The 144,179-nt window shown below is 37.7% G+C and overlaps 3 protein-coding genes across 7 annotated transcripts in view; 2 read left to right on the forward strand and 1 right to left on the reverse strand.

Annotated features, from left to right (window-relative positions):
* The window catches only part of LOC109072949 (uncharacterized protein KIAA0930 homolog), a 16,665-nt gene extending 4,098 nt beyond the window's left edge, over nucleotides 1-12,567 (forward strand). The window contains exons 2-10 of the mRNA XM_042722382.1: nucleotides 1,707-1,855; nucleotides 4,713-4,817; nucleotides 4,975-5,052; nucleotides 7,235-7,336; nucleotides 9,434-9,574; nucleotides 9,650-9,838; nucleotides 10,000-10,159; nucleotides 11,393-11,548; nucleotides 11,643-12,567. Of these exons, the coding sequence (XP_042578316.1) occupies nucleotides 1,707-1,855; nucleotides 4,713-4,817; nucleotides 4,975-5,052; nucleotides 7,235-7,336; nucleotides 9,434-9,574; nucleotides 9,650-9,838; nucleotides 10,000-10,159; nucleotides 11,393-11,548; nucleotides 11,643-11,683 (1,121 nt within the window). The 3' untranslated portion in view covers nucleotides 11,684-12,567. The remainder of the gene's footprint in view (nucleotides 1-1,706; nucleotides 1,856-4,712; nucleotides 4,818-4,974; nucleotides 5,053-7,234; nucleotides 7,337-9,433; nucleotides 9,575-9,649; nucleotides 9,839-9,999; nucleotides 10,160-11,392; nucleotides 11,549-11,642) is intronic.
* Nucleotides 12,568-15,078: 2,511 nt separating this feature from the next.
* LOC109065127 (nuclear pore complex protein Nup50-like) lies at nucleotides 15,079-28,146 on the reverse strand. Its single transcript, XM_042722389.1, has 8 exons — nucleotides 27,989-28,146; nucleotides 27,220-27,298; nucleotides 26,658-26,741; nucleotides 26,378-26,570; nucleotides 20,611-21,222; nucleotides 17,727-17,808; nucleotides 17,527-17,645; nucleotides 15,079-16,339 (listed from the first exon to the last, which is right to left on the reverse strand). Exons 2-8 carry the CDS (start codon nucleotides 27,286-27,288, stop codon nucleotides 16,140-16,142), a joined length of 1,359 nt encoding a protein of 452 aa, XP_042578323.1. The 5' UTR covers nucleotides 27,289-27,298; nucleotides 27,989-28,146; the 3' UTR covers nucleotides 15,079-16,139.
* A 664-nt stretch (nucleotides 28,147-28,810) lies between these two features.
* On the forward strand, nucleotides 28,811-87,051 carry LOC109106290 (PHD finger protein 21B-like). Of its 5 annotated transcripts, none has more exons than XM_042722383.1 (13): nucleotides 28,811-28,960; nucleotides 63,239-63,460; nucleotides 73,419-73,511; nucleotides 75,037-75,381; nucleotides 75,757-75,882; nucleotides 76,695-76,746; nucleotides 78,357-78,433; nucleotides 78,519-78,573; nucleotides 78,851-78,873; nucleotides 79,802-79,959; nucleotides 82,195-82,262; nucleotides 82,365-82,468; nucleotides 83,747-87,051. In XM_042722383.1, the coding sequence occupies exons 1-13, from the start codon at nucleotides 28,826-28,828 to the stop codon at nucleotides 84,008-84,010; spliced, it is 1,722 nt and encodes a 573-aa protein (XP_042578317.1). In that variant the 5' UTR covers nucleotides 28,811-28,825; the 3' UTR covers nucleotides 84,011-87,051. The 5 variants fall into 5 exon arrangements, with proteins under 5 accessions (XP_042578317.1, XP_042578319.1, XP_042578321.1 ...); XM_042722385.1 differs by lacking the exon at nucleotides 28,811-28,960 and adding an exon at nucleotides 35,886-36,422 and having other exon boundaries at nucleotides 63,242-63,460; XM_042722387.1 differs by lacking the exon at nucleotides 28,811-28,960 and adding an exon at nucleotides 35,889-36,846.
* The last annotated feature ends 57,128 nt before the right edge of the window (nucleotides 87,052-144,179 follow it).

A 144,179-nucleotide genomic window follows, 5' to 3' on the forward strand; every position in this document is an offset into this window, starting at 1 on the left:
AACATTAATAAATGTTGTAAAAAAACAGTACCGACTCCATTAACTAAATTAACTGAATAATCTTATTTTAAGAAATAATCTTATTTTACAAAAAAAATAAAAAAATCCTTAAATTACGTATGAAATCTACAATTCAAACGAATCTACTCTGATTAAATTCTATAGAAGTTGTCATTTGTTATTAGAAGAAATGAAAAGTTTCAGTAACTCTAAAAGAACTGAAGAGAAAAATGAAGTAGATTGCAATGTTGTTTTGCTGGCGGGCAATGCTTTTAGATAGTGTTGAAATCTGTCTGTTTGTCTATAGCGTCTGTTTAAAGGTCAGAGATACTTGACTTCACCGTGAAATATTGACTTAAGACTTGTCCTGGTCAGTTAATTTGTTTGTTATGAAAGATGAAGTAATCTCGGCTCATGGATTTAAAACATAGTAGTGGGATTTATATACTGAATGATAAATAGTTGACAACAAGTTTAAAAGGATAGTTCACCCAAAACTGAAAACTCTGTTATCAACTCAACTCAATTCACTCAAGTTGTTTCAAATCTTTATGAATTTCTTTCTTCTGCTGAAATTTCTTCAGACTTCTATGGAAGGCAATAGGGACCAGCAACAGTTTGGTTAACTACATTCTTCAAAATATCTTCTTTTGTGTTCAGCACAAGAAAGAAATTAATATAGCGGAACAACCTGAGGGTAAGTAAATGATGATATTCTTTTTTTTCTTTTTTTTGTGATCTATCCCTTTAAGCTTGTTGAGTAGTGGATCCTCAGGCAGAACTGAACAGATATCCAGCAGTATCTTCCTCTTTCTAAAAGGGGATGTGGAAGTCCAAGTCCTGTGAACATCTCTCTCTCTCTCTCTCTGTCTTTTGTAGATCGATAACAATGGAAGTAAATGTCATGTTAGGAGTTACTGAAGCACTACGGTAGCACCTTTTTAGCTAACAGGGTGCTGGTGCAGATCTGAAAGTGTATTAGGTTTCTGAACAACTCTCAGTCTCGATGGATTGACAGAACATATCTAAATGGCTCATTCGCATCAATAAATATGTCACCAATCACACATACAATTGCTGCAATTACAGCTAATGATGGCACAGAGACACTGAATTAAATGTCTTTTGAACTGTTTGTCCTTTGAATGTTTTCAAACCTTGTAATCATATGTTCATATATTTGTGTATCCATGTTATTCTTTGGGAATTGACTGGGTGGTGAAAAGTGGAATGAATGCAAGAACTGCTAAAACAATAACTAAATGACAATTTTCATTTAATTTTTCATCCAGTGGAAAAAGAAAGTAATTTGAAAAGAGGTCAAGCAATTAATTTTTTTTTTAATGAAAGATTATGAAAATTTAGAATATGCATTAATAAATATTTTACAGTTAAGACTAAGAATGTGTATTAAACAAGTAAATAGGATACATTTTCATTTTATTTTACTGTAATATGTTTGTTGAACTTTGCAATAACATTGAAAATCACCAATAACATCTGACAACAGTGGTCACACATTTTACTTCCTGAGGTGAAATCTGACCAAAAAAAAAAAAAAAACGTTTGCAGTCAAAATTATTATTTTTTGTTTCTAACAAAAGAAAAGGCAGCAGATATGGCTGAAATTTTGTGCAGGAGCCTTTTGATTAAAACGCTTGTATGAAATTAATTGTATGAAACTGGATTCTTGTTTTTTTTTGTTGGGTGCTTCAAGGATGACCGCATAGTGTTCTGGACATGGATGTTCTCCACATACTTCATGGAGAAATGGGCACCACGTCAGGATGATATGCTTTTCTATGTGCGCCGCAAGTTGTCTTACGTCAGTGCAGACAACACAGAAGGGAAGAAGGTGAGATGAACCTATTAATTCTCATTGAATGAGGTGTAGAGGTGAAACTGAGAAAATGGCTCCAAGAATTTCACACTTAATAGTTAGAGAGCTTCATGCATGCCCTAGCTTTTTTGAGCACTTCAACGTATAAACTGTAGCATTTTCATTAGGTCCCTAATACACTGAACGAATCGAGTCGATGATTCAGTAAAACATACATAAACACAGTCACTTTCCTCGTTTCTGAATGAATCAGCTGTTTGAACGAATCATTTGCATGAATGAATAAGTGACTCACTTGTTAAAACGATTTGCCGCCAGCTACTGGTGGTTTGATTTCATATTTTAAAAGTATCATTGCATTTTCCCCATCATTTCTTAATTGTATATTTAAAAAATATTTAAAGCAAATCTTATAACATCATTTATGCTTTTGCAATTTTGCGGTGTAAATGCATTTTCTGGCACCTCAGCTTCATCAAACAGTCTGTAAATACATCTAGTGCCACTTCAGATGCAGCTTCTGTGTTTCCTGCAGCTGAGAGATGGAGTTTGTTGATACTTGTTTCATTTGAATGGTAACGGTTTCTTATTATTCTGACTGAATTAATTGATTTGATGTGAAAGATGACACATACAGGTGCATCTCAATAAATTAGAATGTCGTTGAAAAGTTCATTTATTTCAGTAATTCAACTCAAATTGTTAAACTCGTGTATTAAATAAATTCAATGCACACAGACTGAAGTAATTTAAGTCTTTTGGTTCTTTTAATTGTGATGATTTTGGCTCACATTTAACAAAAACCTGGGCTTCCATACCACCTCAGCAGTGCCACAAACTGATCACCTCCATGCCACGCCGAATTGAGGCAGTAATTAAAGCAAAAGTCCCTACCAAGTATTGAGTACATGTACAGTACATTTACATTTACATTTACATTTAATCATTTAGCAGACGCTTTTATCCAAAGCGACAGTAAATTAACATACTTTCCAGAAGTCCAACAATTCACTAAAAAAAATTTTTTTTATTGGTCTTATGAAGTATTCTAATTCTTATGAATTCTGTTGAGATTGAATTGGTGGGTTTTTGTTAAATGTGAGCCAAAATCATCACAATTAAAAGAACCAAAGACTTAAACTACTTCAGTCTGTGTGCATTGAATTTACTTAATACACGAGTTTCACAATTTGAGTTTTCCACGGCATTCTAATTTAATGAGATGCTCCTGTACATTTAATAAGGTTAGGGGAAAAATGCCCATTTATAAACAGTGGGAAATCACGTTTTTAAAAAAAAAAGTGTATATACAGTAACTCATTTCTCTTAGAATTTATTCTGAGAGTTGATTACGTAAGAGAACATCTGTCACATAGTACAGATTAGGGGAAATAATTCATTTTATGAAGTTTTTTTAGTTTTTTTTTCATTGAAAAAAAAAACAGAGTTTTTTTTGTATATGCTGTCAAATATAATTCTTAGAAAGAAAATCGGGATCGGCAGTTTCAGTCATTTCAGCTGGCCAGTCGCACTTACACAAAGATCAGAAATCGGAATTAGCCAAGAAAATGGCAATCGGTGCATTTCTAATAGTTGGCTTTTAAAAGTACCTGCTAAAGCTAAACAGACTTTATAAGATAGTTAATCTTTTTTTCCCCTCACTTTATTTTGATTTTCTGAACCTCAACAGGTTACACCATACAATTACAGATATAGAATGATTGAAGAATTATAGATGATATGTATATGTACTTATTCTATACAGATAAACAGCAACTCTGAAAAAAAAAAAAACAACCACCAAAAAATGTTATTGAATAATAATATAACAACATAATGATTTTAAAATAAAAAGACAAATAAATATAAGGTGGTTAATCTTTGCCTACATTAAAGGTGCAGTAGAAGATCTTGGAAAATGCTAACTTTTGCTTGATAGCACTGAAAGGGAACGTTCCACCCTCCCTGCAATTGTCGTCCAAAGCCACACCCCCTGAATGCATATACACTCACAGACCAGAATACCAGAGACAACATTACTACAATAGGCTACATCAGCGGTTCCCAAATCCGTGAATGAATGTTCCGAAGTAAAGTAAGCTTCAACAGATTTACCCTGCTCAGGGAGTAGGCAGCAATGAACACTGTGTAGGGATCATATCGATCGGAACACAGTTCTTGCACGTAGCTCATTTCTAACAAGCTGGTTATCTGAATCAGGTGTGTTATGTAAGCGAGACATGCAAAATGACATGCGCGAGGACTGGAATTGGGAACCGCTGGCCTACATCATGTCAGAGAAAACTTTAAAAGTACTACAGTACCAGGAAGGAAGATCGGGTTGTTGATGTTTGTTTGCCATTCTTGCTCTGTCTGCACAGTATGCGTGAACGCGCTGATGACGTATCCTGTCTGCGCGAACCGGGTGCACAGAGGTATGCTAATACATATGTTGTCAGGCAGGTAGGAGAGCCAATTAAAATGCTCGGACCAAGCGTTTTGATTGGAGGAACATTTTTTGGTCCTACGCCTTCCACAGAATATATAAATACAGATAAATACATTTAGACCACTTAACTTAATGATTGCTATCGGGCTGTGAAGAGACTTTCAACCAGCATAACAAAAACAAAGTTTCTGAAGACAATCACTATTGCACTTTTAATAATGTCATGTTATGAAAATTTGAGCTCACCAAAAAAGTTTAGAAATAAGTGTGTGAGAACAATCCCGTTTCATCTGGCTGTTTTAACATGTCCCATATGACACTAATTAAACTGAATGCAGAGGAGAATCAGATGTTCCACCAAAAATTCCTGTCCCATCAAAGCAAAGGTGTGAAGCATCTGAATTGGGATTGTGTTGGTTTCAGGTGGAGGTTGAGGTTTACAGAAGAGACTCTAAAAAGCTGCCTGGACTCGGTGATCCTGACATCGACTGGGAAGAGAGCGTCTATCTCAATCTCATCCTGCAGAATGTAAGCAAACCTCAGTGATCAGACGCTATGAGGCGCAACGTAAACACAATTAATTGCTCTAAAATATCAACAATAAACCAAAGATTATTTCTCTGCGACATAAGTTTTCATAATGTCTTTTTGGTGCAGTTTTGTTTATAGTATTTTTGTCCCACAGCTGGACTATGTGGTCACATGTGCAGTTTGCACACGCTCAGATGCAGGAGACATCCACATCCACAAAAAGAAATCCCAGGTGAGACAACATCTATGCAGTTTGTGTGTTGGGATATAACTATGCAGTTCAGACGCAAGGTAACACAGTACAATTTAGTTAGCCTAAACTCAGGGTTATGATACTAGAAGGTGATTATTATAAAAGGAATTGTATATATTTGTCAACAATGAGGTGTTTACTGCACAAAATAACAGGTTTAGAGTCTTGCAGTTATCCATTATTAGCCTTTATCACTAGATCATTTAAGGTGCTTTTTAGTAATCAGTTTTTAAAACGAAGACAGTTGACAGTCTTAGTCATGCTTTATTAAAGGGGTCCTCGGATGCCCATTTTCCATAAGTTGATATGATTCTTTAGGGTCTTAATGAAAAGTCTAACATAAAATAACACCCTTTTCACCCTGTCAAAAACAGCTCTTTTCACAGCAAGCAGTTTCAGTGCATTTCCCTTTAAATGCTAATGTGCTCTGCTATCCCCGCCCCTCTCCCTCTGTGGGTGAGGGGTGGCGACGTTCCCTCAGTTTTCTGAGAGACTGTAAACTTAAGCCCATAGACAGTAAAAGATGTGGAGTCTGGGTATTTATTTGTATTTGGTTTAGACGGTGTCATGAGAAATCGAGTCCTTTTTTTTAGCACTTCCGTTTCTGACGCGCAGACTCAAACTAAGCTTGATGACGTCAGCAACCTGTCTGACAGATGTAAACCTTCTAGTAGCTGTGCGTGAAAACTGCCATCGTTAATCTTGCAGAGACGGCGAGTTTGAGCGGGGAGTTCTTTGGCGTGAGTGAGCAGGAGTAAGTATTCTGATTAATTATTTTGTATAGTATTTTAAAATGTAACGCCAGTACGCCATATCTCTTGACGTCTCCCCGATTGCCTGCGAGCTTCTCCTCCTGTCTGTACGGTAATTTCTCTACTGTGCGACAGAGAGTCGAGTGGTTATGACGCAATCGTTATCCTATTTTTACAAAAACTGTTTCTACGGGGCCATAATGTAACATAAAAGGTAATGGAGCCCTTTATACATTGTCGTGTATCTTTAGAAATAAATAATGGACAAATGGAGTCTTTAAACGCCTCAGATGTAAAGTTATTCGCTGTCAAAGTGACGCAAAAATGAATGGGAGTCAATGGGATGCTAACGCAAGTGAAGTTCTGCTACAAGATGGCGGCACGCGGCCGACTTCAACTTCCGGTCGACTTCCTTGCCCCCTGCTTAAGCCGCAATCATCGTGAAACTTGCTAACTAGCACATAGCAAAAAACTTATACTCACTTTTTCTGGAGGTGAAGCTGAATCACAATTGATTCGAAATCAAACATAGGTAGATTTATGTAGATCAAGGGCGCATTCCTTTCAAAAACAAACATAATATCCACTGCGTCTTCAGCGACTCAGATGTCAGGAGTAAATGACAACTGCTATCGCTTAGGAGCCATTTCTTGTCCATCATCGAAACAATGGCGGACTGATGACAGATCACTCAGGGCGGGTCTAAGGTAAGACGGCCGTGTCAAACAACAATTGTGGGAGGGTCCTGGGTCCATGTGACATCACACAGCCAATAATCTGAGAATGGCTCAATTTGTAAAAGAGGGGATATTATTTATCTGGATTAAATAAAAAAAACACTGGGTGAATTTTTATCATTATAAGGTGTTTGTGTACACACTGCCAACACACATTTCAGTTCAAACAACATATAAAAGTGAATTTTACATCCGATGACCCCTTTAATCTAATGCCTTGATTAAAGAAAATATAGTAACAGTCTGGCTTTTACTTGGTTAAGGTTGTGAGGTTATGAAACTGCACATTGTAGTTTAATACTTAAAGTTTACAGCATGAAGCATCAGTTCTTTACTACACTGAATACTCATAACAGGGTTGATAGGTAAACCATTCAGTCAGCTGTTATTAGAAAAACCATAGGATTATGAAACTACAAGCTACACTACAATCACAACACAAACTCATGGTACCTGCTGACACAACCAGATACATCTCTAAAATGTCTGATAAACATCTTTGAAAAGATCCACATCATAAACATCTAAACTGAAAACCAAACTAAACTAACTGATAAAAGAGACAAGGAAGTTTGCTTCCTTGTGGCTGATAACACAGACATATCATAGCTAAATGATTTAATGTTATTTAATTGAATTTGCAACTGAAACAGTGGCTCTCTTTATTTACAGCAAGTGTTTGCCTCTCCAAGCAAACACCCAATGGACAGCAAAGGGGAGGAGTCAAAAATGAGCTACCCCAACATCTTCTTCATGATTGACAACTTTGAGGAGGTAACCTTTATTTAAGCTCTCAAATCACATTATGGTGCTAGATCAAAACTACTGGTAATTTCTAGAGCTGTGTACTGCAACATCAGGTCAATCAAAGAAGATACAAGTGTGTCATCAAACACAAGGAAATAAACTATAAGTTCTGAAGTCATGTCGAAGTCATATCTTTTTGAGGTATGTATGAACAGGTTGGGCAGGTTTACGTGGTTTTCCTGGTGTTGTTGCTACCTAGATTTTAAATCATAAATGTTCAATCTGTGAATTGTATGTTGTTTCAGAAGATGATGTCCAAAAGTTCCAAAGTGTCCAAAGTTCCACACTTTGCTTCTTTTTTTAGTAAAGTGCATCATCCATGTATTTAAGGAGCTTTTTCTTTTACTATTTATTACAAAACGGCAGAGAATAGGGCATAAGTACGTGAATTGGGATACAAATATAGTCTTGAAATTCACTGAAGTAAAATGTGTGACAACACGCCGACATAAGATTATGTTGTCTTATTAGATTTAATATATATATATATATATATATATATATATATATATATATATATATATATATATATATATATATATATATATATATATATAAACATATCAGATTTAATTGTCTTCTCACCAGTGTTGTTTTAGTGTCATTGATACTGTATGCTATTGTACTTTTAATATTTTAAATTAGATTTTCTTTTTTAATTACATTTTAGTTCGTTTAGTACTTCAGTTTATACTAAATAAAAAGCAGAAATGTTGCCTTGCAACTAGTTGAAATAAAAGCTCTTAAGGGGTTTTTTATATATATTTTAGTTCCATAAATGTTTATTTCAAGGAATGAACGTGTTTTTTTACGGTCTTTGTTTTACGTAACCATAATAACCCTGCTTCTCACTGCCAGTCATGATAGTTCAGCCAGCATGGTCCATGCTGATAATAATAAAATCATGGTGTGTCATGCTGTGTAATGTTATGATAATGCTTCTGCTCATAAACATTGCACTGCATGCAGTTTTAAGGCTAGGTGGCTGCTGACTACACCAAAGACTATAGAAATACAAAGACAGTTCACTCCTGTACTTAAGAATGGGAGAAAATGCAATGCGCAATATGTCGGAAAAGTCCCGCCTTCTAAGTGAAAGAGCCAATCCCTGATTTGTAAAGTTATTGCACCACTACAGCGGCTGTATAATCTCAGGTTCCCATAGAAACCTAAGGCTGTGCCAGACAATGCGCATGCGCAATCATAAGCGCGTTGGAACTCCACATGCACATTGGTTGGTCTAGCCTGTAAAATAAGCTTTTTAGCGCTATTTGAACATAAGAAACAACATTCATGGGCTAGTTCATTTCAGATTTTGTTGCTGATTTGAAATATGTAATTGAATTGTGAGTTCATAGGACAAGTTTTTGAGATTTCAGGATTCCCCCATTCATTTAGATAGGACTTGGTTGTTTGAGGTGCCCGAAGGCATTGCAAATATGGCTGCCGAACAGACTTACATTTGTTGAACAAAACAGTGGGAACTGTACCACTGGTGAGCTGTACTACATAAACACATTAAAGGGATAGTTCACTCAAAAGGGAAAATTCTGTCATTAATTACTCACCCTCATTTCGTTCCAAACCCGTAAGACAAATTAAGATAATTTTGATGCATTCTGAGAGCTCTCTGACCCTCCCAGACAGCAATGTAATTAACACGATCAAGGTTCAGAAACGTAGCAAGGACATCAGTAAAATAATCCATGTGACATCATCGGTTCAACTCTAATTTTACGAATCTACAAGAATACTTTTTTTATGCAAAGAAAACAATAATACCAACTTTATTCAACAGTTTCTCTCCTCCGCGTCACCCTAGTGCCATTTTGGAGATTATCCACTGAATGCAAACAGCGTATGCTATTCTGTTTCAACTGCACCATGCTGATACGTTTTCTATGTGTATTTATGCTTTGATTTGAATGAAAACAACGTATCAACGTAATGACAGAATTTTCATTTTTGGGTGAACCATCTCTTTAACTAACAGCCGTAATAATTAGTAATTCTGGTGGTGTTATTGTCATCATTGGCTGTGATTGTTGTGTGTGTGTTGGGCAGGTGTTCAGCGATATGACTGTTGGAGAAGGTGAGATGGTATGTGTGGAGCTGGTGGCCAGTGACAAAAGCAACACATTCCAGGGTGTCATCTTCCAGGGCTCCATCCGCTACGAGGCCCTAAAGAAGGTCTATGATAACCGGGTATGTTTCCGTTTACATTTGTCCAAACATTTGTTACATTGCTTCTGGTGTGTATTTCATGGTACATTTTTGTAGGTAAGTGTGGCAGCTAAGATGGCCCAGCGGATGTCATTCGGCTTCTACAAGTACAACAACATGGAGTTTGTGCGGATGAAGGGCCCTCAGGGGAAAGGACATGCTGAGATGGCTGTGAGTCGAGTGCCCACTGGAGACACCTCACCCTGTGGCACTGAAGAAGACCAAGACTCCCCTCTTCACGAGAGGGTCAGTTAAATCCATTTGCTGTTACCAATTCATTAGACATTTTCAAGTGTTGCACAAATACTGGACCATTTGCATTTGTTCTCTGCACTGAAAATTATATAACTACATATGACGTAATAATTTAGTTTTTAAAGTAATTGATAGCCCTGTTTTCCTCATAGGTGACATCATTCAGCACTCCACCGACCCCGGAAAAAAACAGGCCGTCCTTCTTCTCACCGTCACTCCGCCGGAAAGTGCCCAGAAACCGAATTGCTGAGATGAAGAAATCACACTCAGCAAATGACAGTGAAGAGTTTTTCAGAGAAGAGGATGATGAAGGTACACAGACAAACTGGAAAAGTATTCTCTTTTAACAATATTGAACAGTTTTGCTATGTAAATATATATAAAATAAAATGCTGCATGTCTAAAATTTATATTTACAAAATACGGAGCCCCACACGACATGCAGAAAAAAAGTTAATTGTGCATACGATTTACTAAATCGTGCACATGAAATAATAATTTGTGCCCTTGTTATGAATCAATTGTGCGCTCAATATAATAATTTGTTCCTTCGTTTTAAATAAAATTGTGTGCATGATTTAGTAATTCATTCTACTTCCTGTCCATATTCTCTTCAATGTAGATGCCTGTATCTTTTAAAATTATTCCATGTAATGCTGCAAGGCTTTTGAGAATGTGTGTATAACTCATTCCCAACTCAAAATAAAAGTTAAAATGAAAGTGTCTCTGTCAGTAACATAACATAACATAACATAACATATAACATAACATAACATAACATAACATAACATAACATTGCAGGCAACAGGTTTATGATAATGTGGACAAGAAGTGGAAAGAATTATTGTTTTGAGTGCACAATTTACTTAAAACGAGGGAACAAGTTATTATATCATGTGCATGATTTACTTAAAACGAGGGACCGAATTATTATATTGTGCACACGATTTACTTAAAATGAGGGACCAAATTATAATATTGTGTGGATGGTTTACTTAAAATGAGGGAACAAATTATTATATCATGCACATGATTTACTTAAAACGAGGGAACAAATTATTATATCATGCGCATGATTTACTTAAAACAAGGGACTGAATTATTATATTGTGCACATGATTTACTAAAAAAAATGAGGGAACAAATTATTATATTGTGCGCACAATTTACCTAAAACAAGGGAACATATAATTACTAATTTGTTCCCTCATTTTAAGTAAATAGTGTGCTGGATATAATAATTGTGCGCACGATTTAAATTAGTAAATCGTGTGCACCGTTTACTTTTTTTATTTTTATTGTTTCCTTGTTATATTATATTAGTGATTAATATATAATCTGCTTTAATATATAATCTGCTTTATATATTTGTTTTCATTTGTTTTATTTGTTTTTATTCTCTAGTTTATTGCCAGCCCTAGTTTTAAACAGGAAGAAATAAAAACAAATATGCATACAGTTTTGTGGGGGGAAAGCATTACTTCCTTGCAACAGTGATAGTTTCAGTTGTGAAGTGAAATTAAAGGTGCTTTCCTTTTTCCTCAGACTTGTGCAATGCCACAAACTTGCGCTCCCGCTCTTTGTCAGGAACGGGCCACTCACTGGTCGGTTCTTGGCTCAAGCTGAACAGAAAAGAGGAGTATTTTCTGTTATATTCCCATCTCACCTACGTGACTCTTCCTTTGCATCGCATCACCACAGGTACAGCACACCTGCCCTCCATACAAAAATGCTGCTTTTGCATCTGTTAGCCGTGAACTGTAGTGGCTAAGTGGCTCCATTGTTTCTTTTTTAGATATTCTGGAGGTGAGACAAAAGCCCATTTTGATGACATAACATTTCCTGACCCCTCAAAATCCATGTTACCAAGTGCCTCCACACATCAGGCCCCCGAGGAACCGCCGTGTGGCGCACGGACAGATAACCAAAAACTATGAACAATACGCAACAGTGAACGAGAAGAGGAAAAGGGAAACCTAAGGAACAAACTCCATCAAGAAGTGCCTCTTCCACATGTTCTTCAGAGAGACGCCCTCCAGAATGGCTCGAGACCTGGAACTTAAGTGGCACTAGACTTTGACACAAAATGGAAATGTTTATTGGGAGTTGAAACCCAATAAATGAATGTCGTTCTTGTAAATACACTGCTGCTTAGATACTCAGTGAACTGCACCGACCACAGCCGTCTCCCTTCAACCCTCCTTCAAGAGACACTCATAGGTTTCACAATATTACTGATTTTGTGTGTAGTATATTTTCCAAAGGACGTTTCCTCGCAGCTCTAGGCCTTAATACTTCGCTAACCAGCCAATCTATATCAAACGTCATCCTTTTGATAGCCCATTGCTGAGTAAATCACAGATTTTCAGCAAATGTCCTCCTGTACTTACACGACTGTCTGTTACTGGATATGTTTGAGGGTATTTCTGATTTCCAAATACTAGTGAACTTGACGTATCTCCTGTTTGGTAGGCCGTTTCCGGAAGATGGATGACGACACCACCTGAGCACAGTTCTTAGAAACATCTCCGTCCACAAAGACACATGAACTTGACACTAGATCACATGATTCCACCAAGCACATGTTGCTTTTTTGATTTTTGGGTTTGTTTTCTGCCATGTTTCTTCAAATTAGGGGACTGTCGTCTTTGAGTTTCAGTTTTGAGAACTCTTTTGCACTAAAGGGCTTTTGGAGTTGAACACGTATTGCCAACCCAAAGTGTCAGTATTATTTTGTTTTGTACGTGTGTGTCGGCTGAATGTAATAACTGATCCAACAGCTTTAATATCTATTTGATATTTGATAGGCAGATATGCCAGCAGCATTTGAAGATGTTGTTCAAACTATTTTAAGACTCTAGTCTTCAGTTTTATTTCATGCTTTACTTTAGGTGCAAAGCTTCAGTGGAAGACTGTTTTTAAGGAAGTCCCAGTTTGATAAAGGCTTTACATGCGCTTTTGTATCAAGTGGTAATTTAGCAGTAAATGTGCATGGTGTTGCATTTATGTTGTAATATATATACACCTTTTCTGTACATCTTTATGAAAATACACATTATAAAAAAAGTTATTGTTCAAATTTATTGCCCAGTTACTAAAAGTCTATTGTGGGATATCACACAAATTGAAAACTTGGAAAACTTGTAGGATCACCTTTATTTATATAGGGCTGCAGACTGTTTCAAAGGAAACACCAGATGCAAACTTCTTCAAATATGAGACAAATTCTGCTGCTCTTAAACTATATTATAGTGTTATTATTTAGTTCAAGTCATAATAGTGTTGATTCTGTTCAATTCAATAATTGTGTAAAGTTCAGTGTAATTTATACTTAAGTATATTTATTCTAAATTTATACAATTCTGGGTTAAAATAATTGATTTGGCCTCCACATTATGGAGGCCCAATGGTATTAACAACCATGTACTACAACAAAGCTAAACTCACTTACTGGTTTTGTACATTAGTTGATGTGCACTTTTGAAACACTAACGGCTTAATGAACTTGAAATCTTTTGTTTCTTAGTTTCAGAGCTTGTCGAACTGGCTACATCACAAAATTTCAGCGAATGAGGCTTCGCTGGGCAAAACAGATGATCTTATTACTGGCCTTTGGTCATACTGTTTCAAATCTTGCTTTAGAGACGTTTCAAAGTACAGCTGCTTCACCACTAGATTTTACTGATCTGGTTCTTTTTAAATTATTTTAATTAATTTTAATACCTATGTATGCAGAATAATAAAAAAAAAAAAAAAAAAAAAAAAAGATTATGTAATTGTTTAGTTTGCCAAGCCCTACCTAATGACATGAAATAAGCACTACACATTAAAAATTACAAAACATTTAAATTTAATGGTATTTAATTATTTGTAGGTTACATTTAATGCATAATCCATGAAAACATTTGTAAATGTGTAATTATGCAAGTTTTCATCGTATTTACTCTATTTTGGCCATTTAGTGTGCTTCAAAACTGAATCATTTTGTGAAGCAATTGATTTCAATTAATTGTAAGTTTCGAAATGCGTTTTCCCCATAAGTAGTGCACATGTGTACATATCTGCCACAGTTAAAGTTTCACTAATTACACACATTTGCATTCAGTCCATGATTTGAAGTCTTTAAAAAGAACTGCACAGAGCAAATTGAACAGCACATCATGCTGTATGTTTTCTGCACGCAGTCGGTAATGAAAACATAATATAATGTGCTTTTCACATAGAATTCACAAACCGACAGCTTATAATAATGTGGTCATTTACATGGCTGAATATTGCAGACTGTGTGCACAAACAGGTCAATGAGCAAACTATTGAGAATCACATCAAATTCAACATCAAACAATCTATTGATGTTGATTGTAGTGAAAACTATTTTAAAAATAATTACAAAAAAAAAGATTTCCCATTTTGCATCTTACTGCAGTATTTCTCCCTTTTCAAATATTTATATTTACAAATAAAATACCTAAATATTTTAAATTGTTACAAGTAATTTTATATATAGAGATATAGATAGATAAATATAGATATCTATATCCGTTACTTATAGGAAATGTTAAAGACTGTTGGTCTTAAACTAGCTTGCAACTACTTGAAAACATTGATTTGTTTCTATTTATCTTTCCGTTTCATACATTTAATTTTAATTTTATTATTTAAGCCTGTGATATGGAGTGGGTTAGTCAGTGCTTCCAGTTCTAACAGCAAAAACACAAGGGGGCAGCACTTCCAACAGAATCTTCTTGATGATTGATCATACAACGCAAATCAGCTGTTTTAGTAAGCGGACAGTTCTCTCAGTGAAAGTAGGTGCTTAACCTTTAGAATATGTACTGTATTGTTCATCCGTTAAATACATAAAACCAACGGTCTATTAGATTAAATAAGCTGTTATATTAATTGTCCTACTTATTAAATGAGTTTGCAACCTTATTACCGTTATCTGTCTCTAAATGACATTGATATTCATGCCAGAATGAGTAACAGGGATGCAGAGGGATAGTTCATCCAAAAATAAAATGTTTGATAACCCTCATGTTCTTCTAAACCTGAGTCACTTTCTTATAACACGCAAAAAAATTTATCCATACAATGGAATACAAATGACAACTTATTTTTGTGTGAACTACCGTTTAGTACTAGTAGTACATGACTAAATGTTGGTTTGTAGATCCGATCAACTACGATGCTGTTACTAAAACAAAAAAAGGTACCAAATACAACAGATGGTCAATTATAACATTTTTAATATTTAAGATTCATTCAGTAAGTAGGATAACCATTTGTACAAAAAAAACAAAACAAAAAACAACTTGATTTACATGCGTGTGCTGGAAATGAAACACATCATATCAGGTTCATTTGATTTATTCACCAGTAAATGAATTTAAGGTAGATCTAGTGCTGCTCAACACTTAAAATACATACCTCATCGTGTAAGGCAGTAAAAAAGGCCACTTACAGGGGAAGAATAAAAAAAAAAAAAAAAAAAAACTTCCAGAGATCACTTTCAGGACAGACTGCCATAAAGCATTCATTTTCAACCTCAGCAGTTCTGTGGTTTACATACATCAGGTCATTCAATGTACAGTACACAATATCCACACGTGCCATAATCCAAAATAAATACCATCACAGAAAGTACTGTGAGCAAATGAGTTGTACATACATAAAAAATAACCACGTCTATCTGATCACTTTCTCATATATGCCTCAAAACTGTGGGGAATTACTTTTGATTAGAGCAGTGGAAATCTTCAGATGCCTATTTGTTCTCAAAAGAAAATAAAGTATTAGAAGCAAATCGATATTTCAAGATCTTCAATGTAATACTGACCTCTAAACAATCCCTCCTCCAAGCATGGAAAACTACAGATCTTCTGCACACTTGCCTTTGAAAATGAGTCACAGAATTAAAAACGAATCAATGAAACGATCCTTGTACAGATGGCTCCATCTAAACCTCGAAGAATTCCTTAAATAGCAGCTAAATTAAAACCCAAAGGAATGTTGATGAATCCAGACTCGTGTCTGCTATAACAAAATGTGGCCATCGTCATTATTGATTGACTTTTCTCAGCCATCTCTGATACAATGAGCAGCATTTACAGTAGGACCACGAGTGATTTCACAGTAGGTGAACCGATTGGTTTCTGTCACTCTTCTAGACGATTTACAGGACGCAGACGAACAGTTCTAGATCAGACAGAGAGTAAATGTGTGTGTTGTGTTACTGGAGTCATAGGAGCCACATTCAGTCAAACACATAAGAGCGGGGGTGGATGCTGCTTTAGGCTTTTTTCTCTTGCAGGATTTGATGCAGCTCGTCTGCGTCCTCTGCTGTTTTCACACGTATGAGCAGTGGGACGGGCGTGCTGGGGTTCTTGTCATCCACGGGAGGGTTTGGCACGCACACCACCATCACGTTGTTTTTGCCAGTTCGTGAGCAGGGCATGGAAGAGGGCACCATGATGTTCAACAAGATGTTCCCTATAAAAAAAAAAAAAAAAAAAAAAAAACAGAAGCCAGTGAGCACACATACATACGCCATGTGAAGCTTTCTTGTACAAACTAAAGCTGCATAACTTTAGGCCAGCATTTTCCTTGTATTAGAAATCTAAACTGCCCATTTTGATCAATTGAATGTGTACTTGAAGTAATATTTGTCTATTTTTTTTCAAATCAGTATTGATGATACGGTTTCTTGAGCACCAAATCAGCATATTAGAATGATGTTTAGAGTGAACTTTCGTTTTTTATTTGAACTAGGTGACTGCATTTCATGAAATGCCCTGCAGGGGGATCCAGATTTCCTCCAATAATTTGATCTCTGTTAAACACATCTTGTGTCTTATATCTAACAACTGCAACTCTATTTCTCACACTTTGTGAGATAAAATGGCATTGATAACTTTGATTACCTCTCATGACTGGGGAATGGTAAATAAATGGTAAAATCTCACAATTTACACGCTGTTCAAAAGCATGGGATCAGTAAGATTTCTAATGTTTTTTTTAATGGAGTCTCTTATGCTCATCAAGGCTGTATTTATAAGATTAAAAAAACAGAAAAAAACCCCAGTATTATCTGTTTGATATTATTTAACAAACACTGCTCTTTTTAACTTTTTATTTATCAAAGAATCCTAAAAAGATATATACACACACATATATATATATATATATATATATATATATATATATATATATATATATATATATATATATCATGTCCCAAAAAATAAAAAGATAAATTAAAGAGCACAACTGTTTCCAACATTGATTATAAATCAGATTTCTGAAGGATCATGTGACACTGTTATGGTGCTGAAAATTTGCTCTACGGGCAAAAAAATAATACACACGCACACACAGACAATATTATATATATATATATATATATATATATATATATATATATATATATATATATATATATATATATATTTAAACAACTATTTTTTTCTGTATTTTTGATCAAATAAATACAGCCTTGATGAGCATAAGAAACTTCTATAAAAAAAAAAAAAAAAAAAATCGTACTGATCCCAAACCTTTGAACAGTACTGTACATCTCATTAAATAACAGAGCTCAACTATTGTTGTCAATATTATCAGCCTGAAAAAGGTTCTCACAAGATTAATGTGTAATTGGACACACAGATGCAGACACTTACCCAGGTTGGTGTCGGCTCGCACCAAAAGCTGAAGTTTGCTCTCAGCCACCATCTTAAGATGCAGTGTTCCAACCCCCTTCTCCTTAAACTCTCCGTCCTTCTTATAGAACAACTTACACCTACAAAAAAGATCATTTTGAAATATAAGATATGAGATAGATGATGTGTTTAAAGATTGAGTGAAGGTATGTGATGTGTACTTTTTGGAGTAGAAGGCATCTTTCTCCTTGATCTCTTTCACCACAGGAACAGGTGGTTCCTCTGATTCCTCCCCATTCTCATCTAAAACAAGAAAACAGTAAATTTATGAGAAGAAAAAAAAAAATTGTGTAATAAAAATCCTGTTATAGACCGTTTCATCGGGCACATGTGCCTGGCCCAAAGTTAACTTCCAGTCTGTGTTTGTTTATCAGTCTGCCTATAGCGCCGGCTACAAACGCAGTTAAAGTTAAGGTGATGAGTAGACTGAAGTTGGACTCAGGTGGTTTTGCTGTGTGATGTGTTTCCCATACATTTATTTATTTGTGGCGCTCACAATATCAAAACTGACCCATTTTCCAAAAGGCTTTGTTGAATAAACACGAGCACGTACTGCGCATTTAAAAATCAAAACGAGACACGGGTGTTTTTTTTTATATCACTGTATTTCTGAAGGAAGATTATCTTGAGAAAATTTTCAATGTCATTTTAATTTCATCTTGCATGTAATGTCTGATAAAGCAGCGTTTGTGAGCTCAGCTCTGCATTGTGTACAGCTGTTACTGGGGAAACCTCTGTCTCCCGCTTTAAAGCACCTCCTGCCGGCAGAGAATGAATTTGCATTTTCAGTAAGTCCATCTGATTTACGCAGCAAACATATTTAGCTTGTAATCAAAAATAATCTACTCTAAAATAACTATTTAGTTGTTTTTATTGATTCTATTTGGAACTCTACCAGAAGTTAAGTTAGGGCCACAAAAGCATGCATGCGCAGTAACATTTGTTTATGTTGTTGCCGTTGAAACAGTCTATAAATGTTAGTTCTGTGAGTGCACTATCATGATAAATGATGCATCATCTGCAAGTTCTAACTGATACAACTGATACTTAACCATTTAAGACTGATTAGGCAACTAATCAATTTTGAAAATGTACTTCTACATATACTATCTTCTGTTAAAAAGAAAACTATGAAAGAATTACACTACATGCAAAAACACGAATCAATATATTTTTGCACACAGTGAATGCTATATAGTTGTTCCTTTACATTTTTTTTTACATTTTGTATTAAGTATAAAGTGCAATATTTGGGAATTAAACAAATATTCTATTTAAATATATTTTAAAAAATTTCTCCAAAAAGTAAAATTTGGAAAGTTGAAAATTGAAGAAATCAGATTAATTAAAATAGTTGTTAATTGCAATCTTAATTATTGTTTAAACATTTAATTTTATTTTTTTTGTTAGTGGAAAAATTATCTTCTGCACATTCATGAAATTACATTTACACAGCATCTCTACAGAGAATATGTCCATTTCCCCCATTGAATTCTCCATAATGGCTAACATATGAAGAAAAAGACTAACAATAAACGGTATATTACAGGGGTTTGAACAGTTCAACTTACTCACGGTTTTAGAGTCATGGTTTCGTTACGGTTTGATTTGTGCTATGTTTAGGGAAACTATACCGTCAAATAAAAATTAAAATAAGAATAATCTAATTAGAATCAACAGCACAAATAAATACAATAGAGTATACAAATAAAATAAAGTTATTTTCAGTTTTTTTTTTTTTTTTTTAGGTAGGTCTAACATTAGTTTTTAGGTACAGAAATAGAATAAAGTAATAAAGCTACAGGATACTTGCCAAGATGGGCATTTTGACAATAATTTTTGTGTGGATTTGTCCATTCATACACAATATTTCAAAGAGAGTTTATTTCTTTGAAGTATTTGTTTTACGTGTTATTTTATTTATTTATAACAAACCATATTACAGATGCGTTATCAGATTTAAATTGAACCGCAGTCCCAGTGTGTACCGAACAGTGTGTGGAGAACCACACGGTTCGATTTCTTACCGAGAACCGTTCCACCCCTAGTATATTACATTAAATAGACTGAAATGAAACAGAAAGCTGCCTTGAAATTGTGCTGTCATACAATTAATCGCGATTAATTGCATCCAAAATAAAAATTGTGTTTACATAACGTATGTGATTGTTCCATTTATATTTATTAAGTATATATAAATACACACACATGCATGTATATATTTAAGAAAAATATGTTATGTTTATAACATTTTCCTGAGAGGTTGATTTATGACAAACAATTGGAAAATTAGCCAGATTTAAATGATAATTACAAAATATTATCATACTTCAATAAGGGTGTTACACTTGATCACTAAATGAATGTCAGCCATTTTTAAAGACCAAGGAGAGGGAGTGGTCATGGGGAAACATCCAATCATTTGGTATCTTTGAAAAGCCCTGAATGTGCTCTGTAAAGGACATCCAGGCTTAAAACTGTGACATGTAACGTTTCAGAGAAATCGATATAACATAATGTCCTCTACAGAGTACAAAACTCCATAGCTGGTAGTCAGGAGGATATACTGCATGTGTGTGTGTATTTACATAATATTTTGGATGCGATTAAGTTTGACAGCACTACTTAAAATTAGTGCTGCACAATTATCGCATGCAATTGTCATGCGTGTCTCGTCAGTAACGCTGGTTCTGTGATTAGTAGCAAATATCCATCACCTGCTTTCAAATGGAGTGGTACTCACTACAGAGCCATAGTTCACTGACAAGCTACGCAATATCGCATCATAATCTCAGATGAATCGCATTCGGTTATGAACGTGATATTGCATATTTTGTGAGCGAACTATGGCTCTGTGTAGTAAATGCCGCTCCATTTGAAAGCAGGTGATAGACATTTACTGCTAATCACAGAACTAGCTTTACTGACGAGACACACGACAATCACATGCAATTAATCGTGCAGCCCTACTTGAAATACAAACCAAAAGACCTGTGAATGTGAATGAGTGTGTTTGCTGTATTAGTGAATGTGCTGTTCACGTACCTGCAGTCTGGCTGTTGCTGGCTGCATTCAGAGAGGATGACACCGCAGGACTGACGCTACTGATCGCTGTTCCAAACACAGACACGCCTGAAGAGGAGGAAAACGAGAACGATGGTGCTCCGCTGGACGCAAGTGCGCCAAGCACAGAGCTGTCCACCTTCTGGCCAAAATTAAAGGAGACGCCTGGAGGAGCTGCAGCTGCTGGTTTGTCTGCTTCAGCAGCATCCTTGTCTTTAAATGAAAAGAGCTGTGGCGTTGCACTGCTGACAGATGCACTCACAGCAGCACTCATGCCAGAAACAGAAGCAGTTGTTCTGCTCGTCTGAAGCTGCTTCTGTTCCCCTCCAAAAGACGTGCTCTCCGCCCCACTTTCTGGTGCGCAGCTGCCATATTTCTTCTCGATGCTGGCCAGGTGTCGCTCGTAGTCACGGAAGATGGGGTTGAGGTCGCACAGAGGGTTGTCATTGACATGCTTGGTGATCCAGTCACGCACAGAGCAGTTCAGTGCGGTGAGCTGCCGGTTGTATTCTTTACTGCTGGGGGCGGAGCCATTAGAGGTGACATCACCGTCTGTGGGTTTGGAGGGGTTGGAGCTGTTGAACGTTAAGGGACCTGAGGATGAAAGGAGAGATGTCAGGTGACTCTACAGAGCTGTAATATTACAAATGCTGCTCTGCTAACAGCATGACGACCGCTGCTCATCCTTCCTCTCTGACTGCGGAGGGTTGCGCTCAGTGCAGCCAACTCAAGTCATTTGACCTGATTTACTGCCAAGTCATGAATAGATATTTGGCCTGTTATAAGAATACTGAAAGGTGGTGGCTAAAGACAAAATTCTGGTTTTCTTAAATATGTTCACATCTCACACATCCCAGTGTAGCATGCAATGACTAGAAGACATTGGTTACAAGTAGTGTAACCAAAAACGGTGCATTGCATAAAAAAAGCTAGATGAACACACCAATTTATTACATAATTATGTTACGTCAAAACTTGTGTCATACTAATGAATTTCCTTGGTTGTGTGACTGCTGAACTCATGAACTGAATGATAGCCAATTCTCAGTATGCTCAGTGCTGGGCATCATGTTAGACTGGGTTGGTGCCACAACACTAAAAATACCAGTTTGTGGTTTGTAGGGTAAACAGGCTCTGTGATTGCCAAATGAAGAGCTGGGATAATGCACAAATACATAAGCAGCTGAGAACACTGCTGCTCAAAATAGACTATGAATTGAGACCAGATCCAGAGTGAGCCACAAACAACTGGATTATTTATGAAGGTGGAAAGAGCCACATTGAAAAGCTGATTTGTGAATGTAGACCAGTATTGTCAGAGTACTCAAACAATTCACAATCAGATTTGAGGCAAACAGTAGCATACCATATGCGCAATACCATGCTCTAAAATAAAATACAAATAACATTTTAAATCAGTGAATTAATAATCAATTCACATATGCCTGATCTAAAATTAACACTTTTCCACACCTTCGAACCCTAACCCTTACATATAAATCAAATAAAATTTTAACAGCCCTAGTGTGGTTAAGACCATTATAGTCCATTATTATATGTTTAAGAGATACCGTACTCTGGTACAAAGGAGGATAAGCTAACAATTTAAGTTAAGGCTGGACTCAGGGCTCAAAATGAACTTTTTTACTTGGTAGCACTGGTGCTCCCAACGTCAAAAAGATAGGAGCACCAGCAAAAATTTAGGGGCATCACAACTACAAATTATATATTAACAGATTTTATCCTTACGAACACCTTGGCAATTAAATCGCCCTTGGCTAGTACGTTTTTTAGTTTACTTCGCTAAACTGATATATGTGTGTGTGGCGTGTGTGTGTGTGTGTATATATATATATATATATATATATATATAGATATATATATATATATATATATATATATATATATATAGGGGTGCACGATAAATATAGGCCGATAATGCATCTCGTCAGTAAAGCCGGTTCTCTAATCAGCGGTAAATTCCATCAGGTGCTGATTTCACATAGAGCAGCTGTAACTACACAGAGCCAGATACCTAGACAGATACCCAGATCAAATTAAAGAGTTCAAGCAGGTAAGTTTCAGTGTTTCCCATACATTGGGAAATATCAAAACTGACTGCAACAAACAGATTTTCCAAAAGGCTTTGACTTTGTTGAATAAACATGAGCACTGCACGTGTCAAAGTCTAAACCCCGTGCGGGTGTTTTTATATCACTGTATTTTCAAAGAAAACCGACTGTCTTCAGAAAATTATGGATGTCATCTTGCCTGTAATGCCTGATCAGCGTTTGTGACCGCAGTGCGGCTCAGCGCTTATTTGATTACAGCTTTTACTGGGGAAACCTCTCTCTTGCGCGCTCTACAAGCACCTCCTGCTGGCAGAGAATGAATTTGCATATGGCGCTGTGGGAAACACCGCTTCTGTTATGAATACTATGAAATATTTTAATTTGAATGTTGGATTGAAAAGAACGCTGTTATTAGAGTAGTTAATCGCATAAATAGCACGGCTTACACTAATATAATGAGCATTAGAATTAAGTTTCTTTATTAACTATTTAATGCTCCTTTAACTTTTATTAGGGAAAAAAAACTGGATGACATGATGATATTTACTATTTTTACACACCAGAGGCTTTTTAATGAATTGTGAATCTAAAATATACATGTTAGAGAATGTGCAAATGGTTAACTTTGTGTGTCATACTGATAAGATCATAATGATATGAATTCTACTAATAAGAACTATAAAACACACTAAGGATTACTAAGGATTAATGAGCTGCTGGATTCATGAATATTAATCAGGTTTTGTGCGTGCGCTCAAACTGATTTGCTAAAATCAAAACAGGGACGATAATAGATGAGCGCCAGCCAATGCGACCTTTCGTGCATTAGTTCCGCCCACTACCGGAAAACCCGGCACTTCTTAAAAGCTGAAGAATTTCAAAGGAACGTGGTTATTTTGACAGGAAAATACAACAAAGAATATTGTTTACATTTTTGTTTTCATTTATCTATTTTTTTTCTGCATGTGTGTGAGACAAAGCGATGGCGAGTTGTGGGCCTTCACCCTAGAGACGTTATTTTGAATGCAGGTGCGTTGCACATCCATTGAGATGAACTAAAAAATTAGCACAGATCGCTTGATGGAGAGTGAAACTCTGAAGCGCTCAGTCAGTGTGTTCGGCAAATGAAAAAATATCTGTGCTAAACTTATACTTAGCCTCCAACTTACACATTGCCAAGTAAAATCTAAGAATTTGTTAGGTAATGGCTAATGTTAGACATCATTTAGTTGACCAGAGTGAAGATTTAGTCGCATATACGAGTGATTTACTTGCAATGTAGAGGGCTGTCTTACATTCTTAACTTTAATGCAGATTTTAGATTGGATAATATTAGCTGTCAATCGATCAGTCACTGCTTTCTGCTAACTACCACGAGAAAAAAAAAGGGCTGAAGAAGTGAGAAAATGAAAAGAACACTGACAAATTTCTTTTGTAAACAAAGTTAAGCTTTTCTTTGGCAAGGGTTAGGATGGTGTATGCTGTGTTAAATTTGACATTCAGCCAATTGCACAGAACGGCTGGCAGCTAGGGGTGTGCGGTATTGACAAAAGATTATATCTCAATATTTTCTGGGATTTTATCGATAATTTGACAGAGTTACTGTGTTTGACCGAGTTATCTTGAGACTACAGTGGACAGCTGACTTCTAATTTTTTTTTTTAAATATTCTTCATATTCTGTGTGGTGGTCAGTTCACAGCAGTGACAGAAATTAAATCTTAAAATCTTTTCCAAAAAGTTTAAATTGATTTTTACCTTTTATGGCCATTTTTTTTAACCTTAAAGACATTTTTTCCTAAAAGTGTGCATTATCATTTGAGTCAAATTCTTATATTCAATCAGTCAATTCTAATAAGATATTTGGGCTGTTATCAAGCAAATGAAAGTATCAATCAACAAAATTCATCTTTGCAATGCAGAGGAAACACAGATGCTGCATCTGAAATGGCATTGCATTGCATAAATAATATTTTAATATTGTAAACATCATGTTGAATACAGATATTTGAAATATTTGAAAACCTTTAAATGTGAAATTAAAACCACCAGAGGGTGGCAGTAAGTAACTGTTAATAAGTGAGTCAATGCGATTGAATCATTTAAGGAATGATTCATTCAGGAACCAAACGCCCTCATGTTGCTCAGAGATGCAAAACAGTGCTGTGACTGTTTAGAATTGTTTTTTTCTGGCGAAACAGAGCAATAATAGTGTCTAAAACGTATGTCTCTTAATATTAACTTCGTGTTTATTGAACAGTTGTATAAAATCAATATCGCAGTTGTAATCATGCTGATTTTAGGATGAAAAAACAGCACTCTTCTTGTGATATTGATTAACTATATGAAATTATATAAAGGCTCCATATATTGAATTTTGTGATGCATTTTAATAGACTGAATCATGCAGTGAAAGAACACACTATAAATGCGCACATGCACTAATCTAACCTAATAGACTTCCCGTCATGTATGCGTGCACTCTCTGTAGATGTGTTTTGTTCGGATTTTGCAATATACTCGATAATGTCGAACAGCACATCGTAAAACAACAATTACGAAATGTGCAGATTCGGCACCAAATGCTGTTACCTGTGAACTCCATCCCACAAGGGAAATTAGTTTGGCTGTAATGCTCAGACAACTTGCAAAATAAAAAAATAAAACCAACAAGACAAAGAACCGTGATAAAATCGTGATAAAAAATAAATAAATAATTAAACAAACAAACAAAAAAAAAAACGTCATATGATAAATCAAAAGTATTCACCATCATACACTACGCAATTTTCTATGGAAACTCAAGTCTGCAGTCTTGCTCTGAGGTTCGGCAACTAGCATCAACAACTCCAGGCGGTAAAGGCCCATTCACACTAAGCACGATAACGATAAAGATAACGATAAAGATAAAGATATAGTTCTAAAAAGTCCACACCACAACTATAACGATAAAGGCACAGAGAAATGATATCGTTGTAAGCACTTTCAGAACAATTTTTTCCAGCTGATGAACGAAACAGACATTGACACCCAATCAGAATCCATCCTGAGATGACGAGCTTGAGAATTTAAAGTTGCAGACGCACGTGCGCTTAGAATAAACAGACAAAATCGTTTGCTGGTGTGGACGCCAATATCATTATCTTTATAGTTATCGTCCTTGGTGTGAACAGGGCTAAATAAGGGAAAAATCTTGGCAAAATCATGAAGTGTATTCCAGCCTTCAGGCTGTCAGTCAGTAATGGCCTATTTGACGGAGTGTGAAAATAATATGGTCCAAAACATTTTCCAATTAGACACACCATTTTCTCTGAAACAGGAAAGAGCTTTATATTAAATGCTTTTAGATGATTATGAGCATATAGTTTATTGTGGCTCCCATGTCAGCAAGCGAACCATTATAAAACTTATGCACATCAAATCAAACGGACTGCGACAGGGGTGTAATAATTGACTAAAATATTTTTAAAAAGCTATTTAAAAAGAGTCCATGTACTTCATGTTGTTTTATGAATTGCAATTTAATTCATTTATTACTTTTACCATTTATAATTAGGCTAAGTTAACAACAAACCAGTTACTCATTTTATTTACTAGTCAAACCGAATTTCACTAAAGGCGGTGTTTATTTCGGACCTTCGACTTACTACTCACACCCAGTTCATGTAAAAGACTTACCACTGTTAGTTTTAGCAGATGTGGGAACATTAAAACCAGCAAAGGATGGGGCCACCGATGCTACGCTGCCATTGGTCAGGCTGGATAGAGGTTTGAAACCAGCGCCATTACCGAAGCTGGAGAATGATGTCGTCCCTGTGGCCGAGGTCAGAGAGAACCCCTTAAACGCTTTGAAAGAACCTCCACTCTCTCCCTGTGACAAAACAACAAAACTTAACTATAAAACACCCTTGTTGGAACGCATAACTGGATGTCTGCTGGGACACAAAAGACGTGTTACCTCTGCTCCTGCGTTACGACGCCTGGCTTTCTTGATGGCGCGATTCTTCATCACATCCTCACTCGCAATTGAAAACATTCCTGCCTGAGACCACAAGATATTTTCAAACAAACAAAAAAAATTTAATGCTTGAAACAATGTCCTTTAAGATCCTTTGGATAAGTATGGAAGCCCGTTTACGCCACTGAATAAAAAAAGATAATTGCGACTTTTTATCTCGCAGTTCTGACTCGCAATATAAACGGGATATAAATTTGCAATTGTGAGTCATAAAGTCATAATTGCGAGACATAAACTCGCAATTCTGGAAAATAAACTTGCAATTCCGAGAAATAAAGTCAGACTTGCAAGATACAAACTCACAATTGTGACTGTTTTCCCCCTCAGAATTGTGAGTTTATATCATGCAATTCTGAGAAAAAACGTCAGAATTCTGAGATTAAAAAGTCACAACAATCTTTTTTATTCAATGGCGGAAACAGGCTTCCATAAGTTAGTGTTTCCACTGGGAATGTAAAGCGGTTTGACAGTGAAAGCATGTAGATGCTGAAAAGTGTCACACCTCCTCGCCTTCATCTTCCTGATCCCAGTTCCTGTCCGTCAACTCTTTTTCAGCAATCCGCTTGGCCATCACAGCTCAGCTGTCAAATACAAACATGTCAAATACAAATGAAACGGAGAAAGGCTAGATGACAACACAAAGTAAAGGAAACTTGCTTAACGACAAAAACATTTTTCAAATGTTTTTCTTCTTTCACCACAGAAGTATACTCAAAGATTATATTTAAAACTTGCCTATTTTTGCTGGCCAGTTCTGTTAACTAGCTTTACGTAACATACACAAGCAGGACCAGTTACATTACTTACTGGACCAATATTCAAATATCAACAGACTATAAGAAACATGATTTAGTCTTCTGTTCTTGAACGTCCTATTAAATTTGACCTATTAAAGATAAGACAACATCCAAACCTTCATTATAATAACTAAAACCATCCAATAGTGCTAAAATACTTTTAGATGCTAACAACATGACTCGTTAATTAGGTCTGGGTAATGCATTTCATTTGAATGACGTTACAAATTGCGGAAACGACCGGCAGATGAATATTAGACAGATCAAACATGATTTTAATCGCTTAATTTCTGACTCAAATCGCATTATATTACATCCATAGTGTGCTTATCTATTGACACGGTACATTTATGTGAATATGATGCTTTAAATGTGCTCATGACGAGCCGGTTGTTGAGTAAATATGAATATGATGTAACACGGAACAGTGTGAAATAAACCACGATTTAATGAAGATCTACACATAACTGTTACCTCACACTGTCCTCCGCCAACGGTTCGCGCCACACACACAGTATCAAATGTTTGAATGTTGATCGCGGGAATCTCGTGCATACAGGACAAACAGGCCGCGCGCTCACACCGCCATCTTACAAACGCGTCTCACACTGCGCATGCGCACAGAGAAGCGGCACCCGCGACACACACTGCGCAAGTGCAAAAGACAGTAACGGCCACGGCTCTGTGGGAAATGTAGTCTCCCAGTGAAGCATAGACGGTATGGAGTCGTGAAGAGAACGTTTAAATTTATTTAATAATAACTTTTAAGATAAATAACGTTGTTTTGTTTCAGCTTGTTACATTTAAGTTATAATATTTGGTACTTGTATTATAGTCACGCTAAAAAGGGTACAGTAAGGGACAACCACACACACAAGAGTTACTATGTTAGTCTATAACTAAATGTCAAATAGCGCATTGGCTGTTAAATGTAAAAAATATTAAATGTTCCTTATTATTTATCTAATTCATAAAATGTCATTATCACACTGTAATATCTTGTCCTTAGACACAGTAGCTGCATTAGTAGTAGCTGGATTAATCACATGGGCTTTTAGGTACCTTCTAAAACAAGCTTGTTTGTAAGCATTGTGTCAATTTCTAAGTAAATGAACCTACTGTGTCCCGTAGGAGAACTCTCTTGTACCCGCAACTGCCTTTCACTTGCTGTTGTCTCCAAAAAAGAAATGCATAATACAATTTAATTATATGATTCTGTGTGTGAGTGGATATTTTGACAGGTTACTTCATCTAGCATCGTTTCCTCCTGTAGGCACAGTTACAGACAATTTTGAGGGCTTGGAGGAACAGATGGCTGTGTTCCAATCTCTCAGGATCCCACACTTCTGTGCCAACTCAGAAGCAGGTGTTTCAGAAAGCACGCAATGCCAGAGGTCCTTATGGCCACAGGAGATTCCTGGACCAGCAGGATGTGAGAAAGCCAAGGTCTGTAGCTATCATACTAAGCTGACTGTGCTGTGTACAATAATTTCTAATAATTAAAAGTAAAAAAGAAAGTTCATTTAAAAATACAGAGGGCCTACAGACCACATTTCCCCCCAGACGTTTTTAGGCTCTCAAAACTACATTTGGCAAAACACTTTCATCCAAAGCCATATACATTGCGTTAAAGGTAAATGTTTTATTTGTCCATACATTTCATGGGCATCAATATTGTGACCTTGGCATTGCTTAGGGCCGTTCTCTACTGCAGTGGTTCTCCTGCAGAGTTTAGCTCCAACTCTATTCAAACACAACTGAACAAGCTAATTAAAGTCTTCAGGATTGCTAGGAATTTACAGACTGGTGAGTTCGATCAGGGTCAGAGCTAAACACAGCAAAGAGGATCTCGGAGGCCAGTGTTGAGAACCTTTGCTTTACTGCTTGGGGTACAGGAAATTCATATGGTTTCCTGACTTAATTTAAATTCATTGATTTGTCAGATGCTTTTATCTAAAGTGACATTTAATACAATACAAGTGATGCCAATATAACTTAATTCAACTAGAATTATTCTTATCAATATTTTTTTCAGTGTATAAGGTTATTGAGTTTTTTAGAGATTGTAAACATACTTGATTTTAAAATAAGTTCAGGGGTCTGGGGACCCCCTTGGGGCCACCAGGGGGTGCAATAATTTCTGCCACAAAAAAAAAAAAAACTATGTGATTTTTAGGGCAGTCAAAGTTAACGTTAACTAAAGATAACGTGGCTTTAACATAATACAAAGTTGAATACTGTTTCATGCCACTTTCTAAAGAACAGACATCATAGGATTAATAGCTATTTTTTTTATATTGATAACCCTTTTTTAACAGTTAGACATAACATATATATATATATATATATATATATATATATATATATATATATTTTTTTTTTTTTTTAAATAAGAATTTAAATCTCTTTTCTTTGTACTGTACAAACGTTCAAGAATAGTTTGTGTCATTTGTCTGTGGATTTTCTCATCGCCATAGTCACCTTAGGGAGTTTGAATGGTACTACGCTCTGCAAATTTGCTTTCAAATAATATTTATTGCGAAGAAATGTGCTAAAATTTTTCAGTTTAACTGAATATGTGTTTTTTAGCTTGTAAAAAAAAACCCTGTTTTTAGAGCGCCAGCCATAAAACATGCTGAAATAGAATCTTCTTTGACATCCAACTATTAAATCAAAATTTTATTTAAAAATGAAGAATTACATATAAGTAAGTACTGCAGAAAACAGTGTTAAAGCTGTGATTTAGGTAGCATTTTTGAGCATTTTTAAAACGTTCTTGCACTCTTGGCAGGTCTATTGATCACTTTTCCAGTTTGCATTAACAGAAAGACTAAAATGTTCATAAATCCGATGGGAATAGTCTTCCACTAATGTCATGTATCCTGACCTTTTTCTATCAACATAAGGTTGAGTCCATATTGCAGCTTATTGCAGCCAAGATCCACCCACTTAGACAGGAAGACACCCTTATTTTTTGAACAGTCTATAAATAGCAGAAAATGTGGAGACATTCTGACTAAAAAAAAATAAAATTCTGAATTTTCGTCAGTCTAAAAGTAATAATATAGACCATTTTTCCTGTTATCCCAACATGAATCTGATTCTTTCTGTCAGCTCTGACTCAAAGCAGTCATGGGTTCTCCTCACTAGTTTCTTAATGAAGTCATGAGGGCTGATTAGCATTTTTTTACTGTATGCGTCTCTAATTGCTAATTTGTTCAGATGACATATTTAAATGTCAGTCAGGCAGCACAGATCAGTGAAAGTCTAATTATGCAGATTTAGTTAACATGCTGTAATTAGAGAAGTGAATGGACAAATTAAGAGGAAATTTAATTGGTTTCTCTTAATGGAACCATCTCACTGGCATTATCTGCATGTCTTTGACCATTATTTCAGCACCATAAAACTACCGCACTACAATCAGTTTAATCTTTTAAATGAAAGTTGTCATCGAAAACAACGATTACATTAAAATAGAAAGACAACTTGCCTGACGATGTGAAATCTATAAGTGATTGTGATGGATATTAAAGCTAAACAGAACTCAATCTACAACATTGTATATTTACAACCATTAAATATGAACGTTTACTGATTTAGGTCAAACATTTTTTTTTTTTTCAAATAATAAGCAAGAAGAACATAATGCAAAATTATAGACTAAGTGCTTTACTGATAAATTGTAATGCATGCTATATATATATATATATATATATATATATAGATATATATATATATATATATATATATATACAACTTTTAGCCCTCTGTAGTTATATTGAATAAAAAAAGAATTATTCAGTGTCTAGACAATGTTTTTCACTTATTGTTTTCTTTAAGATGTGTTATGCCATGACATGTTTTATTCACATCTTTTCTGATGCTTCCGATGTTTCAAGATTTTCTGCCTCTCCAAGGAAAGATAAACCATAAATATTAAAAACTTTGATAAATATGTTCAAATAAATCTGTCATGTCATGTCGCATTTTATAGATTTACAGCTGATGAATCGTGGGTTCATATAAATTGGTTTAGCAACACAAACCACCTCAGGGTAGTTTTAGGAGAACCTAACATAGCTCTATATTAAAAAAAAGTCAGATATTTTAAAAGCATCAGCTTCAGACTGAAACCCGAGTCTCGGACCATGTTCAGCCCACATGAACACTTGCCGCTCTGTAAAAGTGGTGGAAGTACAGTACTTAGAAATGCATAATTCCCCCTAATATTGATGTGTTTTAGTCATTTCATGTTTGTTTGTCATGTTAATTCCACCCACTGACTGGCACATGAGTTGACTGTGTGATACTCATAGTGCTGGCATCTGTAGATGAAGGTTACGGTGTGATCAGATCACTGCTCTCTGCCGTGATGCTTACAGTAAGAGCTGAGCTCAAGTGACACACTCACATCTATTCCAGGAAATTCTGTTAGTAAAGTCACAGGGTGTCTCAGGACAAGATAGTGAGCTGGCAAAAATATCTGATGCCATTCAGTCATGACCAGTCACGTTACACAAAATGAAAGGAAACTTCATTAATCACATTATATGATTTATAGACCATGTACTCAATTTTTTTCATACATGTTTAACCTAATGCTTCATTTCTGAATATATAAGCATTACCAGTTCTTATGGTTAGTATTTTGCTCTGCCTTTTTTGTGTTTTTGGGTTAGACCCGATCCTGGATTCTTCTGTTCATCTTAGAGTTGTTGTCATAGTTACAGATCTGTGAGCTCCAGAGGTTTGTTTAATGTAAACAGGATTAGATAGTGGATTTATAAACAGAGTTGATACTGTCTGACCCAGGTGCTGTATCAACCTTATCAACAATCTGATAAACCAGTAATACGTAATTTAGTATTATAATAATATGCACAAATGACATCATACAGGATTTACAAGTACTTGAAATTTCAAAATACATAGTTTGAGTAATAATTAGTGTGATCGACTGAAATTAAGCATGATTTTATTAGTGCATTATCGACCACATACTGTAAGAATGCAAGTTTTAAAAAGCTTTAATATATACTATCATGCAACCCAGCATCATAGTTAAAACTAAAATCAGAAATAAATGATTTAATGGAAATAAAAGGTTTACTGAAATAAAATAAAATACAGAAAAAGTCAAACTTATTTGATTGCAGCTATGTATATTTATATATACTGTATATATACGTACAGTCAGGTCCATGTATATTTGGACACTGATGCAATTTTTATAATTTCGGCTCTTTATGCCACCAGAACAGAATTTAAAATAAAACAATCAAGATGAAATTGACTGCAGACAAAAATATAAAAGAATGCTTAGGAATTACAATAATTTTTATACACAGTACCCCCATTTTAGGGGCTCAAATGTAATTGGACAAATAAATATAATTGTGACGAGTGGGGCGGGGCCGAGAGCCGTGGGAACGGAGCGAGGCCGGTGGAGTGATTGGGAAATGAGCAACACCTGCTCCACTCACCGGTCTCGAGCGTCCACGGCGCCAGACTGCTACGCCCTGCTCCACGGCACCGCGGATTCACCCCAGCGGCAAGGGATCTTCGGCAGCGCGTCCCTCCTTCCTCCCGCGTTTCGGCACCAGTGTAACACAATAAAAACTTCACAATCACGGGAAGAAGGAGGCGGGAACCGGTGACCACTCAAATAAAACTTTAATAACCAAAATAACCATAAAACAGCGCGACAGCCCCTCACGGGCGACTGCCGCACACAAACAAAAACCAAACCACAAAATAAAGCCCAGGCCTGGTCCTCTCTCGTCCTTCACTATCGTCGCTCCTCTTTTGTATCCTTCCGATCTCCTCCGTGGGACTCGAGACCGGTGAGTGGAGCAGGTGTTGCTCATTTCCCAATCACTCCACCGGCCTCGCTCCGTTCCCACGGCTCTCGGCCCCGCCCCACTCGTCACAATAATCATAAATAAAATGTTAATTTTTAATATTTTGTTGAGAATACTCTGCAGGTATTGACTGCCTTAAGTCTGTGACAGTCTCATGGACATCACCAAAGACTGGGTTTCCTCCTTTGTGCTGCTCTGCCAGGCCTTTACTCCAGCTCACTTCATTTGTTGTTTGTTTGTGGGTCTTTCTGCCTTTAGTTTTGTCTTCAGCAAGTGAAATGCATCGGGTTGAAATCAGGAGATTGACTTGGTCATTGAAGAATATTTCACTTTTTTACCTTGTTTTATGTTTTGGGTCATCGTCCATTTGTGCTATAAAGCACCACCCAGTCAACTTTGCTGCATTTGAGCTGAGCTCACATTCTCAGAATGTACCAAACTCTTGATTTTTTTCCACTCTGAATGTTCTTGCTATCTCTCTGATGGATTTGTTTTGTTTTTGAAATGGCACAGGCACACTTAGAATGGCACACTTAGGTCCCTTGAAAAAAGAGGGAGGCACATATTAAAGAGCTGTAATTCCCTAAACCTTTCACCTTTCCTCCGATTTTGATGGGAGTACCCTAAAATTAAAGCTCAGAGTGTACAATTTAAGCCCATATTCATTATATAACTGTAACTTGAATATGTTTTGGTCAGCAGCTAAAATAATAAAAATTGTGCCTGTGTCCAAATATATATGGACCTAAATGAATATATATATGAATATACAGTGCATTTAAAATGCATTAAAAAAAATTCAATGGAGTTTGGATGGCACCCGGTGGCTGTTTGTGGTATAATGCCCTAAATAAAATCTCCCAGGAGCCTCAAATTTTTTCATATCAACTTCAAATTTGGAACATAACTTATTTAGACATACGGCTTTAATTTTATAGCAATTTTAGAGTAAAACCTGTTATGTAAAATATTTATTATATGTTATATAAAATTAGTACAGTGTATTTTCTTTACACTAGAATTAAACTTCTTTAGCTTTTTAATACTTTAAGGTTTTGAAAAATAATCTGCTGATTTTCTTCTTTAAAAAGAGACCAACCTTAGGTCTGTATTCCAAAGTGTTGATAAATTACAACAATTTAAGTTTGGATAGTGCACTTTCATGCCTATTTTAAAAAATGGGGGGTGACAGTTAAGGGATTAAAGCTCTTTAAAAAATTTGCTAATGGTTTTAGATATGCATGCATCTTTTATGTATTAAAACAGAGACCACAGGACCATTTGAAATGAACAGGTGAAAGTGGAAAACTTCTAAAACATCTAAAAATATACTCTCTTCACAATGCTTTTTGACTTCCTTCATAAGCACATTCGTCAAGAAGAAAATGATTTACAGTCAGTTGTAAGTAAATGCACTGGACTGCCCTTTCTGCATCACATTAACTTCCACATCACATTCATCCTGTCCTGAAAGCTGATTGGCTCTCATTCATTCAGCTTGTGTCTGTCTGGATGCATACGCTACAGCTGCAACTCCTGATAGGACAGCAGGGCAGAGCAGCACGTGAACACAGCATAACGCTCCAATGACGTTGTGACTTGTGTTTAGAGGGGGCGGAGGGCAGATGCCTGGGAGGGTGGATGGGGGTTGGTACAGGGGCAGGGTGGAGTAAACACTTCAGCTGGGATACAAATAATCAGCTGGAGGGGAGAGAACCATAAAATGCAAAACACATTAGTATGGATGCTCATTTTAGAACTTTTGCTGTAAAGGGGAAATTCTAATGTTTATCTAGAGTTTATCTTAGAATTTATTTTATGCAAGCAACTGAACCAAGCTATTCAAAGAAGTAAACACAATAAACTTTATCTTTAGCGATAGACACCAGATGCCATGTTAAATGATGTTAGCAACAAAATATTTTATAAGGAGATACATGAGGAAATCTACAAACAACACAGACCCATAGAAGTAGAAGCACTGTTACAGACTACCAATAAAGGCAGTTCATAGGCTCATATTTGCATTTTAATAGCTGGAGGGATTTGTGTTCATTTAAGCTATGTGGGGGTGAGGTCTGTGAGGGGCTAAGGGGGTGTATACACAGTCCCAAACCTTAACATCATTCATACAGCTCAAGCTTAATCAAAACACGCTCACTGGTCTCTCAAAATAAAAAATAAAAAATATATTTAATTTAAGAACAACTATGGTATTTGATTAACACATTATTTATTGCTAGAATAATAAATACATAGATGTTCATAAACATTTCATGGCAGTCAGTACCTTGCCAAAATGTCTGATTTTTCAACTGTAAAACTGTGTTCTGCTTTTTATGCATATGGTATTTTGCAAACAAAATAAAGAGGTTTCCAAATAATTCAGTGCCTTCTTCTCTTCATAAAGTAAAACAACACACTTGATTTACAGCCCATCAGTGTATCTTAATCAACACATTTTTGTGAACATTTGAAACTACAGTAGTTCTGCTGTTTTGTATAGATGTGTGGGAGCGCGCATGACTCCATAACTGAGGGAGCGCGTTCACGTGACAGAGGAAGGGAGAGTTCTTCTTTTCACTGCTCCATCCGGGAACTTTCCGAATTAGCATTGACAACCAAAGCGCAACTTTTTCCCCAGGCAAAGTGAAATCAAGCCGCGCACTCGGACAAAATATAGTTCCCCATTTTCAACTTAAAGTCTTAAAAATAAAGCCGTGCGTATCGGATAGGTCGAATAGGAATTTGTCGCGTGGATATCGGAGTGGATCTATGTGACTGCTGAAATCTTTAGCTTGCCTTTTGAGCACTTTTGTTTATACTGGCGTAAAGTGGGTGATGAGTCTTACGGCCAGTAAAGAAGCGAGAACTTGCTGTGCAGCCCGAGTAGTTCTTGCGATTGTTGTTGCTTTAAAAATATTTGTATTACGCCACAAATAACGCGGATCGCGTCGAAAGTGGGGGAAAAGTGCTTCTGAAGTCGGAATATGGAGCTACAAGGCCTTCAAGAAGCATTGAAAGTAGAAGTCCAATGTCATCAGGTAAATAAAAATGGCATTTTGTTGAAGCTTTCCCGGGACTTCTTATGTGAATACACGCTGGAAGACAGAAATCCGCCGTGTGCGAGCGGTTTAATTTGGCTGGAAGTAGTAGCCTTTTAGAGTGATACAACGGTAACAGTCTTTCGCCTTTATGACGCCATAATCACTTTGAGCGCAGATTGTTAAAACGCTCTTTGATGCACTTTAACGCGTGCGGCGTGTTTTTTTGCGATTTGCACTAATAATGCGGCGGTTTTGTGTAGCGATCGGGACGAGACTTGAATATTTATGAGGTTCAAACGGACTCAGTGCTCGTCGCTTTGTTCCTCCCTCATATCCTAACTTGAAACACTTTAAACGAAACGTCTTTTCGTTGTTTTATTTCGTTTAGAAACTAGTTGCACAGACGAAGCAGGACCCACAGGTAATTCATTTTATTTGAAGCGTTGAAGAATGGGGTATTTACATTGGGTGAGAAACTTTGTCGGCATCAATAGTTCATACGGTCGTTCGCTACGCTTTGTCCTTTACGTGACTTTGCCAAATAACACAAACGTTTGGCTTGGTTTTTTGGGGGGCCGGAATCGTATTGACCCTATGTGTATCATTTTATGACGTTGAGTTTAAGAAACAAATAGATTAAAGGCAAAGCAGAATAACATCTCTAAGTGAAAAACAAGTGAGAATTCAAGCATGTTTCAGGCATTTCGATGTAATTAGTGATGAAATTTCACGTCATCCGTGCATTAAACGTGTTAGAAACATATTTGCCCCCCACCAAGTTGATTAAAACTACTAGAAAATCAGTTCAATCTGCTTTATTTACACACGAAAATTGTATTGGTAAGGTAGTAAATTGTTTAACACGTCCATTTTAGTTGGTCGACATGTTTCTTGGGAGTTTGTGAAGGAAGTTGCTTAACGTTACTTCCTCGGACATGTTGCATTAAAACATCGCTGTTTAGTGTGTTCTTAACCTCGATGTACTTATTCGATACTTTATCGAGGGGTTATTTTTCTTGGTCACATGACAACGTGGTCGAATTTGATTCGATCCCATGCAGTTCACTTTCACTTTTTTTTATAATCGCGAATCAGAAGGAAGGTCATCTATAGCGTTCCTATAGCAGTTGTTTATAGGTAATTCGTCTGTTTGGCCTTGTTTTATTGCGTTTGGTAGAGAACCTCTCAATCTTTTACTGAATTCGTCCGTCAGAATGAATCCCTCAGAACGACTGAATTTTGAGTTCGTTAGATGGACGTTCTGTTCATAACGCAACGTTCAGCACCTCGGACAGCGGCGCACGCCTGCATTTCAACGTGTTTGACATGTCAAATGTTGCGGCTGTGTGTGTTCGTGTTAAATGTTTGTTGTGAGGCTTTTTGGTGTACCTCAATTTGATAGTGGAAGCTTCCATTTTGTGCTGAAGGGGTGTTGGTTTCTTCCTAACATGGAGCAAAAGTCTGCAGAGTTTCTGGCTGGGGGAGGGCTCATTCATGGCCATACTAAAGAGGGGGAAGGGAGGAGAAAACACTAGTCAGCATCACACAAGACACTACACACAAGCCTCTGTAGGCCTTATAATACTCATTATGAGCTTCTTGTAATTAATAGTGGCTATCACAGTTAGAATGCTTAATAATATTTACTTATTCCATCTTAAGAGTAAAATAATGCATTGAATACTACAGGAAAGGCTTTAAAATACATGAATACATTAAAATACACAACACATGTTATGTTACCTAATATAAATGATGTCTATTTCATTTATAACTGTAGATCGTGTAATTATATCAAAGGATATACAGTATTAAAAGGCATTAATAACACACATATAATGCATTCAGAGCTCTAAGACTAAGACATTTCAAAGTGTATTATTAATACACTGCTAATTGCTAACCTTTAAAAAAAATAAAACACAGGCTTTCATAACCCAAACAAAAGCATTGTCTTTGCAGTACAATTTGTACATTTTCATTTCCTGCTTACATTAAGACGTGAATTATGTAGGCTATTATAAATGTGTGGAAAGTGTGCAGTGTCTTAATAGAAAATCCAGAGTGTTGCAAACCTAACCACAATATTTTTATGCAAATGTTGAGTGAATTCATGTAATCGGAATTAAATGTCATTAAGCTTATTCAGGTTATGTTTTAGGTAAACATCTAGTCTAACTAGAAATATGTTGAACTATAACTGAACATGATATTGGAAATTTTTTGGCGTCTGGGCCTGTACTGACCCATCCTCTTTATATTTCACTTGAACTTTCATTTGAAGGAGGCTTGAAATGCAGATGAACGGGGAAGCAAACCCTCCAGCATTTATTAGCTGAGAACATTATAATTGTGTGAAGCCTTTGTAAGTATCTTGTGTTCCCTGCAGGGCAAACGTCTTTTATCCATATATAAATATCTATCTTAGCTTGTGAGTTTTTAATACATATTGCGTGAGAGAGTTTTGTATTGTTGTCTTCTTGCTAGTTGTTGCATCACTGATCCAGAAACGCTCATAAACTTGGTGTAAGTCTTGAGCTTTGATTTGTTCGCTTCTACTCAGTTTTTGGTCTTACAAATCCTTCCTAAAATGATCCCTCTGTGTGTTCATGTGTGTCCCTCGTGCACAGTGTAAAATGAATTGTATTGTTTTTGCCTATTGGAATGGAATAAGATTTCTGTCCTGCAGAGATGGCCCGGTTTTCGTTAGCTTGCAGGAAAGGCTACATTTGCATTGTTTGTTTATTCAGATGCTGTAACCCACATTTCCATGTGATAAATGAATAGTTCACCCAAAATCTCATTTTATAGAGAGTGAAGAAATTACAGGTTTACAAGTTGCATAAGTTTATTGAATTAGCACAAATGCAAGTGACTTGTATCTCTTTGCCTGAAAGCAGTTCAAGCGTTCTGTCCAAAGTGATTTGTGTAGCTCTGTCCCGCGGACTGACAGCAGCTTTAATATGTAAAAGCATCTGATTGTAATTGTGAAAAATGTATTATATGTGACCCTGGACCACAAAATCAGTCATAAGTACCACGGGTATATTTGAAGTAATAGCCAACAATACATTGTAAGGGTCAAAATTATCTTTATATGTGAATAATCATTAGGATATTAAGTAAAGATAATGTTCCATTAAGATATTTTGTAAGTTTCCTACTGTTAATATATCAAAACTTAATTTTTGATTAGTAGTATACATTGCTAAGAACTTCATTTGGACAACTTTAAAGGCGATTTTCTCAATATTTCGTTTTTTTTTTTTTTTGCACCCTCAGATTCCAGATTTTCAAAAAGTTGTATCTCGGCCAAATATCGTCCTGTCCTAACAAACCAAACAACAATGGAAAGCTTATTTATTCAAATTGGTTTTGTGGTCCAGGGTCACATATACATATTTTACAATTTTAAGTAAATGTGTAAAACCTGACGGATGTGGTCAATGCTGACTGTCATTATATGGAAAAGAGGTTCAAGAAGAATCTTTTAAAGTTCTTCTTTTGTGTTTTTGATGCATATTGTTTTTGTACAGAAAATTTGGATTTGGAGAGACTAAGGCCTGATGTTAGAACATGTTTTTTTTAGCATAATGAAACGGCTCTTCATGGTACATATGGGAAATCTATGAAACTGTTCTTCAAATGATTTCACTCAGTGTTTTTTTCTCAAAATCTTATTGGAGCAGAATATCACAGTTACATCATGCTTCCTTATTTAAAGTGCATGCAATCCATTATATTGGCAAGATTGATATTTTGCAAAGTTCATCCAGATTTGATTTGGCACACTGGTCGTATCTAATGGTAACACATATTATTGAGAGCAGTAGTGTGAAGCATTCAAGTTCAGGCATGACTGTGTTACCTACACAAACTCAGGCCCAGACTCAAGCTCAGTATGTGAGGACATAAGACCTGAAGGAAACATGATGGATGACCAGCAGAAGCTTTATTTTAATTAATCTAATTGGTTTGTACCGTTTTTGATCTGTGCTCGTGTCTCATAGCAACACTGTCTGTGGTAAATCATTCATGCGGTTATTTCTGTTGATGTATTTCACTCTCTTATTGTGAAACGCTTCTATAGCCATTCATTCACAATCTCATAAGACATTAAGTCCTGCAAGTGATTCGTGCCTTGCTTTTTAAAGGGTTGTAAAACATTAGAGGTTTTCAGACCAAAATGATGAAGATGTCATCTCCATTGTCTTAATTTTCTACTCAAGATAGCTGTGTTTTACAAAGATGCTATTTGTGTCCAGTTGGAAATATCTCCAGAGTCTATGAACTGAATTTAACTGTATGTCTTTAGATTTGTGTCTCAGTAAAGACACAACATGTAAAAGGAAAACGAAACTATGTTTTTGTAGCATATTTAATGTTTTCTATTTAAATGTCATTCCAAAAAAGCATGCATGTATATTCAAATAAAACTATACATGACATAATACCGCAAGTCCTGTAAAATGTAAACGTCACTTTTTTTTTTAACCCAAAACTTGTGTACTACTTTCCGAATCTTCAAAATTGTCCTACAATTTTTTGTAGGAGGCACAGACTAAAAATACTGTTATTTTCTATAGTGGCTCTCGAATTTCAATAAGGACAGAAAAAGCCTTTTTTTTTGGCTTTAGACAAAAGCTAGACGCAAGCTTCAGCGGAGGGGAATGTTATCAGTGAATGAGGACTTTATTTCAGTCTGTTCCTCACACTGAGCTTTAGAAGACTTGGAATGTTGTGCACAAGTCATATGGACCATTTCTATGAAGCTTTTATGGTGCTTTTTTTGTCCTTTTCAGAGCTTGACAGATGTGGTCACTAAGAACTGTAAAAAATTTCTCCAGAGTGCATGAGGTTCGTTCTGTCATTGAAATGCATCTGAGCTTGATGTCTGATTCAACACTTTGGCTTTCTGTGCTGTGACACTTTAATGAGCTAATAAGGTAATGAGATTAGATCACGTTAGATGACCAATAGGATAACTAGATTTGAAGTCAATGCTTTCAATGATGACTGTATGGCTCTGTTCCAAAACCTACTTATGGTGCTATTTGTTTGTAGCATGTTTGGGTCAGTGTTACTCTGGCATATGATTGGTCAAAAGCTATTCTTTCTTTTGATCAGTAATTTATTGTTACATAGATTCTGGCCATCAGTAGCAGAAATGAGTAAGGCATGAATGTGATTTGCATGAGCCCTGTTTATCTTACTTGTGCACTACAGGTTCTACTCTCCAGATATTTGTACCTATAACCTCACAGTTACCAAAACAGATTTGCAGGTTATGGCCCCAAAATGATATCTGTCTTAGGCTAGGAAAAAAAAACAGGCCTAATTTTAAGATTTATATTTGAATTGCTTTAACATTATTTTTAACATTAACTAAATAAACTTAATGTGATGCATATTTACCAGTCATACCTAAATGAAACGGGTAAGAAATAGTTAAGATTTCTGCACACAAAAATAATTAACTATCTACAACTCTTAGATTTTAATTAAATAATCATTTTAAAAAAATAACTGCATTTTTTGCTTTGTGAAAAATTCTGTTCATTCAGTTAAAGAGTATGAACAAGGTTGAACAAACAATATTAAATTAGTTACAGATTAGCCACAAATTGGATTTATTGATGATAAATATATAAACGTTGTTTTTGTGTATTTGAAACACACATGCAGATATGCATCATATGAAGTTTATTTGTTTATGTTAAACTGTAATCCAAATGGAAATTTTATTTGAGATTCAAATACATAAATCTTAGGTTAGGCCTAAATATTCTTTATATCCCATTTTGGAAAGCTACAAGTAATCAGCGTGGATGCTGGACACAGATCAATGTTTGTATGGTTGCTCGTGTGCTTTGAACTTGTGTTTTTTAAATGCACAACCGTACAGTTCAGGAAGGGGCGTGTCTTGTCAGATGTCCCACCCTCTTCTGCCTTCTAATCTGCATGCTTTTCTAGGCCGTCAGTAGTGGATGCATGATTGAAGTGCCCTTAAAATACATAAAGACTGTTTAATGATTGATAAGATAAGCTTGTGTCTTTATGCTCCTGTGATGCTGCCTCTAGTGTTATTGGGGCGGCAGGGCAGTGCTTTAGTAGGTCACCAAAGGCTGATACGGTTTCCACATGTGTGCAAGTGTTTACTACTGCCCACGGACTTTCTTTAAAATAAAACAACTGCTTCTGTTGCAATCTATGAGCTTATTTCCTTCTGAAGTGCTGATTCAGCTTTGGAGTCATACTATGAAAAATGGATTTTATTGATCTTAATGAAATAAAACTGAACACATAGGCTACTGTAATGTGCAGTGCTCAAAATGTCCTTTCTAGTCCAAAAAAGAGCCTTTATGGAAAAAATAAACTGTACATATGACTCATGCTTACGACTAAACTTGTTTGTACTGAAAATGTTCTGGTCTTTCAGTTTGGTATGCATACGTAATTTTGTGACCTGTGTTGTTTGCATGTTGTTAATTGTAACATTTAATATTATAGTAATGTGCAAGTAATACGGTTCAAATAGTTCACAGCATTAGCTGAGAATTTTTATTCTTAAAAATGTTTTAATTATTATTGAATTTAGGACAGCTGATATAAGCCCAATATATATATTCTCTCTCTCTCTCACACGCACACGCACACACACACACACGCGCACACACACACAAACACATACACATATATAAGCCCTACTTAACACATAAGGATTTAGCATTTGCAGATACAGCAGTTTTTTTTTATCAATTTTTTAATGATATGAAACTTGTTTTTGTGACAAATTTACATTAATTAAACCTGCAGTCTGTAACTTTGTTGTGTTCAAAATGTACAAAATTTATATAATAAGTGAGTACACCATGAATCTCCAAACCATATTTTTGGTTTATCCTGAATCACAACGGTGGTGGTAAGTGAGCTTTCATGTTCTATAATACAACAGACTACCGCAAGCAAGCGGCTAACCTTTTAGTGGCTCCTTAGAACACATTATTTGTTTCACGCTTCGGGCACACCCCTATCCATCCTATATTTAAATTTAACAGAGTTCACGTCAACGAAATCAAAAGATAAGTGCTGCATTTTATTAATTATCAGCTCATTTCAAGATCATAAACTGCAGTAGGAGAGCATCCGGCATCAGCACTGGAAAGATAAGTTTGTCTTGCTACTTTCAATGAAGATGATTGTGTGTTGACCATCTGCGTCTTCATTTGCAGCAGTTTGCGCGTCGGCTTGCTGAAGAGATACTCAGCTACTCCACAGCGACAAGTGTTGCATTAGCGCAGTCATATCTGACTATAATGTCATATAGCCTATAACACGCTCTCACACATTTATTAACATTTTGGGAGGAGTAAAATTTACATATGCGGTTTCAACAACTAGATGCATTTACACTGGTCCAGTTTCGTCTGGAATGCGGCCTAGACTACCTCCTGAAGTGGTTTGAGTGATCGGATTTATATCTGTCTCAAATGTGTTTCGAAGGGCATTTACACCTGGTCTTTTCACGATCAGATAGCTATCCGATCAGACAAAACGCATGAAGTGACCAGGTGTAAACAGCCCCATTTTGATTATTGGATGGTAGGCATTCATATTTAGTGAAGTTTTGTTCAATCATCAACTGAAAACAACATAGATCTTGGCTAACAAAAATGAAGATCAATTAAAGCGTTAGTTCACCCAAAAAGAAAAAAAATCTGTCATTAATTACTCACCCTCATGTCGTTCCAAACCTCTAAGACCTTTGTTCATCATGCATGTTCTTTCGCTGAACGTAATCAGTGTTGTTTTGGTTCAGTAGAGAGCGCACACATGCTGAACGTTAACAACGCTCATTATGTTGAGTACATTCTGGGATGTTTTTTGCATGTCACATGTACTACTTTACAGATGTCCTTGCTACATTTCTGTGCATTGATCATGGTAATATCCTTGCTGTCTATGGAGGGTCAGAGAGCTTTCAGATTCCAATAAAAATAACTTAAAGGGGTGGTTGATTGCGATTTCACTTTTTTTTATGTTAGTTTGTGTGTAATATTGCTATTCGAGCATAAACAATATCCGCAAAGTTACAAAGCTGAAAGTTCAATGCAAACGGATATATAGTCTTATAAAATTCTGGCAGTTTAATACCTAAGAAAATGGCTGGTAGGGACTACAACAAGTTACTTCCCAGGTTTGTGACGCAACAAACCCAGACAAACCCCACCCTCCAGAAAAGGCAGCAGTGGGGGGGGGGGGGGGGGATGCTGTACTGCTTTAGAGAAGAGGAAGAGAAAGTTGCATGTAAAAATCTATTCATATATGAATCGTGATTCTGTCTTCTAACGATTGGAATGGATTCACAAATTTCAAAATCAATGTTCTAAAGCAGCTGTTCTTAATACTGTTCCACACGTCCCCTGCTCTGCATCTCTCTCTCTCTCATTCAGCTCAGCTCCAAAAATGAACTGTTCCAATTATACACATATTTTCACATAGCTATGAGAAGCGTTAAACATGGACGCGCATGCAGTTGCCTTACTGTATATAAGCTTTAATCAGGATAAAACCATATATTAAAGGCTAACATAACATAGTAGCATTTACAAATAACAGTGTAAAAGTTCTAAAAGTACATCTAAAAGTACAACAACAAACAGAAAACTTAGGCCTACTATTAAAAGCTGTGCTTGCACAGGTTCTGCACAATCCTCTTCCATAATATCCCCTGCTTCTCAATTGGGCTCAAACTGATAAGCGACATTATTGATGCCATTGTTTACAATACAACCGGAGCTGAGGAGAGGGGTGGGACATTTAGACGTGCACTAGAGGCAGTTTAGCCAATCACAACACACTGGGTTAGATAACCAATCAGAGCCTATCACCTATTTCTGAGGGAAGGGGCTTAAAAGCAGGAAATAATTAGCACGCTTCTCAGAGAAGGGACAGCGCGTTGTGGAATAAAGGTAAATTATGTGAAAAATATTGTGTTTTTTTAAAAAAATGAAGCATTTAAGGGTTAGTTCACCCAAAAATGAAAATAAGGCTGCGTTTACTACCAACCCCCCCAACCCCCCCCCCACGCATCCTAGGTGTATTTGACTTTCTTCTTTCAGAAGTATCCAGTCGGCGTTATATTGAAAATTGTCTTTGATCTTTCAAGCTCAATCATTGTAGTCAGCGGGTGTTACATTGCTTCAGTCCAAAAGACGTGAAATAAAAAGTGCCCTTCCATAAAAAAAAGTGTCTCACACGGCTCCGGGGAGGGGGTGAACAAAGGCCTCCTGTAGCGAATTGATGCGTTTTTATAAGAAAAAAATATCCATATTCAAAACGTAATAATCACTTGAATGACGGTCACTAATTAGAAGTACAAAACGAGGATTTGTAAAGAAGAATGTCAGAGGATTTCGATATAAGCCAAGAGGAGACTGGTTTTCCTTTGCTAAAGTAAGGAAACTTTGCTTCTTTTGATCCTGTAAACAAACATTTGTTTTCAAGAGACTCACGGCGTATGCGCAGCTCTGACCTCATAAGTCATCCTCCTGGAGCTGCTTCCGTGTACAACTGTTGGCGCAAGCTAGATTAAAGTGATTATAACGTTTTGAATATGGATATTTTTCTTACAAAAACGCATCGATTCACTACAGGAGGCCTTTGTTCACCCCCTGGAGCTGTGCGAGAAACTTTTTTTTTATGGAAGGGCGCTTTTTATTTTTTTTATGTGGACTGTGTGGTTCAGCTGATGCTGTTGATCTTGTGGCCTTTGCTTTCATGTGTTTGTGAAGTCCATGAAAACATATGGTCTTTTAGTAGTCGTATTTTAATTCAGAAGGGTTTTCAGCTAGCATGAGATAGTAGTATGCTGTGGTCCCCACCAGTCTTCTTCTCTAGCTTGACCATCACCAAAGAATTGTAATCTTAGTGAACATCTAAACATCTGTATCCAAGTGGAGGAGCAGTGGCTTTGAAGAGCGTTAAAACATTAAAGGGATACTCCATCCCAAAATGAAAATTTTGTCATTATTCACTTACCCCCCATGTCGTTCCAAACCCGTAAAAGCTTCGTTCATCTTCGGAACACATTTTAAGATATTTTGGATGAAAACCGGTAGGCTTGAGACTGTCCCATATAGGGCTGGGAGATATATCGAATGATATGATCATGCGTATCTAATCAGTAAAGCCGGTTCCCTGATTAGCACTAAATCGCCATCACCTGCTTTCAAATGGAGCGGCATTTAATAGACAGAGCCGTAGTTCACGGACAAGCTACGCAATATCGCGTTCATTATCCCAGATGAATCGCCTTCGATAATGAACGCGATATTGTGTACCTTGTCAGTGAACTACGGCTCTGTCTATTAAATGCCGCTCCATTTGAAAGCAGGTGATGGCGATTTAGCGCTAATCAGGGAACCGGCTTTACTGACTAGATACGCATGATCATATCGTTCGATATATCTCCCAGCCCTAGTCCCATAGACTGCCAAGTAAGTAACACTGTCAAGGTCCAGGAAAGTATGAAAAGCATCGTCAGAATAGTCCTTCTGCCATCAGTGATTCAAACGTAACTTTATAAAGCGACGAGAATACTTTTTGTACATGAAGAAAACAAAAATAACAACTTTATTCAACAATTCCTCTCCTCTGTGTCTCTCCAAATCAGCGTAGTGTCATTTTGGCATATCTGAGCAGTATGCAAGGCAGCGTACGCTCTTCTGTGTCAGCCTCACCACAAGGATATGTTTTTTACATGCATTTACCATAGACTGTATAAAAACATGGACTTAGTGTCCGTGACGTTACCCGTAGATTCCTGACTTTTAAAGCTCAAAGTGGGCAAAGCAGGCCACTGACACCATGGCAGCACTTCACCATGCGTCACTCCCGGATAATCGGAAATGGGCAAAGAGGCAGGAGCTGTTTGCTGAAATCACGCCCACCTAGCTCGACGGTGGTGACAGCAGTGGCAATCCACATGTCACTCAAGTGGCCACGCCCTTAATTATGAAGAACTTTAAGGCTTAATATAATTTAAACGGATGAGTTATAAAACAATTCACCCCCTCACAGTTGTCATGAAGAGCAAAATTAGCTAAATAGACCAAAACCACCTTTTTACCAGGCTGTAAATACATTTTTTTCTGCTGTAAAGTTAGGCATTTTTAACATGGGGAGTCTATGGGACTGACTCCCTTTTGGAGCCAGCCTCTAGTGGCCAGTCGATGAATTGCAGTTTTAGTCACTTCGTTGTTGGCTTCATGAGAGAGAGCAGAAGGTTGCCGCTCTGTATTTATGCTTTGGCTTGAAAGACAACAGTGCATCAGCACAGCATGGCTGACACAGAAGAGCGTACTGCTCAGAATTGCCAAAATGCCGCTACGCTGATTTGGAGAGACACAGAGGAGAGGAATTGTTGAATAAAGTCTTTATTTTTGTGTTCTTCGTGTACCGAAAGTATTTCTCATCGCTTCATAACATTACGATTGAATCACTGATGGCAGAAGGACTATTCTGACGATGCTTTTCATACTTTCTTGGACCTTGACAGTGTAACTTACTTGGCAGTCTATGGGACAGTCTCAAGCCTACCGGTTTTCATCCAAAATATCTTAAATTGTGTTTTCATTTTGTGATGGAGTATCCCTTTAAGATTTATATACTGAGCAGAAACATTCTTGTCAAGGTTATTGGAGTATTATGGGATGGAAGTGAAACATTTTTGATGGCACAGTCATACTTACCTTGGTATTCAAATGCTCAGCATGTTTTTCTGCAGGAAATTGTTCCTATAGAAAAGCTCTGTTGAGAGTAAGTCAACAATAATGTAGGTTCATTTCTAAAGAGAAAACATGCAGGATTTGAGTTTTTACTGCACAGAACAAAGTGTTCAGAGAATTTATTTTATTCTAGTAAAGTAAAGGCTTGACTGCTGGTTCATATTTCACTTTCTGTCACTAATATTCCTGGGAAGACAAACAAATTATAATTCCAAGTAATGCAGCTTTACTGAACTCTCATGACTCCATTTACGCAGTTATTCATATGCACATTCTGCAAGATGTTTATTAAATTTTAAAAAATGAGAGGGATAATAAAAGTTTTATTTTTTAAATATATGTAAATATTATATGGCTTATTTCTTTAAGATTTTATCTCTCTTAGTTAAATAAAATGCTTAACTGCTCACATTTTCAGGATCCATATGGACTGCTTGTCTGAATACATAAATAACTAGAAGCAGTACTGCAAGCCATTTATAAGAAACACTTGCATATTCATGTTATTGGTTGTTACATCACTAACACTAATAAATACAGTTTTCTCATGAATGAATGAATGATGCATTTATGCATCATGAATTCACTATAGGTTTCAAAGTGATTATGTGAGGGTAATAACAATGTGTGTGAGTTATTTATCACATATGAAACACAGTTCACTAAAAAGATCATAACAGGTGGAACAGTAGTTGATCACATTTAGTAAGACATCTGCTAGATAAAGCTGTCTTGCTTTTATAGAGAAACTGAAAAAAACTGGACTGTCCTCAATTTTGTTATGGTGGTGTAGTTGTTTAAGATCTTGACTGAAGTCAGAAACCTTGCAGGTTCAATTCCTGCACAGTCCATAAACAGTAGGGGTATAACGGTACACAAAAATAATGGCTCGGTACTTACCTCGGTTTTGAAGTCATGGTTCAGTATGTTCTTGGTGCTCTCAATTGCTGTTTAATTTTAGCTATAATAATCTAAAAAAATTGGATGCAGATTGTACATAAGGCTCTCATGCCACTTTAAAGTCATCGTTATTTACATAGCACTTTATACTGTTCAATACAGATTGTGTCAAAGCAGCTTTATAGTGTTAAACAGGAAAAGTGTGTCAATAATGCAAGAGGACAATAGTAAACAGTCAAAACGGCATTTGATGCTTGAATTTCCTAATAAAATAGATGGAATTTGTTGTATTATTGGACAGGAGGCATGCTACATAAAGTATAGTGATGTTTTATTCATGCATCAACTGAAAAAGCATAAAAAAAGATTGAATTTGGGAATTAAGAATTGCTGTTGGTTTCAAGTTTTGAACATGAATAGTATTGTCACATATATGTTAAAATAACCCTGTATTTGTTTGGTACACATGCATACCAAACCAAAAGACCCATACCGAAAACATTTGGTACAAATATGTGTACCATAACACCCTTAATGAATAGGGTGTAAAATAGTACCAGATACTCTTAAAAATAGTTTAAATGGATAGTTCATCCAAAAATGAAAATTCTGTCATTAATTATTCACCCTTATAACGTTCAAAACCTCTAAGACTTTCATTCATCTTTGGAACACAAATTAAGGGTGTACTCACACTAGGCATAGTTGCCTTGAAATGAGCCCAAACGCGATTATCCCCCTTCTCACTCCCCCGCTGGCCTGCACTCACACTTGCACTAAACATTCCGGGACGGAGCACGCTTATGTCATGTATGAGATAACAGAGAAAACCACTTTTGCTAATATTCTGCCAAATAATTAATAATAATTAATTTATAATTTATGCCGTGCATTGATTTTCACTTGTATCAGAAAATTGTTACATTATTACATTAATGATTTATTAATATTACAAAGCTACAAAAATACTTTTTGTGCCCAAAGAATAAAAAAATAATGACTTTATTCAACAATTCAACTCCTCCATGTAGGGCTGGGCGATAAATCGATTTTATCGATTAACTCAAATGTGTAGTTTACATCGGTTTGTTTGAATGAAAATCGGTTTTCTTTTTAACATCCACCGACGCTCCACTCAGGGCTCCCGTTGTTCCGATTGGGCTCAACCCTCCTCCGTGCGTTTGCCATAAAGACATGCTGCTGAGCAAAGTATGTTTCTCCGGAGCGCGGAGTAGAGCGGTGTGATTTTGACTGGAGCGAGGCGCGGGTTTTTTTAAAAGTCAGAGCGTCGTGGTTTTCACTCGCTCCAAGAGCACTCCTCCACTGCTCCATCACGAGTACAATTCATGCCAACGGCCCGTAATATAACTGCATATTTAGCAATAATTCACATGTTAAACATATTTAGCTATAGCTTGATACAGATGAATCTCTCTCAAATCAGAAGATTATAATGACGGCAATAACCGAGCGGGAAGTTATAGGCTAGTTCTCAAGGAGTTTGTCTTTTCTTTTTTACTGAATATTTCTGGGTTAAAACATGATTTAAACAGATACAGCACATTCACACGCAATCACTTTCGCAATAGTGCATTCAAACAAATGTAATCTTACAATACTTCATCTTTATCTGATTTTGAAATCTGTAAGAAATGCATCGATCTGTAGATAAAATAACTGACGAAAATGAACTGCTATTTTCATTACAAACAAAATTTGCACAGCAGAAAGCAGCAATTATACCTTTTAAATGCTGACAATGTTATTAGTTTTGGCATGTGGTAGGGAAAAAAAAGTTTGCACACAATAGCCTAAGCCACTTTGAAACTCTACTGTTATTTTATTTACTTTTTATTTTAATATAGGCTATGTTATTAACATAACATTTCAAACATACTGAAATACTTTAGTCACGGAGCGAAGGCGGAGCAGTGTTTCTGGTATCAGTGAGCGTGGAGTGATTATTAAATGCTCGGAACGCGGAGGGAAATAGTTGCCGCTCCACTCCACTCACATACTCCGCTACCGAGTGAGAGAGATGTTTTGCCCTACAAAATAAGACCGCGGCAGCACAACCACATCATATCCGCCAAAAAGCAACCTGAAGCAATGCTCATTGCACGGCTCACCAAGCTTTACTTTTGTGGCTCGCATGGCAGTAAATAATACGATGATATGATCATGCAGTCAATACAGATATTTAATAAAAAAATTAAAAACAAGCAGGGCTGTAACATAACCCATTTAAAAACACATCCAATGTCTACACCGGGCATGAGTGGTGCGATCCGACAAAAGACAATAGAACCCAGTGATGTTGTCTAAACTGGGCGCGGCGTGATGCGACACGATCCCCATCAGTAAACTGATGCTCGTTCTATTTATGACAAAATGTTCTGACACTACGTTCAGATGATTTGCAACTGTAGTGTGAGGTCAAGTTTAGACAGACTTTTAGCACAGCGGGGCGCAGCACGACAACTCTCGCGTCCAGTGTAGACACAGTTAGACAGTGTCTGCTCTGTTTACAAATAATTTATATAAGAAAAAAATTACTCACTGCGTAGTTGCCAATTTTAATTTTAACAGTTCTTAACGCTGAGTGGATGATTAGATGCATGATGGGCTAGTATTAAATAAAAATTTTAAAAAATCATCTCCTCAGTTATAAATTTGACTGGTAAATAATAAATAATGAATTATATTAAAACGTGTTTTGAACAATTTCTTTGTCATTTGAATACTGTAGGAGGGGCAAAAAAATCGATTTAAATCGTAAATCGGATTTTTGGTGAAAAAATCTGGGATTTTTTTTTTAGGCCATATCGCCCAGCCCTACCTCCAAGTCACCCTATAATGCCATTTTGGAGAGTGCAACATACGTAAACAACGTATGTAATGTATGTATGCAGATATGTTGTTTACATTCAAATCAAAGCGTGTAAGTAAATGTAAGTGTATGTAAATCCGTGTGTGATGATGCTGACACTGAACAGCATATGTTGTTTACATATGTGATACTCTCCAAATGGTGCTACAGGATGGAGGTGACACGGGAGAAAAAAATTATAATTTTATGAATAAAGTCATTATTTTAGTTTTCTTTGAGCACAAAAGGTATTCTCGAAGCCTTATAAAATTACGGTTGAACCACTGATGTCACATGGATTATTTTAATGATGTCCTTGCTACGTTCTTGAGCCGTAATCATGTAAAGATCCTTTCTGTTTATGGGAGGGTTAGAGAGCTCTCAGAATGCATCAAAAATATCTTAATTTGTGTTTCGAAGATGAACGAAGGTCATACATGGTTTGGAATGACATGAGGGTGAGTAATTAATGACAGCATTTTCATTTTTGGGTGAACTATCCCTTTAAAGGAGTTTTTTGTAAAAAAAACTATTGTACTATTTGCAAAGTTTTGAAACATTTTTAATAAAACTTAGACATGTTCAAACAGATTTGTGTGATGTTGACATTTTTTAGCACTAAAAATCTAAATGAAATTTAGAAATATATAAACAAACAATACTAATGGGTGACAGGCTTGAAAGAAACAAAGGTGCAGATTTAGAAATGTTGTCAATCAGTAAAGTTTAACTAGTTTAGGACCAAATGTTGGTTTGTAGTTATTGATAAATTTGATTAATAGCCTGATTAAACATTAAATTCATCATAAATCAACGACAAATATTAGTTTGAACAATTTTTACAGTAACCGGGGTAACAGGGTTAAATGTTACACAGTTTGAATAAAAATGTAGATTTTTTTTTTTTTTACTTATCTTTGCATTCTGTAGAACCATTAGGATAATGGTTAGAATAATGGTCTACATAACCATGTAGAACCATTAGGCCAGTCGTGGCCCAATGGTTAGACAGTTGGGCTTGTAACCAAAAGATCATGGGTTCGTGTCTTAGGTCCGGCAGGGATTGTAGGTGGGGTGAGTGAATGTCCAGCACTCTCTCCACCTTCAATACCACGACTGAGGTGAGACCCTTGAGCAAGGCACCGAACCCCCAACTGCTCCCCGCGCGCCACAGCACTGGCTGCCCGCTGCTCCGGTTGTGTGTTCACAGTGTGTGTGTGTTTCACTACTCACTGCTGTGTGTGTGCACTTGGATGGGGTGAAATGCAGAGCACAAATTCACAGTATGGGAATTATTCTAATGATTCTCCCAACAAAAAAATGAGGGATTTAGGCTTCAAATGGTTTATAAAAAGCCATGGACTGTTATAAATGTCACTTTAGATACAGGTTGCTGCTTGTTAATTTAGCATTTCTAACACATACTGCTTCAGGGTTCATGACATTTTTCTCCTGGTGTCACTGGCGTGCAGTAGCCGGAAGGTGGCATGCTTCATATTCAGCATGCACAGATGAAGCAGCAGAGCTATTAATAGCTTGAGGACAGTTTAAACACACTCCGCCCTCCAGGAAAGAGTCGCGACTCACTGTAAATAAAGAGATGCTCATAAGCTCTCAAAGACACTTCATATCTCCTGCTTGCAGATCTAACTTCACTTTATCACTTAAAACACCACATGCCCCTGCTCATGCTGGTTAAAGTGTGACTGAAGACCTTTAACTAAGCGTAACATCTTCATTACAGACACAGAAATGTATTCATATCCCAATATGATGGCGGTGGTACTGGAATTGATAGTCGGAGCTGAAGTTCAAAACCTGCAATGTGATGCAAGGCCAAAAATAAACCACTTTAAAACGTAAAAAAAAAGGGTGGTTTGTTTGTTTTTTTTGATTGGCGTTCGGTGGATGTCATTGTCTCATGTGGATGGTTATTGGACTTCCTCTCAGATCCTCTGAGAATTCCCGGGATGCTTTGGAATCTGTAAGGGTTCTTTAAACCATGGTAATCTGACCACGTTAACTGTGGTAATCAATAGTGAGATCTGCTCGACCCATCAGATGCATTTTCCTTCTGAGCGGTCAGGTGACACCAGACTCCTCAGAGAAAAGTAGCTGTAGTTGAACTACTTTAAAGTAGTCATGGTGTTGCTTGTGTCTTGTAAAGCTCCAGTTTCACAGTCTGTCTTTGTAGGGTGGCAGTAAAACAGATGAGGACAGAAATAATTGAGGAAAGAGAGGCTGTCCTTGTGCTGTCACTCAAAGACAAGGGCGAACAAAGAGCCGCCCATTGTAATGAATTAGACTTTGATTTGTTTTTTTCTGGCAAGGTCATTGCCAGGGGAAAAAAAAAACACTTTTCCTGAACATGGACAAAAAGACAGACACACAAAAGATAACTCCTAAGCAGTCTGCATGTGCATTCCAAATGTCTTTATTTACTGTTTAAAAGCAGCATTTGTGAGATGAACATCATGTTCCTCAGTTGGCTACAGTGTTGTTTAAAGTGGTAGCTCACCCAAAAAAGCAAATGCCAAAATCTATATATCTGGCTATATACCTTTAAAATAGTATTTTAACATTTACTTTTTGTGAATGGGTTTTGCCCCATTCACTTCCATTATAAGTGGATCTAAAAAGGCTAAGATGCACCATGACAGCAGTATATTTAACTATATGCTAAATAAACTAAAGACCAATTTAGGGCTGAACGATTAATTGCATTTGCAATAAAAGCGCGATATGAAAAAAAAAATGAAGTTTTTTTATTTGTATATATGCTAAATAAACTAAAGACCATGACACACGAGAGTAAAGAGGTGTGTTCGATTGGACTTGGACTCTATAAAACGTGTATTTTACCCCCTGGAATACCGGTGGACCCCCCTTGAAATCCTAGCTTTGAGTAGCAATTGGACGGGTTTTGTTTTAAAAACCTGGCAACCCTGGCACGCTACGCACGGAAATGTTTGAAAGCATATTTAATATGAATGAACGTACTTCAAAACGGCACATTGAAATTACCCAAGCAGTTACAGTGTTACGGTGCATTTCATTACTGAAGACTTCGACCTTATTCTTATTCTTATATTCTTATATTCTTATTAATTTATTTGAAGTCTTTCTAAAGCAGTGGTTCTCAAAGTGTGGGCTCATGGGCCATCAGCAGAAAAAGAAAAGAAATAAAACAGTAAACAGCGAAAGGACATAACTTAGAATGGGAGACGGATTGGTTTGTGAAAGGGAAGAGAAAAGCCATAGACGATGTCGCACAGACCCAGGCAGATGCTAGTCATTCAAGAGCTAAATGCAGAAAATATGACGAGGCCTATCTTGCTCTCGGCTTCACTCACTGTGTCTACACCGGACGCTTCAGTTGTCGCGTCTTGCCGCAACAGCTCTACTGTACACTGGACGCGACAAAGTGGCCATTGCAAATCATTTTAACTTTGTGTCAGTATGCCATAAATAGAACAAGGCATCAGTTTAATGTCGGGTTTTGTCGAGTCCAGTGTAGACAGCGTCACTGGGTTCTACTCTATTTTGCCACTCGCGTCCAATGTAGTCAGACACAGTGTTTAATGTCGTTGGTGAGGAGGAAAACCTGTGTGTGTCCTATGCCTTTAGTGGACAGCATGAAACCCACAATAAATAAATAACAGAGAGAATAATAATAATAACAGTTATTCTCTATATGCTATTTTTCAATGTTTCAAGTGATGCAGGTGTTTTTTCCCTGTAGGTTTTTTAAATTAAAAACGCATTAATGAAAATTTAGTGAAATTATTTGACGAGACCAAAAAAGTTTGAGAACCACTGTTCTAAAGTTAACAGACAGTGTTTAAAAAGTGCAGTCCACATGTTTACATATGTTTATTACAGTGACATTTAATTACCTAAAGTAGTGTGGTGAAGCAACAGATTTGTTTTTATATTTCTCCAATCTACTTTAGTTTGTGTGATTTGTTACTGACTTTCATATTAATGTTTACACCAGACTTATTTGTAAGTGCTTTATGTTGTCATAATTATTACATGCTTACAAGGTTGGAAGTTCAACAAATCAGTCAAAATACTACTATGATTGTAGTTTAATAAAAATGTCATTCATATCAATTCATGCATCACCTAATTTCATCGTAACATAGGCCTGGCCTACAGAAAAGAAAATATCTGTTTAATCTAAATTATATTGTGTTGGTCATACTATACAATGATTTTTAGCTTGACTTTGTTGAAAAATGCAGAACATAAAGAGCTTTAAAAAATAATCGCAAATTAAATCGCAAACACAATATTGGTCAAAAAAATCGCAATTAGATTCTTTTCCAAAATCATTCAGCCCTAGACCAATTTGGAGTAGACATCACAGTTACGTCACTTGCAGCTGCGCATGCTGCATGGTGGCAGAAAAACACTGGTAACAAGCGGTGGTAAAATCCATGGAATAAGAGAAAAAATTTATTGTTGTGCCTTTGGATGTCAGAATTATTTAAACCTATAACATTTTACATAACATTTACATATTTTATCTCACAATTCTGACTTTTTTTTTCTTGCAAATGTAAATTTATATTTCCTAGATTGAACTTTATAACAACTCAACAATTGCAAGTTGTGAGGAAAAAAAATTGTGAGGAAAAAAGTGTGGGATATAAACTCATCACTCATCATTCAAAGAGAGAATGATAAGATGATTGTGTTAGACATTGTGAGAGTCCTGTGTAAATATATTTATTCTTTTTATAAAACGTGAAATTGTTCATAAAGCAGAAAGTGGTTTATTTAACCTTTTTCCTCTTCACTTTTCATGGTATATGCATTACTTCAAATGCACCTTGTGTTATTACCAGAATTATTAATAAATAAAATTCCAGTTATTATTTTTTTATGTGGATCGATCTAGAAATGTGAAAGAATCATTATGTTGAACCATTTTCCCCCCTCACAATGTAAAAGACAGTTTTCCTAGGAGAGAAATCCAATCAAGATTTCATGTACCCTTCTAGTGGAAATAAATGTTAGCAACCATTGAGGGAATGTTGAGAGTATGGCACATTTTCATCTGGAAAATGACACTGGAAATGATGCAAGCCGTTTGTTATACAGCAAACAGAAGAGTCAAACTGAATTGAACTCAGGCTGATGTGCTCCACCACACACAATAAAACAAACAAGATGTAGTTTCACTCGTCACATTCACACGCGAACGCCTGCGATAGTTCAGTAAAGAATGATTTCTCCAGCAGTCATAGATGCTGTTGGAGCTCACATATGGCATTTCATTTGTGTGCGTGTAATGAAATAGTGATTCACTGTGAGATGAAGTGCCGTGTTGAATCTCACAGGCAGAATGCAGAAGCATAGGCAGCTGTCTGAATATTGATCTTCAGCTTTATTAAAGCAAGAAAATGATCAGTTTCTGAATACAGTACAATACTGACTTTCATTGTGCTGAGAAACTAAAGAGAGCTGTGCTTTCATCAGACATGATGAAAGAAATTAGTTTTTGGTATTTCAGATCATTGAAATGGAGGCAGTTGAAAGACTGATTTGTTTATTGAATATGTTCTTATGTCATGTTAAAGTGATATTATAAACAAAAATATAACTGTCATGATTTACTCACCCTCCACTTGTTCCAAACCTGTATGAGTTTCTTTTTTCTGCTGAACACAAAAGAAGATATTTTGAACAATATAGTTAACCAAATAGTTAATAGAAGCCATTTACTTCCATAGTATTTTTTTTTCCATACTATGGATGTCAGTGGCTGCTGTCAACTGTTGAAGGGCCTAAATCGGTAGTAGACACAACTGTTAGTTGTGGGAAATTGGGAGTCAGGATCCAGTTTTGTTTTTTTGTAGACAGTCACATGACAAGGTTTGGTTGTTGTTTATTAGATGAGACCAGTAGCTTCCACTTCATCTGAATTATTCTTTATCTCTGCAACCCTCCATGCAAACCTTGATATATGAATGGTCTGGTACATTTCAAATTAATATAATCTTTTCTTAATAAAATCCACAGCTTTTAACAAAGATACGCATTCTATGTGATGTGGTCTAAAAGACATTAACATATTAACAGAACTTATGAGATGGTAGTAGTGCTTCAGATGCTAAAAATGATTTAAAAATGAACAATAATACTGAAAAGATAATGATTCTACTAGAAGGCTAATTCTGCTACTAATAATATAAAACATGCTAGATTCTGATAAGCTTTTGGGTCATTATTTATTCACCTAGCTTGAAATTTAGTTGCAGTTTCGAAACAGCTTCGGTTTCTCTCATACGTTTAATGTGTAAAATTTTCAATAATTGAACAGATATTCTTTGACACAAACTGTTTTGTGTCACTAATGTATATCTGTGTATTATTATGGTGCCGATTTATCTTCACCACAACATAAAAAACAGTGAACTGTGGTTCAGTTTTATTTTCTGTCCAAGTGGGCGGTTCTTGGTTAGAATAAGCTGCAGTGTGGACCAGATTTAATGCGATAGTCATGGCTTGAAGGCCCTGAGCAAAAATGAGAAAGCATCTTAAAGCTCTTACCGAGGGGTTTGTGTATTCTGATGTGCTGATTGATGTCCACACAGTCTTATCATCACAGAGAGTGGAGGATTGGCTCATGGTCTGTTGTTTGGCAGAAGGGTGCTAGTGTTGAGGCCAAATCACACAGCATGAGACCGACCCGGATTATCCCATTCTCCAGTGGGATCACCATGTGAGAGAAGGAGGTGCTCAGGTCATTTGGATGGAACCTACTCTACATCTTCTACAGCTCTCTAGCTCTATAAAGCATGGAGCTTGATCTTCTGCAAAAAGAGTTTGATGGCAAATTAAGCCCCTTTCCACTAACAGGGTTCTGTTAACCAGACCAGGACTGTTTTGACCATAAAACCTGAAGGTCTTTACACAGAAACCATTGATGTCTTAAGAGTTTTGAGTTGATATTAGAAGATCAAATCATTGCAATTTTTGAAGCACGGTGGGATATTGATTAATATGTATGTTTTCTGACAGGAATCATGATGCTGGCAAAGAAAAGAGTGTTAAAGTGACTCCCTTAAACGTGTTTAATATCTGAGAACATTTCTTTTCGTTTCTATTCATCAGGAACAATGAAACTGGAAGCTCAGTGTTGACATGAGAGCCATGGCTTATTTGTTTAGCCTGAGGCAAGAGAGGTCCGAGCGCTTCATTATATTGCTGTAAAAGTCTTTAATGTGTGTATATGTCAGACCGTCAGCCAACCCCTGTCAACTCAATGCTGCTGAACATACTGTAAAATAGCCCTTGTATATAAAATATCATACATTATATACATATACCCATCACACTACTATGTGAAGGAATATTGTGAGTTGTTAGGTCAAACATGGTAACTGTATTTAACGAATGGATTGAGACATTTAACTTATCTCCTCCAGATTTGCCTTCAGGAGGTGATGTTGCTCATTTGTCTAATAACGTCAGCCAGAAGCGTGAGAGTAGTTCAGCTGTTCTTAAAAATAGTGTAATGGACTCTTTTTTTAAATGCTGCAGTATAGCGTGACAAAATGCCTCAATGGTTTGCAAACTCTCTATCATATGTGAAGTCTGATTCATATGAGTGAATCAGTTTGTTTAGATTTACATGAACAGATTCCAAAAATGATTCACTGATAAATGATTCACAGGCATCTTTGTGGTATTTAGATACACTTAATTTTATATGACTATTTGAAATATTTAATAATATATCCTTTTGATAGCAGTGTTTTTGTGTTGTGTTGGTTGTATTGGTGGTAATTTCATTGACTAACTTGACAACTACAGTTCCAAACACAACATCATACCACCGTTTTTGACATATGAAACACGTTAATAAGAAAGCATCATTTGCTTCATAAAAAGGCCATTTTATACTGTTGGATCATGCATAAAATGGTTCTTATCCATGTTCCTTGTGCTTTTGAGAGTGGGGGGGGAGGGGGGGGATTTGGTTCTGGTTCATATGGTGACCTTTGAAACAATCCGCGGTGTCTTAAGGTGAATGAGGCAGCAGGGAAAGGTTGTGTCCAGATGCCGGTTGTGAGGTTTCCTGTGGATTACATTGATCCTCAGAAACAATAGCGCTCACCTCGTGCATTGTGAGGGAATTAATGAATAACATACAAAGAATATCTCTGTTCACACTACGCTAGTGAGCATTTGCAGTGATTTTAAATTACTTTTGCTGCACCTTTGCTGTTTCTTTGTCATAAATAAGGGGAAGAGTTTACAAAGCTCTATTGCCTGTCCTTATTGGTGAATGTTTAACTTTAGATCATTCCCATCATATCCAGCAATAATAAGAAACTCAATGCAAAACTGGTGATAGAAATTGTAAAATACTTTTCACTAGGGCTGGGCGATATGACGATATATCGGATGGACGAAATTAAATTAAAAGTCTATCATTTCATATTATCGTTTATTTCTTGGTGCCGCAAAATACATTATTTATGGCAATACTTTTGCATCGTTTGAATGACGGCAGTCTTACATGCATTACAAGGGGATGCAGGCAGAAACATGAAAAACAGCATGCACGCTCACGTAGGGCTGCACAATTAATCGAATTTCTATTCGTGATTACAATTATGAATGCCACAATTACGTAATCGTTCAAAGCGGCAATTAATCATTCAAAGTCCACTTATGTTATTCTGTGCGTAAGTTTTTCAGTTAGACTGTTTTCAGCTTATTTTCATTGAATAATGTTTATGCCATTGTTTGATGCAACTGCATGCCATATTTTTCTATGTAAATTGTGATAATCGTATAATAATCGGAATTACAATTTAAAGGGAATAATCAACAATTATGATTTTTGTCATAATCGTGCAGCCCAACGCTCACGTCACGTTGCTGTGTGCGTGGTCACGAAAACTGCATGTTTGCACGCGTTTTTAAGCACTGCAGTTTAAAACAACTGATTTTAGGCTGTTGAAACACAAACTACAGAGCTACAGTATGTGCGCGCGCTGTCTCTGTTTCTGTGTGAGAGGAGTGCGTAAGCCGCACATCAGCTGATAATAGAGCTTGTGAGCATTTTTGCCGTTTTATTGGTCTTGAACGATATATGCATCCAAATGCCCGGCTTTGCAAGTATCCTCATAAACACAGTCATTTAAGTCTTAAGGGAACGTAAACAGTTGTGAGAGAAAGTGCATGTTTAACAGTGTATAACAGTGTATCAAAGATTTTAATATCATTAAAACCTTATTAAAATAAAAAATAACTATATTGTGATATATATATCGTTATCGTGATATAAAATGACTCATACCGTGATACAAGATTTTGGTCATATCGCCCACGGGCCACCCCTGCTTTTCCCAGTCAAACTACTCATGCTAAAAGATAATGAAGATATTATCATTTGAAAAATCGGATTTGTTTGTAACAAACATGAAACAAAAAAATTTAAATTCATATAATATTAATAATAAAATTATTATATTATAGAAATATTTGCATCAAAAGCAATGCATTAAAAAAAATTTCAGCACCAAAACTATTCAAAATACTTGAACGACGCACATATTCCAAATTTTTATTTTTTTGATATAACAACCTAGTGACAATGCTGTGCACCCTGATGTGTTTCTACTGCATTAACATTTGTTCAATGTGCAGATTTTAGTGGGTTTTGTAAAACAAATAAAGAATTTATTTTCTGTGGAGATCTGCTGATCTCTCTATAGTCCATCCTCTCCCTTATATCTCTTGCACCTTATTCCTTATTAACATGGTCATCGCTGGGTCACGGGTAATTGTAAGTTTGAGTGCAAACTATCTTTCCTTCAGTTTTGCAGCTTTGACTGTGACTGAAAAAAATCTTGATGGTGTATCTTATCCAAACACATCACACTGCAGAAGTAATGTGATTCTTCAGAGTCATAAACCGAATATACATTTATGAATATACGTGTCAGTCAGGGTTTATTGGCTGTAGGTGCTCACATGTGAAGAGCATATTGAAAATGCTCCTTTACAGATAGACGGCCTCTGAATATGAAAAGATGAATATGAAAGACGTGTCTCTCCCTTTCTCATGCTCCCTTCCCCCTCACAGTCCTAAGAAAACCATAAAAGCAGTTCAGAAATGAGAACAGGAATGGAATATGAAATATTCAGAGCGCTTATAGTGTGAACTGTGCTGATCGGAGCAAAAGAGGCTTTCTGTGTGTGGGGCGATGATGACACTTTTCTCATGCACCGTCAGATTGTATAATCCACGCTGTCAAAAATCGATTTAGTCTTGTTTTCCAGTAAAATATTTAAGTATCGTCAAAACAAGATACATTTACTGAAAGTGGAATTATGTAAGATGGTCAAATTTTTCAGAAAATATATCTTAAAATTGTAATAAATAATATTTTGCATATTTATAAAATTTACACATTTTTGAAGCATTAACATTAATTATTATAATATATGTATTTCTTTGTTGTAAGGATAAACCTTAAAGAACTTTAGTTTATGATTTATGCTTAAAGCTTGTACTTGATTCCTAGAACTCCTAAAAAGCAAAATACATTTTATTGTGTAGCAAAGCTATTGAATTAACTTCAAGATAATTTGAAAATAGCACATATATGAAGTTTATGTATGAAGGGTTAACAAAAATGACATCATATATTCTCTAAAAAGAGTCTTAATATCTATATTAATATCTCAATTTCCAATTAAAATGTGAATTTATCTTGTTTTAGGGTTGTTTTTACTGGCAAACAACAAAAACACTGATTAAGAATTTTGTTTGCAGTGTGCTCGACTCTACACAACACACACATGAAATTGAATGCTGCTCTACTTTCTGCCTTTAAAGACTGTTTGATCTTCTGCTGTATTATTTCCCACGGTAAATGAGAGGAAATGGAAGAAGACTTTGAACAACAAATAAACACACTCGCATTAAAGTGCACACTTAAATCCGAGTCCCTGAACTTGAGCTGATGCAAGAGCATGAACAAGAATCAAGGCAGCCTCGCATTTTATAATTCATCTCTTCTTTATGTACGAGCTGCTGTGTACTGGAAATTGGGCGAATACTTTGATTATTCATGGTAATTAACATGCCTGTACACAACTGATGTGAATGGCGCTGGTTCAAAAAGAAAACTACCATTAAAGTTTTAATCCAGTGCAGAGGTCTATAGGTTATCAGTGTTTTCAGGGTTAATGACATGCTGCTGTTTGTGTGTTTTGTGCGACAGAAGCTCGCCGTCAGAAGTTGTCCTGTGGGGACAGCCGCCAAACCCCTCGCCCTCATCAAGCCGCCCAGCCAGAGCATCGCCATCTCAGTGGTGCCAGCAAAGACTCCCGTTTCCATGGTGACGGCACACATTAATGGACAAAAGGCGTTGAGTTCTGAGACGCTCCAGACATCCCCCATCAACCTCCAAACACCCGCCGGACAGCACATCAGCCGCTCACAGGTACAACTTCACAACACTATATTAACATCAGCCAGCCACAGGTACAATAAATCCATCCACACATATATACTACAGTGTTCTGAAATACTTTAGCGTGAAACAGGAACAGACCCTCCACCTCACAAAATTATTATAGTAATGCACAGCATCATGCAGTGACAAATGATACATTCAGCCATGTGGCCTTCTCTGTATTGGTCAGTTCTGTCCCATTGTGTTAAGTGTGCACTTAAGTCAGAGTAGATGACATATGTAATTTGACACAACTGAAAGTGGAGCTATGACTTTTCAAAATTGCACTTTTGTGTTTTGTGTGTTGGTCATTCATCTGTCCACACACTAGGGCTATTTATTATTTTTAATAATAATACTTTACAGAAAACTTTTATTTTATGGAAAACTGCAGGTGATCTGTTAATATGGAGGGGCCTATAACTATAAACCATAAGAAAGGTCTAAAGGCCGTTTCAGTCTGATCGTGATGCGAAAAAGCGAGGCGAATCGCCAACAAACGGTGCTTTCACACCTCGCGCTGAAACGATTGATCACCTTCTGCTAATTCAATCCTGCACGTTAGGTGGCGCCAATTAACAATGCATTTTTCCCCAGATATGGATTTCTTATATGGATTTAACATCGTCTGCTGTTCAATATACAGCATTAAATTAAGATAAATAAAGTTTGGTTTTACACAAGAATATCTATAATGTTTACAAGAATACATCCTAAAATATAATTAGAGGTACAATCAAGCTACACTTGAAAATGTATATAATTATTAAAGTATTTGCTTATAACCCACTTTAAACCATCATCCAGTGCTTGTAATAACTTCCGATTGTGATCTGTAGTTGATTTTGATTCTATAATGTAATGTTTATATGCTTAAAAATGCTACACTGCTTGTCATTTGTCACAAAAACAGACAGTGCTCTCCAGATCACATCATTCAGTGGAGAATTAATAGAAATTATATTAAGAATAAATCTGTTCTCAGATACCAATGATAACAAGAACTCGGCAGCCACTATCGGAATAGCCTACTCTTCTTTTGTGTTTGTTTACACTGGTTTTCGAAACAGCGCCAACACTCGCCTTTTTGTGCAAGAGCTGCTGCTCCGGGCATGTGATCTTAGCTCAAAACTAATTGGATGGCCCATTTCATCTCGGAGTGATGGGTAAAAAAATCGACACATGGGACGAATAAAAGAATCCCCACTTTTTCCCACCGTGAATGTTTGCACCGAGTGTGATTAAGCCCCATAGGGAGCTATTGTTTCGATTTAAAAGTATCATTGTGCCGAACATTCGCGCTGAATTTTCATGTTCAGTGGGAAAAGGCATTAATGTTTTGTTATAAAATAATATATTATTATGAACTAGGCTTATACGACTACAATTTCTTATTTTTTGTAAGGAAGTCAGGCATCCATGTCTTAAATATGAAATGTGAGCATCTTGTACATCCACTGAGAAAAAAAATTCCTGTACACTTCTCGGAGTCATCTTCTAAACATCCCTTTTCGTCCAAAAGTAGGATCATTTTGATTCTCTCATATTTATTTCAAATTTCTTTCGAGAGAAATTTTATTTTTACTATTTTTACCTTAAATAGGTCAGTGTGAGCATTATTGAGTGCAAAATAAGTAAAATTTCATTCATACTGGAAGCTGGAAGGTCCCTTCATGCAGAAATTCCAAAAAAAATCCAATAAATAATGTATCTTTTTTTTTTTTAAATAATGTATCTCCTGATGTTCCAGGAGATCCCTTATATGAATGAAGACATTGAGCTATCACTGTAGCTTAATTAAAAGTAAAGAGAAACACTTTGATTAAACATGAAGACAATAAGCACACAGTCTCAACAATATATGGTTTACTTATACATGGCTCTCTTTTTTGGAAAACGGGTTATTAAACACTTCTCATAACAAGTTTGGGAAGATGTTTGGCGTGTGTTTTTGAAAATTGCAGCCTTTGTGAACCCAAAGGTATGACTGTAATACGAGTATTGTTCTTCACTCACTTACTCACAGTACTGTCTTGCCTTTTGTTGTTGGTTGTATTATGCTCAGCCAACAAAACATTAATCATATGTTTGTCCACAAACTTCTACAAACAAAAAAGTCTATATATTTTCAGTGATTTATTTGCTTAGAGAACATACAACACTGGACACACTCAAAGTGCAGTATTGCGACACATTGAACTTTTGCTGCTCACACTTCTAAAAACAGTCAACCATAGGAACGCTGAAGTAATCTGTTCACAAACTTCAGTAAACAAAACAATATTTTCATTGTTTGGGTGAACAGGTACGATGTTCCAACCTATTTTACAATCACCCGTTGCCTCGTTGTTTATATCAGAAGAAAAATATTGTCTGCTCTGGTTGGAATGTGTCCTGGTACAGGTCATCATAAATAATAGCAAAGACCTTCCCAACAGAAAAGACTCTTTATTCGCATGAGTAGCCACCCCCTCCAATGCTTCTTTCACTCTTCCTCCCCCTACTCTCTCCCTTCCCCCTCCTTCATGCTGGAACGCTGGGATTGTTTTACTGCCTTTTATGGCTGTATTGTTTGGGAGAGTGAAGCTGTTTTCAGCTCTCCCAGCTGCCCACTGATTCAAACTCTAAAACACCCATCAGACTGGAGGAGGAGAACCAGTCACAGCCTTTTTGTTTTGTTGATGAATACAGGGGGTGGGGGGTGGGGGTGGGGTTGTTGGGACTCAGACCACCTGGCCAGTCATTTGGAGCCGGATAATAAGTGGATTGTGGTCCGGTGTGGATGCACATACTAACAGCATCATTTCAGCACACATGTACCATATGAATCAGTTTTACAAGCTACAAAAACAACAAGGATAAAACATCCATCCAAAGTTTTTAAGAATTAGCAACATCTTTACCAAAGTTTATATGATTGAACTTGCACATTGCCAGTGAACAGCAAAGGTTAGGACTGTTGCACGTTTTCATGTGCACTCCTGACATATATTTAAATTTGCTGTAGCATAATTGTTGAGAGTCTTTTGAATAATATACCTTTTTTAAAGGATGAAATAGATTAGATAAGTATACAGTAAATGTAAAACAAATTTGTAAAGAATTTATTTATTTTTTATTGAAAAAAAAACTTTGTAGAACTGGATATAAAAAGCAAGCAGGGGATGTAAAAAAAGTTTTATTATTGCTGTAATATTTGTAAATGTTAGAATGTTAAAAAGATAAAATAGCTTGTGAAAATGAAGAATTAGATGGCAAAAGTATTTAGTCAAATATCTATGGTTGGATGTTAGATCTAGAATGATAGATCAAATTATGTACAGTTTGAACAGATGAAACCAGCCAGGATTTCCTGTAGACCAAACAGTAGTGCATGTTCATTATCAAATATCAAGGTTAAGGGTTCAATTCCGAGGGAAAGCAAGAAATGTTAGGCAACAGATTGAGCTCAGAGATTGGGTTCATTATTTACCGAGTCCATAAAAATGGAGTCCAGCAGCACATCTTTCAGAAAGGTCGTTCTTCTGTCTGCTTATTTACAACCTCCCCCTCACTGTTCTTTCTGCAGATGTCTTTACTTTTGTTAGGCAGCAGTCAGAAGCATTTCTCTGCTGTTTCCCAGAGATGTCAATGCCAAACAAAAGAGACTTATTTCGAGTGGAAATTCTTGATGTTGGTTTCCAGGAATCAGTTGAATAGATTTAATTACCATTGTTGAAACATACAATTTTGTGACTCGAAAAATAGCATAAAATCACTTGTTCATGTTCATTTGTGTGCATATATATTAGGTGCTCTTAAAGCCTGACAGAGTAAGACAGAGTTATTTCCCTCCCTGTTCTAATTTCTATTATTCTGGTCAATGTTTGTGAGCACTTCTCATTTTATCGCCCCCTTAAGATGAATCACTTGCTGTATTCCTCATTTTCAGGTCGCTTTGGATAAAAGCATCTGCTAAATGAATACATGTAAATGTTAATCTTTATCATTATTGTCAAGGTAAAGAATATTGTGTACATATTTAATGAATTACAGGTGCATCTCAATAAATTAGAATCTCGTGGAAAAGTTCATTTATTTCAGTAATTCAATTCAAATTGTGAAACTCGTGTACTAAATAAATTCAGTGCACACAGACTGAAGTAGTTTAAGTCTTTGGTTCTTTTAATTGTGATGATTTTGACCAATTCACTATCTTAACAAATTAGAATACTTCATAAGACCAATAAAAAAAATTGTTGGCCTTCTGGAAAGTATGTTCATTTACTGTACATGTACTCAATACTTGGTAGGGGCTCCTTTTGCGTTAATTACTCCCTCAATTCGGCGTGGCATGGAGGTGATCAGTTTGTGGCACTGCTGAGGTGGTATGGAAGTCCAGGTTTCTTTGACAGTGGCCTTCAGCTCATCTGCATTTTGTCGCTTGTTTCTCATTTTTCTCTTGACAGTTCCCCATAGATTCTCTATGGGGTTCAGGTCTGGTGAGTTTGCTGGCCAGTCAAGCACACCAACACCATGGTCATTTAACCAACATTTGGTGCTTTTGGCAGTGTGGGAAGGTGCCAAATCCTGCTTGAAAAATGAAATCAGCATCTTCAAAAAGCTGGTCAGCAGAAGGAAGCATGAAGTGCTCCAAAATTTCTTGGTAAACGGGTGCAGTGACTTTGGTTTTCAAAAAACACAATGGACCAACACCAGCAGATGACATTGAACCCCAAATCATCACAGACTGTGGAAACTTAACACTGGACTTCAAGCAACTTGGGCTATGAGCTTCTCCTCATAGCCCAAGCTTCTACAAAACTGGCTCTCATCTGAAAAGAGGACTTTAAACCACTGGGCAACAGTGCAGTTATTATTTTCCTTAGCCCAGGTAAGACGCCTCTGAGATTGTCTGTGGTTCAGGAGTGGCTTAACAAGAGGAATAAGACAACTGTAGACAAATTCTTTGACATGTCTGTGTGTGGTGGCTCTTGATGCCTTGACCCCAGCCTTAGTCCATTCCTTGTGAAGTTCACTCAAATTCTTGAATCAATTTTGCTCAGTTGGTTGTGCATCTTTTTCTTCCACACTTTTTCCTTCCACTCAACATTGTTAACATGCTTGGATACAGCACTCTGTGAACAGCCAGCTTCTTTGGCAATGAATGTTTGTGGCTTACCCTCCTTGTGAAGGGTGTCAATGATTGTCTTCTGGACAACTGTCAGATCAGCAGTCTTCCCCATGATTGTGTTGCCTAGTGAACCAAACTGAGAGACCATTTTGGAGGCTCAGGAAACCTTTGTAGGTGTTTTGAGATGGTTAGCTTAATTTATTGAGATGTACCTGTATTTACTGATATCATAAATATTTGGTGAGTCACAACATGACAATTTACAACCGGAAATAACCTTGCTTTCTCATAAAAAAGTAAAAATTATGCAATTGACCTTGACACAGTCATAAGTGGGGGTGAGCAACTCAAGCCCTCGACATTACCTGTTTTGCATTGTATAGGTCCAACAATAATAAAACAGTTTAAAAAACTCTGCAGGTCCTAAACTCTGCCCATGAGGGTCCTCTATAGTTTTTATGTTTTTTGTTTGTTTGTTTGTTTGTTTTTGCCTGTATTTCGCACCATGTGACTTTGATTTGACATGCTTAAATATGAAATTATACAAATTTTAATAATGCAAAATATCAGAAGCGTAAACAAGCATTTCTTATAAAAGTGTAATTTAATTCATTTGATATATTAATTATATTTTTAAATAAATTAATAGATAGGGACAAGGAAAGAGCATCTTATTTAACTGTAAAATATTTTAACCATGCAAAGTTTTATGTTTGGTTCACACAAAATGAATTTTTGTGTTTCACTGCACTGCATTCCAGTTTTTTTTTTTTTTTTATTTATGTAGACATGTCCTAGGTGGCAGTCTTTAACCATTTTGCCACATCTCTCTCACCTCACACATGAACACTATCTTTAAGATGCTGTGTCAAATTAAAAGTTCAAATTTAAAACCCGTGTCAAAACCCTTTTCCATTCATCAGTGTTAGTAAATGTTTTGACATGATCTACAGCTTTGATGCTTCCAGTGTAGACCATCAGTTATATCTAGTGTAGCTTTACAGAGGAGCCACCTAAATAGAGATGGGCTCTGTGCCGATATTTATGCCCCACTGATAAGTCAGCATTGGGGTGCTATGCTACAAACAGCCACAGTAGCACACGCCGGTCCAAAAAGCATCACTAATAACTCCCACGCACCAGTGGCACGGCAAGTGTCAAGTGTTAATTGAATTGCACAGCGTCTACATGTGCGGAGAGAAAAGCACAGGGTTCTGATGACACATTTTGTCTGCTTCATTTCATTTCCAAAAGATTATTAGTATTCTGGTTCAGCTAACATGTAAAGTTATGTGTTTTATTTTTTTTTTTTTATTTAATACTGTGAAATAATAGATGCTAGTTTAATGTTACCTTAAAGGGATACTCCATCCCAAAATGTAAATTTTGTTATTAATCACTTACCTCCATGTCGTTCCAAACCCGTAAAAGCTCTGTTCAAATTCAGAACACAATTTAAGATATTTTGGATGAAAACCTTGGGTGTTGCTTAGATGAAATTTGGTGACTTGTGAATGTCAGTTTGAATGTCAATTAAATGTATGTGTGTCGTCGTCAGAATAACCCCTTGAGATGAATCATCTCGTTTTCGACAATGACAATGACTTTCATACCTTTTATGGACCTTGACACTGTTATTTATTTGGCAGTCTATGGGACAGTCTCAAGCCTCCAGGTTTTCATCCAAAATATCTTAAATTGTGTTCTGAAGACTAACGGAGCTTTTATGGGTTTGGAACAACATGGTGGTAAGTGATTAATGACAAAAATTTTATTTTGGGATGGAATATCCCTTTAAGGTAGGTTATTTTCTGTCTCCATGGTTGAAGTCAACTGTCATTTTCAGTAGAGGGCTGATTTAAATCTGTGGAAAAACAAATATAATGTATATGCTTTGGTTCCAACTGTATCGAGATAAACGTCACTGTAGTTTTCCCACTCTGTCTATAAAACACTCATCAGTAAGTGTCATTTCCTCTAAGGCCAAACTGCTGAAGATAGTGTCTTTATTAACTGTAGTATTTTAACTGCTCGCAGCACCTCCATGTGGTGTTTTCTGGTATAGGACCACTAGTAATAGAGGATATACAAGTCATTTTTTTATTGTGACATTATTATCATAAGAACTTCTGTGGTAAGAGCTATTTTGGTTTCATCATGCACTTTTTTGGTTATTTCTTTTTTTATTGCTTGTAATGTGAGAAAAGTAGTGAACTGATATTGTCATAGAACTGTTTTCAGTAGATATTTTAGCAGCTGAACAAGGAAAAACGTGTTTATAACAATATAACAAACACCAATATATATATTTTTACTACAGAACTTTGCTAAAAATGCTATGGCATCAATTTTATTGATTGATGAATTGTAGAATCAGAGTTTTCTTGAATTAATTTGGTGGTATGTTTTGAACTCTTAACAAAGCTTAATATCTTCTGTGGTGTTGCTGGACAGGTAAATTAATCTTAAAGATTTTAATTTATTTTACTGGAAAACTAGCAAAATACTTAAAAATACTGAAGATATATAAGGCCAGACAGAATGTTTCATACACTATTATAAAAATGAAAGATTTGTCTGTCAGTGATTACAGCAGTTGTTTTAAACTGCCATAAGATCTATGACAACTCACACTTGTGCCATTCCAAACCTTAATGACTTTATTTCTTTTGTGGACCACAAAAATAGACTATTGCATTTGAAATGTTCTGATAAACAGCTAAAAATAGGTGCTTCAGTTTACCATTACAAAGCATAATGGGGCTCCAGGCCAGAATAAGCTTTATAGCTTCTGACTGTTCATAAACTCCTGCTGGAAATGTTTCAGTCTCGTTCCTCTATCATTGTGTGAGGAGTCTTTTACACTCATTTCACTCCTACACAGGTCTAATCAGGCCTCTGAATCCTCAAACGGTCCGTGACGTTCCAGGAAAGAGCAGAATTGTTAGCGTTCACCTGACATTTCGTTCTTATGGCAGCTGCAGGGGCTGATGGGTAATTCACTGCAGGCCTGCTGTTTAATTTAGTACTTTCAGAAAATACAAGTTGAATGCCGCAGCTCAAGGTTACTGCTGTCTCTCTCTCTGCTGGGATTTGGCAATTACTAAAATCACAGCCCTGACGGAGCAAGACATTTCATCCGGACCGTTGTCATGGGAACAGGCCGCAGGCTGCCCCACCTCCTCATGTCGGTTCGCTACTGCACATTAGACTGAGATGAGTGACTGAGAGGGATTTTAAAGCACTACGTCTCAAACTCTTTTGTCTTGTATTTTTCTGGTTATATAAGACCCCGTGACAGTAGGACATGAAGTGCAAAATCGGTGCTCACTGTGGACATGGTTGACATTACAGCATCTACAGCAAACTAAAGCTTTAGAAGCAAATTTAATACTTAAAATGTATTTTAAATGCTATTATATATGGCTGAGGGGTTAAATCTCCAAAAGAGTCCTTATTAGTCCTTATTTAAGCAATATGATACTCAAGGTCTTCATAAAACATTAAAATACAAAACTAAATGAATAAATTATATATATATATTGCATTCCAAAATAAAACTTTTTGTTTACATAATATCTGAGTGTGTACTGTATATTTATTATGCATATATAAATATAAACACATGCATGTATATATTTTAGAAAAATATGTTATGTTTGTGTTAAATATATTTATATATAATATAAAATATAATAATATAAACATATAAATGTATATACATGTAAATATTTTCAAAATATATACTGTATGTGTGTGTATTTATATATACATAATAAGTAAACACAGTACACCTATATACTGTATATTATGTAAACAAAAACTTTTATTTTGGATGCGATTAATTGTTTGACAGCACTATTTAAAACTTCTTGTCTGAATTAGAAAATATCTGACATTCTTGTTTTTAAATATATTTGAATAAACATTTTAAAATGTACTTTTTAATTGCTTTTTTATCCATGTTGAGTAAACAATATGTGAATAGAGTAATATGTCTGAATTAAGAGTATTCAATAAGCAGTAGGCAAAAAGTACCCAGATGACATACTGAAGTTTAAAGTGAGCATCCAGTGGACATTTTACTGTCCAATGAGACCATGGGAGAGTAGTTGTGAATGGCAATGAAGTGACGCAACTGACTTTGTAGATCCCATGACAGTAACAACATGACAAATGTAGTTTACACATTTTTACTATATATAGAACACTTTTTAAAAGTAGCAAAGTAAGAACTTGTTCAAAAAAGTACATAGTCTTAGAATATGTGATAACAGACCAATACAAGCTTAATTTGAAACATCAAATTACTATCAAAGGGCGATTAACTGTTTTTTTTTTTTTGTTTTTTTTACTGTATCATAAAAAGATAAGATATTGTATGGTTGACCGTTTCTAATACAGTTTCATATGCAGATTAAAATTATCAAATGACACCAGTGTGATCATGTTTCAGAGGATTAATGAATCAAACTTGTACAAATTCGTATAAAGAAACAACTGCCCAGATCAGTCTTCCAACCCTCTGATACACTGATTTATTCTTACCAATAAACGAGTTATACTACCTCACTAAAACAAAAGTCATCACCTGAATCACTACCTAATGACTGACTCAAAATGAGCCATGAAATGAGTCATGAGTCCCAAGAGCATGTTTGGTACCAGTTTTTGTTTCAATTCACTGAAAAGCACAATTACTGTAGAAGAACCACTTCTTGAAAATGAATCTGGCTCTACGTAATTATGTATGTTTTTTCATCATTCTGTCTTCCTAACATCTGAAATGATTGCTATTGCTGTCTCATAATATGTTTGGTTTCTGTCTAACAGATGTTGGGAGCCCTCACTGCGATTCCGATAAAGGTGCCTCACATCAGCTCTTTGCAGCGGCTGGCAGGACACTCACCCAGTGTGCTACCTCAGGTAATACACAACATTAGAAAAACACTCAAACCTGTTTTCATGAAACCTTATTATTTTCAAATAATTTTCATAGGCACAGACACAGCAAGCGTAGATAATCCACTGTAGTGACCCCTAACAGGAGCAGCTAAATGTGAGAATGAGAGAGATTCATAGCTCTCTTTTATTTATTTTATTGCTTTTTATCACTATTTTATTCTTTCCTTTAAGAGTTTAATCTTTTTGTAATTATTGAATAAATTAATGAACTTGAGTATTAGACATATAGTATCCTTTTCATCGACAAAGATTTGATTAAAATTGAAGGTAGTGTATGTCTTAAAGCAATAGTTCACCCAGTAATTAAAATTTGTTGTTAATTTAGTCACCCTCAGGTATGTATTTTCTTCAGTAGGACAGTATAGAGGATTGAAACCTTTGAGAATCAAAAAAGAATATACTGCCAAAACAAAATGAATACCCGTGGTTCCTGACATTATATTGAGGTCTTATGAAGTGAAAAGATTGTCTGTGCTAGAAATTGAACATTATTTTAAACTTTATTACCTGTAATCCATAGCTTCAGACAAAGAGGAAAGTTATTTTTCTGAAAACTGCTTCTTTTGGACAGTTCATTCTAATGAACTGGTTTAGATAACCATTTCACCAGCTTGTCCATGTAATCATGTAATTAAGTCACGTATACACAGTTATGTTATTAAAAGACCGAATAATGATGTGAAACGCAGATGTTTTACATGTCTAAAACATAAAGTGAATAAACTGGTTTTAATCAACTCACCTTTTTACATAAACCACGAGACACTATAAAAACTATCATATTGCCCCTTTATTCAAGTGCTCGGTTCATGCATGCTTGTATAACTGCTCATCAGTTCCTTAGTTCCCAGTGTTTCCTCAGTTGCGTGTTCTTCTTCAATAACTGAATAAGTTGGCAAAACATTCTTGGATCATATACGGACGTTTATTGGCTTATTTCGCAAATGATTTTTGACTGTTTTGTAGTTTCTTCCACAGACTGATTGTTTCCATTCATAAGACTTCAATATATTGTCAGGAGCCATAGGTATTGATTTTGTGTTGCCTGTATATACTTTTTTGACTCTCAAATGGACATGAATCACGAAAAATCATGGTTTCAGCTAAAAACTTCTTTACCATTCTACTGAAGAAAAACGTCATCTACATCCTAATGGCTGGCGATTGCAGGGGTAAAATTCCTCCATCATCAGCTTTGTATAGTAATGGAAAAATGCATTTGAAATTACACAAGTAAAAATAACCAGAAAACTTTGAGCTATTCATTTATGACATAAACATATGGGATTTATTTAAAGAGATCATAAACAAGCCAAACTCCATCTAAAATAACCTGCAGCTAAGTAAAATCAATCAATCAAAAGCTGACAGAAACTTGACCTGAAAGATTGAACGATTTTGTTTAAGAGATCAAAATAGAGAGAAGCCAAAGCCAAGAACCATCTGCTGCATAGGGGAATAAACTTTGTGTTCTGTGTCTTTTTAGGTCAGGCCAAAGACTTTCATTCCAGACAGCCTTCCTCACAGCCCATGCCAAGAGCAGCAGTCCGGTCAAACGCTGGCCGTGCCGCAGAGCATGGCTGTGGTCAGCCCAAAGAGCCAAGGCGCATCCTTGCCAACTGCCAACAGCACCTTCAGTCACGAGAGACTGTCCAACGGGCAGGATGAGAGTTCCTCTTTGCCCTCGTCTGGGCCGAGCACGTCCACAGCCTCCGCAAGTCCAGGGGTGGCCTACGCCATCATCTCAGCAGCCTCGCCTGCAGCCCATGGGGTGTCAGGAGTAACCGAGGCCATTAAGGTGCAACCGCTGATTTTCAGCCCTGACAGCAAGGTCAGAAGATCTTTAATCACCTACTTACCTAATAAACATGCTGTTCTGCATGCTGAATTAGTTTTCAACTTGCATGATGCTGTTAATGTCACACTGTGGCAAATCCTAATTAGATGCACATTATCTGTTCAGTTGATTTAAGATTTAAAACCCCTTTTTGTGATTCATTTGAATACTCTCTTTCTATAAATTTCGCAACTGAAAGGGAAACTCCTACAAATACATATTCAAAAAGATAACTGTGTCCATGCCTTTTCAGCTCTAATTAATCACTGCACATCTTTAGTAAAACCTGACCGTACAGTTTTAACACCAAAAGACGGTTTGCACTGGTGCAAGCTGTTAGTAAAACTGGCCATTAATGTGTGTATCCAGGTTATAATCATTCAGCCCCAGATTCCCAGCAACTCCAAGAGTTCTCCGGCCTCACAAAGTAACAGTCCTGTGAAGGAGCCAAGATCTGACCCCTCAACCCCAGCCAAAAAGGAGGAGGATCCAGAGGTACACTAACAACTAGTCTTGGCTATTATAAACATTGTTGACCAGTGTTCATCGATAGGAAGAGACCATCTGTTTGGCATGGCAATGACTAATAACAGCAGTGTTGTAGTACCTGAACTTGTGGAGGACTTGAGTTTGGTGTTGTCTGGACTTGAGTACTACAGCACTGAATTAGGTAACACTTTAGTATAGGGACCAATTTTCACTATTAGCTAGTTGCTGATTAGCATGCCTATTATTAACATACTGGCTGTTTATTAGTATTTCTGAAGCATATATTCTGCATGACCATATTCTACATCCCTAATCCTACCTAATATCTAAACTTAACAAGTACCTTATTAACTATTTATAAGCATCAAATGAGGAATTTATTGAGGCAAAAGTCGTAATTAGTGGTTTGTTAATAGCGAGAATTGGACCTTACAATAAAGTGTGACCCTATATTACTGTTCACCCAAATCTTTCTTATCTTGGAATTTGGGGATGCTGTAGCCTATCCCATGTTTTGGGTCATAGGCAGGGAAATAACCTCGATGTACATAGGGCTAGTCCATCATAGAACCAGAATTAATGCATGTGGAATATATAGTTGGGGATATCTTAGTACTAATGGCTCAAACAAAACTCTCTTGAATTCAGGATTTGCCATTATCCTCAAAATTTGTCAAATTGAGTGACTGGTTAGGCAAAAAAAACTTTTGCCGGTGTTTGGACGTGTTTTCATGTAAAATTAGTTCTGAAGAGTTAAGTTAACATCAAAGGTATTTCAATATTGAATGTATTCACTTTATTAACCTTCTTTCCTGCAGAAAATTGCCTTCATGGTCGCAATAGGCCTGGTCACTACAGAACACTTGGAAGGTGAGTTGCATTCAGAGTTTAAACTTACCACTTGGCAAACCTCTAGATCCAGAGGGGAGTCAGCCATGGCGGGAACACACATATCAACTCAATAGCCAGTTTGGCAGGTTATGATTCATAAATAATGTCTCTAATATTAGCAAAACAAAGCATAAAGAGGGTTGCACACTGTACGAGAAGTGCCACACGAATACCACTTCAGTTCCTGAATTTGAATTGAGGTATCGAACAAGATGCTGAATTGTAATTATAATATAAATTAAATTTAGTATAATTAAAATGGAATAAAATTCAAAGTAGTTTATAATGAATTACCCATACACCTATAAGCTATTCCCAGTAAATTTTGGACATATTAACTCTTTCCCCACCAGCATTTTTTTAAAAAGTTGCCAGCCACTGAAGGCATTTTTGACGATTTTCACAAAGCCTCTACTTTTTTTTACATTTATTTTATTCTAGCCTCAAGCATTCTTTTTTTTTTTTTTTTTTTTTTTTTTTTTTTTTTTTTTTTACAACACTTGAATTTAGGTAAGAAGAATTTTCATTTTCAAATTTTCCAAGTTTGAAATTGCCCTTCAAAATAGAGCCAAATATCAATATACCATCAATAGACTGATTTTAATTTTTTTTTATTAAGATTTATTTAGCTATTTTTTGACTTTATTAGTATAGGACAGTGTAGAAGTGACAGGAAGTGAAGTGGGCAGGATTTGCAAAGGTCCTCTAGCAGGGATTCGAACTCGGGACGCCTGTAGTGCAAAAGACTTGTCAGTATTTCTTGTCACGCTACTCACAAGGATACCGGTGCCAACTATAGACTGAATTTTTGATTTTAATATTTATTATTAATGTGATGGTCATTTTGTGGTTCTGTTTGTGAAAAATCTTTTTGATGATTGTTAATTGTTTTGATAGAATTGATCTTGGAGAAATATGCCTAATCAGTTCAAAAAATGCATTATTATGGAAACCCGTTTCCACCACTGAATAAAAAAGCAAAAAGGTAATTTCTACTTTTTATCTCACAATTCTGACTTGTTTTCTCATAATAGCATGATACAAACTCACAATTCTGACCTTTTTCTCAGAATTGCGTGATATAAACTCGTAATTATGAGTTAAAAAGTCATAATTGTGAGATATAAACTTGCAAAAAAGTTTTTACTGCAAATGTGACTTTATATTTTGCAGTTCTGACTTTATATCTCGCAATTCTGACTTTATTACTCGCAATTGTGAGTTTATATCACAATTCTGTGAAAAAGACAAGAGATAACCTTTTTAAAAAAATATATATTCAGTGGCAGAAACGGGCTTCCATACATTATATGTATCAATGAATAAATGAACGCATTCGCCAAATGTGTTGGTACATGACTGTGTTGAATTGTTTGAAATTGTTTTCATTTCAAATTCCAATTCAACATCTTGTGTGTTGTGACCAGTTACATTCAAATTAACACTGAAAGGAGACAATTATTCGGATTTCTGCTCAACTTTGAATTAAACAATTTAACAAAATTAACAAACAAAAACTAAGAAAAGGATTCAGTGTGAGATATTGGGGTTTAAAGTTCCATCACAGATGGTGTTTTCATTTCTGTCAGAGATCCAGAGTAAACGGCAGGAGAGAAAAAGGCGAAGCACAGCTAATCCTGCGTACAGTGGACTGTTTGAACCAGAGGTCTGTCTGCCTGTCATAGTTTCTTTAAATAATGTTCATTTTATGGCTATGTTCATTTGTAAACATCTTGTATCTCGCTTTTCAGCGCAAAAGACTTGCCTCCAATTACCTGAACAGTGCGATGTTTCTGTCGGCGAGAGGTAAAATATGAAAAATGAAAAATGATGCATGAAATGCAAAGAAAAATGTTTGAACAGAATAAATTAAACTCGCACATTCATCGTAAGTGCTCATGTTTTAACAGTTCTTTAACCAGTGACTGTCAGTGACTTTGACATGAAAGGTTGACCTTATAAAGCCAAATGCTAACTGCTTTAACCTGCTGATTACACGCCAACATTGCTGTTTAACTCTAATAACTCAGTTTTGTCAGTGTGATGGCTACTAACCTACTATATGCTTTTACTCACACGCTAGACTCTGAGGAGCTCTGCTGGAAGGTACGACTTCAACATCACTCTGTGTTTGTAAATCTCGTGGCAAGAATATACAAACCTGTATGACTTTTTTTTTTTTTTTTTTTGTGGAACATACACACAAAATGTACAGTTACGGTACTTTCCCATATGAGTAAAATTACAATATTCAGTCATCGGCGTGAAGTACTTAAGAAATTAAGTACAATTGAAATACAATTTAAGTAAATTACAATTTAAGTACTTTACAGCCTTGGTCAAAAATCTTTTTTTTTTTTTTTTTTTTTTACCAAATGTTTTTTGAACTGGCAAAAATAAAAATGAAAAACCTTTCAAACTTTCTGAATGTGTTCTATTGTAAACAAACACTGTGACACCCATACCCAATTATAACTTACCGATCAACTAACATGGTTATTATAATAAAAGAAAAAAAAAATAAACTTAACCAGTATATTAGTGAAATAGCACTATTGTGTCTGTACAGTTTCATGTGACCAGTCTGATGCATTGCTATGGAAATAGTAATGTGACGTGTTCTAAAATAATGGACTCTTTAAAGAAATCTCAAAGTGGGCTCAGAATATTTAAAATGCTAATTTTAACTTTTGGTCACACTTTATTTGAAGGTGTCCTTGTTATAGTGTAATTATACATTTACGTACTGAGTAATATTAATAACTGCATTACTGTATGGTTGGGGTGAGGATTAGGGTTTGTTTTAAGGTTACTTGCATGTAATTATGCATAATTTATTGTTATTATAATAGTAAGAACATGTAACATATAACAAGGACACCTTAAAATAAATTGTTACCTAATATTTTTTACATATTATTTTTACTTGTGAAAGGGCTAATAGTTATGGTTACATAATATTTAAAGTGTATATGAAGAATTGCTGACAGACTTTTGTGTGGTGTGTTTCTGTAAATGTGTGTGTGTGACACAGGAGGAGCTGCAGCATGATGATCACTGTGCAGTGTGTAAACAGGAAGGAGATCTTCAGCCGTGCCACACTTGTACCCGCTCCTACCACCCCGACTGCCTGCATCCACCTCTCAAAACTGCCACCAGGGGCATATGGATGTGCCCCAAGTGCCAGAAGAAAGTATGTTCCTCTTTGCTCTGAACACACACATTATAAAAACTCCCAACAGCACAAGGATGTCTGTAGGACATCTATTTGATGTTTTTCATTTCATCTGGACAATGTAATAATCTGCATGGATACAAATGAAATTTTTGTCTAATGCAATTACCAAAGTAATAAATTGATCTTGTTTTAGGAATAATTAGATATTTTTTACTAGAAAATATATATAGCTGTCCTCTTTTTATGTTGTAATGATAACATAAATTTATCATTTCTGATGAAAGTGCCCAAGTCATATTGAGAAAAATTACCTTCTGTTACAAATACACTGAACAAAATTATAAACGCAACACTTTTGTTTTTGCCCCCATTTTTCATGAGCTGAACTCAAAGATCTGAGACTTTTTCTATGTACAAAAATGGGCCTTTTGTTTACATAGAAAAAGTCTTAGATCTTTGAGTTCAGCTCATGAAAAATGGGGGCAAAAACAAAAGTGTTGCGTTTATAATTTTGTACAGTGTATATATATGAAAAAATGCAACTAGAATTGCCTGTGACAGACTGTCACAGTGTCTTTTGTAACTGGTAGTGAGCTGTTACTCTGTGTCCGCAATAAATTCTTTGTAGGGGACGGGGGTGGGGGGTTCATTAACAAAAAGCCACATTTGTGTCGCGGTGTCCGGGTTTTACACTAGATAAATTAATAAAGCAGAGTAGTGACACGTAACCTGGCAAGTATCTTCATTCATCAACTTGCAACATAGACCACCTTGCTAAAACACACATTTGTGGGAGATGCGGAATGGATAAAAATGAGTCAAAAAATATAAGAGAATAAGCCTAATGGCATGTTTGAGGCATGCTCTTAACAAACTGTTTTATTTCCTCTTTCCATATTGTGAATAATAAATGTGTATCATTTTAAAGCCTAGCTTATTGTAATATTTATTTGACATAGCCTACTTTTACACAGAATTATTCCTTGGCATCCTCACGTACTAAACTGCATTTTCTTTTTATTGTTTTGCATGCTGGAGGAATGCTATTACGTAGAGTGCAGAGTGATTAAGCTAGCTGGTGAGGGCATACAAAGAAGAATGGAAAGACAACTATGCATTCATCCTACCTAGTTTTGTGAATGCAAAGCTGGTGTGTCTTATCTACAACGAAGTTGTCGCTGTTTCCAAAGAATATAATACTTTGCTCTTTTGAACTTTTCAAAGTAAAAGCTCTCAATTCATCTCAAAATAAAGCATTACTGCAAATAAAATATTGATATCATTATTAGGCTATTAATAATATTATTATTATTAAAGCAGAATAGCCCAGAATATGACTATAATGCGCTGCACGTTAAGCTTTTTCTCCCCCCTAGAAAACACTTAAGGTGGGCTAATGAACAAAGACAGTGATTTAAAAGTACCACATCTGTTTACAGTTTATATTATACACAGAAAAGCAGATGAGCACAGAACGGAACGTGCAGTTTGACGTGTTTTCACCGCCGTAGACAAAACATCTTAGCACATTGCTTTTCTGTACATAGTGTAATTGTTTTATTTTTTTATTATAAATGTGTCTTATAAAAATATTTTTATGTATATTTTTATTACAGTTTTTTATATTAAATGTTACATATAATTAAGTGCGCTTTTCAATGGGGGAGAAAACGCTTATCATGCCGTTCAGCTCATATTTTGGGCTCATCTGCTTCCATGTACACAGTACTTATTTTTGATACATAATATAGCATATTTGGTCTTTTTTTATCATCTTCATTAAGGCACGATAAGCATTTTATGAACCACTGCAAGCTGTATATTAAACAGGAAGTGTTTGTCCGAACTCAACTGGTTTTTGCAAGAGAACGAAAACATTTGAAAAACTTTTTTTTTTCCTCCCACCCCAATTTTTTTCCACCACCATGTCCCTTTAGGGGCTCTGTAAATATATGGAATGTTTTTAGAAATGCTTTTTATTTTTAAGCATTATTTTTTACAATAAAGTTCTACAGGTTTCAATTTTTTTATATATTTAACAATATAATTATTATGGCATATATAATTAATTAATTAACAATATAATTAATATTATGTTGTTTAGAAGTTTGAAGTGTTGTTTATTTTCTTTGTGAATTATTAATTCATACAAAAATGAAAAAGGCAGAGATATATAGGGGTCTTTAGGATTTGTTCATGTAAAGAAGACAAACAGAGTTTGCTCATTTTCTGTTCTGTTTCCTTTTTTGAGTTTTGAACAAAGAGAACTTGTCTTGGCCACAGAACTTCATCCAGTCGTATGTTACACATAAAACAGGTGAGCTGTCAAACACATCTGAATGCACTAGCACTCCTCAGGACTCGATTCTCAGTGATGATGAAGATCACGATGATGGTGATGAAGTGTATGTTTGTACAGTGAGAGAGGAGGAACGCAGGAAGCTAATGAGGAGAAACACTGAGCTGAAACTTGAGTGTGAACATCTGAGTGAAGAGGACAAGAGACTCTGCGATTCTCTCTCGGTAAGAGTATGTGATAATTTGGTATGGTTTTGGTTTTAGATTTAGTATTTTTAATTTTGATTTTGATTTTAACATACTGATTCTTGATTTTTAATTGTATATTTTTTTGTAAGATTATAAACAGTGTTGACATTCTTTATAGTGATGCGTATATTATTGTGTTATTGTTAAGCCCCACGAAAGACACAAAAACATTATAAAGCACCATAAGGTTTTAGTGCACTATACTGTATTTCAAGTGTTCTGAAGCTGTTCCATAATTCAAAGTGAGGTACAGATTCAAGGTAATGCAAACTCTTCTCTCCGCTGCGGCTGTCTATCATCCTCCATTCAGCATTCAAACTGCAAGTCGTGTTCGGTTATGATGACACGATAAAACTCTCTTCAAGAGCCCACAAAATAACTGTGATTTAAAACTGTTAAAAGCAAAGGCTCAATAAACTATTGCTCAGATATAATACACTACACATCAATATCTCTTCCCTTTGTGCTTTGAACTTTTCTATGCGGATCGCTACATGCTGTGACTCTGTATTGTTTCAAGCTCATCTTTCTGCACATGACTTTGTGCTGCTCTGTATGGAGCCTTTCGTATTATAAGACTTTTGCGCAATGAAAGATTATTTATTAATAGTCTTTCTTGTTCTGTCCTATCTATCATATGTTGCTGCCTTCATTACTGTGCTATACATTTAAAAGAAATTTATTTAAATTTTATAGTAAATATTTATATATAAATATATTTACTTTTTTCATGAATGTATTTTACAACAATACAAAGAGCAACGTGTAACATTTTACCAGTATTAGTATTACCTATAATAGTATATTTATCATAGATTATGATTATATATTTTTTTTCATTTGTTATTTTCATTAAAATGAAGTTGTCTATATGTAGTAGATTGTGTTTAACACACCAAAGAGTAACAATAAGGTTAACAAACACAAAAGTACTGAAATTCTACATCGATAAAAAAAAAAAAATAGATAAAAAACTGCACTGGAAAAAAAAAAAAAAAAACTTCGATGGATTCTAAGGATTTTGGGTATTTTGTGTGTTTGGTTATGTTGGTTTTGTATCATTGCAACCCTAATTTTGGAATATATTATTGCTTTAAAAAGGGCAATCTGATAGCAGGGTCGATGCATAACCTGGGGACTGGTTCATTAATTTTTAAACCAAGCAACTGAAAAAAGATGAACATAGAAGAACATTAAAACTGTGTCTGTGTCTGACATTGCTCTGTCATACAATTTTAAATCTCTGTTCAACAGAAATGCATTGAGCTGAAGGAGCGTCTTTTGGGTCAGCAGCGGGAGACTCAGACGTCCCTTGAGCGTCTCAAGACTCTGATCCGACTCATCCAGCGTGACCAGATGATCCAAGTAACTATGACGGCCACCACCACCACTGGAGCGTCGCTGCTCTCGCTGCCGTGGATCAAAGCCACGGGCAGCAGCACCAGCACCATGGCGCCCACAGCTGGCTCCTCCGCAGTACTGCACAAAACCACGCTTCAGCCGCAAGGCAACAACTGACCCCAAACCCACACAAACACACAGAACAGCTCTCTACAAAACCACCGAACGCCTTTGTAAAGAGACACGGACAGTGATATCCAACTAACGTGCATTTTCTTCTGGTAACGTCTTACAATAAAATAATGGGAAATTTTGAGAAAAAAAAAAAAACTAAAGAAATTATGAGCATCACTCAATTCATAAGTATTTTTTAAAGGCAACACAGTGCTCACAAGATTTTTTTTTTAATTCACTGTTTTATAATGTATTATTTTTCTTGGCCTTAATGTATTTATGACTAGATTACGATGCTGTTGCAGTTATATGAAATAAGTATTCTGCATAGTTAGAAACATTTCTTTTTATGCTTTGCGTTTTTTACTGGGGTTTGGTGTGTGTGCGTATCGGGGGAATAATCGTTCGCATTTAGTTATTGAGAAGATTAGCATAGTTTTAGTTGAAGACAAGCGACATATGAAATGGAGAGCACTGTACATTGATATATCAGAATAAACGTTTGTTTTCAGTTTTTGATGAACAATGTTTGCCATAATAATTCAGGTTAAAGCGAGACAGGGAAATGTTTTCGTTTTGTTCATTTTGAGTGTACCTGCGAGCATACAAACATAAAAATAAAAAACAACAACAACATGTAATAATTTTTCAGTATTAATAGAGAGAAAAGAACAAAGTATTTAAGATAACAACAGAATTTAGCCTTTTTAGTGCAGAATTTAGTATTTTCATCCTGATGCCTGTTAATGATTTCAAATAAGTATTGGAGAGAGGGATCTTTGTACATATATGATTTTTATTTTATTTCGGCTGTCCCAACAACACAAACGAAAAGGCCATTTGAGTTCTTTGAGTGCCTGATCCCGGATTCCAAAAGCGTATGTTTTGTCTCCCCACTATATAAAATATGCCAAAAACCCTTGAGTGTTTTTGTACTGTTAACTGTTTAATGTTTTCATCTCATCTTGCTCTCTTGTCCGCTTTTAGTTTTCTCTGAAGTGTTTTATGTTTTTATTTTCTTTTTTCACATCACTCCAGGATTATCACAAGTTGCATTATTATAATTATTATTCTTTTTTTATTCATATTCTTTAAATGTTAGAAGTGAACACTGCCTGATGAATAAAAGTAAAGAATTCATATCTAAAAAAGTCAATGGAAAAAATAGGAATTGATTTGAATGGTACTTCTTTGAAGGGAAAGTTTAGCATGTTCATTTGAATGGTTTGTCTTCCTGTGTGGTTCGAAAAACTAACGCCACATCCCTGATGGAGTTACTACAAAATGCAAAAGGAATAAGTCGCACATGGTTAACTACAGCACTATCGTTCTCAACAAAGGATATTTCATTAAAAAACAAACATTAGTTTTAGTTTTGATTTAGTGTTAAATAAGAAATACCATCATTATATATGTATACCTTTAAGGGCTAACAGACTTGTATTTAACCACATTTGGAATAATTTTTTTTTTTCTTTCTTCCGTTTAAAAGGAATATCTACTGAATTCATATGCAGCTCAATTCGAGTGTAACATTTGGTAGCATCTGTAAATTGTTTTTTTGTGTAACATTTTCTATGAAGTCTGTATATGTAATGTAATATTATATGGTAATGATATAAATATTAACATATGCTATTGCGTTAACTTTAAAAAGCTTGTAATTAACAGTATTATTACAGCATTTATTAATCTTTGTTATTTATTTAATTTCTAAATATATAATTGTTCATTGTTAGTTCATGTTAGTTCCTAATGTTAAACTCTATTTGGAATTAAACAATTTTGTAGACTCAACTTTAGCTTTACTTATGCTGTTATACATTAAAATGAAGATTTTTTATGTATTTATTTTTTCTTATTACAGATTATAAATTCAAAACAAACCAAGATGAATAAATGTTGTAAAAAGGTCTTATTGTCAAATTATTTTATAATAAATTAATTAATTAATATGACCACTTATAATATTCCAATACTTATTAATGCTCAGTACAACACATTAAAATGAGATCAAGACTTCTGTTATTTTGTGTTAGATATTTAAAAGGTATAACCATAAGTATGTGTTGTATATATTACAATACATGAAGCATTATTTATACAGACGTCATAAAAAGTGTTTTTTTTTTCTTTCAGGTCCCATATTATCATATTCAGAATGTAACTTAATGCATATCATTTATTGTTTCATAACAGCTGTTCCTGCTAAGTACTGCATTGTGATCAGTTAAAAAAAAATAAAAAAAATAAATAATAATAATAATAATAAAAAGTAAACATCCCTGATTTACTTAATTTACATAAATTATTTTCTGAAAACAAGTATTAATTAACAATTACTAAAATTGTTTTTATTTTAAAGTAAATTAGCCTTGCTCTACAGATGTTTACATGTTTTTTATTTTATTTATTTATTTTATTGGAAAACAAGACAATGCTGATTGAGAAAATGACAGCATATGGCAGGGCAGTGGGATGTGATGTTAATATCAGCCCTTTCCATGAATACTGTAGATTTATTTATTTAATTTTTTTTTTTTAATTTTGTATAAGTATTTTTAAGTATATCTGTGCTCTGTTCATATCACTTCCATCTACATTGCGGCATGTCCCTGATTTCTGTTCACCCGTTGTCGCCCATGTTCCAGATATCCTCTCCGGGAGAAACTGTGCAGTGCTTATACAGATCTATTTTACTACACTCAACACAACGTTGAAAAAAAATCAAATTATATTCTTTTATCAGTAAACAAATGAGGGAAGACAAAAAAAAGACAATTTTTTTTTTATTGTTTGCTAATTATGCATTTTGACTTGGCTTGCAATATGTGACGTGTCCTTTTGCAACGGAGAAGGAAGCAAAGCGAAGTAGATAAGACAACAGAGGTTTTTAGCTAGATGTCTTTGGGCTGTGTTTTTCTTTGTCATTCTGAAGGGGACTGTCCAGTGGATAGTACATATAGAAGAGTGTTTGTCTTACATATGCCAATGTAGTTTTTACATCATCTTATGATCTATTAAAGTTGATTGATGGAAGTTCATCAATTGTAAGACTTGTCTCACTTTTTGTGCTTCTTGAAAATTTACTGTCAGTTGTGTGTATTACAGTTAAGACTTATTACTATTAGTGATTTGAACAAATCGTGTCTTATTGTGGATAGATGTGCTGCTACTTTACAATGTGAATCAATCTGGTGAACAATTAAATAACTGAAAAAAAAAAAAAACAATTCCACAGACTTACACTATAGGAGGGACCTGAGCCATGTCTAGAGACTATATAAGCCAGTAAACAACCAGTAAAACACTTTATTTTAAGGTGTCCTTGTACATGTTATATGAACTTACTATATTATAATAACAAATAATTATGCATAATTACATGCAAGTAACACTAACCCTATAGTAAGTACATGTAGTTAATATTACTCAGTACATAAATGTATAATTAGACTGTAACAAGGACACCTTAAAATAAAGTGTAACCCAGCCATCTAGCATCTGTCCAGAACACCATAGCAATGATTGGTCATGCACTCAGAAAACTAGTAACCACTTAGTGCTATAAACCACACAGAAACCCCTAGCAAATGTATTGCTGCACCCTGGCAACCACCTACAGACCTATTTAGGTTTATGTATATGCTTTATTATTATTATTATTATTATTAAGATTGACTATTTTGTTTCAAGGTATTGTTAGAGGGCAGTGTTGAAATCAAAGGATTTGATTTCAAACTATATAATCTGTATTCTCAGATTTAACCTCAGATCGATCTCAAAAAAGAAGTGCTAAAGTCTGATTTTGTGGTGGCTGTGCTTTAAAATTATAATCTTAATTCAAGTGTTGGAGGATTTTGAAAGTCTGACAGTAATCAGTGTTGAGTACTACTGTAAATTTAACCTTGCCTGCTTTAAATGTTTGAAAATGTAAGATTAACAGTTGAAAACATTCATTAGAAATTTTGAAAAGTAATCAGATGTAAATCAGTTACATTAATAATGTAATTATTATTATTCTGTAATCTATTATATTTCAAAGTAACCTTCTCAACACTACTAAAAAAACAATCTTGTGGCAATATTTTATGTTTTGGAAAATAGGTGGCTAATTTGTATCAATATCTGCTTGTGCCCCATGAAAGTTACGTTTTGGGTGAATCTTCATGCTTACTTTTTCTAGAAATCATAATTTCATATGATCCACATCACTACCTCATCAACAGTTATGTTTTCCTATGATATCAGTTTGAAAAAAACAACAGCATAATAACTACACAGTTTCTGTATTTCAATAAATCATGTGACACTCCTGGAACTGTTACACTGTCTATCATATTTGACATTTGACCTTCAGTCACTGTAAAATGCAGTGTTCCTTTTTTACATCAAATAATTACATCAAGATTTTACAAAACCTCCTTCAGTGAAAGTATACTACAAATACACCTCGTGCATGTTCAGGACTACATTTCCCATAAGTCCGTAGGGTAGCGTAAAAGAGGCAACGTAGCATAGCGTGCTCTCGCCTCATTCATTCATTGATGTTACAATGATTTGGTGGGTTACATGAAGTATATCTGTTGCATCTGTATCTATATCACTGATTAACTATTGCGATGAGTTAGATTAAATAATAGACAAATGCATAAAAATAAACAAGAAGATATGCAAGATATGGGGCAGCTGTGGCCTAACGGTGAGAGATTTGGACTTGTAACCAGAAGGTCGCAGGTTCGAGTCTCGGTGCTGGCAGGAGTTGTAGGTGGGAGGGAGTGAATGAACAGCGCTCTCTTCCACCCTCAATGCTGAAGTGCCCTTGCAAGGCACTGAATCTGTATCTATGATCTATGCTTAACGGGTGTGTGTTCACGATGAGTTAGATCTAATGCTGTGTGTGACAATGGGTTAAAATGCAGCAATTTCGAGTATGGGTCACCATACTTGACAAATGTCACGACTTTCACTTTCACTTTCACTTTCAAATGAAAAGTTTGATAGTAAAAGCTGTATGAAAGGCAGTTACTGTGAAGGAAACATTTATCTATATAAACCTACATATAACCTATGTGAAACAATAATTTTGTGTAGTGAAAATGATACTTTCTGATTGTGTGTATTGTACCAAGACAACTGAAAATACGCTGAAATGTTTGAAACAAGTGCACTTTTGATGATCTGTTGTGATATTAGTGCTAAGAGTTTTGAAAATGAAACAGTTGCTTGTGAAAATAGTACCAAAGTGAATAAAAAACTGCAATTTATGTTTTCTGAACATTAAAATGTTACACACGTGAGGTGCTGCTGATAACGGTACTTCATGGTATCTGTGGAGAGTAGGACACCTACTGGCTGGGGAACAAACTGAGTTTAACGCGCCATTGAAGTTCTAATGAATTATTCAGGAGCTATTTAATTAAGCCTACATGTTTGTTGTTTAAAACAATATCACAATTGCAAACATGCTGTTTTTTTTTTTTTTTTTTTTTGGAACAGAGTAAGATGCCCCTTTAAAAACAATGAGCAATGTGATATAATTGTATCATATTTAGATGTTTTGCATGTGATGATGCTGCATCAGCCACTGTTTGTGTGTCCTTTTTAGAAATGTACACAAAAACCCTTGGTATTCAACATAATGTCATAGTTTTCCAGGCACAGGAAATTAGATGAATTAACCTCAAAACGATTAACAAAATCTCAAAAATGGTGATATTCAGATGAAATTACTACATTGAGAAGATAATGCTGATGCTATTAACATGGCATCTATAAACAAGAGAAAAAAAATTAAAGTGGGGGTCATCTTAAATCAATAAGGACAAATTCCTAATGAGCTTTAACTAAAACCCTTATAAGCACCAAGATACAAAAACTTGTTTTCATAGATTGCATTTTGAATTTAAATGTATTTGCTATTTTCTTTCTATCTAATTTTTGTTTACTTGTCACTCATTTTGCATCATTGATTTCCAAATATCACGAAAACAATGCACAAATAAAACCTCCACTGAAACAACAAACCCACTACACTATGACAACCCAAAATTAACAGTCGCCTCCCAGCAACACACGAGAGCACCTCCTTCTGCGCTTCTGATTAGAGGACTCCACAGCCGGATGGTGACTGATGCAACATCCCCCTCTCACAGCCAATCACAGCACAGAAGAGCTCATGACCCTCAGATTTGGCCATTGTGATGTTGATGAGCTTCATTTGGCTTCTGAATGTTTCCGACTGCTGCTCCGAACGCTTTAATCCAGAGCTGAAGACTTATAACAGCTGCAGTTAATGGCACTGAAGCTCACATAAGCCCTCGGAGTTTCCCTAATATCAGTGACCACACGAGCAGCACGAGTCTTAATAACAAAAGGAAATATTTGAGCTTTGGTAGCTTTTAGTAGTTTCGAACAGAAATGAAGATGTCTTTTCAACAGTGACATCCAAATTGCTGCTTTATTTTTTTTATTATTATTATTTTTTATTTTTTTTCGGGAAATTACGGAAAGAATGTGTGACAAACAAAAACATTTCTGTTTGTTGCAAGTTAGTCTTTAATAAAAGTTATTCATTAACAATGTAATTATTTGGTAAACACTGTATTACGCTATTGAAGTAGTGAAACTATAAGAACACTGGGTAACACTTTATTTTAAGGTGTCCTTGTTACAAATGTTACATGTACTTACTATTATAATGACAATTAATTATGCATAATTACATGCAAGTAACCCTAAGCCAAACCCTAATCCTAACCCTAAGTATAGTTTATTAATATTACTCAGTACTTAAATGTTTAATTACACTGTAACAAGGGCACCCTAAAATAATGTGTAACCGAACACTGTGGTAATTTTCACTCATAAAGAACACCAAATGTCAAAATGTCATTATTAATAATTATGCTATGTTTAAACATTTACCATTTTAAAAGCTGTCTATTAACAGTGTCATAGCCAAGACTTACTGATTATAAATCATATAAGATCATTGCAATATTATTTGTAATATCATGTTTGATATTGCTAAATTTCATATATCTTTGAATTTGAATCTTTGACTTTGTCAAAATACAAGTGTCTTTATGGGTGAGTCACCATTTATTCAACCAATTCACTCAAAAAATTATTAATAAAGGAATAAGGTGTTGAAATTATTTGAATGCTTTTAATTCCTATGAAAGACGGGCTTTACTCCTGCTTGGTGACTTGTCCAAAGCTTAGGCTAATTTTTTCCTTTTCTTTTTTTCAGTAATTACTTTTCAGACAGCGATAAAAGCTGTGCAGGGATATTCAACAAGGCTTCTGGTATAGATACAGTAGTTTTCCAGTTGAATTTTATAAACACTTTTGGGATGTGATTAGAAGGGATTAATTTGAAATGCTTTTAACTTCAATATGGACTGGGCATTTTCAAAGAGTTATAAAAGATCTGTATTGTCTTTGTTATCTAAGTTGATTTGTGTTTTTTGAAGAAATTTATGTTGCCCTAATGTACATGGATTAATATGATTTTTTTTTTTTGTATTGCCAACATACTAAATCACTATGTGAGTGTACTAATAATGAAAGATAAATCTTAATCGTTATTCAATGCATGCTTCAGTGAAAAAGACACTGTATGCTCATCTCTGGAATAAGAGTGCATAGTTGAATCTAGGGGAAATTGCAAAGCTTGGTATTACTTCACTCCATTTTGCAGAGAAACTAGGGGTTGCATTTTAAGATGTCACAAAATCAAAATGTGTAGATGTTTTTATTAAAGTAATTTAGAAATAATAGTAATAAGAAATAATTTGTTTTTATGTTATATGGGTACGAAAGCATTGTATTATACCTATGCAAAGTAATGCACCTTGAATTGTAAAAGATTATTTGACATATGATTTCATCATCTTTTTGCACACTATTACTTTTTCAGAAAAAAAAGGTACAAAAGCTGTCCCTTTGGCGGTGCTCTTTCAAAAGCTACTAATATGTATACTTAAAGTACTGTTATGTGTCTTTAAGTTACTAATATGCACTGGTAAGGGGTAAATATGGTACAAAGGTGTTCTTTTTGAAAGGGTACTGCAGTGACAACTTTTGTACATTTTATTCTGAAAGTATACACAATTATTGCAGAACTTGACACTTTTAGGATTAGGTTTGAAGGATTTTTTAAAATGTAATTTTATTAATGCAATTTTGGAAATACTGTATTGCTTGTGCAATGTATAGTCTTAAATATAGTTTATTAATATATATTTTTTATATTTAATATAATTTCTTATTATGTTCCTTTTCATTTTTTTACTTTGATTTGAAAGTTTTACTAAAAATTTAATTAAAAAGTTGAAGGATTTTAAAAAGCTGAAGAATTTTAAATGAATGAAAACACATCAGGTTTTATTTTTGTGTAGTGTTGCTCATGTAAACAGAATCAGTTATTATTAGTCATATTGATCTAACGCGGCTCGGATATGAATAATCAAGTTATAATAAGCACAGACACAGGGCTTGGCAATTCCTCATGTATATTTAGTGCACCGTGGGAATTCAAACAGGCTGCTTTGAGCACTTACAGAGACCTTGTTCAAACAGTTGCTGTTTATAAAAGAGGAAAGCAAATGGTAGATGCCAATAAACCCCAGAATGAAGTGAAGATAAAGATTTCATCACTAAATTTAGGTTTAGGGGTTTATATGCTGAATTAAAAGCAGTTTTTAATATGTCCTTTCCACCACAGCAAAGGAAACACTCAAAGTGGGGGACAAACTCATTTAAATATACACTCATTCGCTTACAGTTGCTTACTGACTGTATATTATGCCAAAGTAAATATATCCAGGCCTAAAAAAATGTCATGCTGGTGAATTGCAGAAGGCTAAACTATTTAAATTAGTTGGCTACAGATTAGTTGTCAGTGCCATGCTTTAACAGTTTAGCTGCAAATGTCATGCATAGTGCAATTATATAGTTGTCACTCTAAATAATATAATATCTGTTTTTGTCAGCGAAGATGCACTAACGAATATACACTAGTTTCTAAAGTCTAAAAACTAACATCTCAGGGAGTCCAGCAGATGGCAGTATTGGCAGTATATAATCTTTAGGGCTCATATGGAAAGCTAAACAATGTTTGTTATGCCGTTTTTATGGGTTCATTATCATGTTCATATACATGCATCCATGAGTTTGGAGACCCTGAGAGATCCTCTACATGATGATTAATCTCTTTACAGTTTATATAATAGACTATGGTGGTCTTTTATATGTGTTGTGGCTTACAAATAGTTAACACAGGTGATGGCGCCAGGGCCGTCACGTCCTCTGTGTGAGAGGATCCTCATCCAGAGTAATTCTGCTTGAGCCACATCTAACCTTCTGTGATAGCACACAATTCCCAATAACAAAACCACCTTAGATGCTGTGTACATTGACAGATCAGAGCGCTGATAGTGTGTTCTTGTGTTTGTGGTTTGAATGGACAACTAACAGCGCTGACCTCTGTTGGGAGACATCAGTACTGCTGAAAGTCAAGCAGACCACCCGTTTGTCCACCACCAGTGTCCTGCGAAGGGATCAGGAGCATTGATTTTCTTCAAGGACCTGATGCCTTTTTGCCATTTACAGCTTTAGCTCACCACATTGATGTTAATTATGGTTTATAGCCTATTTAATGACACAACACATAATATGGTAGAGGTGATGTACTGGTGGTTAAATTAGCATAAACTGGTCTTATTCTCCTTATTATAAATGGAGAAAAGCCGTAAATGGGTGCAATCCATCATCTTAACCTTGACCTTGGCTGTCTAAGACAATTAGTCCTGAGAAAAATCTGAGCAGTCCTTGTTGAAAAAAACCAGCATATGCTGGTTAGGTATGTTTTGAAGCATGACAGCTGGTTTGAGTTGGTTTAAACTGGTCCTTAGTTGGTCATGAGCTAATTATGAGCTGGTCCTGAGCAGGAGCTAGTTGCTTAGGACCAGCACATGACCAGCTTACAACCAGCTCATGACCAACTAAGAACCAGCTCATAACCATCTTACATTGAGCTCATGACCAGATTACAACCAGCTCATGACCAACTAAGAACCAACTCACAACCAGCTTATAACCAGCTCATGACCAGCTTATAACCAGCTCATGACCAACTAAGAACCAGCTCATAACCTGCTTACAACTAGCTCATGACCAACCAAGAACCATCTTATATCCAGCTCATGATCAGCTTACACCCAGCTCATGACCAACTAAGAACCAGCTCATAACCAGCTCATGACCAACTAAGAACCAGCTCATAACCAGCTTATGACCAACTAAGAACCAGCTCATAACCAGCTCATGTCCAACTAAGAAAAAGCTCATAACCAGCTTACAACCAGCTCATGACCAACTAAGAACCAACTCATAACCAGCGTATAACCAGCTCATGACCAACTAAGAACCAGCTCATAACTAGCTCATGACCAGCTTACAACCAGCTCATGACCAACTAAGAACCAGCTATTAACTAGCTCATGACCAGCTTACAACCAGCTCATGACCAACTAAGAACCAGCTCATAACCAGCGTATAACCAGCTCATGACCAACTAAGAACCAGCTCATAACTAGTTCATGACCAGCTTACAACCAGCTCATGACCAACTAAGAACCAGCTCATAACCAGCTTATAACCAGCACATGACCAACTAAGAAGCATCTAATAACCCGTTTATAACCAGCTCATGACCAACTAAGAACCAGCTCATAACCAGCGTATAACCAGCTCATGACCAACTAAGAACCAGCTCATAACAAGCTCATGACCAGCTTACAACCAGTTCATGACCAACTAAGAACCAGCTCATAACCAGTTTATAACCAGCTCATGACCAACTAAGAACCATCTCATAACCAGTTTATAACCAGCTCATGACCAACTAAGAACCAGCTCATAACCAGCTTACAACCAGCTCATGACCAACTAAGAACCAGCTCATAACCAGTGTATAACCAGCTCATGACCAACTAAGAACCAGCTCATAACCAGCGTATAACCAGCTCATGACCAACTAAGAACCAGCTCATAACAAGCTCATGACCAGCTTACAACCAGCTCATGACCAACTAAGAACCAGCTCATAACCAGCTTATAACCAGCTCATGACCAACTAAGAACCATCTCATAACCAGTTTATAACCAGCTCATGACCAACTAAGAACCAGCTCATAACCAGCTTATAACCAGCTCATGACCAGCTAAGAACCATCTAATAACCAGTTTATAACCACCTCATAACCAACTAACAACCAGCTCATAACCAGCTTACAACCAGCTCATGACCAACTAAGAACCATCTCATAACCAGTTTATAACCAGCTCATGACCAGCTTACAATCAGCTCATGACCAAGAACCATCTCATAACCAGCTTATAACCAGCTCATGACCAACTAAGGACCATCTCATAACCAGTTTATAACCAGCTCATGACAACTAATAAACCATCTCATAACTAGTTTATAACCATCTCATGAGCAACTAAGAACCAGCTCATAACCAGCTCATGACCAACTAAGAACCATCTCATAACCAGTTTATAACCAGCTCATGACCAGCTTACAACCAGCTCATGACCAACTAAGAACCAGCTCATAACCATCTTACATTGAGCTCATGACCAGATTACAACCAGCTCATGACCAACTAAGAACCAACTCACAACCAGCTTATAACCAGCTCATGACCAGCTTATAACCAGCTCATGACCAACTAAGAACCAGCTCATAACCTGCTTACAACTAGCTCATGACCAACCAAGAACCATCTTATATCCAGCTCATGATCAGCTTACACCCAGCTCATGACCAACTAAGAACCAGCTCATAACCAGCTCATGACCAACTAAGAACCAGCTCATAACCAGCTCATGACCAACTAAGAACCAGCTCATAACCAGCTCATGACCAACTAAGAACCAGCTCATAACCAGCTTACAACCAGCTCATGACCAACTAAGAACCAGCTCATAACCAGCGTATAACCAGCTCATGACCAACTAAGAACCAGCTCATAACTAGCTCATGACCAGCTTACAACCAGCTCATGACCAACTAAGAACCAGCTATTAACTAGCTCATGACCAGCTTACAACCAGCTCATGACCAACTAAGAACCAGCTCATAACCAGCGTATAACCAGCTCATGACCAACTAAGAACCAGCTCATAACTAGTTCATGACCAGCTTACAACCAGCTCATGACCAACTAAGAACCAGCTCATAACCAGCTTATAACCAGCACATGACCAACTAAGAAGCATCTAATAACCCGTTTATAACCAGCTCATGACCAACTAAGAACCAGCTCATAACCAGCGTATAACCAGCTCATGACCAACTAAGGACCAGCTCATAACAAGCTCATGACCAGCTTACAACCAGTTCATGACCAACTAAGAACCAGCTCATAACCAGTTTATAACCAGCTCATGACCAACTAAGAACCATCTCATAACCAGCTCATAACCAGCTCATGACCAACTAAGAACCAGCTCATAACCAGCTTACAACCAGCTCATGACCAACTAAGAACCAGCTCATAACCAGTGTATAACCAGCTCATGACCAACTAAGAACCAGCTCATAACCAGCGTATAACCAGCTCATGACCAACTAAGAACCAGCTCATAACAAGCTCATGACCAGCTTACAACCAGCTCATGACCAACTAAGAACCAGCTCATAACCAGCTTATAACCAGCTCATGACCAACTAAGAACCATCTCATAACCAGTTTATAACCAGCTCATGACCAACTAAGAACCAGCTCATAACCAGCTTATAACCAGCTCATGACCAGCTAAGAACCATCTAATAACCAGTTTATAACCAGCTCATAACCAACTAAGAACCAGCTCATAACCAGCTTACAACCAGCTCATGACCAACTAAGAACCATCTCATAACCAGTTTATAACCAGCTCATGACCAGCTTACAATTAGCTCATGACCAAGAACCATCTCATAACCAGCTTATAACCAGCTCATGACCAACTAAGGACCATCTCATAACCAGTTTATAACCAGCTCATGACAACTAATAAACCATCTCATAACTAGTTTATAACCATCTCATGACCAACTAAGAACCAGCTCATAACCAGCTCATGACCAACTAAGAACCATCTCATAACCAGTTTATAACCAGCTCATGACCAGCTTACAATTAGCTCATGACCAACTAAGGACTAGCTTAAACCAGCTCATAACCAGCTGCCATGCTTCAAAACATACTTAACCAGCATATGCTGTTTTTTACAATATGGGTGTTCCATATCAATGACAAAAACAACATTATTTAGATTCTCAAAAAGGGTTTTACAGTTAGGTCAGATTGTTGTAGCCTATCAAAATTCATACCTTTGATATTGATTCTTATTTCCAAATGTCATTGACATGACATACCACATTTAATGTGAAAGCCACAGCAGAAGAAAAGATTTTCAGTGAATGAAGTTATTTTTGGGCATGTTTCTTACTTAATGCTGTTATATGACAATATAAGAACTTGGTACAGTTATATGTACCACTACAGTTTGAAGATACTTCTATGGTGTATTCATCAATTTGGACCATTGCAACTTTAATTCTCTTTCACTTTCATTAAATGGAAAAAGCAACTGCTTGGATATTCTTGGGTGAACTATTCTATAAAAAGTATGATACTGTTATTCTCGTTCATTATTTTATCAGCAAAATGTGAGCAAAAAAGACTCACAGATCACGGAACACTGTCTTATGTGAGCTCTTCTTCAAGCAGCTCCATGATGTTAAAGAGGTTGGACAGAATCAGTGACCTGTGATCAGAACAGAGAGGTAATGATGAGCTGAGCATTACCTCTTTACAAGGTGAGTGCTATGTTGAGCAATGTCACTGCTTTCTTTACTCAGTGTCATACTAAGTTGGGTGTACTGTGTAAATATTTAATGTAGGCACGTAGGAAATATGGGCTGGATAGCAGATATATCGATTGGAATATTACACCTCAGTGTAGTGAAGAGCTGTATAAGATTCTGCTGAGCCCAACTTGATTGCCATTACACAGAGTAAATAATTTCTAGGCCAGATGGACCATTCTCTAAAAATGGTTTTGTCCTTATAACTTAAGTGCTAATGTAAATACAGCATGTTGAACTTGCAAAATATAGTTTCTTAAAATTAAATAATATAAATAAACAAATATTCTCTGAATATGTTCACAAATGGCACCTGCCCTGATTGGTCAGGAAATTTGATTGCATCTGCAAAGGTTTTTAATAAATCATACAAGCAAAAGATGCATACAGAGCTGTTTACCAACATTGTCTCTCTGCCTTAGAAGAATCAAATCTTAATAAAAGATCTTAAAAAAAATCTTTTGACCTTTGGGAACCCCAAGAGATCAAAAGATCAAGCATGACTGAAGACTATTTCTTTTATTAAGATTTGATTTGTATTTGACAAGCCGTCACATCAGAGCAGCGAATGATCTGTAGCGTTCAGCAGAAGATTATTACGCTGTCTGCTGGGAGCTCCTCGTCACAAGTAAAACAAATGCTGTTTTCCCAAAGAATAATTACAGCATGTTCAAACACATTAATCAACATCGACTTGATCTTTTGAGTGCTTTGCCCTAAAGCTATAATGGCCTGTACAGACTAAACAAGCTAGTCCTGGATATGAGCAGATAATATGATGTTCAGACATTGCTTGCAGATTGCAGATTACTCCATAGTCTTTCATCCAATAAAACAGTTTGCATAAAACATAATTTATATTATAGTCATAGAGAAGATGAAAACATTTTTAATTAAATTGCGAACAATACATTTAGCATTTAACCAGATTTTACTACTGGAATAAAAGCATTTTAAGAAACCTCCACTCCCTCACATAAAGCTATAGGATGATGTCTGAAGACTTGGAATACAGCACAAAAGTGATACATTTATCTATGTAGGATTAGAAGAATATAAGCTTTTGAATTCATGTTCGAAAGACTCAGTATGGAGTGTCTATGTTGCGATGTTCAGGCAATACGCTGAGCACGGCAAAGGCAGAGCTCTATCCCTTCAGTGAATTTTGGTGGCGACAGTATTGTCTTTTGGGAATTCTTCTGGAAAATTTAAAAAAAGGGAAGAAGCTCAAACCCTGAAGGGAAGCGTGCTGTATTCCATGAATGCACTGGAGACAATGATCCAAAACATACAGCAAAAAGGCCCTCGGGACAACATCACATCAAAGAGGTTAATATCCTTGAGTGACCCTGACAGATTCAGGATACATATCCAATTGAGAATCTCATTTTCTCAAAACTATTCTAAAATATTTAATTTGTCTTTTTTTACTTCACATTTCATTTCACACAGTTGGTCCACCACTACACCCTTAGTTATACTTAAAATATGAAAACGGTTACAAATTATTTATAAAGGTCTCTCAGTTTCCTCCACAATCACTGATCATCTTTGGTGATGAACACTGTTTCTCCTTCCTACATGGTCATTCATTTATTTCCCTGCCCAGCGATGTTTGGCTTGTTTCTGGTGGGACCAGTATGTAGGTTGAAAATGTTTACTGAAACACATTCAGCATTCAGTCACCATGATGGTGTGCAACACAGCTGAATCACACGACGGCTGTTTTTTCCTGAGATATTCCACATGGATGCTTGACATGTGTTGTCAGTTCTAATGATATTTTGAGTCATTAATTCTGTGAAACAGATTGGATGAATATAAACTCACATCTTTGGGCTACATAAAACTAAATAATGATTGACTCCTTTATAATCTCAACTATTAAATCTAAAAAAAACTATTATTTGTGGGATGCTTTTTTAGGTGAATTCCATTCACTGTATTACTGAATAAAAGCTTTCTTTAGCCCCAGTAAGTTACTGGAGGACGTGATTTAAATGTTCAAGGATGTTTATTTGTCCCAGGGGTTTTCCCTCCAAAACTATTTGCTCCCAACTATTTGTTCCCAAGAGTCCAGACACAAAATGAGGTTCCCTCATCTCTCTGATATATTCATTTACACAGCAGGATGGAAAAAAACTAATTTACTCTAGGGTCATTCAGATGCCAGGCTGAGAAGTGAACTTGATAGTACACACACTTCCTAGAAACAGCAAAGTGATTTGTCAATCCTAAATGTTATCTCAGAAACTATGCATAACTATATGAGCAAATTAAAATGAGACCAGGTATCTCTCCACAAGCACATGCTTGATTTCATTGACCTAGTTGTACATCAGCATAATATTTTCTAGTTTAAAATTCAGTTTTTTTGTTTGTTTTGTTTTTTAGTATAAATCTGTGGTGCTTTGTTATTAATGTGAAAAGAATACAGAATTTCTATATACAGTAAGTGGACAATTAAAATATATACATAGACTTTTTATGGTGACTACAAACTTTTAATTTTGGAGTCTATTTGGAGATGGCATACAGTAAATGCAATATAATAATCAATGCAAAAACAGTCTGCCTCTAGCTGCCTTAAATAATTTTATAAGCAGTCTTAATGAGTAAATCTGGTCACACTTTATTTTAAGGTCCAATTCTTCCTATTAACAAACCATTAACTGCAACTTAAGACTCAATAAACTCCTAATCTGCTGCTTGTTAATAGTCAGTAAGGTACTTTAGGTATTGTGTAGGATTAAGGATGTAGAATATGGTCATGCAAAATATGTGCTTAAAAATACTAACAAAACAGCCAATGTATTAATAATAGGCATGCTAATAAGCAACTAGTTAACTTTCCCAGCTTTTTGCATTGGCACACACACAAAAAATCACATGACACCTCAATAAGAAAGAATCCTCGATAAACTCAAGTTGCTTTTTAAGCCTGTAACCTTTTAAAATTGCAATAACCAAATTGCAATGACCTCAAAAAGCCAGCTTTAGTCATTTTGGCAAAAAAGGGATAAACCCTGGGTTCCGATAATTATTGCTTTGCTTACTTTAAACACTTACAGTGGCTACATTATGAACATATTTCATCCAAATCCTCCAAACCCATCAGGACAGAAATAACAGCTCTGTGTGCAGTTTGTGGGTGGAGAAAGAGATGCATTGGTCAGCTGCCAAAGAAAAGATCATGTCACCCAAATAAAACTACTGATCATTAGAGAAAGCAGTATGGATATGAAGCCAAACATAGTGCAGAAAAAAGAAGCCTTCCCTGCAAAAGTGCCACACTCAGTCTCGTTTTCGCTATGTGAAAACACACCTGGAAGACTCTGATGCGATCTGGCAAAAGGTACTATGGTTTGATGAGACCAAAACTGACTCCAAGCAAAAACACACCATAGTTACAGTGAAGAATAATGGTGGCAGCATTATGTTGTGGGGGTGTTTCTCTTCAGCCGGGACTGGGCAATTGGTCAGGATTGAAGGGAAAATGGATGCTGCCAAGTGCATCCAGATTTTTTAAGAAAACCCATGGATGGGCATGAAGAGAGCAGTCCATTGCTGCTCACCACAGAATTTCCCAATCTGGGTGTGCAAAGCTAGTACAGACACATCCACAAAAAGATAACAGCAAATCACAATGGATTATTTTCCAAGAGAGGTGGATGTATGGGATTCTCTTGATTAAATATTTCTCGTAAGCATACTTTTTTACATTTTAGTGTTTTAGTTTGCAAGTTCATAATGAAACGTGATGGTTAAATTTGCGTGCGAGACTGCTGATTTGCCAGAAAACTTTTGTTATGCTCCACCGAAAGCTAATAAATCAACCAGATGTTTTTGATCTTTGATCTAAGTACAGTTATGTGAGTCTAGAATGTTTACTCTGCACTAAACTTTGACATACAACACTTCAATCCACAAACAAACAGAGGATGACAGTCCACATTCTTATTTTTATGAATGTAACTGAATGTAATTACTTCAAGGATGTTAGAGTGAAGAGGATATGTTTGTATTATTAGTATTATAATTCTATAGAAGAACGTTCTTTTCAAATAATCTCAGTTAACTAAATATATTAGCTAGTAAAGTTGCACTAATTTTTACGATGACAATGCACTGCAATCAAATATAGATAATAGAGATAATTTGCAGTAGCTGTGTCCTGCTTTTACAGTTGCTACTGTATGTAAGCAGACTTTTATGTACAGTTGCTCACCACTACCAAAACACATGTAACTGACTACAATAAACACAGAATCACAGTTTTGTTGCTACTTTAATTACTTTAATAGAGACATACAGGAATAACTGAATATTTCTCTTAAATGTGCTACACGTCTTTTAACCTATGTTTTGTAGTATTCGAGATAAGTTTCATCCCAGAAGAAATGACATACGTTACTCAGACACCTGTGAACACCGAGCAGTGCTTGGAGTCCAAGACAGAGAACATCATTAACCCAGAATTCTGTCATCATTTACATTATTACATCAATTCCCCCTATTTTTTTTTTTCAAACCCCTGCAGAACTCAAAAGAAGATAATTTTAAGAATGATGGTAATCAAAACCAACAGTTTTGTCACGTGTAGACAAAATAAAGGGAGTAAATGATTTTCATTTTTGGGTAAACTATCTCTTTAATTAGGATCATACTGTCATGGCCCTGGACTCATTATGTTGTGTTTTCCCTCCATGTGTTCCGTGTCCCATGTTTATTGTGCATTATGTTCAGGTGTGTCTTGTCATTACCCTCATTAACATTCGTGTCACGGAGTGACTTCGTAAGGGCGGAACTAAAAAATGACGGAGATTGGTTCCGCCCGGACCATAATTCTCAAACACCGGGAACTCTGGGAAAGGAAATCAGGGTTTCATTGATCGCAGGTGGATAGATGAGCGGGGCGATCGCGGATTGGGCAGTGTGAAGAGAAGGAGGAGTATAAAGAGGGCCTCAGAAACTGCAGAGGGGGGAAAGTTCTTTGTTTTATTTCAGCCGATACGGCGAGTGAGTTGGAGTGTTCGGGCGAGTGCAGTGGAAAGAAGGCAGAGGATATTGTTGGCTGGGCGAAGACGGAGACAAGGGTTTGGCAGAAACAGAAACCGGGCTGAGTATATTGGGATGTCTACCTAACTGTGAAATGCTCCATGGACATGTGTAACAAATTCTGAGTGGTTGAAAACAGGAAGACTCACCGGAAGTATCGCCGAAGGAGGCCTTTTCGACAGGGCACGTGGCAGCAGGAGAAGTATCCAGGAGCTGGAAAGAAGAGGGAAAAGAGACCTCGTGTTAGTAACGGTGTGAGTACCCTAAACCATCGTACAGCAGTATAATCATCTAGAGTGAACTATCTGTGAGCGTTCTTGTGAGTTTGTGGCATAGTATGTGAGCGGCCCCACCGTGGAGGAGGATTGTGGGTGAGCCGGGACCAGTGAGCGAGAGAGGACGTTGGGGTGTCGTGTCGGCGACGTTTAAATCTGAATATTCGTGGCATCAGTGTCTCCACGATTTCCAGGACGAGTCTTTGATCAGACGGGGTTTTGACCCTAAATTCACCAAGAGTGTGTGGAGTGTCTCGTGGAGTCTTTGTCCTTTGCTGTGAGTGTATACACTTGAAAATTGCAGTGTTGTGCTGTGTTGTGTTGTCAACAACCACCTTTCAGGCCCGACAAAATCCTGTGAAGGAAGTGAGTACCGAGGGGGGCGAAGAAAACATCTCCAATTATATGCCGTCGATGACATCCTGACCCTTCTTCCCCACGTGACGGTGGTGGGAAACAATTTCAAGTAAGAACAGTGTGGATCTATTGGGAAGTATTAATGGTGAGGAGTTGGCTGCTGTAGGAGGAAATCAGCTGTGCGTGTATTATTACCTGCTGTGGAGTTCTTCAAAGGTTCGCCCCTGTCTATATCTCTTGCCTTGTCGGTTGGTAGAAAGAAGAGGGAAGCGTTCGACCCATCCAGTGTAGTACAGCCCGGGTGAAACAACTTACCTGTGTGTGACGCCAGCGGAGGCCGTGTTCGGCCCAACGCAACAGTAGTTTTCGATCCGCCTCTCTATCAGCAGTTGGTAGAAGCCTCAGAAAAGGAATGTCTGACGTCTATTCCCTTGAAGGTCTGTGAGTTACATCACTTCCTGTTTCCCTGTATATTCACCGTAAGCGTATGCCCAAAGCTAAAGCCAGCATATTGTGTTGTACACTCACCTGTATGCCCAAGTGAAGTCCCAGTTACACTGGATGTACTTACCTTATGCCCAAAGCTAAAGCCAGCATATTGTGTTTTACACTCGCCTGTATGCCCAAGTGAAGTCCCAGTTACATTTGATGTACTTACCCTATGCCCAAAGCTAAAGCCAGCATATTGTGTTGTACACTCGCCTGTCTGCCCAGAGTGAAGTCCCAGTTATATTGGATGTACTTACCTTATGCCCAAAGCTAAAGCCAGCATGTTGTGTTGTACACTCGCCTGTATGCCCAAGTGAAGTCCCAGTTACATTTGACGTACTTACCCAGCATATTGTGTTGTACACTCGCCTGTCTGCCCAGAGTGAAGTCCCAGTTATATTGGATGTACTTGCCTTATGCCCAAAGCTAAAGCCAGCATATTGTGTTGTACACTCGCCTGTATGCTCAAGTGAAGCCCCAGTTGTCTTTCCTACGGACTTACTTGTGCCCCTGAGTGAAGAGCCAGCGGCCCCTCTGTTCACTGTCCGTGTCCAGTCCTGTTACACTTACCTGTATGCTCTTGTGCAGATCTAGCGGGTCCCTTTGAAGCATCTACCTGCATGTCGACCCGTCACTCAGGATACAGAAACTGCGGAAACCCCCTCCCGTACACTTACCAGTACGGTTTTAGTTGGATCCCGGCAGCCCTTGTGCCGTTCCACCAGCATCTGGACGACCGGGAGTACAACCCGCTTGGCCGCCTCGGAGTTCGCCACAAGTAGCAGCAGGTATCCATTGTGCATCCAAACTCTCAATACTTACCACTTGTATCTGTTACGTCCAGGAAAGGAGAGGACTCTGGACAGTCATCCTGCAAGCCAGAATAAAGGGGCACTTGTGAATAAGCTGATTGTCGTCACATAGCCAGAAGGAAAGAGGAGTGAAGGACTCACCTGAGATCTCCCGCGACGGAGTCTAAGAGACTCGAGACTGTTACTCTCCAAAAAAAGAGAGTTGGATTTTAGCCTCCCTTCCCATACCCTTTTTTTAGTAGTTTAATAAAGTTTGTTTTAATATTTACTTACCGTCTCTCGTGTGTCTGGTCCTTGGGGTGTTCTTGGGACCTCCTCGAGGTGGAAACTAGGGAGGGGCGAGACTCACGACATCTGTGGTCCGCTCCGATCTGTGACAGATTTTGGCGTAGTCGGCAGGGTTCCACCTCGAGTTGAGCGACCAAGGTTCCCCAATGGCCGACAACGAGTTGCCAGAGGCCCTACCCCGAGTCATGCCAGTGTTTATGGGGAACCCCTGGATCCAGAAGTACGGCGGAACTGAGTCTGAAGTACGATTAGCCGAATGGAAAGCTCAGATCGAATATTTGGCCGGGATTCAAGGGTTGAGTGCGGCACAGCAGCTGCAGTTTGTTCTTAATTCTCTAGAGGGGGAAGCACGGCGGGAAGTCCAGGCCGCCCCAGAAGCCGTCTGAGCCACCGCTCAAACCGTCTTCCAGTTCTTGACGGAACAATATGGCGATACCACCCCAGTAGCTGTCCTTAGAGCACAGTTTTTTTACTGTAAACAAGGCCCACGACAATCCATCAGAGCTTTTGCACTGCGACTGCGAGAGCAGTTTACGAGGCTACAAGGACGTCGAGATCATGGTCTCGGGGATGGAGAGACCTTGTTGAGAGACCAATTTCTGCTGGGGTTGAGAGAAGGCCCAGTACGTCAGAGCCTGCGAGTGCAGTTCCGAAGAGACCCTGAGCTTACATTCGAGGACCTGAAGAAGGAGGCGGTGGCTCTGGAGATCGATCAGGCCGAAGTAAAAGACCCCCCTGTGTGTGCGGCCGTAAGTGGCACTGCAACGGCTGTTCCAGAAGTAGTAGACTGGAAGCAGGCCCTGAAGTTGGAACTCCTCAAAGATGATCGTGAACAAATGACGGAGTTGTCTAAGACCCTTTTGGAGGAACTGCGACTCGGCACTTCGAGGCAAGAGGTAAGGCCTGCCCCCCGAGACCGTGTGTATTCAGATGGTGGCCGAGACCCAGGAAGGCGACCTAGCCAGCCTACCCGCCCTCGATTCGAGTGGGATGAACAGGGGCGACCGATTTGTAACCGTTGCGGAGAACCTGGCCACTACAGTCAACAGTGTGGTCCCCGAAGAGGCTCGGAGGGGGGTTTTTAGGTCGACCGGCCACAGTGGGTCATGTGGTTGGGACCCCCTTAGATGACCCATCTATAGAAGCTGGCTCGAAGGACAAGATGATTGGGCATAGCCCTGTGGTGGAGGTCCAAGTGTGTGGCATCAAGGTACAATGCCTCGTTGACACTGGATCGCAAGTCACCCTATTTTCTGAGAGTCTGTCACAAGAGCTGTTTGGGAAACAGAACGTGCAAGGAACAGAGGCCCCCTGGCTTACCCTGAAGGGAGCAAATGGGTTAGACATCCCCTATATTGGCTACAGACTAGCGGACTTGGAAATTCACGGAATTGTCGTGCCCCAGAAAGGAGTGATCATCGTCCAAGACCACTGCTTGGGAACTCATAGAGCCCTTCTAGGTATGAACGTCCTCTCGGAGTGTTGGGAGGAATTATTTCGGGCCAAGCCCGTTCAGAAAATACTGCCTGCAGAACGACAAGAATGGGAACGTGTTGCGGCTGATTGTCGCCGGGTGCAGATGACCCGGGTCCGGAGGGACCGGGAAGAGACTGGTCGAGTAGCTTGCCGCTATGCACTGTCCGTACCGGCCCGAAGTGAGGCCATAGTATGGGTAAGGGTCCCCCAACAAGAACACGGGCCAGAAGGTTGGGTACTGGTAGAGCCCCATTTGGATTGTCAGTATGTGGAAGTGGCCCGAGGACTGGCGGTGGTCCGACGAGGACGAGTTCCGGTAAAGGTACGAAATGAGAAGCCCTGTGCCATACATCTATATAAACACCAACGTTTGGCAAGAGTAACGATGGTGGAGCCCCATCAAGTGCGAGAAGAAAGGGACGTGAGTTTCCGCCAGGTATGCCCAACAGTGGTCGAAGTGGGCCTGACTCAAGTAGACTCGCCCTCCAGGAGGGCTGGGAAGAGGTGCCCGGCCATCTATTGGGCGAATCCCTACGAGGAGAGGAATTGGAGCAGACTCAGACACGTAAGCTACAGGAACTTCTAAGGAAGTGGCAGCATGTCTTCTCTGCCCATGATGAAGATTATGGATGTACGAGACATAGTGAAACATCGGATCCCCACGGGGGAAGCTGGACCCAGTCGCGAGAGATATCGCCCGATACCACCTACTTTATATACTGAGGTTCGGACTCTGCTACAAGGTATGCTCGACCAGGGGATCGTTCGAGAAAGCAGTAGCCCGTGGGCGGCTCCTATTGTACTGGTGAAGAAGAAGACAGGGGCCTGGAGGTTCTGTGTCGACTACCGAAAACTGAACCAAGTGACTAAGAAGGATGCCTTTCCATTACCTAGAATTGAAGACTCACTCGCCAGCTTAACAAAATCAGCTTGGTACTCCACGTTGGATTTGGCCAGCGGATATTGGTATGTGCAGGTGGAAGAGGTAGACCGGGAAAAGACCGCCTTCACGACCCCGTTTGGTCTTTTTGAATGGGACCGGATGCCCTTCGGCCTTTGTAACGCCCCGGCCACGTTCCAGCGGCTCATGCAACGGTGTTTGGGAGGTCAGTTGATGGAGTCCACACTCGTATATCTTGATGATGTGATTGTCTATTCCCCAGACTTTGAATCCCATCTGCAACATCTGGAGAAGGTCTTTCAGGCGATGGAGAGGTATGGGTTGAAGCTCCAACCAGACAAGTGCCACCTGCTGCGGAGAGAGGTCAAGTTTTTGGGCCACTGTGTGAGTGCCGCGGGGGTTTCTGTGGACCCGGAAAAGGTAGCAGCAGTACGAGAATGGAGCGCCCCAAAGACAGTGAGGCAAGTGAGATCATTCTTGGGCTTTGTAGGATACTATCGACGGTTTATCAAAGATTTTTCTAAGATCGCAAAGCCCTTGAATCAGCTGCTGTCCGGGACGGGACGCCCTCGAGGCCGCGGGTCCCCTGCCATTACGTGGAGTCCCGAGTGTGAAACTGCCTTTCAACGGCTGAAGCAGGAGCTGTTGCAAGCCCCGATTTTAGCCTACGCTGACTTCACTAAACCCTTCGTTCTTTACACAGATGCCAGCAACCTCGGCTTGGGGGCAGTGCTAGCCCAACGGCAGGAGGGAGTGGAACGGGTCATTGCGTATGCTAGTCGGAGTCTTCATCCCGCTGAGAGGAACGATACCAGTTATAGTTCCTTCAAACTGGAGTTGTTGGCATTGAAGTGGGCACTCAGCGAAAAATTCAAAGACTACCTCTGGGGCGCTCTGGTAACAGTGATCACCGATAACAACCCGCTTGTGCACCTACAGACAGCGAAGCTGGGGGCTGTGGAGCAGCGGTGGGTGGCCCAGCTAGCGAATTATGATTACCAGCTCCAGTATCGGCCTGGGCGAGAGCACACCAACGCCGACGCCCTGTCCCGACTCCCGGCGGTGGGGAATTCGAGGAGTCCATCAGAACCAGTATCAGACCAAGAAGAGGAGGGGTACATGGTAGGCGTGGTGGAAGCGCCTGGAGGTCAACGAGAGGTGGTGCCTGTAAGTTGGGGATGGGACCCCCGCCGATGGAGGGGGAGGCAACAGGGAGACAGAGAGGTGAGGACCCTGAGTCAATGGCTGGAACAGGGCCGAAGGCCAACGCCGGCGGAAAGGCAAGCCCAAGTTGGGACAGGACGAAAGCTGCTGGGGCAATGGACGAAGCTGAAGTTGAGAGACGGAGTACTGTGCAGAATCATTAGAGATCCGGGGCTAGATGAGGAGATCTGCCAGATTGTGGTACCAGGAAATCAGGTACGAGCTTTATTAGCGGCTTACCATGACCAGCTGGGGCATCAAGGACAGGAGAAGACGGTGTCCCTTCTGCGCCGACACTTCTATTGGCCAGGACTAGAAGCATCAGTGCGTGCTTTCATCCAGGCGTGTCCCCGATGTACTCTATTTAAATCAAGGCAAGAGGCCAGAGCACCGATGGTCCCCATTAACGCAAAAACCCCTCTCCACATTGTAGCTATGGACTTCCTGACGCTGGGCTGACCCATGGACCGTTACCAGAATATTCTTGTGGTCACTGATTTGTTTACGAAATATGCTTGGGCTGTTCCTACCCTAGATCAGACGGCTAACACCACCGCCACGGCCTTGTGGAGGGCTGTCTTCCAGCCGTTCGGATGCCCTGAGTTCCTGCATTCGGACCAAGGACCCAACTTTGAGTCTCGAGTGATAAAGGAACTGTGCCAACTGTATGGGTGTACGAAGACTCACACTACTTCCTACCATCCCCAGGGTAACGGGGGGTGCGAGAGGTTTAATCAGACCCTGCTGGGCCTACTGGGCACATTGGACCGGGATCATCAGGACGACTGGGTGAGTGCCTTGCCAAATCTAATCCAGGCATACAATAACAGCGTACACAGTACTACGGGGTATGCCCCTACTTATCTAATGTTTGGCAGACATGTGCGGATGCCAACAGATCTGATGTTGGGAACGGCAGTGGCCGAGGAAGAGGTGAGCCTGACAGAGTGGGTGGGCCGTCATCATCAACGCCTCCATTTTGCTTATGAGCAAGTCACCAAGCGGATACGAGTGGCCGGAGAAAAGAACAAGCGGCTATACGATCGGACGGCACGAGAGGCCCCCCTACTCCCTGGAGAAAGAGTACTGGTGCGGGACCACAGGCGACGAGGTAAAGGAAAGTTGAGTGACCGGTGGGAGACCACTCCATATGTGATCCAAGGCCAGCAGCGGTCTGGACAACCCGTGTACACGATTCGCCCAGAAGGGAAGGCCGGACCGGACCGAGTAGTCCACCGCAATATGATCCGCCCCTGTCCAAATTATCCTAGCCCCGTGGAGGAGGCTCCAAAAGAGCCGGCGCCCGTAGCCCCGTGGATTGGGGGATGGGCCGTGGTCCCAAGGGGCCCTGTGAATGTACCCGCCCGAGTGGTCCCAAGGGGCCCTGTGGATGTGCCTGCCCGAGTGGTCCCAAGGGGCCCTGTGGATGTGCCTGCCAGAGTTGACCCTGCTTCGCCACCTCGGCGGTCCCAGCGAGAGAACCGAGGACGCCCCCCTACACGTTACGGTGAGTGGGCAGAGAGATGTTCTAGAGACTAGAACGTATTGGCGGGGGAGGATGTCACGGAGTGACTTTGTAAGGGCGGAACTAAAAAATGATGGAGATTGGTTCCGCCCGGACCATAATTCTCAAACACCGGGAACTCCGGGAAAGGAAATCAGGGTTTCATTGATTGCAGGTGGATAGATGAGCGGGGCGATCGCGGATTGGGCAGTGTGAAGAGAAGGAGGAGTATAAAGAGGGCCTCAGAAACTGCAGAGAGGGAGTTCTTTGTTTTATTCTAGCCGATACGGCGAGTGAGTTGGAGTGTTCGGGCGAGTGCAGTGGAAAGAAGGCAGAGGATATTGTTGGCTGGGTGAAGACGGAGACAAGGGTTTGGCAGAAACAGAAACCGGGCTGAGTATATTGGGATGTCTACCTAACTGTGAAATGCTCTATGGACATGTGTAACAAATTCTGAGTGGTTGAAAACAGGAAGACTCACCGGAAGTATCGCCGAAGGAGGCCTTTTCGACAGGGCACGTGGCAGCAGGAGAAGTATCCAGGAGCTGGAAAGAAGAGGGAAAAGAGACCTCGTGTTAGTAACGGTGTGAGTACCCTAAACCATCGTACAGCAATATAATCATCTAGAGTGAACCATCTGTGAGCGTTCTTGTGAGTTTGTGGCATAGTATGTGAGCGGCCCCACCGTGGAGGAGGATTGTGGGTGAGCCGGGACCAGTGAGCGAGAGAGGACGTTGGGGTGTCGTGGCGGCGACGTTTTAAATCTGAATATTCGTGGCATCAGTGTCTCCACGATTTCCAGGACGAGTCTTTTGGTCAGACGGGGTTTTGACCCTAAATTCACCAAGAGTGTGTGGAGTGCAGTGGGTGAGTCTTTGTCCTTTGCTGTGAGTGTATACACTTGAAAATTGCAGTGTTGTGCTGTGTTGTGTCGTCAACAACCACCTTTCAGGCCCGACGAAATCCTGTGAAGGAAGTGAGTACCAAGGCAGGCGAAGAAAACATCTCCAATTACATGCCGTCGATGACATCCTGACCCTTCTTCCCCACGTGACGGTGGTGGGAAACAATTTCAAGTAAGAACAGTGTGGATCTATTGGGAAGTATTAATGGTGAGGAGTTGGCTGCTGTAGGAGGAAATCAGCTGTGCGTGTATTATTACCTGCTGTGGAGTTCTTCAAAGGTTCGCCCCTGTCTAGATCTCTTGCCTTGTCGGTTGGTAGAAAGAAGAGGGAAGCGTTCGACCCATCCAGTGTAGTACACCCTGGGTGAAACAACTTACCTGTGTGTGACGCCAGCGGAGGCCGTGTTCGGCCCAACGCAACAGTAGTTTTCGATCCGCCTCTCTATCAGCAGTTGGTAGAAGCCTCAGAAAAGGAACGCCTGACGTCTATTCCCTCGAAGGTCTGTGAGTTACATCACTTCCTGTTTCCCTGTATATTCACCGTAAGCGTATGCCCAAAGCTAAAGCCAGCATATTGTGTTGTACACTCGCCTGTCTGCCCAGAGTGAAGTCCCAGTTATATTGGATGTACTTACCTTATGCCCAAAGCTAAAGCCAGCATATTGTGTTGTACACTCGCCTGTATGCCCAAGTGAAGTCCCGGTTACATTTGATGTACTTACCCTATGCCCAAAGCTAAAGCCAGCATATTGTGTTGTACACTCGCCTGTCTGCCCAGAGTGAAGTCCCAGTTATATTGGATGTACTTACCTTATGCCCAAAGCTAAAGCCAGCATGTTGTGTTGTACACTCGCCTGTATGCCCAAGTGAAGTCCCAGTTTACATTTGACGTACTTACCCAGCATATTGTGTTGTACACTCGCCTGTCTGCCCAGAGTGAAGTCCCAGTTATATTGGATGTACTTACCTTATGCCCAAAGCTAAAGCCAGCATATTGTGTTGTACACTCGCCTGTATGCTCAAGTGAAGCCCCAGTTGTCTTTCCTACGGACTTACTTGTGCCCCCGAGTGAAGAGCCAGCGGCCCCTCTGTCCACTGTCCGTGTCCAGTCCTGTTACACTTACCTGTATGCTCTTGTGCAGATCTAGCGTGTCCCTTTGAAGCGTCTACCTGCATGTCGACCCGTCACTCAGGATACAGAAACCGCGGAAACCCCCTCCTGTACACTTACCAGTACGGTTTTAGTTGGATCCCGGCAGCCCTTGTGCAGTTCCACCAGCATCTGGACGACCGGGAGTACAACCCGCTGGGCCGCCTCGGAGTTTGCCACGAGTAGCAGCAGGTATCCATTGTGCATCCAAACTCTCAATACTTACCACTTGTATCTGTTACGTCCAGGAAAGGAGAGGACTCTGGACAGTCGTCCTGCAAGCCAGAATAAAGGGGCACTTGTGAATAAGCTGATTGTCGTCACATAGCCAGAAGGAAAGAGGAGTGAAGGACTCACCTGAGATCTTCCGCGACGGAGTCTAAGAGCCTTGAGACTGTTACTCTCCAAAAAAGAGAGTTGGATTTTAGCCTCCCTTCCCATACCCTTTTTTTAGTAGTTTAATAAAGTCTGTTTTAATATTTACTTACCGTCTCTCGTGTGTCTGGTCCTTGGGGTGTTCTTGGGACCTCCTCGAGGTGGAAACTAGGAAGGGGCGTGACACACGACATCTGTGGTCCGCTCCGACCTGTGACATTCGCCTTATAAGTTGCATTCAGTTCAGTGTTTGGTTGTCTGGTCTTGTCAATGTGTACGTGTGTTTCTGCCTTCTCCCTATGGATTACCCCATATGGATTATTAAAGACTTTTTATCGTCATCTTTCTCGTTTACATGCTTCTCTCCCGGACAACACCATGACAGGAGACCAGACCGTGAAAAAGTAAAGCGACGTGTTTACCCGCATTTAGTTTTTTCCTCTTTGTCAGTTTTTGTTATGTTTGTTGCCGTCTTTCACCTCCTGCTGAAGCAAAGGAGCCTTTCCCTTGAGGATCATACGAAACTATTCGTGGAAATCGCCAACCATATCCACTACCCAGACTACTGCCTGACCACTTTCGACAAAACCAGCCTGAACGACAAGTGCAGAGTGCATTTGTCTGCAGATGGTTCTCGGTGGAACTTCGTCGCTTTTGTGGAGTGGGTGCTGGTGTCCTGTGGATCGCCTCTGACTGTGGACATCGCGAATGACACCAGCCATACTCTGGACCCAGAGCCCAGTTCACCATCTCCCGGCTGCGTGGAGCCGAAGCCTGAGCCCACCGCTGAAGGAGAGCCATGGACAGCGACAGAGCTGCGGATCGCAACGTCAGAACAGTTGTGTGAGCCAGCAACAGAGCTCGCCACGGTGGATAGTGACATGGACAGAGAGAGTGCAGAGGGAAGCTCCACCCACTGCACCATGGCTGAGGGTGAGCAGCAGTCTATGGACAGTAATGATGATCTAATTAATCTGGATATATATGCAGACATGCCCCCTCTTCTCCTGCCTTCATATGAACTCTCTGTCAGCCCTGAATGGTCTGTCTGTCTGGATTTCCCACCCACCCTCCCTCTCCTGCCTTCTCCTGTCATCTCTGGTTCTCCGCTGCCACCACTGTCACCTGTCAGCCCCTTTGCTCACCCTCAGCCATCTGTGCACTGGATTCACCGCGGGTCTGCCACTCTCCATCGGCGTCATGGCTGGAGGGTCCCTTGTCTCCACCTCTAGCCTCTGAGTCCCGGACTCCACCTCGGCCTTTCGACCCAGCAGCTCCAAAATTGCTCCTAGCTCCCTCCTCTCCACTGTGGCCCCATCAGTCCACCAGCTCCGCCAGGCTCCCTCGTCCCTCTGGCTCCGCCTTGGTCTGTTATCGTCCATCCGCCGCCTCGGGACTCCACTCCTCCGGCTTCACCTTGTTCCTCGGTCCCTCTGGCTCTGTCAGGCTCCTCCTGCCCTCAGGCTGCACCTCAGTCCTCTGTCACTCCAGCTCCACTGTGGCCTTCCGGATCCCGTTGGCTCCAGTATGGCCTGGCATCATGGCTGTGGCCTGGGTCTCGCCCGGCTCCTCCTGCTCCGGGTTCCTCCTGTCTCCTCGCTCCGTCGTCTCCTCCCTGGCTCCCCTCTCTGTGGTCTCTGTCTGCTGACCCCCTCCCGGGGTTCCATCCTCCATCGGAACCTCCTCCTTGGTTCCCACCCAGCCCCCCACCCTCCTGTTATTCCACGGTGCAAGGTCACACCTTTCGGGGGGGGGGAGTCATGTCACGCCACTGGACTCATTATGTTGTGTTTTCCCTCCATGTGTTCCGTGTCCCATGATTGTGTCATCATGTTCAGGTGTGTCTTGTCATTACCCTCATTAATGTTCGCCTTAAAAGTTGCATTCAGACATGCAGGAAAGACATGCTGCAGAATGACCCAAGATGAGCAACAACCAAGATCAGTTTTCACTGATTACCTTTAAAAATGATTCATAGTAACAGTTAGGTAATAATTATTTAAATTATTTTACCAAGTACAGAATGTTTAATTCCAAACAATTTGCCATTTACCAATGTGTTTTTCAAAACACCTTTTACATTTTTAATGTTTTAACCTTATTTTATTATATGTTACTGTCCAAGTGTACATATAAATGCCTCATACATGCAGGAGCCACATTCAAGTAAATGCATGGGTAATTTTGCAAAATGTTAAATATTTTACACTTATTGTATAACTGCTGTTTTTGCTGTAATTGCATGGTTTTGTAAATAAATTTTCCTCATGCTAGCTTGATCAAGCGAGTTCTTTAATGGACTTTAAAATTGCTTTCATAATAATGAAATGTTTATAGATTTGTTAAGTCATTTATATATTAAAATCAATATAATTAAAATGAAAGTAAACGTTTTGTCTAGGTGACGTTATAAATTTGAAATTAAATATTAATGAACAGTACAGTAGATATAGAAATTGAAACTGGGCTAAGTCTGGTGAGTCCTGGTGAGGCTTGGATGTTATTTACTGTCGGTAAGTAACAGCATCGCATCTGGTCCGGTTGATTCGGCCCAGAATCTGAAAGTGAGTACACAGGCATCCAGGCCCATGGACAAATCTCTAGCATGTGAAAGTTTAATTGATAATGGCCACAGTGTATGGAGAGAGATTGTGTATGAGATAGATGTAAATAGCCTATCAGCAAAAGTCAAATTGGTAAGTTTTCAAGAGACTTTAGCGGAGTCAGCAGTTCGCTTGACAGAAAATAAGGATCTAATCCTAAAGTATCAATACCATTGTTTTTCGTTGTTGGTGAAGTGTCCGATTAGCGAGGAGAGGCTACGCAAGGTCCTAAAGATGGCAGCCGCAACAAAAAAGTCACGTGACTGAAACCCATGAAATAGGCTAGGTATATGCTCTGTTTGCATATGTTCAAATGGAACATACAACAAGCTTAGCGCAAGTATACGCTAAATATATATACTAAATGTTATGAATGAATATTGCATATCCATTAAATTTGAAGTGAATGAGTTTTCTTGTCCTCTCTTACGTGTTCTCACATATTCAACTAGTCATAAACAATTCCAAATGGGAGTGTGCTTTTCCTGCAAGATTATGTCTTCAGGAATGCTATAATTTAGTTTGCTTATTAAGTAAAGACCCTGGGAGTATCATGCAAGAGAACATGTAAAGAGTTAGATTGTGTTATGTTTTAAGAAATAATTTAATGTTCAAATGAGGCACATACACTATGCTAGTTAAAAACAACAACAACAACAAAAAAAAAACAATCATTTATTTCTTGCTGGAGGTTATTTCTCTCATCTCTTTCAGCTTTCAAAGAATGTATTATCTAATGACACACATAATATATTCCTCTGAAACCCTTGACCTCCCCCAGCAACACCTGTCTAGATCTGCAACAGCCAATTACATTTATGCTATTTGCACAGCAGTGGCAGGGCTACAGTCTCACCGCAGCTTGTCTGTATATTTATTGGCAGTTGCAAGTCTCTATATATCTGTTCTGCGGCAGCAATAACAACTGCAGCAACAATAACAGCAGCAGAATAGCAGCATGTATAGCACGTCTGGGGCGCAATTTTCTAAAAAAGGGCCAAATTAGTGTAAAACCACAATCCCATAAAAGTGCTAAAAAGAAGTGGAAAGTTCTGCACGTGACCTACTGGAAATGAGCAAATTAAAGAACACAGATGCAGTTAGCTCATTTCCATAATGACTAATGCAATTTATTAAGATCAGCACAAATTAGCACCTAATGCAGCCATGTCAAGCACAAAATGTGTTAAGGTTTTTCAACTGTTAATTAATAGTGCTTTAGCAGTAAAGTGACTACCCACAAACCTCCCACATTTTTGAGTATAAGGGGAAATCCTGATGATTATTTAAAAGCTGGCCGCTATTCAGTCAAGACCAAAACATATCAATTAGGAGCATAAATTGCACAAATTATTCAGAGAGTTGTCATAAAAGAAATTAGTTTTTAGTTTTAAATATATTTAACTATAGTTTAACTTTAACTGTAACTGTATACAACATCATAATTTTGACAATCTTTTGACTTAATATTTAACTCATATTTAATTTAATTAAACTGTCTAAATTAAAAACGAACTGTCTAAAAATTTTATTAGAACGGTCTACTCAGTGGTTTTTGATGTCTGTCTTGTACACTTCTATAACTGTCTGGTCTGGCTTGGCAACCAAACCGGACAGAAATAGGCTACGGCGGACAGTTAAGACTGCTGAGACGATCATTGGTGCACCCCTGTCTGCCCTTCATAACCTTCAGAGTGAGGAAATGAGCAGGCAAAATCATTTCTGACCCCACACACCCGAGGCACAAACTCGATGAACTACTTCTCTCCAGCCAGAACAACCAAACAGTGTAATGCAATATTAAACATCTATGCAATAAGTACATTCATATTTATACCTTTATAACCCTATGTGTGCACTATTTATTCTGCTATTTGTCATATCTTATTTGATATGTATATTTATATTTGGTAACACTTTATTTTGATGGGTCCACAACATACAACATACTGACTATGAGAAACTTTGCAAGTACAGTATATGTAAACTTATTCTACTAACCCTAAACCTAACCCAAGTCTACTCTGAGAGTAAGTAGACATGTAGCTGACATGTAGTTGCAAAGTTACTTACTGTTATTAGAATGTCTAAAGTGGATTATCAAAATAAAGTGTAACCTTGTAATTTTCATATTTAAATTACCTGTGCAGACACCTCACGGTGCATCTTCTTCTCAGCACATTGCTGTATATAACAACTCTCTGCACAGATCATATTTGTGTTATTGTGGTTTTGTTATGTAAATATCTGCATTCAACATTTTGCATGAAACCCTGTTACCACATTATCTCCCAGTTACTAAAAGCATATTTCATAGACAAGCAAATACATTTCTATTTGATCTGTTTTACACAAATTGACTGCATTCATCAAGTTAAAACCCATTTTCCCACCTGGTTCCTTGCACACCTGCTGTAGGTTTTTATTTATTTGAGACCATGAAAACTAGATGAGCCCTAGAGACAGATCCCCGCGAAAACCTTAGCATTAACCATTAGCACAAATCCTCAGTAAAGACCACAAAAACCAGATGAGTCCTCTGCACAGCCCCTGTGGCTAGCTGTATTCATTCTTCAAGCAGAAGGAACTGTATTCATGATCTGAGTGCTGACAGTCAGTGTTGCAGCCTGGAATTTTGTCTGGCCAGAGGAGAACTGGCCCCCTGACTGAGCCTGGTTTCTTCCAAGGTTTTTTTCTCCATTTTTGTCACCAATGGAGTTTTGGTTCCTTGCCACTGTCACCTTTAGGCTTGCTTTGTTGGGAACACTTAATATTTGGCAATATTGTTGACTTAATTACACAGACACAATTTTATAAGAACTGAACTGAGCTGGACAATGACTTCACTGAATAAATGATGAACTGGCTTTATCTGAAAAATGGACTCTTTACTATTGTGCCCTTTTTAGAGCTGCCTTACAGTAGAATTGAATTGTGTTTGCATTATTGAAACACTAACACTATAAAGCTGCTTTGACACAATCTGTATTATATGAAGAGCTATTTAAATAAAGGTGACTTGACTTGAATTGACTTACATTACTTTCTCTATTCAGGTGCAGAATGCAAATATTCTAAGAGCCTATATTAAACAACAGTCATTCAAGGAACTAATGTGAGAGGCTTATGGTTGCTGTTCCTGGAGCCTTTTAAAAAAAGGAACCCCTGTGGAATTTATTGCTTTGATGTTGAATTTTGTATTTATTTTTATTGTTAATAGAAAATTTCTTGTGGATTTTGTTGAGCTTTTCTCTGTATCAACAAATTAATGGTTTTCATTTCATTTCAACCATATCCATCACTGTATTGATTGGTTAGTTTGTTGGGGTGCCATATTATAGTATGATGTATTGACCCACACAAATATGTATCAACTTCAGAGCAACACTCAATTAGTCAAATTCAATTTCCTTCGCTCCAGTAAAACATAAGGCCCAGGCTATAATTCTGGTCTCTAATCAGTAAATATAGTTTTATTGCCTTAAGACAAAATACTTTACACACAACATCAAACAATAACAGACACAGAGGACCAAAAAAGTTAAGCAAATTCAGACTGCCTTTTATTTGAACTTATTTACCAGTCACCACTTCATGAGGTGCATATTGGGAAAACGTTTTTTTTTTTTGGCACAGAGGTTTAACGTCCTTGCATAATTCAGCCTGAGGGTGGCGCTGTAATGTTGATTGACAGGTTCTAAATACACATGATATTTGTACAGAATGCTATCTTAGAATTGCCTTAATGTAGTATTTTTTTTTAATTTTTAATTTTTTTAATTTATTGCCTTTAAATTTGGTTGAGGAAATGAAAGTCATGTCTATTTTCGGAACAAACATAAAACAAAGACAACCAAACTCTATAAAGGCTATTTATTTCAACTTAAATATTTTATTTTTCATTTTATATGCTACTCCTCATATATTTTGTTAAGGAATAATAGGTTACTAGTTACTGACCTGATGCAGATATACCATATATACCATACCATAACTGAAGGAGGAACGATGTTCCCTTGGCCTGGAGCAAGCATTACATAAGGTAACATGAAAATAAGCAGGGCCTAGAGTTGTTCTTTTCACCACCAATTTACATTGGAAAATTCTGGGGCGACCTGCCCATACGGACAAGCCATGGCTGATTTCTTCCTCCAAACCCATAAATGCATTTGTGAGTTCAGTCTAGGCATGTTCATTAGTCATCTCAACAAACACATTTGGTCTTGTGAGAGTTTATCTGATAGATTCCTGTTGAATTCTTCTTAATGCCTGTAATTTGGAATTATCCATTCTCATTACACTCTTCATAGTCTCATGAAGCATCAGATGGCACACCTACAGACCGCCCACAGTCCCATATGATGCATAATGCCAACAAAACTGAGCACATATGAGGAGGAACTGGTCACTGGATTTAGAAAAATGTGTTAGTGGCATCAAATCAAGATTTTTGTTAGAGGCATTTTGTAGCACTTACTCCATCATATTTTTTTGGATGGACAAAAACTGCAAAGCCTACTCATGTTTCTGCTATAAGGGTATCAATAATTTCAGATAAACCCACTCCTCAACATCACATAAAAATAAAATTACTGCAGTTGGTTGTTTTATATCGGTCAAACACTTTCTGTCTAAGCTGGCCAAAAACAGATGCATCGTGGATCAGATCTCATTGTAATAGCTAAACACCTTGCTGTGTCATACTAGACAAAAGACAACAAATATCATACACATTTGATCATGTTTGAAAAAGTAAACTACTATCAACTGTTATCATTTACTTACAGGTTGTTGTGATTGGACAGGTCAGCATGGCCCAGTTAGCCCCTGCTGGTAGATATTGCAAATAGTTCTCATTTGATGTCCATTGAAAATCTGTGTATTTCAAATAAACAAATATTAAATGTCTGAACTTTAAATGTGGATGAGTCAATCTGTATCTGTCATGAATTGACTGTTAGTTTGTTAGTCCTGAAAATGGAGTGCAGGCTATCCTATATATTACTTGGAGACATGTCTTCTGGAAACCAGTGGGCTTGAGTTACCCTTTCTTGCTAACAAATGTTCCACCCACCTCAAATGACATCCGAGCTAAATGCAGGTCGGATTTGAGACCAAAGAAGTTGACTAGCTGAATAATGTGATCATTTTACAAAGCAATAAAGTCTGGGAACCTTTTTTTCCTAAGTCACTGATTCCATCTACACAGACAAAAATAAATGATCAGTCAACATCTCATAACAAGCAGACTTGTCACCTTTGAGAACAAATTCTATCTTTCTATAATCTTCTTTCTATGACTGATAAAACAGCATAATTGTTCAAGGGATATTCTATTCTTGCTGATTTTCTTAAGAAAAACTGCTTAATTTATCAGATCAAGATCAAACATTTTTGGGTCATACCTACTATGCTGTATATACAGGATTTATATATATCAGGGGTGCACGATAAATATCGGCCGATAATTAATGCGCATCTCGTCAGTAAAGCCGGTTCTCTAATCAGCTGTAAATTCCATCAGGTGCTTGATTTCACACAGAGCAGCTGTTACTACACAGAGCCGTTGTTAACTGACAAGCTGCGCAAATCCACATTCATTATCAGCGTGGATTTGCGCAGCTTGTCAGTTAACAACGGCTCCTTGTAGTAAACGCTGCTCTATGTGAAATCAGCACCTGATGGAATTTACCGCTGATTAGAGAACCGGCTTTACTGACGAGATGTGCATGAATTATCGGCCGATATTTATCGTGCACCCCTATATATATACTGTATATATATATATATATATATATATATATATATATATATATATATATATATAAAGAGTATATATTATATATATATATATATTCAGGGTGATATGATGGCATTTGGAAGCTGGCTTCGTCAAAGCATAGTTTTCAGTCATGCTGCTCAATGTGTGTTTCCCACATGGCTGTTTTACTGCTCATGAGAGATTCCATGATATAAATAGGTTCCTTTGCAGAAGTGAATCCATCTCTAATGCCACCCCTCTGCTATGCTGTACTGACAGTGATGCGTGCTGGGAAACCAAACGCTTACACCACCGTTAGTGCATGCTGGACAACATGTTCAATAAATTTGATCGCCGTGGGACAGGAATAAAACTGCAAGGTCATTCATGGGTGACATCACATTCAGGAATTTCTATCTTATGGCCAGCAATGATTACCAAAACAATCAATGAAACAGAACTGTGACCTATGTTGTATGTATATACAGTCAGAGTTATTTTAACCTGTCTGTTTCATGAAGGTGGATGAGGGCAAACATGAAAGGAAATAATGACCCATAAAGAAGCATACTGGTTTGTGTCTATTGATGTTGACTGTTTTTCAGGGCAGCCACATAAGGCAATTATTGCTGTGGGTTTGATCCTGAAATATGCTAAACACTGAAGTGGCTACAATGGCATTCTAAAAAAAAAATTTAAAAAAATGCATATATTATATTCTGTTATTTCCATTTATGAATTTTATATTTTACATTTGGCAGACACTTCTATCCAAACCCGCACTGCATTTGAAGTTTACACTTCAGTTCATACATTCCCTTGGAATCAAACCCATCATCTTGGCATTGCTAACACCATGATTGAGCTACAGCAGGTTTGGATTAATGCCCAGGGCACTAGAACCCCCCAGAATGCAATTTTATTTCACTGGCATTTTAAAGTGATCAAATAAAGTTTGTTGCAAGCTCTTTGTAAGTATGAAATAAATATCACATTAATAATAGAATAGCATTGTTCACTGGATATTATATGGCTTAAATAAAAAAAAACAAACAAAAAAAAAACATGAAAACCATCATGCACATTAATAAACTTCCCATAAACACATTTAAACTTTAGTTGTTTTGGAAAATTATTATTATTATTATTATTTTTCGGGCCTAAAAAAAGATTGTTTAGTGACACAAAAGAAAATTTTATAGGACCAAAGACACTGATGTGTCAGCTAAAAGAAACTTTGGCCTCAGTAGAATACTACGCTGTCATTAATGAATAACTACACAGGAACAAATGAGTAATTTGATATTATTATCATAGTAACTACTATTAACTAACAAGAAACTGATTAAAGAATGACTTAGTTCAGCAAGCGGTAGTTGAATATGGCAGTTCTTTTTTAACTAATCAATAATTATAGGCTTAAAGTTTTCATGCATGGAGAACTACTAAGAAACTAGATAGAATTTCTTAATTATTACAAAACTTATTAAAAATTAACATTTTAACAGCCACTGTTAATGAATACACTAGATTGTATATATTATCAAAAGATAAGCTGTTAATAATTACATTTTATAATTTCTCCTAGAGGGAGGACCTTAATGTGGCCAATTTTTCAGCATCCGTCTGAACCAGGGTTGACCAGAATCGGTCCCGGAGTGCCGATGTCCTGCAGAGTTTAGCTCCAGTTTTCTTCTACACACCTGTCTGGAAGTTTTAAGTATACCCAGCAAGACCTTGATTAGCTAGTTCAGGTGTGTTTTATTAGGGTTGGAGCTAATCTCTGCAGGACACTGGCCCTCCAGGACCAGATTTGGTGACCTCTGGTCTGAACTCTACAAAAATGTAACTTACCAGGCAAAGATTCTCTGCTACCAAACAAAATTATTTCATGTGTTTGTTTTTAGTTCCCGAAGGGATAGCATAACCTCAACAATTGAATTGATTTAATGGATATCCTAAATTAAACCCTTAATTTCATTCATTTTTCATTATCATTAATCTGTATTACACTTTTACTTTATAAATTGAAAAATAAAAGAATACATAGTTATTCTTGTATCATTAAACTTAATTTGTTTAGAAAACATCAGACATAAATTACACCGACAAGAGTAATGTCATTATCCTAATGGTGATGTTATAGGTCTTTGTTCATAAACAGTAATCTTATTACCAGGTTGACCATCCAGTGTTGGGTGCAGAAATATTGGCTTAAGGATTGGCTCTATCAGCATAAATCACATGACTAAATGAAAATGTGTCTGGACACGTAACACAGCGATAAGAAACGGAACAAGTTACAGGAACCAAAGTGGAAAGATAAGAATATGAAAAGAGAAAGTCCTTGTCTAAATCACCCCATCCTTTTTGTCATTCAATTTGGGACTTTGCTTTATTGTAATTGTACACAAGATACAATGAAATTGCAGGGCTTCTGCGTAAGGTACGTGGTACATAATAGACAAAAGAAACTAAAAAGAAATATACATGATACAAAGAGATGTACAATTAAAATATTTAAGCTAAGACAAGAGAATAAAGAGAATGAAATAGAAAGAATTGTTTGTATATAAAAATAAATAAATAGTAAGTAACAGCTTGTTAAAAAATGATTATTGCACTGATATGAGGCAGACTTATGGCTCTGAGTAAAACTATTACACAGTATTACAAGTATTACACAGTGCACTGAAGGAATGGATATAAAAACATTGCATTAAAAAGTGAAGATATTGCACTGAAATATAATACTACTGCACACTTTACTGAAAGAATAAAGTATAGAAAAACATTGCAAAAAATAGAGATTGCACAGAAATGTGATACACATGTAATACACATATTGCACTGAGTCAGTGCACGTCAGTGCATGTGAGTGTTCAGTGCATGTGTGTGTCCAGTGTGATTATAGCCCTGGGGAAGAAGCTATCCTTGAGTCTGTTTATCCATGATTTGATGCACATTTAGTGCCTGCCAGAGCTGGCAGCAGGTTAAACAGGTGAGAACCAGGTTGAGAGTGGTCTTTTTCAATGTTCTGAGCTCTGCTGAGGGAGTGGGAGTTGTAAAGGTCCTTAAGAGAGGGAAGAGGACAACCAATGATCCTCTGCGCGGTGTTGATGATCTGCTGTATTCCCTTTCTCTCTGGCTCAGTACAGCTGCAATACCATACTGTGATACAGTATTTTAGCAGGCTCTCCACTGCAGAGCGATAGAAGGTCTCCAGCAGCTTCTCCTTTAAGTTGTTCTTCTTCAGCACTCTCAGGAAGTGATGGCACTGCTGTGCCTTCTTGATGACTACTGTGGTGTTGGCTGACCATGTGAGATCTGCTGAGATGATGGTGCAGAGGAATTTAAATGAATTAACTCTCTCTACGCAGTCTCCATTGATGTAAAGAAGTCATTGATGCAGGGTCTGCCCTGTGCCTTCTAAAGTCAAGGATATTTTCCTTTGTTTTGGTGGTGTTAAGTGTCAGGTTGTTGGCTGAACACCACTCTGACAGTCTCAGGATCTCATCACTATAGGCCCCCTTTGAGATTAGGCCCACCACTGTAGTATCATCAGCGAATTTGATGATGGTGTTCTGGTGATGGGCTGGACAGCAGTCATGCGTGTAGAGAGAGTACAGAATTGGGCTCAGCACATACCCCTGAGGGGAGCCAGTGCTGAACGTGTGGGTGGAGGAGAGATGGGGACAGAGTTTAACAGTCTGGGGGCGATCAGTCAGGAAGTTTCTGATCCAAGTGCAGGTGAGTGAGGGGAAGCACAGATCTTTGAGTTTGCTGAAGAGGATGGTATTGTAGGCTGAGCTGTAGTCAATTAAAAAGCATTCTCACATAGCTCTCCTGATGTTCCAGATAGCTCAGCGCATTATGGGGAGCTATGGCTATTGCATCCTCAGTCCATCTGTTAGCTCTGTAGGCAAATTGATGTGCGTCGAAGGTGGAAGGGAGGCAGGTCTTCAGGTGGTGTAGGACCAGCCTCTCGAAGCACTTCATGATAATTGGCGTGAGGGCGATGGGGCGATAGTCATTGAAGCTATCCGTGGCTGATTTCTTTGGTATGGGGATGATTGTGGAAGATTTCAGGCAGGATGAAGTTGAAGCTTGAATCAGGGAGAGGTTGAAGAGGTTGGCGAGGACTCCTGAGAGCTGGTTAGCACATCCCTTAAAGGATTAGTTCACCCAAAAATGAAAATTAGCCCATAAATTACTCACCCTCAAGTCATCCTAGGTGCATATGACTTTCTTCTTTCAGACGAATGTAGTCGGAGTTGTATTAAAAATTGTCTTTGATCTTTTAAGCTGTTTCATGGCAAGTCCAAAAGAAGTCAAATAGAAAGCACACATCCATAAAAAAAGTGTCTCACATGGCTCCGGGGGGTGAACAAATGCCTCCTGTAGCGAATCGATGCGTTTTTGTAAGAAAAATAACCATATTTAAAATGTACTAATTAATTTAATCTATCTTGTGCTCACTGTTGTACATGGAAGCAGTTCTGGGCGGATGACGTATGAGGTTGACTTTGCCCATGCGCTGCTCAGAAGTGACAAATGCGGAAGCGCAGTAAGGAAACTTTGCTTCCTTTGCTCCTGTTAACAAACACTGGTTTTCATGAAACTCACTGGCGCATGCATAATGCTGACCTCATACGTCATCAGCCCAGAGCTACTTCCATGTGCAACTGCTGGCGCAAGCTACATTAAAGTGATTATTACATTTTGAATATGGGTATTTTTCTTACAAAAACGCATCTATTCGCTAAAGGAGGCCTTTGTTCACCCCCCGGTGATACACTTTTTGTATGGATGGGTGCTTTTTATTTAACTTCTTTTGGACTGATGCACTGGAACACCCGCTGAGTGGCATTAAACTGAGCACCTGTCTCACTTCACGCTCCTGAACAATGAGTTGAGGGGGTGGTGTACCAGGGTCTGGTGTAGGCTGAGGTGGTGTGGTTTTTTGCTGCTGTGGTGTGTCAAAACGAGCAAAAAAGCAGTTCAGTTCCTCTGCCAGCAGAGCCGAGCTGTTTCCACCTGCACAACTGCTGCCTCTGAAGTTTGCTAGGTGCTGGAATCCCTGCCATACCTGTCATGATTTGCCGTCTGTGAAGTGATCTTCTACCTTCTTTTTGTAGTCCCTCTTAGCATCCTTAATTCCTCTCTTCAGGTTGGCTCTGGCAGCACTGTAAAGAGCTCTATCACCTGATCTAAAGGCAGCTTTCCAGTCTTTAAGGTGCTTGTGGACTTGGCTGGTCATCCAGGGTTTCTGGTTGGGAAAATCCCGGATGATTTTATTCACTGTGATGTTGTCCATGCAGTACTTAATGTAGGCCAATACCGCCTTAGTGTTAACAGTCAGGTCATGATGTTCAAAAACTTCCCAGTCAGTATGTGTAAAACAGTCCTGGAGCTGGCAAAGTGCATTTTTGGGCCATATAGAAACAGTCTTTGTGAGTGGTGTTGTTCTTCTTCTGAAGGGAATATATGCTGGAGTAGAAAAGCAGAGAGAGGTGGTCTGACTGGCCAAGGTGAGGTAGAGGAATGGCTCTATATGCATGTTTAATGTTGGTGTACACACGGTAGAGTGTGTTATCCCCTCTGGTCGGCATTTAACATGCTGGAAGAAGTGCTGTTTTCAGGTCTGCCTGATTAAAATTTATTTTTATTATCAATGGTGAAAATAATTACCAAATATTTTTTGTGATACATTTTTTCAGGATTCTTTTATGAATATAAAGAATAGAAATTTAAAAAACTGCATTTATTTCATATTTTATATATCATATTCAACCAATTTAAAGCATATTTGCAAATAAAAGTAGTTGAAATAGTAAAAATGATAATAATAATAATAATAATAATAATAATAATAATAATAATAATAATAACAATAATACCCCAAACCAAACTTTTCAGTTGTAGTGTATATACTTTTTAAGTTTATAATTAGAACCACAATAGAATTGATGCTCTAGGAGAACCATCTATGTTCTGGCTCTGTTAACAATGCAGAAAACATTTATCTGATTGATAAACCTATAATGTACTGTAGCATCAATAATGTTTTCAGTGTCCAAAGAAATATATACCAACCCAAGAGCCCTACAGTCTACAGCCAATAAGCCACTTTATTTTAAGAGTATGAAGGTACATGAATGTTCTTCTTTTACACCATATAGGCCCAAATGCTGAGGAATAAATGAAGGGCATAACTGAACAATTTATTTGATGTCCTGATTTATCTGACTTAGAGACCACACTATGTGTGGCAACTCATTTGTTACAGTGCATTCTGAATAATGCAGCTTCCCCAAGGCTCTGTTCTAGGCCCATTTATGTTGACCTTTAGTACCGCTGAGTCTTTCCTGAGTTATCTCCTGATGTTTTACAAATAGTTCTGCAATTTTAAGGTAAGTTGGTGAGAAAGGCTGATGTCAGATAGTTATGTCTTAATATAATCAAGACCAAAATGTCTCTTCCAGTGCATAAAAATCCAGATGTTTTCCACACACTAAAGATCATGCTGTCTCATAGAACACCTCTGATCTAGGCATCTATTGTACAATGAGAATTTTGCTTTTCAAACCATCAAAGCACATTTCTGTTGTTCAAATGCTCCATCAGACTGCTTCATAGTGTTGATGTACTCTTAGATGGGTTATAACCCATGAAGAAAAGCCTGGGCAAATCAGTGATGTGCTCTGAATCAAACAAAGGGCTGATTGATAACGTTCACAATTAAAAGAAAAAATGTAAAACTGCTATTACTGCTACTGACATAGCAGATCCATTAATAGTCATACCACAGATATAAATAGACCAAGGGGATTTCTTCTGGAGAGGTTAAGAACCATTTTGAACAAGAATCCAACCCTGTTTGTTTTGGTCAGAAGTCATATTTTCCTCATGTTTCTGAATCAGGCTGATCAAGCGAACAAGACATTTTAATCAAAATATTCCCTCTGTCCACCCCCACCCTCCTCACCACAAACGAATCAGCCTCTGACATTTAACATTTTCAAATGTTGCCGGTTCAGCTGTCTGGTAATATCGCTCTCCCCATGTGCCATTGGCTGGCTCCCTTTGTCTCCCAGGTACAAGCTGAACAGATTCAATCTCAGATGTCACCCATGCTGACGCTGAGATGGGAGGGTTCATCTCATCATCCGTGCAGGCTAAATATAGTGATTTGGAAATGCAATAGCTCATAAGGGGATGTGATGAAAAATCAGCATGCTGGAAGGCCACATAAGTGAAAGAATATAAAGTAGTATGTGGCTAAAAATCAACCTACAATAGGAATACTGTTCCTGGCAGTGGTCCGAACACAAAACAGGATATGTCACTGCATTGGGGGTTAGATATGACCACAGGCTGGAACGTTTCTCGAGAGTCAGTCTCAGAGGTTTAGATTTCTGTGTAGACTCCAGATACTTGACGCAATATATTTTGGTCTCAGTCTCAAGGAAATTTCCATGGGTCAAGCGCAGAGGTCTCCTTAACAAAACCATAAAGTATTATTAAGAAATTTAAAGTATTTTTTTTTTCATCAAGTATTGGTTTGTTACTTTTTTTTGGAGGCTTCATTAATGTATTGTACATCTCTGACCTTGACTGATGGTCTCTGACCTCATTTTTTTTATAGCCATGACCCACACCACTATGTTGATTAGATTACTTATTTTCAATTGACATGGCAGCAATATAAAAGGTTACTTCCTAATGAATTTTTTACAACCTTAAGTAAAAAGCACATAGTCACGTCGATAATGCTTATGACTATTGACATGTTAAAGGTTAAGGAAGAAATAATCAATCACACTTAGATGATACAACAGACAGTTTTCAAACTCTTGCTTATTGACAGTTCTTCCTTTTTACTTTGATCTCAAGCAATTGATAACTAAATAGTGATGATGATCACAGGAGATTTATCATTAACACTTGTTTCTCTGGATGTTATAAGAAGCACCATAACTTCAAACAAGATATACTTGAATCCCGCCCTCTGAGAAATACTGAAAATATTGTTATAAATGGTTGCAACACCTCCCACCTTTACCTTTTGGACGTGCCGCATGTTTATAACAGTAATCTTGGGGGGAAGACTCGTTTTAAAATAATGTAATCATCAAGTTTTTTAGCCAAGTTTCTGTCAAACAGAGCACATCTAGGTTATGATAAGTGATCATATCATTTACAAAAAGTGCTTTCGTAGAAAGGGACCTGATATTCAATAAGCCAAGCTTTATCATTTGTTTATCCTTATTACATCTGTTTTTTATTTGTTTAACATCAATTAAATTGTTACTCTTAAATTGGTTTGGACATTTTTTGTATTTTCTAGTTCGGGGAACAGACACAGTCTCTATAGTGTGATATCTAGGTGAAAGGGTCTGTGCTGAGAATTAACTGATTTCTGTGACGTGAGGTGGCTAGCAGACGGTCGGTTTACCCACTCTGTCTGCTTCCTGACCTGGGCCCCAGTTAGTCAAGTACAAACTCAAAGACAATGTGCCATATTTCTAGAAAGAAGAGCGACACCACCCCAGGAGGGATGAAGACCATCTTTTTTCAACAGGTCAGGTCTGCCACAAAAACTTGTCCAGTTGTCTATGAAACCTATGTTATTCTGCAGACACCACTTAGACATCCAGCCATTGAGTGATGACAGTCTGCTGTGTGTGATATTTTGTCACCACGGTAAGCAGGGAGGGGACCAGAGCATATTACAGTGTCTGACATCGTACATGCAAATTCACACACCTCTTTAATGTTATTTTTAGTGATTTACAACTTGCAAAGTCAAACATCATTAGCACTGGCGTGAACAGCAATCTTACTGAATTTACGTTTAGCATTAGCCAGCACTTTTAAATTTGCCAAGATGTCAGGCGCTCTGGCTCCCGGTAAACATTGGACTATAGTGGCTGGTATTTTCATGTTTCACACAAGAGAATTTCCAGTAACTAGAGAACTGTCATCAGGTTTCTCAGTGGATGCGTCACTGAGTGGGGAGAACCTGTTTGATGTATTGATCGGAACGGAAGAGCGGTCTTTTGACCCATGACAATGACTATGACTTGTCTAAGGTTTTTATAGAAGTCATTATTTTGTGCAAAATAACATAAATTTTAAATAAAAAAGATATACACTGCTAGTTTGTTCACTTGATTTAATTCATGATTTTCATTGTTAAAAACATTTTCAATACATTTACACTTCAATTCAAAGCGACTTACAAATTAGAACAACAGAAGCCATTAAAAATCAACAAAAGAGCAATGATATGCAAATAAACAAGCAGTTAGTAAATGAATAGAGTGCAAGTCTAAAAGGGGCAATCTTTTTATTTTTGAAAGAATAGAATGAGAATAGAGAGTGCTAGAGTTAGAGGGTCAAGTAAAGATGGAAGAGATGTGTTTTAGCCGATTCTTAAAGATAGCTAAGGACTCAGCTGCTCGGATTGAGTTGGGCAGGTCATTCCACCAGAAGGGAACATTTAATGTAAAAGTCTGTGTAAGTGATTTGGCCATTGGGATGGCAAAATAAAGTGACATTCACTTGCAGAACGCAAGCTTTTAGATGGCATATAAGTCTGTAGTAATGAATTTAGGTAAACGGTTGCAGAGCCAGTGCCATTTAAATTCAAGATTCTGCATAAATGCCTGGAACATAATTTTTAGACAAATAAAAATAAAGAAAATGTCATGAGGATCAAAGACATCTTGTGCATAGTGCAGTTTACAATGTGACATGGAACAAAGTGACGTTGTCCTTTAACACAGCTTCAAGGGTTTATGGCACCTCACACACATTAACAGATTATCATCTATTATTCAGTATAAGACAGACAGAGTGATGCTGTTTATTCTAACAGAGGTCAGGATGTACTTTCTATCTAACTGGATCTTTTAGTCCACATAATAGAACAGAAAAAGCATCTGTGCCTCACAATACAAAATAAATAAATAAATAAATAAAATAAAATAAAATGTTCACAAGAGTTTCCAACAGTGTCTCAAACTGTGCCTAGCAGACTCATTTAGATAACAAAGTTGGAACATTTCAGAAGGAATTTGAGAAAAAAACTCCAAAACATTGTTGATACTGTACATTAATGAAATGACAACAACAAAAGATATTAATGAGATCCATGAAGTCTTCTAATCTATGAAATAGCAACCTCTTATCAGCCAGTATTTGATTGACATTATGGGTTTTGTAGTGTGAATAGTGTTAATAAATGAATGAGGTGGAGGAGCCAACATCCAGGCAGCTGGCATCCTCTGGCATGCTGCTAATGCTAAAGACTGTCAACCACAACAACAAGAACTAAATATTTATTAATAGTTCAACGAGGTGAGTTTGAGTCTGATGATAGATCATAGACTTATGGTGGAAGAAGTGTTACAGAGCCAATCTCCCATCAGCAACATGCCTGAACCCAAGACAAATCTGTTCAACGTCAATACCACACCATTCACACCAGTTCCAGGACTGAACTTCCCTACAATTAAATGCAAACATGCAAGATTTTAATGTTCAACCTCCTGTTTGCCTCCTTCCATTTCCACTCAGCTTGCCCTGATTCCCAACTAGTGTGACCACCTGGCAATACAGTAGATCTGTTGCGAGACAATAGATGTGATTTTGCTGGACTTCAGCGTGATACTTGACACTTTTCTCACACTCACGCCACACATCCATTTTCTCACAAAGTGAAAAGAACCCTCAGTTAAAAGAGTGTGAAACAGATTTGGTAAACGCTCCAGTCTGCATTTTGTGTTTGTGCTCTGGAAAGCACCAAAAGACTGTATTTACAACTTGTTTTCATAGCGCTGAGCCCAGTCTTTATTAAAATAATACTTTCTCTTTTTTGTTGCCATTATTATGACGCCTTGTAAAATAGCTTTTACTTTACCGAATTATCCGGAAGTTTGTTTTCTGAGAGGGAACACAGGGAAACACCTGCTCCACATTTTGATTGACATCCGTCACTGCCTCTTAGTGACTGCGTTTACTCCTTTCTTTTCAACCACTGGATAAGAATTAAAAAAAATAAAGTATTTTGTATTTGTGTGAGGTGGGTTGCTACTTCTGACAAATCGTTGTTAAATATAGGTGAAACTATGCCACAAAAAGAAAATAAAAAGCTTTCTTAAATAGGCAAATGAACGCATACACGTTTTCTTGAAATGACAATTAAAAACCAACAGACTGATGAAAATGTGGGACATTTTTTCTATGTGTGATGTGCAGGACAAGGGGTGAAAATGCTGTGTGGTACAACACAAAGTGGGATGGGTGGTCACCCTATTCCAAACACAAGTAGACTCATCCACACCTTCTTAAAATGCCTTTTATTCTCGCTGTAGTATTGTTGCCGCCGCCACCATGTTGTGGAGATGCTGTCTGTTTCCGCATATGGTAAGGGGTGTAACATTTCACACACTTGAGGTATTCAGCCAATCCCAACGTATTGAATAGCTGGCCAATCAGAGTACACCTTGCTTTTCAGAACGATGAGCTTTGTAAAAATCAATGCGTTTCAGAAAGGCAGGGCAAAGAGGAGCAACAATAATGTATAGTGGAAAATAATGTGTTTTTTTAACCTTAAACCACATAAACGCATTGCATTATACCAAATACACAAAATAATGTTATTTTTATCATCGTCATGTGACCCCTTAAATTATAGTTAATTGTCATCAAGAAGTTAAAGTACTGTTAGCAGAAATTCAACAGACATTTTACTAATACTCCATGATTGGTAGCTGACGTAGTTACTTATTGCCTGCAGAATGTCAAAAGTGGAATATCAGAATGAAGTGTGTAGCGGGTTTTTGACCAATGGCATCGGGCAGTCATTGAAACAAATGACTCTGATTGGCTGTCTCATGCACAGCTTAGTTCATGAGATGAAAAGCAAAAGTGATTAAAAGCGATCAAGCAATGAAGTCAAGACAGACACACAGAATTTCTAATTTGATGTCATCTTACCTGATCATTTCAAAACACATGTATTTTCATAAAAACATGTTCGCCTGGAATATAAAAAGTGATCAACATGATATTCATATTCAAAATGGTAAGCAAATACTGCTTTGTTTACGCTTTGTATATGCAGTCCTAGTTTCGGTTTCTCTTTCTGTTTTTGAACAACAAATATAGACTACTGCCACCTGCTGATATCGATAGTTATTGCCTCTCATAGGAGCAAAACGTGCATGCTAGTTGGCTGTTGGCTGTAGCCGTTGCAGTGTGTTTGTTTTTTTGTTGTTGGCTTGGTATGTTACATCCTTAACTTTTGTAAGATGGTTTTTTCATGCAGGGTAGACAACTGAAGAACTGAATGAAACCCATTCCAGAGCTCTTTAACTTCAATGGGGAGACACAGGTTGAGTTAAACTTTGGGGAGCAACTCAGTCCAGAAAGTCTGAAGAATGTCTTTAGAGGACCAGTGTTGTCCAGCATTCTTACACATCCTGAAGCGAACATCAAAGCTGTTGACTAGATGCCCAGCGACAAGCTATTGAGGAGTCTAAATGCAGAGGTCTTCAACCCTGCTCTTGGAGAACAACTGTTCTACAGAGTTCAACTCCAACCCTAACCAAATACACTTGAAGCACCTAATCAAACTCTTCAGGAATGCTTGAAAATACATAGGCAGGTGTGCTAAAGCAGGTTGGAAATAAACCTTTGCAGGACAGTTAGCCCCCAGGAGCAGGGTTAAAGACCTCTGGTCTAAAGGAAGCAAGGGTCATCTCCATTCTGCACAAGATGACAGATTGGCAGGTGTGCTTTACCTGGTTTGCTTAGGAAAAAGAAGCCTCATTAGGCTAGCATTGGCAGTACCTGTTTCTTAGTTTTAAAATATGTCATAATTTTGAACCCCAGATGAGTTTGTGGTTTTTATTGTATAACTGTTATTGTTGATTTATACTTGTAGCCCAAATGTGACAGACCAGTGGTCAGTGGCATCAGCTGTGGTTCTGGGGATCCAACAACCAGATGAAATGCTTGACTAATCATTGCTCTGTTGTACAGAAGCAGAATAACTGGACAATGAATGTTGAAGTGACAGCTGTTGGGGCCATGGAAGTACAGTATATATTAGGGGCTATAGTTGAAGGTTGCCATGCCTGTGAACAAACAGAAGTGTAGAACAGTCACTGTTAACAGCCTCTGGGTTGTAGGACTGAGACTATATAGTCTCATATTTAAGGCCTTGTGAGTCTCGTGTTCTTTTTTAATATTTTGCTGTCACAACAAATTGCAAAATCATAACAAATTGAATTCTAGCTACACATGAATGAAACCCATAGTTTGGCAATGTGCCACAGTGCTGTTGTACTGAACTACATTTAATTAATTCACTTCAATACATTGTGGCAAATAAATTATTAAATGTATAGTTTTGTAGTTTCTCAATTATGATGATCTCATAATGAGATAAGCTGAAACTGTGAAACTCTGAGTTTCAGGTTGGGTTTAGAGTTGATAAACCAAAGGTCAGGTTCAGGTCAAGTTCAATGGTCTTAAAATACAAAGCTGTCTGTCAACTCCCAAATATGTGATTAACTTTGTAACCTGTTACAAAATGTAAGCTGAACAAACTCTGAATTTCAGAAGGTTTCCAACCTTTTATAGATCAAGTTCAATGGGTTCACAACACTTACTATAAACATTCTCTGTAAACTAAGGTTTTGATCCAGAGTTTATGATTATCTATGGAGCACAGGCACCTGAAAGTGTCACATCTATGTAAAAAATGTGAATGTGTCATGAGTCTGACAAATGCTTACAGAATGTGTTAAAACAAGTGGAAATCAGGTACAGCAAAATATTTAAAAAGTTTATTAAAATATAAATAATATTGAAAATTAATACATTAAACATAAAAAAGAAAACAAATATTACAGTACCCCTAAATATTATAATATTAAACATTAATACAAAATTATTTGAATTGATACCTATACATCTGTATACACATAGTTTGCAGATTAATTGCTCCATACTGTGTGACTTTTCATGACTTATTTCCTGCATGTGATGTGTGAATATCTGAGAAAAATAGTACTGCAATTCTGACATATCTAAGACCTCTACCATTGGCACAAGGGAGGTGTGAAGATGTGTATGTATGTTTTTTTTTTTTTTTTTTTTTTTGCAACAATGTAACAGTCTGCCGTCAGGTGGTAGTTCATCAGGCTACTTTTCATATATATTATTAGTTTGTGCCACATAAGTTTTAGGCTTTCCCATGCTTTTTTATCTCTGAAGGGTTTCTGTCGTGTGAGAATTGAGCACCACTGCATGTAACAGCTCATCAGTTTCAGTCGCTGCAGGGTTCAGTTCCCACCCTGATCAAACATAGCTGCCTGTAATTATGAAAATCTTAATAAGCTGGTTCATTTGTATTTGATCAGGGTTGGAGCTGAACTTTGCAGGAAGGTGGATCTCCAGGAACAGGATTTGGTAATAGTATATACAGCATATAATTGTCAGAGATATCTTCCAATATCTTTCCTGGTCTTGGAAGTATAATAACACAATTGTTATAATCAACTTCATAGAGAAACACAAGTAATAATATCAGGCTACAGAACTGCTGAAGATGGTTATGATGTTCTGGTGTACCTCAAGGAACTGTGTTATGCTAATTTTATTTTTAAAACTTTTATATGTTAGAGTTGTCAATTGATAAAAAAATAAATAAAAATAATTAATCACTTTTTTTTTCTGAAATCATGATTAAACCCACCTAACATTAATGTTTTTAAATATACTTTTCCAATATTTCACATTCAATCTTTAAATTAATGTAGAGAAAACATAAATACAGTTATTGTTTAATATTTGTTTAATGACATCATTTTTTTATGATTGAAGGTGTGAGTATCACTGATACCAATACTAGTGTCTACCTAAATCTCTAGGAAATTGTTATTTTTTCCCTAATATTTAACCATTGACTATAGCCATTTAACATTTTAAAGTATTATTGAGAGCTATCAATTTTAACATTTATTAGACTTTAAAAATAACTTCTAATTTAAATTAACTTAAACAAATCTTCACATAACCCCTATAATAAATGCCATATTTACCTGTGCCCTTCAGCAAGCAGGAAATATTCAGAAATTGAATAAAGTTAGCAAACACTAAATTTTAAAATAAATATGAATCCTTAAAGCTACAAAAGTTATTTTTACTTTTGTTCTTTGATTAACAGACCGCACAGCAGCTAGGTTATTAGCTTATTTGGCTGCTATTACTTTAAGAGCTGCCAATGCTGAATGTGACATGGATCTGATATGCATGCTCGTAGTTTCATTCAGGTTTTAATATGAAATGATACGGGCTACAGGCCGCTACAGGACAGGACAATTTGTTTTACTGACATATAGCCTGACAACATCTCATCTGACCGCAGTTCACTGTTGTTCTACTGAAGCTGTGTTGTCTCCTGTACGGTTTCATGTTTGTTTGACCAGCGCTTGGTGCTGAGGCGAAGTGGAGTGCGCATCTGAAAAGTCTCCTGTTTGATGTGATCGTAAAGAAGTTCTGCATCTAAATAAATGCAATTCTAGTCAAGAAAAAAAAGACAGGAGCAGCAGTTGTGAGTGGGGTGACCAACCCTAGCTCCGCCCCTGCACCATTAAACTGGAAAAAATTAGTCACCTGATAACAAATACGCTAATTTTGACGGCACTAATATAGAGATACGTTTCGGACTTTCCCATGCTTTTGTATCTCTGAGGGGTTTCTGTTGTCTGAGAATTGAGCACCACAGTATCCAACAGCTTCATGCAACAGTTTCAGTCGCTGCAGCATTCAGCTTCATAGAGAAACATAAGTAATGATATAAGGCTACAGAATTGCTGAAGATGGTTACACTATGATGTTCTGGCATACCTCAAGGAACTGTATTATACAAATTTTATTTTAATTTTAAACATTTTTCCCAAGCAGAAGGGTTTCTGTTGTCTGAGAATTGAGCACCACGTGCAACAGCTCATCAGTTTCAGTCGCTGCAAAGTTCAGTTCTCACCCTGATCAAACAGCTGTCTGTAATTATGAAAATGTTAATAAGCTACTTCATTTGTATTTCATCGGGGTTGGAGCTGAACTTTGCATGAAGGTGGATCTCCAGGATTGAGAACTTCTGACAAACTGTATATACAATTGTCAAGATATCTCCCAATACTAGTGCATTGTCTTGTAAGTATAATAGTTTCTGTTGTCTGAGAATTGAGCACCACTGCGTGCAACAGCTCATCAGTTTCAGTCAGTCAAATGGCTTTTTATTTTAATCTCAAACATAAGATGACGTATGCAGAATGCTAGTACACCATCCGCTATACTTAGAAGAGTGACTGCATATGCACCTGTCACTGCGATGTCAACACATGCACCTCTCCTGCTAAGCTGCAGCTGAAAACCTATGTGGCTGCTGCTGGGAACTATCTGATTCATGGGGTAACAAATCTTGTTTAAAGTGAGACTGTAATGGATAATGGCACCTCTATGCATAGGTATGCACAGTGTACATAGTGTGCCCCCCTTGTTTAGAATGGAGAAACTGGTAAAGAACTGGAGGATAACTATATCAGTTAATGGAGAGGGCACCTGAAAGTGGTCAAACATGTCTTTTAATGTAACTTGAATGTTCATTTGGTGTGCTTGGTCACTTGCTCTTTGGACTCTTCATTCTTGGGGTAAAATGTGAGGTGGTAAAATTATCAGATGAACCAATGAAAATACATCAATCCATCACAACCTATTATTAATATGGGTCTCCATTCCATTCCCATCTACCAATCATCACCAAACACTTCCCTTACATACAGAATACAATGAATGGTTGATAGGAATGCCATTCCGGCACCAGCGATCCAGGAACATATAGTATTTAAGAAAAATCAGATGAAGCAGAAAAAAAGTGTATTTAACAGAATTACTTAAGAAAACATGCTGAGGAACAGTTTTATTGATTTTGTCAATGGTAACTGAAGACGAGACAAAATAATTGAATGATTTTAAAACATATTAATACTAATATACTAAACAGACTTTAATCACATTTAAAGCTGCAGTCCGTAAGTTTAGCCCCTTTGTCGGAGGGCTGGGCTGAGTAGTTAGATATTTATAAAATTTATATTATACAATATTTTTGCACTTTGGTCTCTACTCCAGATAGATAGATAGATAGATTTTTTTTTTACCTTGTAAAAAAGTTGACAAGTCTGTTTGACCAGGAATTTTTTGGCAAGCATAGGTTTGGCAACAAGAATTTCATTTTACAGACTTACACTATCTGCAGTGCCAGCAAGCAAATTTAGAGTGCTCAACAATGTGGCATCTACAAATCTACTAGATGTGGGCACAAGACAAGATACTGCTTTCATCAAGTCAACGTTTTTGTGGAAAATCTATTTTCCATTTCAACAATGGCCCTGTCAAGAATGGAAAGCAAGGACCTCTTCAAAGACTGACTTGGGGGTATTTTAGGATTTTCACAAACAGTATTCCCCACTGTGGACAACCCATACTGTCATCTAGTTGTTTATTCAGTGTTCTTCTTCTCTTGGAAGGGTGTACGTCATCACCACATGTCTGAACCTCATCTCTGCAAATTGCTTTCAGGGACTCCAAGAACGCACTGACAACCTCACCAGCTTTACACACGTCCACTGTCTGAGACTGGAGAATAGCATTGGCTGGTTTCAGGACTCCAAGCACCCGGACTAGAAATGTAGCTATTTCAAAATAATTGTGCCTTTTGATTTGGATTAAAAGGCCTGCTGCCTAAGTGCTCAGGTCAGAGGTGGCAAAATCATACTCTGCAATGTTTGAAAGAATGCTGAGAAGAACTTCATCTTCATTCTCAACTATGCACCTTGTGACGTCATAATGGCTTGTCCATCGAATTTCCAGTAATCGTTTAAGACAAGGAACATCATACTTCTCAGTGGTAATGGAAAAGTTATATAGGGAATTGGCAAAGTCAAAAAAAAAACTTTTCCCACATGGATCACACTGGATGGCATGCACAATGGCTAAATGAAGCTGGTGGTTATAACAATGAATGTAAGGTATATACTGACCAAGCTTGTTTTGCAGCAGGGCTTGCACACCGCTATATACCCCATTTATCACTAAGGGACCATCATAGCACTGACAGACTATGTTGTCAGCACTGTAGCCAGCAGGTAGAGAGGTGGCTCAGTATTTGAGTGGAAATGTATTCAGCATCTAGTTGATGCAAGTCAAGCAACTCAATCAAGAAATTGCATACAAACCTAATCATTAGACAAACTTTCTACATTACACTTGTCTTGTGTCCCGTCACTTTTAAGGGAAAACCCTGCTGAGTCAGCATTTGTGTATCTGTGCTTAATCTCTGAAAGCACCATATCAGCCAGTTTCAATTATTCTGTTCTGAATGTCCTTGGAAGTATACTTTGCATGTTTTGGTATGTAAGGGAAACAGGTCAATTTAGCTCAAAGGGAATCATTTAAGATTTTAAAGGGAATTCGAACAGAATCACTGTTTCACGGCTGATCACTGAAACGGCCAGTGATTCACTGATTGAGCCGTATAAACTCTCGTATATCAACTCTGCAATGGTTATTAATATCCAAAGTATAGTGAAAACACTATTAATTAGCACAGTAACAAGATCGGCAGTTTAAGACATTAACTTGTAAGCACAAACAAGATACTTATCTTTTCAATATGAATGAGCCTTTATTAGATAAATCTAAGACATATAAACTAATCTAACACATAAGCACACGCACTCACACATTCATACAAGTTGCAGGAGGATAGAAAGTTAGGGAAGAATGAGTTTAAGAGAATGAAAATGTGGAATCCCAAGTTTACAGCAATATGTGAAATTGCATAGACATGAACAACCATCAATCACTTAATGGAGAGTTCCTCAATGAGGTTAAAATTATATTAGATACACCAGTACAGATGAAAGTCTGGAGGTAAAGTTCCTTGCGTTGCCTGTCTAACGGGGTTCCCTTTGTTGTCGTTGAAAAGGGGGTTTCCCGAAGTTGCTGATTGGCTGAAAGTTCAGTAGCCGTTGAAGTGACGTCTTGGGAAGCCCGTGGTTGGGCGTTGGCTGATGATGCGGAGTTGTGGACTGGTTGAAGTTGAACGGCCACTCGAGGTCAGACTCGGAGACAAGGCGTTACAAAACTTAACTCAGAACATGAAACTCTCAAACGGAAAAGAAAAGAAACTAAAGTAAAAGAACAGAAGTAAAGTTTGACGAGACTAGGTGGTGTTTCTTCTCATCGTGGCTAAGTAGCAGCAGGCGTGCAGGCCGAAGCACACTGGAACCGCGCTCAAAGAATGCTAAAAGTGTTAAATAAAAGCAGCAGCTGAAAAGCCAAAGCTAAAAGCAGGCTAAAAGCAAAATTTGATGGTGTCCTGAGTATTTAAACTGGCCTTTTGGCCACACCTCAAATGTTGTCTTGACCAATTAGATATTTTCTTTGCTCGGGGTGTTGCGATGTTTGTCCTACCCATTCATAAATCATATGTTATCTTATCAATCACGTGGTACGAATTGACATGATTCCTATGATAAGAATATGATACATTTGACAAATAACTGATGGTCAGAAACGTTTCAAGCCAGAAGATTCGAACACACACATACTAAACATGAATATGAATAATTAAGCTATTCAATAGTTATTAAAAAGACATACACAATAAGTGATTAGAAACATGATAGTCAAATGTGTGGGTTTCATAAATGATATGGAGTTAAGCAATGGACTGATATTCCTTTAGAAGTCTTTTTGTGTTCATCTCTGCTTTTCTTTGACATAAGGATGTTCTGTGGAGACCAGAGGTTAAAAGGTCCCCTTAGGAATTTCAGTCTGGTTCTGCTAGGTGGGGGGAAGTCAATCCAATGATCTTGTTTACTCTCATGTGTTTACATGTGATGGTCAGGCTGTGCATCTCTTTGACCATCAATCTGGATTACTTGCCCCAAATTTGACAATCACTTCTCTGAATTGAAATTGTCAATAATTGTTCTAATGGTGTTAATGTTGAAAGCTGTTCTGTGAAAGAGTTGGTTGGTTATCTTGCTTCAGACTGTGGTGCTAGGAGTTGATTTACAACATCCTGTTGCCTTTCTGTGGAATTCAGCTCCTCATGTTTCAACCATGCTCCCGATCGAATCTTTAATTTGTCTGTTTCGGGTCTGATACGCTACAGGTATACCCTACTATATTGGCCACAAATGCATCCTTTTCTAAAGTGTATTCAAACAAGTTAAGAAAGAGGCCTGCAGATGTATCATTGTTGTGGTTTCTTTTATTCCACTTAACCCTTGTTCATTAATACAGAGAAATTTAACCACACCTCCAATGCTTTTCACCTAATACCTGTTCTTTTCCAGCTGTGTTTTGCCCACTAGCATGCAGTCTATAGTCTCACCAGAGATGCCTCCCTACATTTTAATTCGGACCATGTTACCATAGCCCAGAAATGACATTGGCTGGATGCATGCTTTTGCAGACCCCTGTCATGTTCCAGTGCTCCTTTCCAGTTGGTGTATAACCACGCAAGGTAAAAACAAATCTCTCTCTTGTTAGCGACACCGAACTTGTGACAGGGGAAACAGAAGCATGTGTCCCGCGATACACTATATTCCAGCCACGGTCGCAAGCGGTACCATCCAGCATTAAATGCCCGCGATATGGAGCCAAATGAACATTAAGGGTAGCTATTTAATATTCACTGAGATGGTGTATTTGAATTTAAGTTCAGTGTTTCACTTCCAGAAGCAGCGTGATTTTGGGGGACTGAGGTGGAAGGAGTCGGACTTGTTTCTGAAGCGGGAGCTGGGGAAGGTGGAGTTTGTAAAGCAACAGCAGCCACACCAAAGTCTCTGCTGCTGGAGCCACTAGTAGGCTTCTTTATAGGCACCAGAAATATATGCATTGCATTTACACGCAAATACTATCCCTTTTTATCGCTTGTGAAACTGTCAGTGTCTGCTTCTCCGTGACTGTCACTGAAGCTGCCCGCCTCTTGAGTGTAAACCACACTATTGCTTTCAGCCAATCAAAATACTGCAATTTTACTGGTGTTATTTTGTGATTTTTTCAGAGCATTCTACAGCCCTTACTCGAACTTCTCAATACAGAGCCTGCCTCAAGATTGATTTTAATCAATTCACAGATCGTAAAAATAACCGTCACGCTGTCTCTACCTACATTCTTATCTATGATCAAGTTTTTATTTATTTTTGTACACACAACAAACACCAAAAAACACCAAAACAACAACAACAGACATCATCCACACACCCAGAGCCACTAGACATGCTCCATGAATAACCCTGAAATTTATAAGACGATGAGCCGAGTTTTTAGAGATTAAATTGAGGCCTGACCACACCCTCTCCCAAGTCGACAGAACAGATTTGACAGAACAGATCTGACAGAAAAAAGCACTGCAATGCGATCAACAATTCTACCACACACTGAGGAAACAGATAGTCGGCCAGAAGATGGCACAATCCAACCCGCACAAAATGAGATCTCCCCAAAGCAACTCTATATACCAAACCACCCGAGTGGGCAAACTTTTCAAAATTCAAATGAAATAAAGATATTAAAGTCTGTTGTATAAAATAAAAGTAGCACAAAAAAGGAATGACAAACAACTTTGAACCCAAACCAAAGCAGACGGCACATTACCGAGAATATAGGTCTGCCTAAGAAAAAAAAAAAAAAACGGAAAAATATATGGATATGTGACCAATCCACACCAGCGCAAAACCTGTCTCCAAAAAGCCCAGTGTGAAGAACAAGTAATAATCAAACCTTCTCTCCATTAGAAAATGAGAGCTTGACCAGGAGATTTTCTCACACTGCGTCAGCTGTGAGACCAAATGCTCACTGGATGAAAGAGAAAACATAAGTGCTCTACCGGGAAAGTTCTCGCTGCGTCTGCTGTGAGACCAAAAGCTCACTGGACAGAAAGAGAAAACAGGAAAGAGGAAAATGAGAGCTTGACCGGGAGATTTTCTCACACTGTGTCCGCTGTGAGACCCAATGCTCGCTGGACGAAGGAGAAAACGTAAGTGCTCTACCGAGAAAGTTCTCGCTGCGAGACCAAATGCTCGCTTTTTTTTTTTTATTCAGTAAGGGTTTGGTGAGCTTTTTTAATGTGGAATCGGTTGGTCCTGATATAGCTATGGAAATCATCTGAGGACTATCTACCAAGGGCTTGGATCTGCTGTTGGGAGAGGCCTTTTTGGGCTGCTGAAGTTGCTGCCCCAATACGGAATGAGTGACTTGAAAAATTCTTTACTGAAATGCCTAACTGTTGGAGAACAGATTTGAGGTGTTTCTGGAACCAAAAACGTGTCACGGGTTTTTTGGATTCGTCTATGAATAGGGGTTCCAGAGGAGATTTAGCCTGAGAGCTTCTCCATTGTGAATATGCCAGAATTGACTAGTATGGTTGGATTGGTGATGAGAGATTAAAAATGTAGATGAAATGACCTTTTTTGGTTTGGTCGGTCTTACTTTGTTTAATCAAATATGAAATTGATTCACCATCTAGTACTGACAAGTCTGAGATGGTGGGGTGGATTTTTGGGTCGAATTTGGAAGTGATGGCGAGTTCTGAGCATCTGAGAAAACCAAAAAAGGCTAGGATAAACATAGCGTAGAGTGTGTGAGCGGTACTGATGGGCTGGTAGCCTGTGCGGAGGGCATGAATACATTTGGTGAGAATGTCTAGCGTTATGGGTTGTCTAGCGTCGGGACGGGTGTTGGTGAATCTTTGAATCCCTTTGATCAGGAGGAAGGTTTGGGAGTTGTTTATCTCAGGGGAAGGAGCGCCGTACATCAATTTTTTTTGGAAAAACTGGATGCCGCTCAAGTAACGTTTGATGGACCCGACTTGAATGCCCTTAATGCTATTAAGGTAGGAAATAAAAGAGGTGACTGAAAGAAGAGAAAAATCAGGGAAAGCCATGTTATAAGAGACATGGAATGTTTTAAAACATCTCCAAGCAGTCATGTA

Source organism: Cyprinus carpio, chromosome B4 (assembly GCF_018340385.1).
Source record: "Cyprinus carpio isolate SPL01 chromosome B4, ASM1834038v1, whole genome shotgun sequence".
Taxonomy (NCBI): Eukaryota; Metazoa; Chordata; class Actinopteri; order Cypriniformes; family Cyprinidae; genus Cyprinus; species Cyprinus carpio.

Excerpts from the sequence above, each read along its gene's own strand:
- LOC109065127 (XM_042722389.1), bottom strand. The coding sequence starts at position 27,288 with ATGGCCAAGCGGATTGCTGAAAAAGAGTTGACGGACAGGAACTGGGAT. Across the intron at positions 26,571-26,657 it reads GTCGTAACGCAGGAGCAGAG|GGAGAGAGTGGAGGTTCTTT; the intron begins GTAACACGTCTT and ends GTTTTGTCACAG. Across the intron at positions 16,340-17,526 it reads GCGAGCCGACACCAACCTGG|GGAACATCTTGTTGAACATC; the intron begins GTAAGTGTCTGC and ends TTTTTTTTATAG.
- LOC109106290 (XM_042722383.1), top strand. The coding sequence starts at position 28,826 with ATGGCTGTGTTCCAATCTCTCAGGATCCCACACTTCTGTGCCAACTCA. Across the intron at positions 63,461-73,418 it reads AGCACATCAGCCGCTCACAG|ATGTTGGGAGCCCTCACTGC; the intron begins GTACAACTTCAC and ends TCTGTCTAACAG. Across the intron at positions 78,434-78,518 it reads GTGGACTGTTTGAACCAGAG|CGCAAAAGACTTGCCTCCAA; the intron begins GTCTGTCTGCCT and ends CTCGCTTTTCAG.